The sequence below is a fragment of the Suillus subalutaceus genome, assembly GCF_016647625.1.
Source record: "Suillus subalutaceus strain FC151 chromosome Unknown DFJ58scaffold_122, whole genome shotgun sequence".
NCBI lineage: Eukaryota > Fungi > Basidiomycota > Agaricomycetes > Boletales > Suillaceae > Suillus > Suillus subalutaceus.
Window position 1 is genome coordinate 39755 of NW_024540371.1, and position 119512 is coordinate 159266.

Genomic DNA, 119512 nt, shown 5'->3' on the forward strand with positions numbered 1-119512 from the left:
TTGAACTACCGAATACTGCCAGCTTTGAAGTTCTCGCCAAAGGAACTTCTACTAGGACAAGTGATCAATACTCCAAGGACAGACATAGCTAACAGCGCTTCAGCATTGCGTATATCAGACGCCAATATTCATATGGCATACGTGGCGCAACAACGCCTAGATGGATATGAGGCCACAGTACAACATGCGGTCAAGAGGAAAGCGGCATTTGACAAACGCGTATTATCGCGTTCACCAAGGGAAGTGATCTTTATGAAAGGACAACTGATTCAATTTTATTATAGCAGCGCACATAGTACACTCGAAGCAAAACGCAAGTTGTTGCCAAAATGGTCACCCTCCGCACCGAATCACGGAGAGGTTACGCAACTCATACCGATTGGAGACCACGGAAGGAGAACCACTAACAGGAGAGTTTCCACGCAAGAAGACTAAGGGCGTTTATCCCAAGAGAAGGCACAAAGTTAGAAAAAGAGCAGAAAGAAAGAGAAGCACGAACAAGGCAAGAAGAGGAAGACCGAGACGAAGAAGAGGAAAACGAAGACCGAGACAAAGAAGAAGGAGACGAGGACTTGAGCGAAGAAGACCAGCAAAGAGACGAAGAAAACCAAATAAGGTGCAGAGAGTATGAAGAAGACAACCAGGAGTAAAGGAAGCGAGAGGTTGCGACGCGGTCGTCGCTGTTTTAAAGGGGGGCACTTGGAGTAGGGGACCCCTAGGGAGGAGGTCAGGTCGCAGAGGTGTTTGGCGGTGTTTGGAGCACAGCTAGAAGGTTAGATAGAGTCTCGGGAGCAGTAGCACGGCATCACTTCGTTGTAGAGTCCAGCGCACTCATAGAGCACAGCCCACTCCACCAGTTTTGAGATGCATACTTGAGAGCGTCGGAAGATGATCGACTTCGTTCCTGTACCTCCTTTGCAAAAGCTATAAAGAGATTTATAGCACAGATGATCTCCCTGTCAAGAACTTCTGGTGATGCAGAGGTGAAATGATCTTGGGGTATCAACGCCAGGAACATCGGAAACATCAAGAAATCCGGTAAGCTTTTGAGCTCCTGGACTACTTTGAAGGTTGGCAGTGAAGCCGATTCCGGAAAATGATATAGTTGCTGATTGTTTCCAACGTACTCAAAAATTCTTCCGTAGTCGCCCATACGGACCCCCGCAGGAGTAGATTGCCACGCTTTGCCATGGGGCGTCTGGAGCCAGTTTCGTCCACCCAGGGTCTGAAGCCAGTCTTGCCCGCCCGCCGGGGTCTGGAGCCAGTCGTACCCTTTCTGGGTCTGGAGCCAGTGTCGTCCTGCCTCGGTCTCCAACCACTCCCGCCCTGCCTCGGTCTGCAGCTGCAACCATCGTCCTGCCTCGGTCTGCCGCCACTCTCGTCCTCTCACAGTGTGCAGCCAGTTTTGTCCTCCCTTGGGCTGCAGCCACGCTCGTCCGCCCTCGGTCTGTAACCACTCTCTTCCTGCCTCGGTCTGCAGCCACTCTTGTCCTTCCTCGGTCTGCAGCCACACTGGGCCTCCCAAGGTCTGTAGCCACTCTCGTCCTTCCTCGGTCTGCAGCCATTCTTGTCCTTCCTCGGTCCGCAGCCACCACGGTCGTCCACTGCTCTGCAGCCACGGTCGTCCGCCCTCGGTCTGCAGCCACTCTCTTCCTGCCTCGGTCTGCAGCCACTCTCGTCCTGCCTCGGTCTGCAGCCACCACGCTCGTCCGCCCTCGGTTTGCAGCCACTCTCGTCCTCCCTCGGTCTGCAGCCACTCTCGTCCTCCCCGGGTTTGCAGCCACTTTTCTGTGCCCCAGATCTGCAGCCACCGTCGTCCACCCTCGGTCTGCAGCCACCGTCGTCCACCCTCGGTCTGCAGCCACCGTCGTCCTGCCTCGGTCTGCAGCCACTCTCGTCCTGCCTCGTTCTCTAGCCACTCTAGGCCTCCATCGGTCTGCAGCCACTGTCGTCCTCTCTGGGTCTCCAACCACTCTTCTCCTGCCTCGGTCTCCAATCACTCTTCTCCTGCCTCGGTCTCCAGCCACTCTCGTCCTGCCTCGTTCTCTAGCCACTCTAGGCCTCTATCGGTCTGCAGCCGCTGTCGTCCTGCCTCGGTCTGCAGCCACTCTCGTCCTCTCTGGGTCTGCAGCCACTCTCGTCCTGCCTCGGTCTCCAACCACTCTTCTCCTGCCTTGGTCTGCAGCCACTCTCGTCCTCTCTGGTTCTGCAGCCACTCTTCTTTTCCCCAGGTCTGCAGCCACCGTCGTCCTGCCTCGGTCTCTAACCACTCTCGTCCACCCTCGGTCTGCAGCCACTCTCGTCCTCCCTCGGTCTGTAGCCACTCTCGTCCACCCTTGGTCAGCAGCCACTCTTCTTCTCCCCAGATCTGCAGCCACCGTCGTCCTGTCTCGGTCTGCAGCCAGTATCGTCCACCCTCGGTCTCCAACCACTCTCGCCCTCCCTCGGTCTGCAGCCACTCTCGTCCTCTCTGGGTCTGCAGCCACTCTCGTCCTGCCTCGGTCTCCAACCACTCTTCTCCTGCCTTGGTCGGTAGCCACTCTCGTCCTCCCTTGGTCTGCACCCAGTGTCGTCCTCCCCAGGTCTGTAGCCACACTATTCCTCCCCAGGTCTGCAGCCACTCTCGCCCTCCCTGGGTTTGCAGCCACTCTCGTGCTCCCTCGGTCTCCACCCAATCTCGTGCTCCCTCAGTCTGCAGCCAGTCTCGCCCATTCGTAGTCTGCACCCAGGCACACCCGTCCACGGTTCCCAGCCAATATTGTAAATCTGAAGTACGATCTCCCCGAAGCCATAGCATACAGATGAGAACTGACAGTGGCTCTGGTGGCCGAACCAGGAAGGATAGCGAATTTTTTAATCGATGGGGGTCCTCAGGTTGCATAGCTTGGCTCTGTTTCTTCAGTTCTGAGACCGCATCCAAAAGGGCCGTGCTTTCTGGAATATTTTTCGTCATCAAGCGAAAAGAGGAATCAGCGAGTAGGGAGTGGGGTGATGGCATATCATGTTCGCGTACTTGAGGGAGGCTGCAGTTTGAGGGGTCGGAAACATAGTCGCGAATGGACGAGTGATAGATATTCACGGGGAGAGTGCTGTCTGTAGGGATATCTATGACAGACCGTAGCTGGATCAGCGTTGTCTGCACATCTCTCCCCAAACCAGGGCCAAGAAGTGACGAGATTTGCGAGATGGGAAGAGGGTCTGCGAGGGCGGTGACGATGGACAAGTGCATGTAAGCCCGCTTGGGGTCAGCACACGTGGAAAGGATAGAATCGTATAACTTGTACACCTCCGTTTCTGGCAGCAGTTCGCTCGTCAGCTTGAGCATCAGCTGCAGCCGACCATGGGGATCATCGTCTTCATCGTCGATAATAAACTTCATCATCGTAGACGCCACGATGAAACGTCTGCCCGCTCGACTCGCCAGCTCCGCAAGATCATCCTTCGATGGCTGAGGGAAATCAGTATGGCGACTTGCCAGCTCTGCGAAGGAATGCTGCAAGAAAATATAGATGTCGTTGTCAACATCGGCGCCGTCGAGCGAGATGATGGTAGCAACACCCTCCCCAGAAGTTTTCACTGGTATTTCGCACAACAACGGCCGCACCTCCTCGTTCTGAAAGGCTTTGCAGATATGCGATTCCGAGCGACTCGTGAGTAGAATTTGTGTCACGGGTAGATTAGGCTCACGAAGAGCCCGTGCAAGGGAAAGGATAAGATCGGTAACCTCGGGTTCGGATGTGCATTCATCAAGGGCATCGACAACAAATGTCAAAGGCGGACACCCGCGCAATCTAACTTCAAGATTTCGGAGAGGTTGGAGAAAGAGAGCCTCCATCTGGTTGCAGAGAGACTTGTCTGGGTCTAGTAGAGCGGGATTGTCGCGGATAGCTTTGTTCACATCCTTCCGGATGCTGGGAAAATTTGTGGCAAGCTGATAGACAAGAGTCATGAAAAAGTACCCAGTCGTGCAACGTTTCGTGTGCTTGCGCGAGAAAAAGAATGTTCTTCCGAGCCGCTTTTCGACATTAGTCTGCTCTGTCGCCTTTATACCTCTCATCCTCTCAGCTACAGTGAATGCAACAGCAGACTTTCCGACGCCTGCCGTGCCATGCAACCAAATGAGTCGATTCTCCTCTGGGTCGTCTAGAAATTCGTATATGTAGGTGAGGAGATCCACGCGGGTCCCTTTCAAACATTTCGGGTGGGGCTGACGTTCTCGGGAGTTGTATTCAGCACCGTTGACAGCAACCTGGGACAGCCTCGCCCAAGTTCCTTGAATGACTGTCAAAAAGGTCAGAAAGTGAGAGAGGGACAAGAGTGAGAAAAACCGACATTGTTCCTCACTCATTCACGAAGGTTGTGAGATGCGTGATGAAATGGACAAATTGAGAGTACTAGCTGGGTGCGATTAGAAATCGTCTGGGTGATGTTTATCTCGAGGTACGAAGATTTGAATCAAAGTGTGGATTTGTTGGAGTCGAAGTAATCTGTCAATGGTCCCGAAGCGCGATGGATATGGGATGGCAAGTTTGCTGGATGATGATGGGTGATACAATTCAAGGACGATGTGCTGGGTATTAGGCGTTGGGCGCTTGTCCGGTTGCAGAAGGCCACGAGGTTGCTGTGCATGCTGTAGAGTACCTGTGAAGTTACCTCCTTGTAAGTAAAGACCTGTAAATTGCAGTAGCCTCGTCTGCGTTCGGATTCCGTCTCTCCTACATCAAAGATATAATTCAAAACACTGCATTTCAGCTTTAGCGCTCAGTACTCTAGTAGTGCTATATATACATAGTACGCACTTGGTACTTACGCCCTTCCATTCCAAACATCGAGTCTCCTCTGCTGCAGACCTTTGTATCAAATTGTATGTGAAGCGAAGAAGAAGATTAAACGTGTCGGAGGGAAGAGACCAAGTTAATCTTTGAGGAAGAGATAAAAGAGGGATGACATTTGCTGAGCCTGGCCATGGGTAGCGATAGTAAACATCTAGAATCGCGATGAAAGAGAATTCTGAGGATAAGCAAATCTTCGTGGGTTTTGAATCGATAAGCTAGAGGATTTGAATATTTGTGTGGGAAGGGCTGGCGTTGCTTGACCGAGACTATATAAAGCTCGGAGTACCCGATTCGAGGCGCGTGCATCGAGACAAAAGTCAACGGGTATCGGGAGGAGGAAAAAAATAACCCTTCGGACTCCGGAGCGCTAACTGATTTAGTATCGGAGCGGACGTTGGGTCTGAAACTAGTACTGAGTACTATAGGGCGCCAGGAGAGCGAAGAGGAAGTGCAGGCGCACAGACTAATTAATGTCATATGCCATTCAAGTTCTCATTCATGTGAGGTCTTGGACACTACTTAAGGGAGACAGCGGTCTGGGCTCTCGTGGCCGGTTCCTATGCTCCTCGATCAAGGCATACCGCCACATCAACACAGCAGCAAATAGATATTGCCGCGATCAAGGCTATGGCCTGTTACTTGTTGACTACTTCGCTCAGACTGATTATTGACTATTTGACAGCAGTCAATTGAAGGCCTTGAGCTCAGTTCCTCCAGGTACCACAGCAGTTGCTCGCAGACGCTCGGTATGTTGCTTATGAGCATCGCCTATCTATCGCACCCTCAAACGCTGACTCCGTTGCCCCATCTGTCCAGGTCCAACCGCCAAACAAAGTTACATGTCGGTTTCTGAGGAGGGTCAAGGATGTTGTAACGAAGAAGATTTCTGTACGTGGTCAACTCAGTCTCTTTCTCGCGGGATGGGACTCGCATCGTTTCTTGTTCATATGATGGGACTATCCGGGTATAGTATGCAGCGATTGGGAAGTCATTGCAGGACCACATCGAAGAAGACTGTTCAGCATCCTCCCCGCATGGCAGTTGCATACCACATCCAACAGTAGCCATCCCCACACCCAACACTGCGAACAATGACTTCATTTCCTTCTCATCAAACTCAACTCATGTACTGCACGACACTGCTGAGCTACTCGGAGTCGCAGGCACCGCCCATGATGACCACAGGTTAACGTTCGCTCTTTTGGGAGAGGATGGATGGATGATGGGACTAAACCGTCGGCTCTTATTCTGGGTACCAGCCGCTTCTCGAAACCCATTTTTTAATCCTCGGACTGCATTAGTGTTACCTAGCGGAGGTCCAGAGTTTGATTTGAGTCGCATGGGACATGGGACATGGGACATGCTGACAGCACTGCTACGAGCAATCTCCTGTCTTTTCCGTTCCTTGCAGTTAATCAATTCGATCATTGTAGCTCTTGATTACGATGATCTTGTTCCAGTTGCGGAGATGCCAGAGACACTTCGTGGAGTATGGTATCGAGTGTACAGTTAATCATAGTCTGTTGTATGTATGTAGCATTGCATTCGAATTTGGGGTAGTTTGAGCGAACGACATGTTAGAAAGGTGATTGGGTAGCAGGTTTTTGAGAGCATGGAACGATTATTGGGCAGCGAATGATGTGATCAGAGATGCGGTGGAGCGAAACCAATCGAGAGAAGAGTGTGTTCTTCCCAAAGTGGATAGAACAAACAGCAGCAGCGGGGTCGTGTCTGGATGTTGCGGGGTCGTTTGGCTTCGGTTGCACACAGCACACACGGGTTTAAATGTTGAGAGAACCGGGTCAATGGGAAGGAACGTAGTTGGTTGCATGCAGTACAGCTGGTAACAACAAGAGTACCATGAGAGTAATGGTACAAGGATATGCGACGTATGGGGCGTAGAAGAACGTGCGAAAATCGAAGAACAAGTGGAAGTGAGGAAATGGACGAGCGTAGTCGCAATACGAAAGACGACCCTCCATTAAGGAATATAATATTGGGCACAAACATACCAGATGAAGCTAGTGTGATGATGTGCCCGTCCTCCTTGGAACATCTCCGATGACTGGTTGGTGGGGATGACGAGTAGAGGACAAGAAGAGCACTGGGATGCAGTTTGCATGAAACTACTCAGCCTCTGCATCTTGTCTGCATCGAACCCGAATTTCCGTCGGGCAAGCAGGAGACTATTTGCAACGAGTGGCTCATTTGAGTATCAACATGTGGGTCCAAGGCGCGGGTCAATTCTCGCAAGGCTGGAAGAAATGCGAAGTGAAATCAAAGAAAGATCGAGCCGCAAACTGCATCTGACGTCGTAAACGCCATGAATATCAATAAATCAGGATATTTGTTTTGTAAAAAGACTTGTGCATCGATGTGTTTATTAGCACAGAGAACGTATACGCCTGGGTAGAGTAGCTCACCACTAAAATACGAAGGACACGGAAAATACAAGCTGAAAGAAGCGAGCATAGTCAGCAAGCTCAAATAACAAGCGTTATATGTGCGACTCACAGAGCTGTCAGCAGGTCTAAGCTTCATCTGGCTCACAAGCTGTCACACTGCCTCTAGACCGCGCTTGGAATTCATGTGGACGGGATAGTAATTCCATTGCATTAGCCTTAGTCGATCGGTAGGTGTGCAAGAGCGGTTCCTCCCTGCTTACTTGAAGATTGAATAGTATTCGAGAAGCAAGAACACTGTGCGCTACAATCTGAGGTCTAAAATGAGGAATGTGAGCTTTCGACTACCTATATGCTTGACCAGACTAACGTGTTTAGCATCTCGCTGTACGAGATCTAGGGGGCGTACTCAGTTCTTCGAGGTCGACGAAAACAAAGAAAGAACTCACAGGCAACGCAGCGATAACGATGACATTGGCTGTAGATATCACTACAGAGATGTCAGCACGAAATGAATAGTAACACTGACATTCATACTCATGATGCAGAACATGTAGAGTAGTCCATCACGATAAATATTCTTCACCAGCACACTATGAGAATCCAGATAGTGTCGATATCTCAAAATTGCAGTAGTGGACATGAGAGCTAGAAGTGAACTATCAAGTAAGGATTTTTGGATCAATAGTCGCCTCACCTATCTCGAATAACATCAAGAGTCCATATGGGATGGCACTACTACGAGCCCCCTCCAACACACAAGGCGGCGTGACTGAAAGGAGGTGAATACTGCGACTAAGGAGCGAGCCTTGAGACCTCACCTGGTTCTGGGATATTGAAATTGATGGGGGCAGCACTTAGAATCACAGACGTCACCAAGATCGCCTGCACAATACAGGTTAGTGGTGCACAGGGAAATAGAGATATCATTGTACCAAACCAAAGGAAAGAAGAGTGATAAGATAAGCCCTTTTGTTGCCAGAGAAGGCGTAGACCCTAGAAATCAATAAACCTGTCTTGCGAGCGTAAATGCACGCTGTAACTTGGTATGCGAAAGCCAACCTTCCGAGGCGATGATGCCCAAAAAATGTATGCCTGCGAAATGTCACTGGCAAGTCATGTTATGAGCCATGTGGACCAACCATTTACGGCATCGTTAAAAGGTGCGCACTATATTGATGTGAGTTGAAATCGGTGTTGCACAGATTAAAGGTGTGCTCACATCTTGCGTGCCCCATGTCTTGACAGCGGCTGGTTAGGAATCAGCTTTTGCGTGGTAGCGCGCACCGGCGTACTTACAGTACGAAGTCATAAGTGCACCAGCAAAAGGTACATATCGTGAAATCGTGAAGGCAATCCGAATGATTCCCCACTTCCGTCCCCAGGCCCATTGGACCTACAAGGAATATCAGCACTGAGGTGCGGGTGGCTGATTTGTCTGACTTCAGAGTGTAAGGTGACAAAGTAGTCATAAATCTGGTCATACATCAGGGCTATAAAGAGACTGAAGAGACACGACTTACTAGGATTGCTGATGCAGCGACTTTGGAGGGTCGTGAATAACGATAAGATTGTCACCAGCTCAACCTCACCATTAGTGTACTTCAAAAATTAGAGACATTAGAGAAAGGCTGGACAAAAGCACGATTGGATCACCTTGGCTAACTGCAAACCGAAGGGGTCCGAGACTGACATTTTCGAGTGGCACAACAGTGAGGTGAATTGAAGTGTGCTGCAACTTGAAGCAGTTGTCAATATGTACTATAACTTGAATGTGCACTCGCAACCGTGAGAGTGATGCTATTGTCGCACAGCTGTGAGAGTCAACGGCAAGTATCGAGGACTGTGAGTGTGCGGTAACGTAGAGCGCTCAGGCCTTAGGCCTCGGGTTTGGAGGGTGCCTTGTTGTCAGATATCTGATCATGATATCATGATGCATGAATTACGATGATCGCAGTACTGCGTAATCACTGATCAGAGCACAGTATTTATGATGGTTCGACTTGAAGAAGGTGATTCAAATACTATTTTAAGCCTGCCAGTCGTATCATCATCTCTCAGGCACCGAGACACTGTTCGGTTCGGAAACAGCCGAATCGGGTCCCTTGGTAAGTGGGTTTAGTGGGGTCTCGATGTGCTAAAGGCCGTTCTACCCAGCTTTCACCCAACCGTAAACTACCCTGCCGGTGGGTCATGTTTACTGGACGCAACTGGCCGGTCCTCGTTTCGCGGTTGCAGTCGTGCGACAGAGCCTGTACTCCCACTAGATATATAAGCTCAGTAGCATTGTCCTAAACAAAACGAGAAGGTTGGGGTAGTGGTACTACGCCCCCTCAGGCTGACGAGAACTTTCCCAGGTTCGAAACCGCTGCCATTTCCCATCTTTCCCTAGCTAACAGACTCTTATCCTAGGAGACGGGTGACTGCAGCGGGTGCTAAGAACGTGGTCTGCCTCGCGACGCTCTGCTGGACGCTCTGGCTTTGACTTCGCTTATCCAAGGCCAGTCACTATTTCAGGGCTCGATAATGCAAGTCATCACGATCCAAAAACCGCTGGGAGTGATCAGACCAGCTGGACGAAAATGGCAACTATTTGGTTAGTACCTCCTGCTATTCCCAGCCATCAATCACCTTGCATGGCACCGAACAGGTTGTGAGCGTATCAGGGCAATTGCTGTTCTGTCGTCAGGCTGCAAGTCCGTTCATTCATTATCTGACACCCTCTGGCCTGACCAAAATCATTACTGATCCAACGACAGACTGCGAGTGGTTTGATCCACCAAGTCGTGCCGGCATCACTGGTCTGTACACAACCCCCGCGAGCCCGAGCCTCTCCACGACCCTCGTGATGATGTTCAGCATGACCCTCGTCGTCCTTCCCATGGTCATTCTCGTGACCCTCTGCACCCGCACAACCACCGTTACTATGTCCGTCATCGCGAGGTCCTGGATCAGCGCGAAGTGACTGATTTTTAACTGCGACTCGTCACTCTCTCCACCCCCGCAATACCTTATACCAGCGTGGCTTCCGTCATTCCCGCTACCTTGGTGATTTCCCACCTCCAGATATTTATGGATCCAGTGAGGTTCGCGCAGAGTGATTCAACACTCCGTATAACTCTCCTGCATCGGATTTGCTTGGCCACTTTAGTCACTCACCGAGCGGGAATGTTCATACCCCAGTAGCTACTATGTTTTGTAATAGTTGTTGTGTCAATCAGTATAACTGCTGCATGTCTCGAGAACTTCATCGGAAAAGTGCTGCCAAGGGAGTGTGACAGGAGGTGACAGGCCGGAATAAATCTCTATCAAGCAGTACTCATCATCAGCGAAGCTTCATGCATGCTTCGATATCCATGACAGAGCCCAGATTAAGGAAAAACAGCTGTAAACTCACGTTCTATGTCTATTAATTACGGTTTGCAGATATTGTCCGTAAGTTAGCCGACATCAAGTTGTCAAAACGTTAAATTCTTACAGGAAGTCACCCACTATTAATTGAATTATTCCGAAGATAAACGATGTCGGTGAGTCATGTAAACCAGAATGTTGAGACGAAAAAGAGTATGCTCGCAAGCGATAATATTTTGGAGCAGACCGCTGTGATGATCAACCGGCACCAGTGACGCCAAAGATAGGGGCGAAATGACATTATCATGCCTTGGTTATCATACATCCATTATAATTCTTGATCAGGAAATCTTTCTGGAATTTCTTTCAGAGACGCATAACAACATCCTCGCATGCTCTCGCATTCTCCGGAACCACGCTATCAACTCACTTTCAGACAACCTGACCGATGAAGCTGTGGCTCGGGTGACAAAAATTAGTCGTTACCTTACACCGTATCCTCCTGACATCTACGTTGAATCACTTTTTCTGGAGTTGGGTTGGCCGGATACCATTGTCACTTGTCTTAGCACCACCGCAAGACGAGATGTTGTGAGTCAAGGGGAAGCCTACGTCGACCGTTCGCTGTTCATTGCTTGGTTCGAATTGAAGAACGAGCAAGTTGGAGGAACAATATCCACCGATAAGCTTCCCAAACTCCAGTATGTCTGTCATCATAACATCTCCCTTAGAACTAACTGCAACTCTGCTTTCAATTAGTTTTTTGACATTTCTGCGTTGGTACATAAAGAAGCCAAGTTGGCGACTTCGATCTTCACGGACGGCCCAACTTCCAAGAATATCAATGGTATGGCTGCAGAAGTCGCCCTCACTGGTGACCAAGGAGAAATTTGGGCCGTATTCGAAGCCGGTATAGGTCGCCTTTATAACCCAGCACATCAGCCATCTGGTGCTCCTTGCTCAAGACCAATCCAGGCGCTATATCACGCGCAAGCGGTTTGCCGTGTTGTGAGCCGGGTTTGACAAATTTACTGCAGAGGAGAATGTCGCGGTGCTTGCCGACCTTGCAGCAGGAAAGTGGGAAGAATTCCCTTCTTTGCCACAGACCTCGCCCGTAGGCGAGTTTCCGAAGCGGTGCAGAGTGTTCGAGGATTATACAGCGGCAGAGAGTCATGATGACGGTAAGGCATAGTAATTGATCATGACCACAGTCTCTGACCCATGCACGACAGATGAAGATGCACTGGATTGCGAGGGAGAAAAAGAAATGCTCGGCCCAGTTTGCTGTAAAAGTAGAAGACACTAAGTTAAGTAAGCATAGTGGAAACATATTCAAGTGGTCACCGGTGGGGCTGCGAGTCTTGAATGTTGAATGTACAAGATTCCACCTCGTTCGAAACCTGCTCAACAATCTTACCACGTTCTGAACATTCAAACAGGAGCTTGAAGGCGATAGACAGTGGGCAAGAAGGCGCGACCTTCACGGAGGACAAGGCAACAATGTTGGACTCGGACAACCGATAACGGATTCGCAGTCTGCATGGTTATGAGCCCATCCTCGTACCGAGCCAGGCATGCAAGGTATTCTGCACATTTTGAGGACGACCTTCCAAACGACGTCCCATTGGAACCGGGTCGGCCATGAAACAGTATCTCCAGTTACTGTGGATGAATCAATGCACATCGATGATCGGCGTCAAAATGATTCCCTATGTATACTGGAACCTACTGATATTTATACAACATGTACAAGGTCACGGTTAGGTGTGCTTTAAGACTGCTTGTAGATAATTTGCTTGACACCAAGCGATGGCGCTGCGCGCCGTAAGGTTTAGGTACCAGTCCCGTTTAGGACAGGTTTAGCGACGCTTAGCGGTGCTCGGATCCCTGCAGGTGAACTCGAACTTTTAGAATTGAGCAGCCCTCTCAGTACACACCTACGTTCTGTATGGGAGAGAGTAGTGGCACTGGCAGACACAACGATGAAAAGCTAAAAAGTGGTATGTGGTGTTGTTTCCCACCCTGTTGGGAGCCTAGTTCGGCATTAATGCTAACAGGTCACTACCTGGCACTACGCACTCATGTTTTCTGCCAGGAAATCCGCAGCCGTTTGGCTTTTCCTTGCCTTTGAACGGGTTCTGACTGCACAGACACCTCTGTCGAGTCATGCGCCTTTATCCTTTTACCAGGGGGTCGAAAATGATCTTGGACGATGGGATCTTGGTGAAGCGCCTGCGGTGAACGCGACAGGACATCTGGTGTTCGAAACGGCCAATTCCCTGCTTCAACACTGGGCAAACACACGTTATCGTATTGGTATGTCTAAAAATACTGAACACTGCGCAAATGTCATGACTCATCATTTACGTCCTGCAGGTCATACAATAGTCCCAGGGACTATTCCCGTAGGCACTCTCCTCTACCATGGAGCCATCACCGGTTCCCCATTTACCGACCGCTCTAGATTGGGTGTCTGTAGAGCCAGACCACTTCCTTAATTTTCTGCCGTGGGTCAATCGAAACAGGGTGCTGGCACCTCACCCTTACAGTCACTCGGCCGATGAAAGTACTTTATTTTGACGGAAATAGCGCTGCGAACCTCCCCGAGGGCACCATGGACACCCAAGATCTCGTGGCGTGGTCGGAAATGAAACCCGAGTGGCTGAACCATGAAAAGCAGCGCATTATGGATCTGTGTAAATGGGGTCAGAAATATGGTGTGAATGGCTTTGTGAGGTTCGTTGGATTTTGAGATGCGTCAATACCTGATGCTGATTTGTGAGTCATAGGATGGAACTGAATTTGTGCGAACCCATACATAGTTCCTTGGTGATTTGATCCTAACGATGGTCATAGTGAAATCATGATCTGCGACTTCAACTCTCACATGGAGGTCGTTTCGTTCTTAAATCTCGAGAGCACTCGCATTGGGGTCGGCCCGGCTACGGATCTTCCAGAGGACCTCAATACTGGTGAGCGAGCATGTCTATGTTTTGACATAGGTCTGATTTATTCTCGGACATCAGTGCATCACGTTTATGAAGGAATGCATTCTGCTTCATGGCGCGAAAAATTATCCAGGAGAAACCCGGATTGTGCTTGATTTTTCTGGGCTAATCTCTTTCTATGACACCGCTCTTGTTCCCTCCTTGGTGCCGCGTCGTGTAGGTTTGGAGCGGTGGGACCATCGAGTGGGAGGAATATCATCAGGGGATATAGAACGTGTCCAAGACAGGCTAGCTCAAGCGTTGGTACGACCACCCATGTCAACCAGTGGCATTGACTGGAAGACCGTCTTGCGTGTGGTGGCTGATCGATATGCCAGCCGCCTGGATATGTTGCAGTACCTTTTGAACATGACGTTGGAAGATAGGTCGATCTTTGACCACGCGCAACAAGTCCAGAGACGACTGCGCACTGTACTTTTGCCCTATACTCTGTTTGCAGCTCGACCTTCTAATACCAATACGTCTGTCACTGGCAACGCGACAAATTCGTGGGCTGCACCAGTTTTTCGTGAATGTGCTACATCGCACACGACCTCCATAGAAGCTCATGGAACAACATTGATGCCCTCTGAACATTTACTCCTGCAGGCGGTGCGGGAAACTACGCGTGAAATATGCCGCGTTGCCACAAAGATGTGGGCTTCTGGATTGATTGTTGGAGTCGACCCTTTCTATCCTCCAGAACAATTCCCAGAAGCTGATCACATACATACTCTCATGGGCGAATGGAAGGAAGATGTGACACGGTTAATCTCCTGGTTAGACTGGAGCGTGTGGGTGAAGTGCCGACCGGCCTGTGGTATCGAGGCAACAAAGCCAAGTTACTTGTTTGCGAAATGACTGACCTTGTCGTGCAGGAGATGTGCTACTTGCCTACTTGGCCCTTTGGGTTTTTCCCGCCTCCTGGTGATGAAGACGATGCTCCACCATTTCAGGACAGTGCTTCCTTATGGCCAGACCCAAACAAAGGGGAATGGAAGAGACCACAACCCAAGTGCATCAGACGGCTGGAGCCATATGGTTTTTAGGATATAAGATTCACATGCACTATAGCTGATCACGTCTTTGAGCTTTAGTCCTTGTAAAATTATAGTTTAAGCGTGCGCGACGTGTGTACTTTTCTTACCCGACACAGGCTCAGCCATGCTCACCTTCGGAAATTGCCATGTTTCTATGCTCCATACTGCAGCTGGCAGCTCTGTCGTTGTAGCGTTGATGCAGCACTCTGTCAACATTTGGAGAAAAGCTCAGAAAATTGATCTCGCGTTGGAATTTCATGGTTCCCTAGTGTCTCCGTCCCACTTGCAGCTGATGAGCTCTACCTCGGGTCTACCTCGGAATCATCGCTTGTTATCAATCGCCGGTCTTGTGGTGCAGCCAATTTGTTCACCCACTCGTGATGCCCCTCCATTTTCTTCGATACAGCTCCATTTCATAAGTCCCACCGTCACCATACATCGTTTATTCTGGAGGACTGCGTGGAATAAAACCGTGTACGTTTCATCAACTTTAAACACTCGAGTAGTTTGTCGCGAGCAAACTTAATACAGACCCGAGATGCGAGGTTGTTCGCTCTAAACTTTGGCTGCAGGCGGCACGCTTCCAATTCTCATGCTGACGGTGTAATAAAAATTTGCGCCTGAGGCTGCGCAACTTGTGCAAGTTGTGTGTCTCCACAGCTTTCAAAATGCCTTGTGTTCGCTGCGATCGTGCAGCCGGTGCTTCTTGATCCGTCATTCAATGACTGGTAACGCTCGATGGGTATGCCTTTCAAATATGATCACTGTCGTGGTCGTACGCGTATCATTTCTGTTTCTCATGTCGAGCTGTTACTCCAACATCTCACATGTCTCAGGCTGAACGGTCACATCTAGCGTGCGTCATGACCACCTCTCACCAAACTGAAATGTATTTCCCTCACTGTGCTATCACTTTAGTCTTGCCGTTAACTCCCAACCCAGGGTCTGCATACGCATTGGATGCAGCCAAAAAATCTCGCATCCCAAACTGCGAGTAGTTCACTAAGTCTTTTAACGTGCGGTTTATGCAGCCATTTTTGATGATATCTTAAGGGTATCATGACCTTGCTTCTCGAGCTCTGCCGATGAGATTGGACGGAAGTGTAATATTTAATTTGGGTAGGCGTTCCTGCAAGCTTCTCCCGATCATTAGTACATTTTAATTGAAATTACTGCAGGACTTGGTTTGGTTAAAGCACGCTGATAGCGTATTTTAGCGTTAGTGTGGGTCTACAAAAGTCATGGATACTCCAAGGACTGCACACGCATTAATTTGCCTCTTTACTGGTCTCCGCGTTTTCCTCCCATACTTCACATCAACGCTGCCTCTGGCGCTTGTCCCCACCCAATTATTTCCTCACCTGCAATCTTCACTTGGTTCGGGCCATTTTATTTTTTATTTTTTATTTTTTTTGGTGGAACGATATTATCAACTAGCAACTGACAAGGTCAATCCTAGGAGATACGTTTGGGGGACGGGAGTTTCACCCGTGTATGACCATACATATTCTTCCTTTGACAGAAATCTAAACTTGCTCATGTCTAGCGTCACATGTCAAGGAATGATGGAAGCGGTGTGCTATATACTCACAGTGCACTTGGAAGTTGAAAGCCTGGTCCAGGACATTAAGCGCAACGCCACAGTCCATTTCACCAGTAGCTGTAGTTTAGATGTATCAGTCCAGTCCTTGTAGCACCATGAAAAATCGGATACAACAATGCACTCGCTCATAGCGTGATGTAATTGGATGTATCAGAGCACTGCCATACCCCTGCAGACATATTTCTGGCAACACATGCCTGCGCCAAAGTGGAGTAGAAGAGGGGTTCGGGTGAAGCCCGCACATGGGGTCGACACGAATTGGTTCCGCAGGTCTTTACAATATGTAGATAGAAGATCTCACCGGCGATGGCGTCCACCACATCACGCTGTGTTGTTGCGTTCCATCTCTTTCCGACAGCTCTTTCCTGCTGCGTCATGCTGTGTTGTTGCGCATCCATGTTCCGTCTCCTTTTTGCAGCTCTTTTCTCAGGACCATGGCGACCTCTGCTTCATCTCACGGCATTGCCGGTCTTCAAAACGTATCAGATTGATAAAAAGAATTTCTGGCGCTATGACGGATTCAATATCAATAATCATACCTATAAAAGACCGAAGGCGAGTCCTTGTACGGTCATATTCTGGTCTTTCTATGACCATGTTACTTACCTTGAAGTTACTGCCCCTCAATATTCGATCGGGCCTATATCGTCCACTCCTTACTTAGCATCCAGTTTCTGCTTCTCCCGCTCAACGCTGGCTTCTCTCCAGTTCCTGCCTTTGTACAACACCAGCAGAATCATGCACTCAGCGACGATAATCAGACCTGCCCAGAGAGTATACAGACCGCCATCGCCAATTGTGTCCTACACTAACATTAGAACCGGCCTTCTGCGAGCTGTAATGACCTTGACTCACTTGTAACGGAACCGCAATCTCGGCGGCGACAAAAGCAAACAGACCACGGAAGGAACTATTCGTTGCTACTGCCATTGATGAGCAACCAATGTTTGCATCGACAAGGTATGCCAGTGCGCTTGTGTAGATCCAACTATCATGGATGAGAGCAAAATACAATATAAAACGGGGTAAACGTACATGGGTAGAAATCCCGTGAGGAACAGCATCACGCACACGGCGGCGACATTGACTCGTTCTTGGCACACCCAGGCGTATCCAATCACCGATAGAGGTGACCACAACATGGCAATTTTCGTGCTCTCGAGGCGCATCTGCATGGATTTGCGTCAGCTACATCCCGAGCTAGAGTTAGTGGTTCAATGCTCACCTCTGGAAAGCTGATCCCTCCGTTTGCGGCCTTCAGCCGAGCAAGTGTCCGATCGGACCAACGACCACCCAATATGCTGCCGGCTACGCAGCCTGGGATAAATATATGCGTCAGGCAGGTATTCCAAATTTGCTTATAATTCGCTCACCAACACCATAGGCAAGCAAAACAAGGCCGATCTTCAATGCATCATAATTATAGTGCATCGACAATGTTCTTGCGCATGTATACATAATACTAAAACTAAACGCAAAGGTTAAGCCTGGCGCAATAGGGCATAAAAATAGTTTTCAGCAAGAAATGAGAGCACGCGCCTGATACTATCAAGATAAAAAGGTTATTCTTGCGGCTGACAATCGAGAAGTATGCAGGGAAAGGGTTGACATCAGCCATGGACAGTTTTACGTCTTTAATGGCTGTTGATGGTACAACCGTCCGTTGTGCTTCGATATCTTTCGAAGTCGTCTGGTTTTCTCCGCCCACTTCTGACTTCGAAATATGTCGCGACTCGTCCTTTGCTTCCGACTGCTGCTGCTTTCGGAGTCTGGAATTCAATACGTTCTGGTAAGTCGCACTCCTCTCCTTCCTGAAGGTGTCCTTGAACAAGAAAAGGAATGCCAAAAAAATCATGCCTCCCCAGACGACTAAAAACCAGAAAACCGCCCGCCAGCTGAGGGCCTGTGTGAGTGCACCACCAAAGATTGGTCCTAACGAGGGACCGAGGAGAGGTGCAGAGTAGTAGATACCCATCATTGTACCTCGTTGATGAGACTCGTATATATCGGCCAGAGTGGCAGCTCCGATAGCGAAAACCGCGCTTGACCTACTCCAAATGAGCATGAACACGAGGGATTGAGGAACTGTCCTACCCTGCGGCTTGCACGATTCGCATGCCAATCACCAAACCAATAGTTCTTGACACCGCCACGATTGCAGATCCAATTATAAAAAGTGCGATGGATAGAAGGTACGCGAACTGGGATCAGTCATATGAACAAACGACGCTCTGAAGGTAGCTATAAATACAAACCTTGCGACCCTTTATCTCGCTAATCGCGCTCCAAATGAAAGGAAGATTGCCTTGAACGAGAACGAACAGAGACAAGGTCAGGCTGATACCTCCGCTGCTGGCGTGTAGCTCTTGCTCGATTTGAGCATTGGCAGCTGTTCCCTTGCTGTTCAACCGATATCGGATACAATATGTTCACGGGCGCAACCTACAGTTTTGTATGTTCCCCGCCAAACCCGAAAACATCGAGGCTCCAGATATGATGAACAATATAACGGTCTGTGATTGTGTTCAATCAATTGCTACTTACATATTAAGATAGAAAGACTCGCCTTCTTCGTGTTTGACCATATTCGAGGATCATCCTCAACCACTGTATGCTCTATGTCGAGCTTAATGGGCTCATTTGACAATGCAGAACTGGGGAAGTGCATCTGGGTATCAGTATAAAATAAGTGTAGGGCCACGTCCGTGGCAGAGCCCGCTACCTTTTGTCTTAATAGGTCACACCTAAATAGTACTTAGTTACTTAGAACGAATAATAAGATAAAGCCTCAAATCCAACGAACAATTCTTGCATGTAGATGGTCACCTGAAAACATCGATCAGCGAGCAAACGAATCAAATCTCCGCGGTTGGCATGAACAAGCGATTTTTCTTCCCCCGCAGCCTGGACCATATCCCTAAGACAGGCGACAGACAACGCCGATGATAAAGAAGATAAAACCTCCCGGAGTATGTAACCAAGTGATAATCATTGTTCTGAAAATCGCTGAGAAATCAACGCGCAAGCTTGCTTGAGGAGCACGTTACACAGCTCCTGCTTCAATCCAAACGCCGGAAAAAAATGACGCAGAAGATTGGCTTTCATTTCTTCTCGCGACGAGTCTATATGCAGTCCGTGATCATACACGATTGGTGATAATTAAACACCATCAGCTGAAAACAGTGACGGCGACATAGCAGTATCTCTCGGATCCTGCCTTCTGCTTTGTCACAGTCATCAGATTTGGAAGAACCCGACTGAATAGCAATATGACCGTCGACCGAAGATCCGTATACGGAATTGTTATCATCTGAACATATGACGACATCAATCAATTGTAAGACTGACAACAGACTTACCGGAGCAACATCCATGTGCAGGTAATTGGATTTCTCGATGATTCTCTGTTATATCCCGACAATATGTCATCCAGTCACAACCAAAAACCACATCGCTCGGCGCTGTGTCAATCACAAGGAATATAAAATTAGTGGAGAAATTCGTAGAACAATCCAATATAGTGAATAAGGCTCGAAAGGGGATGGAATGTATAACACTTCGTCGGAGAAGACGGTGGACTAAAAATGAGAAGTAACAAAAGACGAAGAAGCAGACAGATCGCGCGAAGTGAGACCTTCGAAGTAACAGAGGGCAAAAGCAATGCTGATGTAATCACAGCATCGGACTTGAACTGCACGAGCAACCGTGTGAACTTGTTACCATTTAATGGGTTCGACCCCGTCTATTTGTGAAGAAACATGACAAGAAAGACCCTCTATTGGGGGCCCTTGAACTCGAACCACAACCATGGTCGTTTTTTTCCCACGCAAAAACGCGGGCAAGGTCGAGCTACGCCAGCTCATAGTCAAAATCTAGCCCTAATAAAATAACAAAACCTCCATCATACATAAACCCTCTAACAAAAGGACATAAATGGAAACCTCTGGACAACACCCTCACAAATGCCAGCCATAAATAAGAACCTGCAACCTAAAACCGCTCCCCACCTCAATACAAAATACTACACGCAACCCTACGTTGCTCGAGAAACAACCAAAACACGTCATGATCAAAGCCAACAAAAACAGATAAATACTCATCTCGGGAGACCATTCTGAACAAACCGCAAACTAATCTAAGTCAAGACATTGAACTACGCCGAACGTAAAATGTACACCCCCCAGATAATACCGCTTAACTATGCCTGTCGATAAAGCAAACCCTTGAGAACTTCACGCACACTCATGGTCATACTAAATCATACAGACCATCAAATTAAAAGCGCACACCTTGGCCACGAAGACTCCCCGATAACAAAAACCAATCCCCTGTAAGCTGCGACCGAAATCTAAAAGTATATAACCTGCAGGACAAAATCATCTCCCCCGTCCACTGGAAGATGAAAGACAAGGAACTCACCTCGATCAAAACCCTCTCTCAGACTACCCGTCCTTACCCATCTACCCCTCATCATACATCCCAGACACCACGTACCGGACCATTATTCTTCCCCCCCAACGTCCTCAACGACGACAACAACATGGAACCCTCTCCCAACCCCGCCAACCCACCCTCCCCAACAACCTCCTTATCCCCACCCAATACACCAACCCCAACCCCACGTACCATCCATGACCATACATCGTCTACCGAAACCTGCACCTCTAAGGAATCGGACACCCTCCCTGCCCTCCCTGCCACGAACACCCAACAACCGGTACAGAGTGACCTCGTGAACTCCATCCACGCCCCACAGAACATGACAACAGACCAGGAAATGAGTGCCCCACCCTACCATGACCTCCCACGTGCTCCAACAGCGGAAGAAGAGAATATACTAGCGCATATTGCCCTCGCAGAACAGAACAGGTCCATAGTGAGACATGACGCACCCAATCACCTCACAACCCTCCCTCAGTTCACCCCAACGCCTAGTGGAGGCTTCCCTATCATCTACATGTCACATTCTGCGCAAGTCTTTGACCACCTGGATAACCGAGTGCTACTCGCATGGTTCCAAGTCAACCACCCGAAATTTATAGTCCGAGTATTTGAACATACCGGGAAAGATGTTTATGAAAGATCAGCAGTCATCGCTGAGCGCATCCGCACTAACATCGCTATAATCGCGAACTTTGTACATCAAGGCGCCCCCCCGTCAGAGCCCCCCCCCCACAACCTCTGGGGGGTAGAGACTCCAAAGACTTCCCCACAGGATTCCTCGTCCACAATGTATCCGAGGAAACAAGGAACCTCATCTTAAACCAACACATCTGGTCTTCGTCGGACCTCACGTTCGAAGCTCTCCCTTTCAACTGCAGCCAACCCCCAGACCTCCTCTTTTGCCTATCCAGCTTCACTACCTCGAACATGGAAACCATACATAAGACTGTAGGCGCCGCCTGGTCGTACCATGAAATCTGGCCCCACATAAACGACCTTTTCGCCACATGCGGCTTTGAAAAGGAAGAACTCATCTACAAAGCTACAGGAGACCTAATCAGATCTATAAGAGTCGAACATCTTGATTTTAAGGTCGCGGGAGGTCTATCAGCTCCCCGTTTCAATATCTTTGCAACTAGTCCGACGCAAAACGCGAAGATTTGGACCGCGCTCAGAAGCTACCTCCACTCCCTTGACTACCCAACAGATCTTGATGGATGTGGGTCAGCAGTAGCATTATCCCCGTGCACAATCTACTACTCGCTCGCTCACCCGCGCGGCCTATGCCCATTCCCAAATGTCCCCATGTGGAATGGCCCTAAGGCAGGAAATAGAAACAGTGCCCTAAAATCTGGGCAAGCCGGCAGGATGAGGGGAGGTAGAGTGAGCCATCACACCTAAGGCCGCCAAGGAACTCTAAGTCTCTCCAAGCGGTATAAATGCTCACCTACATACATACCAGCTATGCTACCCTAGATGAAATCCTTAGCCCCAATCAGTCCCACATTACTCACATTACCAGGCAAATATACAGTCCCATTCCCTCCTTCACCTTCCCAAAAGCACTAACAGGAAATCACCATAACGCCTCCAACTTGGGTCCCGAACCCAACGAGAAAGAGAGACGTTAAAATGCTCACCCGGTTCATATGAGATCTGACCCGGCAAGTAAGTCTCCCTGCCCAAATATACTGGTCGCAAAGCGGGACAGGAAAGCGGGAGATATCTCAAACAAGCATGGCGCATGCCAGACCATGGAAACCTATTTAGGTTTAGGATGAGCCGTGCCGAGAGGCTGAAGTTCTCACCAAGTATGAAACATGAATGGCCCGGGCCGTCATGTCTTTCGAAAGGGCTAACATGGTCCCCCGGGTAGCCGGGTAATGCTATCCCTGGCTTATCTAGAGTCTGTTACGAACTAGGATAGTTCAGACGTATGGCTACTCGATAAGAGTAATCAGCCAAGGTCGGTTCAAGACTTCGGCGTATACCGAAGTTCGATGTTCTAAGACAAGACAAGGAGAGTGTCCTCGACTTGAATCAAGTTCAATATGACTTAAGATTGGAGGTCTTAAGCGAAGGAAGTTCCAGGTAAAACCTAGTAAGATTAAAGTAAAGAACTACATAGTACAGGACAAGTTTATATAGTGAACGGTAACGACTTTAGGGCCGGTACAATGAGATCATAAGACGAGTCAGAGATAAGACGAGACGAGTCAGAGATAACAAGAATAGAGACGAGTCAGAGATAACAAGAATAGAGACGAGTCAGAGATAACAAGAATAGAGACGAGTCAGAGATAACAAGAATAGATCGTCTAGCGACGGCAAGATGCGATCGTGATGTAATACAATGATGTAAGAGGAGGAAAATGAATAGGGGCGTACTTGACTGTAACAGAGTCGTAAGATAAGTTAAGTAAAATCGACTACAGAAACAAACCTTAATACAACCCCCCCCCCTTGGTTCTTTTCTCGGCCATGGTTTCAGCCTCCCAAGGAGCAGAGAGAGGCTGCTTTCCATTGCCGGAGCTCCCCTCAATGAAGCACCTCGGGAGATCGGAGGCGTAGTACACCCCAGACCTCATCAGGTTGACGCAAACACAGTGTATTCAAACCCAAACAAACGCTCACGTGCGAATATAATTCTCGCCACACTGAATATAAAGGGCAGAGCATCCAACACGCTCGGCCCAGGCCAAATAAATAAATGGCCACTAGTAAATAAATTAGTAAGAGACGAAAAAATAGACATTCTATGCCTACAAGAAACACACCTGTCAAACGACCATGAATCGCAAATCGAAACCCTATTCGCGAAGACAAATGTTAGTACTAAACTCAAGTGATCCAACAAGGACCGGAAACTCAGCAGGAGTAGCCTTCGTGCTAAACAAAGAAAAGATAAACACATCGGACGCAAAAATGACCACCCTCATACCTGGAAGAGCGATAGCGCTAACAATCAAATGGCATGGCCAAAAAAACTATAAAAATATTGAATGTATACGCACCAAACGATCCAAGAGAACACCCACCTTTCTGGAATGACATTAAAAACAAATGGAGACTAGACAACCTAGGCACAATGGACTTCATGATGGGAGATTTTAATTTAACGGAAGACCCACTTGATAGAGCCCCCGCAAAACCTGACAACTGAACAAGCTGCCGAAGCACTAAGGGACTTTAGACTAGAACTAAGCATACAAGATACGTGGCAACACACCTTCCCAACAACCAGAATGTTCACATTCAATAGTAATACCAACACTATGTCGCGCCTGGACAGAATATATACATCAACAACGCATCACGAAAGCACGTCAGAATGGAGATTGCACCGTTGTTCCATCCCAACGGATCATAACATTGTGCTCGTAAGATTCGCCCCACCGGGAGTCCCACATATAGGTAAAGGTAGAAGGTCCTGGCCCCTCGGAATCCTATCCGACAAATCACTAATAGACAAAATCATAAAACTAGGAATAAAAACACAAGAAAAAATAGAAAGACTCACCAGCCAGAACAGAACAGAGACTGAGAACCCACAAACGTTATGGGAATCCCTAAAAACACAAATGAACTCAGAAGCAAAAGAAACGGCAAAGACCCACCTCGCTAAGATAAATCATTGAATAAATAAACTCAGGAAAGACGTACGATCCTCCTCAAACGTGCAAGAGATAGACACATCTGAAGACAAACATATTAATAAGATCCTATTAGAAAAAGAAATAGAGCACCTCAAGAAAAAACGCCATAAGAACGCGAACCTAAAATCACAAGCGCAATGGTCAATAAAAGGAGAAACCATAAGCAAATATTGGTCAAGTATAAACAACCCTAGAAAACCTAGAGACCTAATACATTGAATGAGGATACCCAACACTAACAGATTCACAACGAACTCTGCAAAGATGGCAGAAATCGCCAAAGAATATCACCTGAGACCTACAAACACAAGGGGAACATCAAGCCCTAGAAGAAAGAAGACAGGAAGCGATACACGAATGTATTAATGAAATACCAGCTGAACAAAGAATGAACTCACCAAACTCCCCACTGAACAACCTACTAGATGAACAAACGATAAAGGAAGCACTATACGCATCAAAAGCAGGAAGTGCCGCAGGTATAGACAGCATTCCATACGAAACCTGGAAGAAACTACATGAAAGACATAAAGAAGATCAATCAAAAGAAAAACCAAACTTCAACGTCATAAAAACCCTTAAAATGGTATTCAACGACATACAAACTCACGGTATAACAAAAGACTCAGACTTCGCACTCAGCTGGATGTGCCCGTTATTCAAAAAAAAAAGACCGTGCTTAGATCGACAACTATAGACCAATAACACTTCTGAATACGGACTACAAAACATTAACAAAATGCCTAGCCATGCTACTAGCAAAAGAAATACATACATTAATACACCCAGATCAAAGAGCGTTCATACTGAAAAGATCAATCTTTGATCCAATAAGACTAACACAAATGATGATAGCATACGCAGACGTCATGGAAACGGATGGCATAATTGTTGCCCTAGACCAAGAAAAGGCGTATGATAAAATAAAACATGACTATATAATAAAAACCCTCCAGAAATTTGGCCTACCAGATATGTTCACAAGAACAATACAATCGCTATACAACAATGCTAACACCAAAGTAGCCATCAACGGCTTCTTAAGTGACCCCTTCAAAGTAACGAGAGGGGTACGCCAAGGTGACCCATTATCATGCCTTCTTTTTCGATCTAGCGATCGAACCCCTAGCATGCAAGTTAAGAAACTCAGATAAACTATCTGGATATAAAATACCCGGACTAACCCAATGGACAATCGTGAACTTATATGCAGATGACACGACGATTTTCCTTAAAAAAGGAGACAGCTACAATGACCTACAAAACATACTACAAAAGTGGTGTTTAGCGTCAGGAGCAAAATTTAATCTCGAAAAGACAGAAATCTTACCGATCGGCACAAAGAAACACAGAGAAGAAATAATAACCGCGAGAAAACTAAACGAAGAAGACTCCCCATGGAATGACAATATCAGAATTGCCAAAGACGGCACACCTATCAGATCATTAGGAGCATGGATAGGCAACGAGATAGATAACGCTACACCCTGGGAACCAATAATAGACAAAATCGAACAGAAACTACTCACCTGGAACAAGAGTCATCCTACCCTCGACGGAAAACAACTAATAATCCAAATGCTAGTTGGAGGAATGACTCAGTTCTTAACAAAAGCCCAAGGCATGCCAAAACGAATAGAATCAGCCATAAACAAAACCATCAGGAGGTTCATCTGGAACAATACATGCTCCCCCCTGATAAGTCTAAAAAGACTACAAAGACCCAGAGAAGAAGGAGGAATAGGACTCCTAGACATAGAAGCGCGAAACCAAGCGATAAACATAACGTGGTTAAGCTCATATATCGACACCTGCACCTAACCGCCCCACATGGGCCTTCACAACAGACGCCCTCATCAACTCCATGAAACCGGAGGGAATGAGAACCTGCTATGGACATCGAAACCCTACTAACATCGTGGAAACCAGCCGTGCCAAGGCCCCAGAACCAACAAACTCCCAAAAGAAGTGATAGCAATGCTAAAAGCCGCAAAAACATATAAAATGAGCTTCGCCCCGAGAAAACTGTCCACTCACCTTAAACAACAACTCCCTGCATGGTTTCACATGGGAGTACCCCCACGCACATACAACAAACTGCGTGACACCTGTTTACAAAACAGCCATACAGCCAAATCGATCAAAGACCTACAAACAATAAGCAAAAGACTCACAAATGACCCCACACACCACACAAGAAGTAACTGCGCATGCGATCAATGTAAAATAGATAGAAGAGATGGCTGCAAAAACCCACATAAATGCGCAAACACGGCCGCGAACATACTGACCAAATTAACCCCAAAACTCAATCCCTCACATATCCCGCCAGACGACAATCTAACACTTACACACCAGAGAAAAGAAAAAAACGAAAGAGCAGTAAACCAGAGGAACAGCGACATAATGTTCGATCCATCGGTGACGGAGAACTTGAACCTAACAGAATGCTTTAGAATATTCACCGAAAACAACACATACTTACAAAACCCAGCACACAGACACCCAAGACCAGGAATAGGACGAGGGACATCAGACCCAACAATTGAGATATACACAGATGGCTCCTGCTTGAACAATGGTAAGGAAAACGCACAATGTGGAAGCGGTATATGGATAGACGACAATCACCCCCTAAACAAATCGATAAAAGTGCCGGGTCCAAATCAATCAAACCAAGTGGGAGAGATAACGGCGGTCCTAGTCGGAATACAATCATTAAACCCAATGTCACCAGCAATAATCATCACTGACTCGCGGTATGTCATAGACGGACTAACAAAAAACCTAAAAAATTGGGAAGAACGCGGATGGATAAACATAGCGAACAAAGAGCTGTTTAAAGCGACAGCATACCACCTAAGAAACAGATTAGCACCAACAGCCTTCAGATGGGTAAAAGGCCACAACAGGATTAAAGGAAACGAAGAGGCGGACAGACTAGCAGGACTAGGTGCAACAAAAGACACTTACGATCAAATCAATACCACTATACCACAGAATTTCGACCTCCAAGGAGCAAAACTCTCCAAAATATCGCAAGCCCTAGCATACAAAGGAATATTAGCCTCCCCAAACCCAGAATACAAGAGGCGCACGCTAGGCCTCCTAGACATGACCCGCCACGCAGTCCATGAAGTCTCTAATGAACTTGAGACAGACCGAACAATATGGCTCAATAGAAAACATAAAGATCTATCCAAAAAATTTCAAACCTTCACATATAAAGCGTTAAACAATGCTTACAAAGTAGGAGACTTCTGGTCGCAAATCGCCACACTAGAACACAGAGCCCTATGCCCTACATGTAAAGAAGACGTTGAATCAATAGAACACATTTTAACAGAATGCAACAACGTCACTGTAAAAACTATATGGCAACTAGCAAACTCCCTATGGCCCGAAGAAATAGCACCTTGGCCTAACATATCAATTGGCCTAATACTAGGATGCGGATCACTCAAAATACCACACAACCCCGATGAACTAGACCCAGAAGATAACAAAAAGGCAGAGTCAAAACGAGGCGCATCAAGATTACTCAGAATAATCATATCCGAATCAGCTTACCTAATATGGGTATTGAGATGCGAACGCGTAATACAAGAAATACCCCAAGACGAAGAAAAAATAAAAAGAAGGTGGATGAACGCAATAGACAAACGTTTACAACTAGATAGAGTAACAGCAAGCAAAATAAAAAGAAACAAAAAGACATACAACCTAGTCCACTCAACATGGTCAAAAGTCACTGCACCAAATAAACCAAAAAACTGGATAACTTCCCTCGAGGTTTTAGTGGGTATTACACTACACAGGCCCCCGCAGACCGAGGCAACCTAGGTAGTTCACAGAGCCCCACACACCCCTAGTAACTAGGGAGTGCGTAAGTGCATTTTTTCCTCGGACCGGTATCCCTGATACCGCTATAAGCGTTTATATAGGACTAGACAGTGTCAGTAGCTATATAATAGACTCGCTTGTCCAAAAAAAAAAAGAAAGACCCTCTAGAGTCTACCTAAAGGTAGCGGGAGTTCCACACTCCAGACCTCTATAGGTGACAAGTTCGTACTCTGGCTTTCTGTCATGGTGTAACATGATGAGGTCGAGCGCCAGCGGGTCAGATCTGAAATTTCCTGCTTGAATACGAAATTTCCCGAGTTGCTCGAGCGGATCACATATGTGCAAAACTGATACGAAATCGGGAATCAGCGGGCAGGGGAACGATTTTCAGGGAAAATAACAGCCCCGTACTCTGCAACCATTCCACGTCGGCCTTGTACTCGTCCTGTTGCGCGGATGTGACTACGGCCCAATACAAGCAGAGTTCGTCCGACGTAGTGCCACAAGGATTAACTATTGACATAATCAGTACGCCACCGGATCCGGAAGCTCCCTATGATGCTCGGTCGGAGGCTGGCGCCGTTGCGATACATTAAATTGATTACTATTAATCTGTTTAATGAGACGTCAACTATAATGGAGCACGCCTTCACCTCGAGTCAGTTCTGCACTCCATTATTTTACTACCATTGGATGGCCTGCATACTCCTGACAGTTGATTTTCTGGGCTAACAGAGGTTTGAGCTTAATTAGCGCAGAGGTTAGTCTGTGCGGGAATCAGCAAGGTAGTGTAGAGCTTCTTGCATCTTGCATCTACCCACCTCGCCGCGGTTGTCTCATTTTCTGAATTAGCATCCAGCTCTACATGTTTATGCCCCCGCCCACTGCCACTCCCCGATCGACTAATCATTATCAGCTTGACAATTCACCACTGTCCACTATCGTCTTGATGCTCCACCCACTCCTGGCCACAAAGCTTTCCTTGAACTACTGTCCGAGACACAATACAATATCCTCTAACGCCCTAGTGTTTTCCGGCAGTACTAGTACGCTATCAACTCACTTTCCGAAAACCCGATTGATGAAGCCATCGATGCTCGCCGGATGATAGAAATTTATCGTCACCGTATCCTCCTGGCATCTACGTGGATGCCGAGTCACGAGTCGGTCTGGACCGATACCAGTGACAATCGTCCTGGCGCCACTACAAGACGATATATCAAGGGGGAGGTCCACATCAACCGGTCCCTATTCGGTGCTTGAATCGAAGGAGAAGCAAAGAATCTTTCCTGAAGAACTTCGAAGATTCTAGTATGTCTCTCATTATACATTACAGCAGTTCTCCCTGGACTAACTGTGTTCTCTAGTCCCCTGATATTTCTTATGAAGGCTATGCTGGTACATGAAGAGGCTAAGGTGGAGTACGCCATATTTGCTTACGGCCGAACGCCTGAGCACACAAGGGTAAGAGCGCAGAGGTTGCCCTCACCAGTGGTCGGGGCTGAAATTTGGATTGCGTGTTGTGTTCAAAGCTGGTCCAGCCGATTACAGGCGCATCAGCCATCTTGTGCTCCTTGCTCAAGACCAGTCCAGGTGCTATATCACACGTAAGTGGCTTACACTAATTCGAGTCGGTTTCGACAAATTCGCTACGGAGGAAAATTCCACGGTGCTCGCTAATCTCGCAGAAGGAAGGTGGCAAGAATTGATTTCTCTGCCACAGACATCGCCCGCAGGTGAGCTTCGGAAGCGGCGCAGAGTGTTCAAGGATTCTACAAGGGCGGAGAGCGACGATGATAGCAAGGTACATTATTGAATCGATCATCACCACAGTTTCTGATCCACGCACGACAGATTCGGTTGTATACTTTGGATATTGGTTGCTTGTGTCATCCTACACTTGTTTCTACATCCATACATTCGCCTTTCCACGCGCTGCTAGTACAATAGGCGGCCTTTCACATCACCTCAGTTTCCTGAATTTCCAGATGGATGATCGACGCATATGTCTGCATTTGTGGGAGCGCCCGTTGTGAGAGCACCCTCCAGCAAGTCCAAAGCCATGCTCGCTGAGCCCCATGACGATAAGAAGCCATAACCAGAGTGTCTAGAAATGTGCACGTAATTAGGGCAGCATGGGCTAGTGTAACGTCACTCACCCGTAGTTATACACCACAGGCACTTTACCTCGCGCGGGCGCATCAACCCACTCGACTTCGAGTCTGATGCCACCTCTTTCTCCCAGGGCGCAGACCACAACCTGGCTCAATAATGATTGGACGGAGGTCCTCGACGATGGGCTCACGGTCGACACGTGTCTGTGGGGGTGCAAGCTCTGGGGTGAGCTGCAGGGCCCGCGCAAGAATGTCCTCAGTTATTTCAGGACGCGGAATCGGGTACCTGTAATAGCTGAGAATTCAACTAAAAGATAATTTGAGAGAACTACCAGTCATTAGGTACTCTCGTGCCGCCGCACAGCACCTATATAAAACAATCAGAGAACATATCTTGCATGGTTCTCAGAAATCGCACATCGCCATTGCTTCTTGGCATCGTATAAGTGTAAGTCCCGTCAGCCTCAGTCATAGTCCTCCCGAACTTGATCCAAGGAGCTCTAAGTAGCACTGTTTGCCCGCGAATTGGATATACGTCCTTATCTTCAACGCCTCCTAGGCTGCGGGCGCCAAGACCAGCGCAGACAACAATGGCATCGACGTCACGGTATGAATGGGCACCCGTGTACGGACTGGTTCCTCGCTCAAGAAGTTGACTGATGTGCTGCAGGGACACGCGCAGAATAGTCCCGTTTTTCGCAAGGAAAGAGGACATGAGCCAGTTGAGGTAGGCTGGTGTATTCATGGTGACTGTGCTGAATGAGAAGCCCATCTTTGCTGGACCACGAAGTTCATTCGTATCTAAATATTTGAACTGATACAAGTGAGAATGACAGCCATGAATGCAAGTCTGTGTTCATACATCTGGCATATAATGAAGCCATTCAGCATCAGTGAGATCATCTCCGTGATATTCAGTTTGGGTGTGGCGCAAGAAACAACCCTCGGCTGCACCACCTGGTTCTGATAGCTGCCATAATGCATGGAAGGTATCCTGATCAAGCTCTGTATGACTAGGGTGTGACATATTTGTTCATGCAGTCAAAAAGCAGCATACTTCGCTGTCTTTGATCATCGTAAGCATGGCTGACATGATGTGCACCCTATGGATCATCAGCCAAAACTTAAACATGTCTGGTAAGATAACTGCTCACCGCCCAGTGACTGGTGTATCTGCTTGACTTTGGATCTGTGGGTAAGGTCTCAGCGACGATGGTGACACGATAGGCGCCCTGCTCCTGAATTTTGAACGCTGTGGTGAGGCCGACGACGCCTGCACCGATAACAATAATCTCCTTGATCTGGTCATCGTTAGATAGCGCCATATTCATGTCAGGGACTTGACTTACAAAGACTCGGATTTTCATTTACATAAATGTATTGATATTACGTCAGCCGACCTTTTTCTCCGAGAGTTGCTTTTAATTCCTGTGGTCGCACTTCATTCTTCGTCACCGTGTAATGCTTCAGACTTCAAACAAACGGGCAGCTCCAGACGTACCTCATAATGAACGTCCAGCAAAGAGATTTACCACATCGTCGCCAGAAGAAGGCGAAGTCGATGACTCTTTGCCACCTTCTCCGCGCCCAACAGTAATTCCCCTACCACCCAAGCCAGCTCCTTCCAAGTTCGAGACCAAGGTCAAGTTTCCTTTCAAGAAGAAAACAAATGGTCCAGATGCGCCTGGTCCTTCTACTCAGAGAATTAGTCCTATGATGGATAGAAGGCATCCTTCGGTTTATGAGAGATCCGAAGACGACGAGAGGCGCATTCGGGAGGATGACCAGCGCAACGGCAGGCCCAGGCCTCACTATGACCAGTCTCGCAAGAGGGGTGGTGCTCAAATACCTAATCATTGGCCTCCTTCCTATAGTAGAGAAGGCGACCGTCGTCCCCCTGCCTGGGACCTTCCACGGGACCCTTATAGGCCTGCTCATGACACCTATATTCCAGCACGAGATAGATATGATGGTCGTGTCTACGGAAGGGAACGCGATATTTCTTCATTGTCATCTCATTCACCTGACCGCTCCCGTTCCCGGTCCTCCTCTTCTTCTTCACACCGAGGAAAGCACAGATTGCCCTCACGTCGCTCTCCAGCGGTCAATTATAGTCCGCCTCGTCGTGACTATGGCGTGGACAGATTACATGACCAAAGGATGCGTGATGGGGGTTGGGAACGCGCCCGTCATAATGACCATAATCGCTGGGGGGTACCATCGGACAATGACAACTACTCACGGATGGACGACCGCTATCGTCGTCCTATGCGCCACTCGCCGCGTCGCGAACGCGAACGTTCATGGGACTCTTATGATAGGGACCACCCAAATCACATTGAAGCAGGGCGTGATGCTGATCGCGATACCTATCATACGGAGAGTCGTCGTTCTGTGGCACCTCGTGCTCACGATGACGACCGTGACGATCAGTATCGTCCTGTTTCCCCGGGTGTATCTCGTCATCCTTCTCCATCACCTTTGGCTTCAAATCACATACAGGTCCGCCACACACCACCACCACCACCTTCTTCTCCACCTCCCGTCCCCACCCCTGAACGACCCAAAGATGATACCCTACCCCCTCACGCAGCTATCTCGATTGCAATTCCTTTGAAACGGCCCCCAGCGCCTAGAGACACCCACTCTCCGTCGCCACTTCCGCTTCCGTCGGCTCATGAAGAACCGGTGACGGAGAAGAAGGATACCGCAGTTGACGCGACGCAACGATTACCACCGGCGGAGCATAAGCGGAAACGTGTCCCTGTGCAGCGTACGAGAAAGCAAGAGCAGGAGGCATACGGTCACATCTTTTTAGGTTGTGGCCAACAAAGTGACTACGACGCCACTGCGAAACTCGGCGAAGGTACTTTTGGGTATGTATTACGCCTGTTGCACTACTACTGAGCGCACTGCTCACCTTGCTCAGAGAGGTCCACAAGGCAGTGCATCACCTCACCGGGCGTCTGGTGGCCCTCAAACGTATTCTTATGCATAACGAGAAGGAGGGCATGCCTGTAACTGCCTTGCGCGAGATCAAAATTCTCAAGGCAATGAACCATTCATGCATCATCGAAATCCTGGATATGTTCGTCGTCCGTAGTGAGTGCTCATATATTGTATGTCATACATGATCACCGACACCGTGCACCAGGCAATGGCAAGAACTCGCCCCTCTCTGTTTACATGGTATTTCCATACATGGACCACGACCTTGCTGGCCTATTGGAGAACGAGCGAGTAAAGCTCCAACCCAGCCATATCAAATTGTACATGAAACAACTTTTGGAAGGAACGGAATATATGCATCGTGTTCGTCCTCATTTTCTCACCCTCCATTTTGTCTTATGACCGTTCACAGAATCACATCCTACACCGAGACATGAAAGCTGCCAATCTTCTCATCGATAACAACGGCTCGCTCCGGATAGCAGATTTCGGTCTAGCGCGTGCGTATGATCCGAGCGTTATCCATGGAGTCATGGATCAGCGTGGGAGAGAAAAGAAGTATACAAACTGTGTCGTGACAAGGTGGTACCGTCCTCCAGAACTACTCCTCGGTGCTCGACAGTATGGTGGAGAAGTAGACATCTGGGGCATAGGGTTTGTGTTTGTCGACATCTTTGGGGCAGTTGTTGAATTTATCCTCTGCAGATGCGTTCTGGGAGAAATGTTCATGCGCAGGCCGATTCTTCCTGGATCGTCGGATATTGACCAATTGGAGAAGATTTGGCAGTTGTGTGGTACTCCGAATCAGCATACCTGGCCAAATTATGATGCACTGCCAGGGTGCGAAGGCGTAAAGCGGTTCAATCAGACTTATTCCAAGAAGCTGAGAGCCGCGTATGAAAGGTCGGTTCTCATTTTCGCAACGCTTTTAGTTTATGCTTAACTGTTTTGCAAGTATCGGCCCTGAGACCTGCGACCTCCTGGATAAGCTCCTCACATGCAACCCAAGAGATCGTATCACTGCCTCACAAGCCCTTGACCATGATTATTTCTGGACGGACCCACTTCCTGCTGACCCTAAAACGTGAGTATTGCTGATTTGTTCGTACTTGTTCCATTCACCCTTTATCCACCCAGTCTGCCGTCATACGAAGCTTCCCACGAATTTGATAAGCGCGGGCGACGCAACCAGCCGCCACCAGGTATTATGCCTCCCGATGGCTACTTCAGGCCCCACCCTTTGCCAAACCAGCCCCCCGGGTTCTATTCTCGTGGACCTCCGCATCGTGATGCGTTCAGACCAGGTCCCCCACCGCCTGTCATTGTGTCTGCTTTGTTGCAACATCAAGGCGGTGGTCAACCTCCTGGTGGTCAGCATCCGGGCGGTCAGCATCCCAGTGGTCAGCATCCTGGGCATCCTGGTGGCCAACATCCCGGCGGCCAGCACCCCCCTTTCGGACGTCCACCAGCCCACGGCGCTGGGTATCCTCCCCGTGGGATGCACCTGCCACGTCAAGCTCCGCGTACCATGGACCATCCTTCTCATCTACCGCCACGACCCGTGGCTCCTATGGGCTCTGGTCCACCATCATTCGGTGGTCGTGCCCCACGGCGGACGGGAGGAGGAAACGGGACTGGCGGGGGAGGTCTGCCATATTCATAGCCCCCCTGTTCATCTTTCTCGCACGCATCTATTGTGCTTTGTCGATCTGCGCTTTCGTATCCTTTCTTTGTTCTCTAGCCCACATACGCACACAGCCCAATTCAGATGTTATAGGTGAAGTAGATCACGTAGATTTTAATGGTTGGCTGGACAGCTCACTTCATACATCCTCGATACAGACGTAATGCGTGATTCATAGTGTTTTTGAGTGCTTAAACCTTAACACACCCGACCATATGAAGGACAATTGTTTTCAAATCACAATGTCATTGTGGATAGGGACGCCTTATCTCAATCGACCTTCCCCGCAGCGAATTGAACTCTACACATAGTCTAAGTGTAACTCAAACCGTCATGCTGAAATACAGATAGGCTCGCGAGTGAGCATCAGTAAACGGGAAGTCCTAGTGTAACGTATCAACGAGCACAAAATCTAGAAGCAAATCTGAGTGTGGGTATCGAAAAGAGAATAACTACTTCTACTAGCCTTGCTTAATCATCTCAGCCAGCTGTCTTGCAACGTCTGGAGACAAACTGCATCGCTGCATGAGGCGAGAGACAATATCTTTCTTCTTCAGATCCAAAGGCTCTGGAAGTAGCTCCTTCAGCTTACGCATTAACGACACGAACCGGCCGTTCCCTCCTATCCATGATGACTTCTGTTCGTCAGCAGTAAACTTCTCCACAAGGGTGCGGACCGTGGCGCGTGATTCTTCATAAAGGATTTTGTGTCGACCCTCCAATCTGTTAGCGGCAGTGATGCACGCGTGATCAGTGACCTGGAACCCATATTTTTTTTCGAAGGTACTTTGTTGTCTCTCCCACCAATCCTCCATCCTCACCTCTCTTTCAAGGTGCGTGAATACAAGGACAATAGGAACCTTCTTCTCGCAGAGGAATTCGTGAAAGAGCCGGTAATTGCTCTGGATTGCAGGACTGAGTCTGCCAGCACGAATGCAGAACAGAAGTAGATCAATACCGCCTTGTTGGTCCAATTTCTTGATGAGCCTATATACGTTCTCGACAGAGTCGAGGTACCCATTGATTCCCAGTTGTGGCTTCTCGAGTCCAACGGTATCGAACACTGTATAAGACTCGCCACCAAAATCGATGGTATAGTCTTGCCAATGCAGCGTACAGCGCTGCATGTCATTAGATGCGGCTGCTACTTCTTTCCCTGCCATGAGGTTGACGACCGAACTTTTGCCTGCCCCTGCCTCCCCAAAGAGTACAATCTTTTTGGGACCGTCCCTTCGATGCCCGTTCCTACTTGACAATGTGAATGTGTATATTAGAAAAACGTACAGCACAAAATGGATCAAAAGATTCGCACCTTGTACGACACTCCTCAATAAGTTTGCAGACGGCGCGGTATGACTGGTCGCAGCGCCCCCTGAGCGTCGCATCATCTGTCAGCGTGGTGATACATGCGTGGCCAGCAAAGGCCATGCTGTGCTCTGATATGAACCGCTCATTATTCCTCCACCATTGTTCCATTTCTGTTTTCATGTTTTCCAAACCTGTAACGACAAGGACGATGGGAATTCGACCCTGAACTTCGGACTTGCATATTTCGTAGTTGCGGCAGAGCCCCTTGATTCCATGCCGGCCCTGTTTCGTACCCTGAACACAGTACATGATGAGGTTAATGTCATCCTGCCCCATGCGCTTTTGAAGGAGCTTCTTCAAAACTTTCCGACCTTCCTCGGCGGGGACTGTGCCCTCAGAGCCCTCATTAAGTCCTACAATCTAGATCAGTAACACCCGCTGGTAGCGACGACCTGCACTCACCGGCTGTATCTAAAAGCTTTACCTTTAAGGTCCTGTTTTGAATCGAAATGTCATGCATGTACTCCTTGGTTCCAGTTGTACATCCCGTGGCGTCGGGGGATATCGGTGCCGCTTCTGTCCTGGCGATCAAATTGATCAAGGAGCTTTTGCCAGCTCCTGTTTCTCCGAAAATGACAACACTGCAGCTGTCTGTGCAATAAGAAACTTCTTCGGCATCGTTAGAGCCAGTACCGGCGGCGCCCTGATTGTGGAAGTTAGTAACTTGATGCCGAGGAAGAGGTAGACATAACTCACAGTAAACGATCCTGACCGCGGCATCATTGCAACCTTGAAGACAATTTAACTCGAGAGAGAACAGCGAAGTCGTCACGGTCTCTTAACTTGCGTGTTCAGTAATGTCCTCAGACTTTTCTTCATGTAGTATCCTCAAATTCTTAAAACAACGTGGGTGGGTCCAGGCCTGTCCAGATTTGAAGATCGGTTGCCAGTCGGAGACATGTATTCAGCATGTTGTTCCAAGGATATTTGTGGTACTGGTATCTTCATTTTAAGCTTGAAATATGGAACCCGAGGCATGAATTCAGCATGTTGCAGGCACGTGTATAGGATGCTCCATTCGTGCGCGGCTCTCAGCTTCTTGGAGTACAGGCAAATGTACGCATATGTCAGTACCTTTCAAGAAGGTCCGAGGTGACTCGGATCTTCTTGAACGGTACTGAGATAAGAACAATAAGAACAAATGGGCTCCCGGTCTGTAGATTGTAGTTGGTCTCAAGTAGTAAGCGTCAAGTATCAATGACAACAAAGCCTACTGTGTAAGTTATTGAAAAGGGCTCAACTAGTAGCCGCGTCTTGCTTGATCATATAAGCCAACTTTCTTGCGACTCGTCGAGATGTATCGCAACGCTTCATCAGGCGAGAGACAATACTCACCCCCTTCACACGCAAATTCCCAGCAGGTAGCTCCTTCAGCTTACGCATCAACGACACAAACAGATTGTCCCCTCCTATCCATGCTGGCTTCTGCCCGTTGGCAGTAAACCTCTCCACAAGATTACGGATCATGGCTTCATCATCAGGGGTTTCGTATGGGCCATCCAATCCATCAGCGGCGAGGATGCATGCGTGACCAGCGACCCGGATCCCGTAACAGTCGAATTTACTCTGTACTCTCTCCCACCAGTCCTCCATCTCTCTTTCTAGGTGCGTGATCACAAGAACGATGGGAACATTCCCCTCGCAGAGGTAATCGTGAAACAGCTTATAATTGCTGTAAAGCGTAGCATTTATTCGGCAGGGGCGAATGCAGAACAGAAGCAGATCAACTCCGCCTTGTCGGTCCAATTCCTTGATGAGCCTATAGGCGCTATCGACAGACTCGAGGTACTCTCTGATCCCCAGCTGCGGCTCCTCGACTCCAATAGTATCGAACACCTTGTAAGTCTCATCTCCGAAGTCGATGATGTAGTCTTCCCAATCCATCGTACAACGTTGCAGGTCAGGAGATGCGACTGACACCTCCCTTCCCGCCATAAGGTTAACGAGTGAACTTTTATCTGCCCCCGTCTCCCCAAAGAGTATGATATTCTTAGGCTTGTTCTTTTCGGGCCCGATTCTTTGGGGTGCGGTCCTTTTGATTTTTTTGAACAACTTTTTAGGCCTGTTCCTCTTAAGCCCATTCACTTCGCGCCCATTCCTCCTGGGCCCGTTCCTACTTAACAGAATAAAAATACAGCAAAATGAGCATCTGGAAATACCGCACCTTGTACAATACTCCTCAATAAGTTTGCAGACGGCGTAGTATGACTGGTCGTGGCGCCCCTTGAGCGTCACATCATCAGTCAGCGTGGTGATACATGCGTGGCCATTAAAGGTCATGCTATGCTCTGAGATGAACCGCTCGTTGTTCTTCCACCATTTTTCCATTTCTGGTTCTATGCTTTCCAAACGCGTGATGACGAGGACGATTGGGACTCTTTTCTTAACTTCAAAGGTACATAGTTTATAGTTGCGGCAGAGTGCCTTGATCGCTTCCGTCCCCTGTTTTTTTGCCATCAACACAGTGCATGAGGAGATGAATGCCGTCCTGCTTCATAAGCCTTCGAAGGAGGTCCTTCAAAAGTCTCCGAGCTTTCTTGTCGGGGACTTTACCCTCAGAGCCCTCACCAAGACCTGCAATCCAGTTCAGTAAGACCCAAGAAGAGCGGCGCCCTGCACTGACCGGCTGTATCGAAAAACTTTACCTTCAAGGTCTTGCTGTGAATCGCAAGGTCATATGAGTACTCCATGGTTTCAGCTGTACATCCTTCAGCGTCGCAAGATGCTAGTGCTGTTTCTGGCCCGACGATTAAATTGACCAAGGAGCTTTTGCCAGCTCCTGTTTCTCCGAAAATGACGATATTGCATGTGTCTGGTGAAACTTCCTCGACATGACTGGAGCCAGCAGCACCCTGGTTTTCAGTGTGAATACTTTATGTTGAACGAGAACTAGATTCAGATGCGACTTACAATAGACGATCCTAACCACATCACTGCAAACTTGACGATGAATCAACTCGGAAAAGACGACCAGCGAAGGCGGGCCACTTGTCTTCATGTAACCCCCAATTTGTTATCAGGGCATCCAGGCGCCAGATTCAATGAGGACCGGTCGGACACATGGTTTCAGCATGTTTCATCGCGCTGGAATGGGGTACCCTCCAGGCCACAGACGGGTGTTTGCCACCATTTGCGTAGCTTAGTCAGTAGGGGTAGACAGGCGTATTAGTAGCAATGATTAATTGATTCATCATTAAGTTGAGGTCACACCAGCTTCTGTTTGCTAGAGGCAGGCACATTGCTAGCTGTGCCAGTCCAGTGAATATCCAATGTCTTCATTGTTGCAAGCTTCTAGACTCGTAACCAGTCTGGACTGCGTCTTTGAGATGTTAAGTGTTTCGCCACTCGACTTGTCCAAGCCAGGCTGGTCACGAGCCTAGCAAGTTTCAGCACTTCATATTTGAAACTTGACCTTGAAATTTCGATGCTGAATCTCTGATATATAAATTCCACGCGTTACAGTTGACATGAATTGCAGTGACGTTAATAATTTAGTCTTGCTTAAGCTGGCTACTACAGCTGGTCCAGAATTTGTCGGGGTTGTCCGTTCGAGTCCTTATTGTTTTTATCAAATAAGGGATGACTCTTTTCCTTCTAGTCGAGCTATGGCCAATTCCATCCCCACAGACATACCGCACTGGACTGCTCTAGTTGCGGAGAAGAAGCAAAGGCAACTAGAATCTATTCCACGGGAGTGGATTGTGACTCCACCTTCGGACTCTACTCTAGATGTATCTGCTTTTCCAGAGACGTGTGGCCTTCTGAACGCGAGAGAAATCGAGATCACCAATACTTCCGGTGAATGTTTTGTTGGAGAAACTTGCAAGTGCTGCATGGACAGCTGTAGACGTGACCATCGCATTCTACAAGAGGGCCATCGTTGCTCATCAACTTGTAAGCAAAATTGCGAGGCAGCTTTGTTTGACGACATTCAAGTTGTATTAACTGGCCAACGAGGTCAATTGCTTGACGGAAATTTTTGTTGATCGTGCATTGGCCCGAGCGGCTGAACTCGATGATTACTTGAAGAACACAGGGAAGGTCGTTGGCCCCCTTCACGGGCTACCAATCTCCCTGAAGGATCAACTATGTATCAAGGGACTAGAAACCACCATAGGTAAGTAATAATCCTGGCATAAGCTTAACGCACTGTGATTCACCGTGATCTAGGGTATGTTTCGTGGATTGGGCAGTATGCGGATAAAAACGCAGTGCTGGTCGACGTTTTGATTGAGTGCGGAGCTGTGCCATTTGTCCGCACTAACGTTCCGCAAACCCTTGCAGTGAGTGCACCCTCGACGTGAATAATACTCATAGGCTAGAGGTATCTTCAGTGGCCAGAAACCTTCAACAATGTCTTCGGCCGGACGACAAACCCATACAACCGCGCTCTGACCTCGGGTGGGTCATCAGGAGGAGAGGGTGCATTAATTGCCCTCAAAGGAAGCCCCTTGGGAGTTGGTTCTGATCTCGGAGGGTATGAAAAGGATTTGGGGCTATCAGTGGTAGCCTTCTGATGGCTTCGTGATAGCTCTGTTCGTATTCCCTCTGCGTTCTGCGGCCTATACGGCCTTAGACCATCATACGGGCGTGTACCGCACTATGGTGCCCGTGGCACACTTGATGGCCAAGACTCGGTTCTCCCCGTGTTCGGTCCCATGACAAGCAGCGTCGTCGGTATCAAAATCTTCATGAAAGCTGTGGTTAACGCTAAACCATGGCTCAATGACCCTCTTGTTATTCGGAAGAAGTGGGACGAAGACGAGTACAATCTTGTGGACCATGGGTCTGGCAAGGATTTGTGCTTTGCAATTATGTGGGATGATGGTGTCGTTGTTCCCCACCCACCTATCAGGAGGTCTCTGGAAATCGCCAAAGCGGCTCTTCAGAAGGCGGGCCACAAAGGTTTTTCTCGTCTAAGTCCTCTGCTGAATTAATATTGTACTCATTTAGTGATAGTTGTTGACTGGAAACCCATCAAGCACAGGTTACTTGGAGATATTACGGTAAGTAGTCGTGCCTTTTACTATGCCTATCTATTGACCTAGTAGCACTGTGCAGCGAGACATCTGGAACGCCGCTTCCGCTGAGGAATTCATGGTCACGACCTCTGTCACGGGAGAACCAATAATTACATCGATGGAATTGGACAACGCAGATGCCGCGGTATCATCCTTCCGTCCTCAGAATAGCGGCATCACCGCATACCAGCTCTGGCAAGTGCAGAAACTGCGTCAAAATATCCGGAAAGAATATTTAGACCACTGGGAAGCAACTGCGTCAGAGACTGGGACAGGACGGCCTGTCGACGCTATCATCTGTCCAGCTGCACCGTTTGCGGCAACTCCCCATGGGAAGAACAGGTCTGTGTCTGTAATTATGGAATGATGCACTCAGGTCAATGAGAGGTAATGGGCAGATATGTTGACTACACGGCCGTTTGGAATGCGCTCGACTATCCTGCCGCTATTTTCCCTGTGACCACTGTCGACTCCACTCTCGATAGGAAGGCGCCTCCTCATGCTTTCTACGACGAGTTCGATAAGGACGTTTACGAAATGTGTGAGTATAGTGCCGGCACTTAACAACCTCAGCGCATGGTTTTCTGATTATTGATTCAGATGATCCGGAGAAATTCAAAAACGCCCCTGTTTGTTTGCAACTTGTCGGTCGGACTCTGGAAGAAGAGGCGGTCATAAGGATGACAGAAATAGTCGATGCGGCGATGCCAACTGCAAAATAAGTCCAAGGTATACCTTCAAAACGCAGAGCACTGATTATGAATTCATACTGAATATACCCCTTGGTCCAGTATATGTTGTATCTTATTGGCGCTGGCACGCATATTGAACTACTACTTTGCATTGTGGTCTCACACGAAGTCCCTCACCTGATCCTTGAACCACGCCTTATCTCGTGACAGACGGTGACGTCCCCCCATGATGATTATATTGACGTCCGGAGAATGTAAGTAGGTGCCAGCGACACCTCGGAACTACATGCACAAGCATCTCCCATTTCCCCCGACGCTAATTGAAGGTCGGATTTGGATATACCGCTCAACAATTGCCAGCATATATGTAGACCAGTATGGGATACACTGCCTCAACCATGCGTCAGAATGCTGTATCAGATAAAAACTGCGTTCCACGTCACGCAACAGATCCACGAGGATGGAAACACCGCTTTGTAAGGAGTGCCACTCCGCTATCGATGGAATTCCCTTTGTACCGTTTTTAGATAACAGAAGCATGTCCTCACTTTCCGTATCTTCAGGTGAATTAACCCCCCACTTCCGTCCCCGTCGAATTCCATTATCAGCCTTACAGCCCTTTATCTTCCGCTGCGTCCTGATGAGATAGCTCAGGCAATCCTTCAAATTTCCGCTCATGACATATGCATGATGGTCCAAGCCGTGATCAGATTCAGCAAAGTCCCCGATATCAAATGCTAACCATGCCACCCGTTCTAAGCCTATATAGATGGCCTTATTTTCTCCCGCCTGCACTCGGCGTATCTTCACGCACATTGGGCACTACCCAATCTATACTGCGACCTAGACCATACCCCAAAACATTCGTCCATACACTACTGTCCTTAACTCCTATGTGTTTTGCAGCCCTGTGCAACTCTCTAATGATGAATGCTTGCGAGACAAAGAAGAACAGCCGTGCCAGTCCAGTGGGGAGTAGAAGATCCGGTTCTGTCCTGTAAGTAAGAGCATGCCGAGAGGAAGCAAGAAATGGAGAGTGTAATGATCAAATCGCTGTGTAGGGTGAGAAACTACGGCACAATTGGACATTTCGCCTACGGTGTGAATTCACGTGTCTCGCTTTCCTCCCTGTAGCATGTATTAAACTGGGCATGACGATCGATGTTGCTTGTACAGTGTATGATGCCAAAGTCTGTCGATGAGGAAATCTCGGTGGGTGGCCTCAAGTTAACGCGGGTGACGAAGACAGTGTCTGAGTCTGGTCATTAATACCCACTACAACGGATCCTCGTGATTGATCAAAATGACCCTGACTCTGACTTCTGGCATGTTCTGCCATGGGAATACGTCTTGTGATGGACCGCGGTTGTATCTGTGCCACAGACAGCGTACGTACTTGAGCCCTATGTATATAACCTTGTATGGCATATATAGTATTGAACAGACTCACATTGTTGCGGGGGTTTGGCAAATGATCTAGTGGTGGATCACAATCAGGTATAATCGAGCCAGTAACTTGTGACGAGGCCCAGGCACAATAAGTATCTGCTGTGAGCCGGAATCAGTACTGTTTTATCCAGTTACACATTCGCCCTTAAGTGCTAGTAAAACCATTACGGACGTTCAGTTGTTCATCAGTTCATCCGTTCAGAAAGGCAAGCGTTCAACAAGGTTATGTCACGAACCCTGTCATCACTTCAGTCATACCCCGAACCATGATTCTGCAAACTCCCCAATATCAAACCCAAACAATCTAACCATCGCGGCTTGCACCAAATTGAGGCCCATATCATTCCCACCCAATCCGCTGGCAGACTTCCTTATCCCCCCACCCGCCCTGATCATATTCTCGACAAATCCGGGTACACACCACCCGAACCATACCGCGACCCAGAAAAACCCCAAGGCTCTCGTCCACACGCTATCCTTGACTCCCAGTCGTCTTGCGATCCGGATTAACACGTCTTCAAGGGTAATAACGACTGCTTGCGAGAAAAAGAATGGCATCGAGAACAACGGCCGTGATACAGCAGAGGTGGAAGATCCAGAGAGCACGATATCCCCTCCTGTGTGTACGAGGCCCGATAATAAGAACGCAACGTAAACCTGTGCGTACAATGCCCCTGATGTACCGCGGTTGAACCCAAGGACAGATGATGTCGCTTTACCAAGAGGGGCGAGGAACTGGCACGAATACACGTTTTCAGCTAATATATGCGCAAATTTGGTCAAGCGCACTCACCCATTTCAAGGTCTGATGCCATGTCCTCCTGCATAGAATATCAGGAACACCGAAAAAACCCTACTTGACACATTCACTTACCCCCAAGCTCGTCGAACGGTATACGCATCTCGCCAAGACCCAAACAAGTCAGGCCACATTCTCGGCTCGTACAGTCCAAGCGCAACACTCCCCGCTGCCATTGCGAAGTAGATAGCGTTCAAGCCCCAGTATGTCAGCCCGATGAATGCAATGGTGTCAGCACACCGCGCAACATAGCTTCGCGTCTCGACCGTAACCGATGCACATGCAGGGTTGTACCAAACATACAGCCGCGCGACTTCAAACAAGACTGCGTAGCAGGCAGCACGCAGGGAGGAGGTGAGGATGAACAAGTGTCTAGGTTGTCGTGGAGCAGCAGGAATATTGTTCACCTGGAAATCAAGAATGGGATGAGCCAGTCCGAGTTACAACCGCAAAGATTGTAAAAACACACCTGATAGTTCCATCCAACCCCCCGCGGGGACTGAAAGACATACGCAACGTGGAAGATCCTTTTCCACCAATATTTGTGCACTTTTTCGTTCCCATTCTCTATAGACTTGAAATTCTTCAATGGCCTCCCCAGTAAGAGCGCATAGAAACCGAGCACAGCACAGCTCGCGACGACTGATCCTAGCAGGTAGTCTACGTAGCCGACGCCAGTGTCAATGTTCGATCTCACAAACACACTCGGGCTGATGATGAGCGAGCAGATCAATGCGATGGCGAAGGCACCGAATAAGTTCCATGGAGGCGATGGGTCGAGGGCAAGCAAAATCTGCAAGGTAAGGAAGGGAAGTTGTATATGAGACGGTAAACGCATTCCGAATCTAGTAGGTTGGAGGTCGGATGAGAGGTTTTGCTGTATGTCACAACTGTACTTAGGTATAGTAATTGGAGAAACTTATCTGCAGGACAGCAATTGATTACAGTCACTCATCTGCTGGCATCAGCAACTAGTTGTAGATGTGGCAGTGATGTGCGACCGAAAATCGTGTCCCCGACTCTTCGATGTTTTGGTTCCTTGCAATCGCACAAAACTCGCGTCCCTTTAGAAACAGCTGCCTACAGGAATTTGCATTTTCCTGATGAAAGCAACTAGCTGTGAGCCAGCTGAAAGGTTTCAGGTGTTCAGATGTTGAAACGTTGAAGCGGTGACTAGTGACTGTGCGCGAAGTTCGAACGCCCCACGTGATGATAACCATTTCAAGCATACTGACGATTGAGGGCCTCCATCCGAATCCACGCATCGTGGGGCTAGTGCTGTATGTGACACGACCTAATCATGAAATGAGACCTATATGGGCCTATGATGACTCGGATGGTTGCCATGCGAAATATTATATCTAGAAATAGCAACTTAGGCGATGACCTATGATAGCCCAGGTTGTATACTGATGGGGTGATCAATAATCCAGATAGGGTATTAGCGGCCCAGTCAGAAGTCTAGATGTGATGGCCAGTAGCCTGCAAGTACTTCGTGTATTCAAATGTGCGGTCAACGGACGTCAAGACAAAGAGGGGCTCCGGAACTATGTAGATGTTATTCTGAAATGCACTTATGCAGACCTATGTAGTACGCTTGCGATAAATCATTGCTGGCGTGTAGGATCATAAAACGTGTATCATCATTGCCAGTTGTGATGCTCAATGCTTATGCTAATAGCAGTGCTTAACAAATACAGTAAACTATTAAATGTTACCAAGAATCAGGAAATGAGCAAGTTTAAAACATGCCTTTAACCCCTTAAGCATCAACTGACTCCTTCTCATCCACCTTGTGTGCAAGTACATCCGCCAAGTCCTTCTTGCCCACGGACCTCGACACAGCCCAGGCGCTGTACTCGTGGCCCTGTGCGAACACATCTTCGATCTCCTCCAACGAACGTTGTGCTGTCTCGGGGAAGCAGAAGAAGAAATGGATGCAGGCTGCGAAGTTGAACGTCCCGAACACGAAATACGTCTTCCACTGGATGTTGGCCAACATCGGAGGTGCAGCCCATGCCAAAGCGAAGTTGAACAACCAGTTCGTGGCCGTGGAGAGAGAGACAGCCTTGGCGCGCACACGCATGGGGAAGATCTCGGCAGGGTAGGCCCAGGAGGCGGGACCCATCGTAATGGCGAAGGAAGATACGAAAAAGTAGGAACACACGATTATGGCTTTTGTGGCGGCGGGGTTGTTGACTACCACCCATGTAGCTGATTAAGAAAAGAAGTGGGCATCATACAGAGTTAAGGAGTTTAAACGTTAAACTTACTAGCACCGTTGAGAGTTCCCCATTGGCCGAAGCGGGCCTGGAGACCACCGACGAGGTAGAGCCAGAAGCCCATGATGAGACAACCGTAAATAAACATCGGGCGACGTCCCCATTTGTCGATGTAAATTATTGCAGGGACTGAAATTAAAGCGCATCACAATCATGGCCCGATCAAAGTAATCAATCTTACCAGTGAAGGAGACGTTAAGAACATATTGCACAGAGTCTGCAATAAGATTCGCGCGACGACCAGTAAGACCGGCACCCTCGAAGACGTAAACGACATAGTACCTGTTTCGGGTGTAAAAATGAATCGAGTGATCATAGGCTGGAGAGGGAACCCACATCATAACATTCATACCAGTAAGCTGAGACCACATCTGAAGAGATGAGCCAAGGACGACACGGCGCGACACACCGGGCTTGAGAAGGTCTGACCAGGACTTGGCACCTTCGGTTCGTTCGAAGTAAACCTGTGACTTAATTTCCTCAAACTCTAGAACGACGAGGTCATCCTGTTGGTTGCCTCCACCGTGGAGGTCAGCAAGAATCTCCAAAGCCTCTGCCTCGCTGTTAAAATGTATGAGATATAAGTTTGATATATATATGATGGACGCGTACCGGTTATGATCGACGAGCCAACGGGGGGACTCGGGAAACGCTATCATACCGAGAGCAAGAATGATGGCGGGGATCATCTGGAGACCCCATGGGATACGGAATGAGGCAGTACCATTTATGTACGAACAACCGAACTGAACGAAGTACTGAAGCAAGATACCCCAAGTGATAGACCATTGTTGGAAGGCAACCAGGCGACCGCGGATTTCAGGTGCAGCAATCTCGGACTGATAGACAGGAACAACAGTAGAAGCGATACCGACGGAGATACCGGAGATAATACGGCCAACGACGAGCATGCCACGGTTCTGGAGCAGCATCTCAACAGAAAAACGATGACATGACAGGATGATACTTACGACTGACGCGCACTGGAGAATAGAACCAATGACCCAGAAAAGAGCAGCAAGGATGATCGTCTTTTTGCGTCCAAGCTTGTCACCAAGGTAGGTAACAGAAAGGGCTCCAATCAGGGACCCAGCGGGCATAGAAGCGACGATGGCACCCTGTGCATTGGCAGTGGGCTGCACGAAAATCTTGTGAATCACACACAAAAGATAATCAAGAAATTAACCGCACGTTGTTGAAGGTGTTCGTGTACGCGGGGTTCTGCCCAGGATCAACATATAATACATCAGCATCGTCGAAATGACATCAGGCGTGGACGATCATGGGCTCACGTTCAACGCTGCGGACATAGAAGATATGTCCAGACCGAAGAGGCCTCCACCGATACATGCGAACGTACCGACGATATACTATCATATGAATATCAGAATCCCGTCCAAGTATAACACTTATAGGAGCTTGTGATCACTCACTGGATTCGAGGCGATACGCGCGTTGTACTATTAAACACATTAAGCACAGCAGCCAAGGGTTCAAAACAAAGTGCAACTTACACCTTTGCCCATGTTGACGGGAGGGGGGGAGAACAGGTGAAGGATGGAACAATATGTCGTCGGGACGCTGTATTATATTCAGTGTCAGGCACCGACCGCATGGATCTTATAGAACTCAATTTCAACGACAAAATTGGAACGCGCGTAGGTGGGTCATGAGACCGTGATAATCATCCTAATGGTGACGCGATCAAACACGCAGTCACTTGTTAAGTGGGTAACCGGCATCAAGCGTGAACTCAATAACTGACGCAGACTGGCGCCCGATGTACCGATCTGGCCAAGTGAACAACGAGATACTATATAGCATGGTAGAACCTCCCTGTTCATATGTATAAACTGAATCGAGTCCGCAATGAGATGCGGAGAATGCGGGGCAGCTATACATTGTAACAGCTAGCGAGTTTTGATGAATTGATGGAATGGAATTTAATGCCTTAGTGATTCCAGACCTGTGGAATGCAATAAATTTAGTTTTTCATACGGTTGAGACTGGCTGGCTTCCGGTACTCACATGTGTCACTTCGGAACTTAGGCTTCGTGGTTGAAAAATTATCCTTTGGCTGTTGCGCGCTGGCTTCCCATGCACAATAAGAATTTCATATTTTACATGTCATCTGGGCATGGGATATCGGTCATGTGGATTAGACGGCTGTCTTGAAGTTTCTAGTATGTGTAATTGGCTATCTCTTGATAAAAGGCTTGCTTGTAGACCACTCACGGAGCTAGTTTGTGTCTGATCAGTGCGGCATGCCAGCTGTCGCGGTAATTAGTACTTCTTCGCCGCTCATGGCAGGAGGCTGTGGCTTCAACAGATACCGTCAAACGTTACGAAACCTTCTTGCCCTTACATGGCGTCGTTGTACTAGCTGCATTGATTTGGAAGCTCCAGGGCGTTCGAAGAGCGGGAAAAGATAGCATAAGAAAGGGAAGATAGGTATTTGCCAGTCCGTCCGTCGCCTTGGTTGTTGCACACTGTGACTCAGTGGTCCTGGCTATTACTTACCCCGCGCTGCATCACGAGGGCTAGCGCTCAGCGCTCAGTACTGGTATTACAGGTCACATCGTGTACTCAGGATATGCAAGCCGGCTTCCAAAGTCTTGGCAAGTCACTTAGTAATGCGCCAAGACTGAACGAGTCAAATTTTGCCACGTCCAGCCATGGATAACCAGAACCGCCGGCCCACTGACTCCGTAGGTCATGTGTACTAAGTGTTTGTAAAGAACAAAAACCCCTTCATGTAATTCCATTCTCAAATGATAGAACCCTGTGTAAGGCCATCTAATAGGATCTCCCAAACATGGTCCAACGCTTTGCTTCTTGTCCACAGCCAACACACTTCGTTTCTCCCAATTTGATAGGAGACCAACGCTCCTGCTCGAACGGAATAGCAAGGGATTTGGCTCCGGCGGACGGGGCACGCTCGTCCTGCGGTTCCGTACTGTTCAGAAATATGATGTTAGATGCCGTTTAAATCTCCGGAGTTCCCGAGGATCAAAAACGTAGTTGTCCGGATCAGAGACTGTATAAAACACTCACGCTCTACCGCTTCGCTCCTTGATGTCATCTTCACATGCTTCACGCTCGCACCACGGAATGACAGCTATGCACTTGCTGTCCAGTGTGGAGACGAAGTCTTCCCATCGTGTAACTTCTTTTACATGCGCATTGTACTCAGCCAGAGCACGCTGGAACATGTCATTCTGGATAGTCTCGAGCATCTTCGGGATTGTGGTGGCAAGGTCAGCGAGAGCAACGGGGATCTTTGCACCGGTATCGCGGCGTACAGACAGCGTCTGCTGCTTCGCAAGGTCATTCGGCCCTATCTCCAGACGAAGGGGAACACCCTGGTCATGGGACAGACAACATGTCAGAGGCGAGCAACGACAACCGATGGTAGATAACATGCCTTTTGTTCCCAATCGTTGAATTTGTATCCGGGGGTGTAACCCTCCCTAAGATCTGCCCTCGCCCGAATATCGCGATCTATCAGAGATTTTGCGAGGTCATCGCAGGCATTGTTGATCCTCGCTCTATCTTCATCGTTCGTCTTTGCTGTGACACCACACGGAACTACGACAACCTGGACAGATGCAACTCGCGGAGGAAGAACCAAGCCTTGGTTGTCACCGTGCACCATAGTCATCACACCGATTGTCCGGGTCGACAATCCCCACGAGTTTTGCCATGCAAAGGTCTTGCCTTGGCCAGAGGGATCATTCGGGTCCTCGACCATGATATTAAACATTTCCGGGCGCGAAAAGTTCTGGCCCAAGCAGTGCGAGGTAGCAGCCTGAATACCACGGCCCGAGGAAGGAACAAAGCCTTCAATCGTGGTGGTATAGAGGGCACCGGCGAACTTCTCCTTCTCGGACTTGATGCCAGGAATGACAGGGACAGCAAGGAGTTCCTCATACACGCGGCGGTACAAGTCGAGGATCTCCCGGACTTCCTTATCAGCCTCAGCCTTGGTAAGGTGAGCAGTATGGCCCTCTTGCCACAGGAACTCCCGAGTACGGAGGAACGGTTCTGCATAAAATTATAAACGATCAACAGACAGTGTTCGAGCACAAGGACTAACGCGGGTGTTTGAACTCCCATCGGACGACATTATTCCATTGGTTCAATTTCAGTGGCAAATCTCGATGACTCTTGATCCATTTGGCATAGTCTGCGAGCAATGAGATGTTGCCCTCTCTATGACGATAGAAATTGCCTTACAAGGATACATAACAGTCTCAGATGTCGGGCGAATGGCTACCGGCTCATCAAGGTCAGAACTCCCACTGTCAAATTATTAATATTAGAGTCCACTCGCTCCTTTATGCACTTACGCTCTTGTAACCCATGCGACTTCCGGAGAGAAACCCTCGATGTGGTCCTTCTCACGTTCGAGCACCTTTTGTGACACAAGCATAGGGAAGTATACATTCTGAACGCCCATTGCCTTGATTTTCTTGTTGAACCAGTCTATAATACGCCTTAGCATTCGGGATCAGTCGAGAATTAGATTCCATACCTTGGATCTCTTCCCAGATACTGTACGACCACGGCCTCAGGATATAGCACCCACTAACACTGTAGTACTCGAGCATTTCTGCTTTTATTAATACCTAGAACACACAAATAAGTCCTAGATCGGGGCAATCAGATAAAGGATCTTACACTCTGATACCACGCGGAGAAATCAACTTCTTTCTTGACACCGATGGCGATCTGAACGGCGCCATCGATTTTCGCGACCTCTTTCTCTTTTGCAGCGGGTTTTGGAGGAGCCGCAGCAACATCAGACTTGAGGGAAGTGAAGTCGATTTCTTGGACTTTCAAGTCCTCAGTCTCAAGTGTTCGGAGGTAAGACAAGATATCCTGTCCAGAAAGGAAGACGGTTGCACTCGAGGATAGTGCGTGTAACGCAAATGTTGATGAGGAAGATGTGATCGATGCATCAATCACAGTGACAACTTTTGGGAACGTTTCGCTAGTCAATGAAAGTAGCGACACTGATCGTCCACGTAAATCAGTTTAGTTACGCCGCGTCATAATAAAGAACGTACAAGAGTTCTTATCGAGCGCGAAAAATTCAGCAAGCAGATCCTCTGATGCCAACCTCAGCTCCTTCAGGTTAAGCTTCTTACCGAGCGCCGATGAACTCGTCTCGGTCTCTTCGCGGGCAATGACGACAACAGGGACCGGAATCGCAGTTTTTGCAGTCTTCGGCTTGTAGACGAGCGTTTTGATCAGCTCGAATGATTGGGGCGCAGATGAGGTCGCAAGTAGCGTTTCTCTCCAAGACGCCGGTGAATTTGTTTCAGCATGCGTGATGCTGGTAGATGGGGTGATTGACAGCCCAGCAAGGGACTGGGCTACAGATTCTAGAGTGTTCATAGTTGTAGATGTGGTATATCGAGAAATGGTGGTTAAGGGCCTTTTGACCAAAATGCGGTTTCGGTATGACTCGATAAAATTAGGGTCCATACGTTATCCGAGTTAGATGCAAGTCACCCTGGACAACTTTTATTCCACAGGAAAGTCCATGAATTCGCTGCACAGCGTGCAAGAGAGCTCGCATGCGACAAGCAAAAAATAATCGCGGAGGATAGGAAGTAAGAAATGCGCCTTAATCGCTTTTTCAACACTCTCAAGCGACTACGTAACTTACGCGTCGGTACTACAAACTTCAGAGTCTTCGACAACCTTCGACAACCCATAAACTCAACAAACGATAATGGTAGTCAAATTAGGACCCAATCCTTATATGCCAGCTCATAGGATGACTTCGTAAAGGTACTTGTTAACTTCGGAATAGAAAGTTACGCTACCGCGTTTGGCTCATCAGATTCGGGAGTCCACCGTCAGAACGGATACCCAGTCACTGTGCTAGAAGGGAAGATCATAGGTCCTACGACTTCGTCGCGTTTTTCCTTCCCGCACAAGAGCTCGATCAGCGTGAATACGAAATGCTGAGAGAGCCTTCGTCCGTGATGTTGGTATCAGAAACGATGAAAAGCGTCTTCAGGAAGGTCTCTGCGCGCAAATACCGTTCAGTTACGAAAAACGGGAAGTTCAATCAGCTTACCTTCGCGTTCAATCAGCTGTAGCAAATACGGTTGCACGTATATATCGACGGGCAAGATAATATCGACCTCAGCTTCGAGAGAGCTCTTCAGATGCCTACACCGAAACACGCTCAGACTACGAACACAAAAAGAATTGGGTACTCACTTGTCCCCTCGAGCCTTTTCCAAAAGAGATAGCACGACGCTGCGCGTCCTCAGTAAACTAGCCATGTTTTGTTCGGCACGCGGATCATTCCACTCAGCACTCTATGTGGTTCAGGAGAATATCAGGGAAAGTACAAGCATTTGCGACATCAATACTCACGACAGGAGTCCACTTCTTCGCAAAGACGGATAACTAGGACACAGCTTCATCACCTTCATGGAGAGTACTGTGTGCCTACTCACCTTAGTGCGCGCAATTGCAAGTGACCACTCCCTCGTCGACGCTCCTGCTAATTGAGACACCGAAAAATATTCAATGGCGACCACCACTGGCACTCACACAGTAGCGTCCCAAGCGCCAACTCGAAAGGAAATGCCTCACAGACTCGAAACTGACGCTTAAAGGTCTTGAGAATTTGGTGAACGAGGTAGCTTTCATCCGTGGTACCCGTCTCCTCGTTACTAGTTCCTGGGATCTGGACACGGGGAAACAAGTGGGCAGCGGAGCAGTTGAAATGTAGCTCGAATCTGTGTAACCGACAATAGTGAGGTTCGAATAAGTGCACGCACGTGAGTCACATTCAATGCACTTCCCGCCATTCATAGTATTTTCCTTCCAAATAGATTGTTCTAGACTGTGTGAAGAAGCGTGAAGCTTGAAGAGCAGCGTGCATGAATTAAGTAGTGCATAGGGCAAAATAGTACATGAACGGCCAAAATCCCTGATGATATATGCATATGTGACAAGGATCCACGTTGTCCATGGCCTCCCCTAGATCATGTGTGAATACAGGAAAGAAGCGTGATGTGATGCGTTGTGACCTACAATACGTCCACCAAGATCGTATCTGTTCTATCTGTTTCGCTTGCCACAGCGAAACAAATAGAACAGATACGATCTTCAGTGAGGTTACTGATGACGTGAAGGTCAGAAGCATCGCTTGCTGATACAGGCTCGCCAGCGTCTCCCACCCAGATAACACTGGGTTTTATGAGGCGCGCATCGTTGCAGTCGATGCTGATTGGCTGCCGCGGTGGCACGCACTCTGCCTCTGAGTCAACCGCCATAGGAACTTGTGATCCGGCAAACTCCACGGGTGCCACTACACTTCGTGGCTCTGTCAAAAATGGTTATCTAAATCTGAATCAAATAGAGTATACATACACAAGGTCTGCGCTTATGCGCTGCTTGCCCTGTTGTAGAGGCTGATGCATTTGATGAGTACCCCAACACCGTGCGTCTTGGCCCATACAGTTGATACCATTGGGTTAATCAGAGCTCATTCAGCTCTTATATAGGGTATCCGATGGAACTTGGCATCACATCTAGTGGCGGGAATAATACGCCGCGTGTCCGACTCGCAGGAACGATACTCGAATCTCATGCGCGTGGATCCAGGAGGTACACTACCGTTCTTAGAAGGGGTGCGTCTTGTGCGTGTGTGGTGTGCCGTGTGCGTGCGCCCAACTTTGAACGTGCCTTTTAAAATTAGAAATGAATGCGACGACTTTCACAGAGCGAGGCTTAATAGAAAACACTTGAGGGACATCAGATAGCTGGAATTGTGTCTATCTGTAGACCAGCGCGGGACGCGATAAGATATCTGATCGTACCTATCAGATGAGGATCAACCTCAGGGGTGATCTCAATACCGTTCTTGATGACCTTGGAGATATCGAATATGGCCGCAAACATCATAGTCTTCGACCTTCGACAACTCATGAACCGAACAAGCGCTAATGGTAGTCGAATTAGGACCCAATGCTTAATTGTCAGCTCATACTAGGATGACTTCGTAAAGATACTTGCTAACTTCAGAATAGAAAGTTACGCTACCACGTTTGGCTCATCGGATTCGGGAGTCCACCGTCAGAACGGATACCCAGTTACTGTGCCAGAAGGGAAGATCATAGGTCCTACGACTTCGTCGCGTTTTTCCTTCCCGCACAAGAGCTCGATCAGCGTGAATGCGAAAGGAAACGCGGTTCCTATTCAGCGATAGTAAAGAGACGACGAAACACACAAAGCGGGATGCAACTTACCTGGTCCGCGGCTGGACATCGAGGTCAGCAAGGTCATTGGCTAACAAATCACGATATTGACTCACCTCGTGACGAGCGTCGCCTTGCCTGGGACAGCATCAGACACGACCACATTTTGCTCCTTGTAGTCAAAATCTAGCACAACAGAAGAGCTATACCAATATTTGTCGTCAATTTCACCGAGACTCACGGTCTGGGAACTCGCTCTGGACAGATGGGTGCGACGTGATCGGTTGACCAGGAAGCTTTGCTGTGATCGCGACCTTGGAACCTTGCAAAATGTACATGCGCTTCATAAATCACGAATATAGTCAAATATGATCATACCTGCGCATATCATGCCAATAATCCGCTTCTCTGGGTGGTTGTAGTAAGAACGAACAAGGTTTTGCACCTCTGTCGATCCTGCCATCGTCACGGCACCCCCCATGCCACCGGGGATGATGAGGGCATCGTACTTCTCCTGAAGAAGTAAGATACCATGAGCTTGACCTCGGGCACGCTTCAAAACAAATGAAAAATGCCCACCGGACCAGCACCAAGGGGGTCGAGGGTGACATCAGGAAGGATCTTCACTTGCCTCGAGCAAACTGCAAGCGGAGGACTTGTATCAGAAGATCCGTATGGTGAGAGACCCCTGGGGACAAAAGCAGATGTGCATTCTATTCCTGCGCGGACGAGTGTATCGTATGTGATCGTGCTATATATGCAACCGAGGGATCATTAGCGCATTGATTAGGGGATGATGCAGATGTAACGTACAACTCCATTTCTTCTGTTCCATCTGCAATGAGGATCAAAGCCTTGACCATGATTGGTTGAAATTCTTGGTTGAAATTCTTGGGATCTGAGATGTCGCAGTGGATAGTTAGAATAACTTGAAGTGCTGAGCCGTTTTATGGCGTGAGTAAATGACGACGTTTTCTGAACACTGATTGGTTTGGTATATAAGATGCTGCCGCATGTACCCAACGCCGTGGTGTTGTTCTTACACCTGTGAGTGCCAGTCAAGCTCAAATAAGTGCAGGAGGTGGGATTAATAGAGTATTATCTAAGATCGTATGTAGTCTATATACACGCGTGTACCATCTTCGCCAACAATCTAATCCGCATGTCGAACAACATCCTCACAGCGGGGACATACATCATGCTCCTCTTCACGAGTATACGTCCAGCACCGTGGGCACTTACTCAAGGATGCAGGTCTAACGCGAATCGCCAGCTCCAAGTCCGAGTCTACGCAGAAGGAATGAGGCGAATGAATGCTAGAAACAGCTTTGGAAAACATAAACATACCGGGTATATCCATTGAAGAGACATAGGACCACGAGAATGAACTAGTGCCGAGAGAGCCCTCGTCCGTTATGTTGGCATCAGAAACGATGAAAAGCGTCTTCAGGAAGGTCTCTGCGCGCAACTACCGTTTAGTCACGAAGAGCAGGAAGATCAAACTGCTCACCTTCGCGTTCAATCAGCTGTAGCAAATACGGTCGTACGGATATATCGTTGGGCAAGATAATATCGACTTCGGCTTCGAGAGAGCTCTTCAGATGCCTGTACCGAAACACGCTCAGACTACAGACGCAGAAAGAATTGGGCACTCACTTGTCCCCTCGAGCCTTTTCCAAAAGAGATAGCACAACGCTGCGCATCCTCAGTAAACTAGTCATGTCCTGTTCGGCACGCGGATCATTCCACTCGGCGCTCTGTGTGATTGAAGAGAATATCAGGGAAAGTACAAGCAGTTGCGACATCAATGCTCACGACAGGAGTCCACTTCTTCACAAAGACGGATAACTGGGACACAACTTCATCACCTTCATGGAGAGTACTGTGGATTTCCTCTGCAAGATAAGGGAGCACTGGGGCCATTACGGAGGTCATAGAGTCGAGGACCTGGTAGGAACATTAGTCAGCGGTATATTCTCACCGGATAACACTCACTTTGGCAAGGGTAGTCACAACCGCCCGTCTCTCAACACTTTGAATGTCATTGGCATAGAGGCAGTCCTTCGTGATGTCAAAGTAGAGCGATGACAACGTGACGTTTGCAAAGTTGGTCAAGGAATTCATGACTAGCGCGGAGAGCATAAGCTTGTAAATTCCATGAACACGATGAGCTCTCACCTTTCGGGAAATTGTAGTTTGCATACCCCTCTGCAGCAGTTTGATCAAGCTTGTAAAGTTCGTTCATCACAAAGCGCTCCGCCTGTCAGAACAATCAAACTTGGCATTAGACATCAAGAATGCGTGGACTGACCAAGCCCAGTTCGCTGCGTTCAACCGGAACAAAGTGCTTTCGTTGAGCAGTTGTACCAATATTTCCAAGAATAAATCGAGCAGAATTACGGATCTTCCTCATAGATTCCGCACACTGTGCAAGAACTGTGGGTCCAATGGACATATCTCGCCAGTACTCGACAGTTGCCACCCATAAGCGGAGGACATCGGCACCGTACGCAGGTTCTTTCTTCTTATCCTGTCAACCGCAAACCTTCAGTGAACTGTATGCGAAAATAAGCGATGTCCGACCTTCCCACCATGGATGATGGTCATCGGGCTGACAATGTTTCCGAGGGATTTACTCATCTTCTTGCCCGCCTCATCAAGTACCATACCATGCGTAATCAGTGTTCCGTATGGGCTCACCGGCCTTGCAGCGCTTTGTCCGGAGCTAACGCCCACTGAGGTTAACAACTGGCTCTGGAACCACCCGCGATGCTGGTCTGTGCCCTCAAGACATACGTCCGCCCGATGTTTTCTCCCGCCTGTGGGGGCGCTTAGTGTACTCCAATTTGACCCGCTATCAAACCAGACGTCCATCGTGTCCGTGCCTTTGCGCCAGGCCTCAGGACCACCTTCGAATTGGGCGAGTAGCTCGGGGGTAAGGAAGTCTTCGACTGGACCTTCCCACCAATGAGTCACGCCTCGCTCAGACAAAACACGTAAGATGTGAGTGAGGGATTCGGATGAGAGGACGGCGGTATCCGTTGGGGTGTGGTATAGAGCCGGGATCGGGACACCCCACACTCGCTGGCGAGAAATGCACCACTCGGAACGCGAACGAACGAATGACTCCAGTCGATTGCGAGCTGTGATCAAATAAACTTGGAATGTAATCTCAAGGACGGAAGGGACATACATGAAGGCGGATAGAACTGTACATCCTTCAGCGCGTGAAGTGCATCATCCTTGATACCGTCCAGGTTGGCAAACCATTGCGAGGTGGCCCTGTTAAACTATGTAAGCACCGAGGCGGGCATCTCTTGCCGGGCGCAACTTACGTTACAATGATGGGTTCACCAGTCTTCCAATCATACGGGTAGCGATGCTTGATCCTCTGCACCTTCACAAGGGACCCAGTGGACTCCAGTAGTTTGACGATAGCCTTGTTTCCACCCTTGAGTACCTCTTGTCCCACTAGTGTTTGCGCAGCTTCTTCGCCTACGACATGAGCAACATCAGGAGAAAATTTGCCAGCATCGTCGACGTGACAAACAATCTCCGTGGGTCCTTGCAGAAGACCTAGCGCTCGAAATGCCAGGTAATCTTCTGCGCCATGTGCAGGGGCACAGTGCACCAGACCAGATCCAGACTCTGATGTGACATGAGATGCCGCAATGATCTTTGCGCTCAGGGAGCCAGACAAGTGGAGCGGAGCGAAGACGGAGCGAAATTGCGCGCCCACCAGGTCTGCGCCCCTCATTTCAGCAATAACTTCGTGGGGTCCGATGATGTGCTCCAGCGCGACAAGACGATCTTTGGCAACAACGAGAGTGTCCTCCTTGACAGATGAGCGCACGAAACTAGTAAGTCAATTCGGGATGAACGGCGATGCCCTAACGAAGGATATTTGTGAGGCTGTTAAATTTGAGAAAACTCATCCATACCATGTTTGCTGTCAGAGTCCAAGGCGTAGTGGTCCATACTAGCAAACTTGCCGAAGGCTCCTTGGCTAAGACTTCTCGGAGAGCTGTGCTCGCGATTGCAGTCCGTGAGTCCAGCGGAAATGTCACATAGGCTGAATGCGAGACATGTTCGTCGTTATAGACGAGCTCCGCTTCCGCGAGAGCCGAATGCGACGAGGGAGAGTAATGAACTGGTCGGTAGTGCCGGTAAATAAGACCTATGTAGTATACGAGATAAATAATAATGTTGAGTGACAAGAGACAAGAAATCGCGCGTACCTCGCTCGACCATTCGTTGAAATACCTGAAGCTGACGAATCTCGTAGTCATGGTCTTGACGAAGAGGTCTGTCAGTGAGAATGCAGCCATAGACATGTCTGATGTCATACCAAGCGTGCGGAAGGTTGTTTGGGGGCTCCAATCGGCCATTATACAGAACTGCTCGAATTCCTTTTGCTGCGTCTTCATTTCGCGCTCCGCCGTTGCTCTGGCTGCCGCGCGTATGACGTTGGGGGGGTAACGAGAGAGCGTCTTTCTAATTTCATAGTTAGTCGACATGACACAGCTATGAGGGAAGAACTACGCGCCTTTAACTCATGTAGAGCCTTATTTTCGATTGGTAAACCATGGCAGTCCCAGCCGGGGTAGTAACTTCGACGGATGAGCGGTATTAATGAATCGTAGGAACAAAAACTCACCGCACTTGATGACCTGTCAAGACTTGGTACCTGTTGATGATATCCTTTATGATTTTATTTAAAGCATGTCCTTGAAACGATAAAATATTAATATCGCAGATGTTCGTATATTGCTCCGTGCATACCTATGTGAAGATGACCGTTCGCGTAAGGAGGGCCGTCGAGGAGAACGAAGAGTGGTCGGTGCACATTCTGAGCCTGTACACTGCATTTAATAAAGAGCATGAGTGAGTTGGAGTGACGCACCTGCCGTCGATACAGCTCTTCGCAAGTCTTCTTTTTAAATAGCAACTCGGACTTTGCCAAGTCTGCCCACAGCGGAAACGAGGTCTTTGGCAAGAGAAGAGTGTTCGAATAGGCTTTGGAGCGCGCGCTACCATTTTTCAAAGATTGGGAGATACGGCGAGTAAGGCGAACTGGCCTCGTGGCGATTGGCCAAACCACCAGACACATGAAGTTAGGAACGCAGTCAGCCCAAAATTGACCGAAAAATTAGTGTAACCCTAACCCTACGACAAGCGAGTCTCACGTGCGTTACACAGAAGAAACCAAGCACACGAAGAAACAGAGTATTACATATAAAATTACAAGGAATATTGAACATAACAACCACAGTACGAAAGCCTACTCCAGCTCCCTCCACGGCCTGTCAAAGTTTTGCATCATCTTCGTTGTCCGTGCCAGTCTGCACATTCTCTGCCACGACCTCCTCAATCCTCCGAGTAAGAAAATTCATATTCGTCATTGCAGCCGCTCGAATGTGTTGATCGTATTCGCCACTCTCATATACTGTTTCTGTTGTGTCCCATGTCGGTCCAGGACCAGCCCACCCACCGTTCAAGTGTACATAGTTCAGGAACGATCACCAGAGGGGATCTAGGGATAAGACGTTTGGGTCTCCGACCACAATCAGCAGAGCCTGTGCTCGAGTTACAGCAACTGAGAGCGATGTGAGTATTATCTTTACCAAAAACTAAAAATGTCCACTAACCATTGAAGCGCCTCGGTTTCGCAACGAAGCCAAGGGTGTATTTGAGATCAAACTCAATGAATTCTCGGCTACTCCTGACCGTTGATATGATGATGACTCGTCGTTCCTAGTAACTAGAATTGGTCACAGAACGACACAGACTTCTAAATTTGCCCACCTGACCCTAGAATTCTTCTACACTGCCGACTTTGACCTCGTCAGCCATGCCACTGAGCATCTTGCGAATCTTGACACATTGAGCTTGATAGGGAGCGATCACGCCAATCTCACTGTGAGCTATCGTATCGTTTGTAAATTGTGAATAACAATGAGTGCGTGTATTCACTTACCCACTCTGATCTGTCGATCATCTCGGAGGAGTGAATGTTTGTGAACTTGAGTAACCTCATCAATGTTGAAACACAAGGGTGACGAAGCCTCGCGATCATCATTCCCGGATATCGAGTGGAAGATAATGGAAAATTTCTTTGAAGGCAGCTTCTTCCAGCCTTCGAAAGCACGTATGATGTTCTTGTTGCCACAGGACTCGAGATCATTCACGTAGAATCACTCGTTGGGAAACTTCAGAATTGCGGGATGCGACCGGAAATTCTTCACAAGCTTGACGACGCTGTTCATAGATTAGCAACCTGAACGAATTCGAAGGAAATACATGAGCTATGATCACCTCAGGCCATGGCCACTTTGAGCTTTGTATGCATCCATCGGCATCTGAGATGTTCGAGGTAGCTCTGCTCCAGCCCAAGCTCCCTCGCAATGTTAGAACGGATGATAGGTCCTAACTGCTTTGGATCTCCTGCCAAGACGATGTTCGTGGCATTGTCAGCCATCATTTTAATGCCGATCATCACTTCAGGTTCAGTCACTTGCCCAGCTTCATCAACGAAAATATGCATGAAATGTCCGTGGGGGATGCCAATACTGTACAGGATAGATGCAGAGATGCGTGTGCACACAAAAACTTTGAAGCGCTTGAGGATGGGGATGGGCGGGACAGAGAAGCAGCTCTTGTCTTCCCCTTCCAGTCTCTTTGTGAGTGTGTAGCGCTGCAACTCATCTGGAACTTGGTCGAAGTGTCTTGAGGGTGCGTAAAGTCTGAAAAGTTCGTCGGGTCCGAGGGTGGATGCCAGCTGGGATGCAATGATGTCAGCAGCAGAGTTGCTGGGTGTGGTAGCAAGAATGCGTGTGTTTGGTTTATGCTTGAGTAGTTGTTTCATGGCTTCCACTTTCGTTATAGTCTTGCCAGTGCCCTGGGGACTAAAAACGGCAAACGCTGAACCTTGTTGCTGAAGCGCTGAAGAAGGATAGATGTGACAGCTTGAAACTGAGGTGGGTTCGTGGGAATCAACGGATTAAATGGCACAATAGGCCCTAGGGCCTGCGCCAGGACGAGAGGCAAGCGGTAAAATGTGCGCCTTTTGAGGGAACAAAAACTTATCAGATGGCAAATGCAGTGTCTAGCGCCTGGTGTTGACGGCGCATAGGAATACCGTTGAGCTTGAATCGTCTGTTATACCGCTGTTGCTGTGGAACAACTTGAACTCACGGAGATGCGAAATAGTATAGGCTTAGCATGATGGAGGTTGTTGAGAGGCTGATGAGTACCCCACGCATGGTGTTGGGGCACTCATCAGCCTCTCGACAACGAAGTACTGGCTCGTAAATGATAGAGTTCCCTGGTTGATACCATTCGCTTATATAGGGTAATCTGATCGAGCTTGGCATCAGCATCTGGCTATTCCATTATGTAGGTTTCGATTTTTCATGTTTTTGCGGTGGATTTGTCCGATTTTGGCGCCCCTTTATAAATTTCGCCTCAGTAATAGGCTGTACATGTGTTGATCGAGTGGCAACATAATCTCATTCATCGGACGTCTTCCTGTACCCGTTACTTTTGACCTCGACTCACATTCTTCTTTTGTCTCCCCTTCGATTGCTCACTCGCTCGGTCGGGATTGCTGCGTGGCGCACTGTTGGGCGGGAAGATGAGACTCCCACCTCCAATCCCTATTCTCCTTCTATGTCTGGCCTCTAGCGCCACCACTTCGTATGCTCTCAGCTGATCGATTCTGACCTCAGCTTCATCTTCCAATTAGGACTCCCTTCCTTCTGGCCCGAGAGGCATCTGAACATTGCCCACAAGGCGAACTGCTTCTGCCTCACGGGCCTGAGCAGGAGCTCATTTGACTATATTCCATCCGCAGACGGCATTCTCTATTCAGTACTGATGGAAACATGGACGCGAGAATCCTGAGGATGAGTTCCCCAGTAAACAGCTTGGCACCTCCTCCACATAACCAACGTTCTCGCAGTGCCGTTGTGTAGTAGCACAATATACTATATAAGTAGTCTTTCACTATTATGAAGGCTGATGATACACTCTCAGTGACGTGTATAGTAGAGCGAGCCCATTAATTAGTAGAATGAAGTGCAAGAATGCAAACGTGTATTCTGTAGGAAGTGCATAGATCTTTGGTCGATGAACATAAGTACATGCCCGAAGTTTCACTGACAGATACAAACCTATTACTGTTCCCGACACTTGTGCCATAATGTGCCGTGTGCGACACGACTCAGGTCCAGCTGTGGGGGATTGTTGGGTATCACCAGCGTGTTGCCTAGGGAATACTTATGGTACATCGCGGACGGGTAGAAAGTGAGCGGGATCCAGAGGAGCAGCCGTCCTTTGGGACCTACAATCCATCCCTCCTCGTTTGTGCAGAATGGGGCTGGGGTTTCAGCATCTTGGAGAAAGGAAGAGGAGGCATGAAGTGCATGAGTTGGGTTGAATGAAAAACATATTGTAGATTCTTCAAATGGTTGGTATCGGTGAAGAAATTCTAGGTCCCACACTCGGATGGTTTTGTCTTTTGACCCAGACACGATTCGTTTACCATCAGGCGAGATTGCGACAGACAGAACGGGTCCAGTGTGCCCTCGGAAAGGGGCACCTACTCCCTCGCCAGTCTGCATATCCCACACCCGGACGGTTTGGTCATCCGAGCCAGACACGATACGATTGCCATCTGAGGAGATCACAACAGTGTTAACGTCGTTAACGTGGCCTTGGAGAGGGGCTCCCAACAGCTCGCCAGTCCCCATATCCCACACACGGATAGTTGTATCCCCTGAGCCAGATACAATGCGACATGCATCCGGCGAGATCGCAACAGAGAAGACATAACCAGTGTGGCCTTGGAGCGGGGCACTCGATGCCTTGCCAGTCCCCATATCCCACACCTGAATTGTCTTGTCATCCGAACCAGATACTATGTGATTTCCGTCCGATGAAATTGCGACAGACCGAACATAATCAGAGTGCCCACTGAGAGGATATACCCCGCCAGTCTCAATATTCCACACCCGGATTGTCATGTCGTCTGAACCAGACACAATACAGTTTCTGTCCGGCGAGATTGCGACAGACGCAACATAGTCAGTGTGACCATGGAGACTAACACCCGATGCCTCCCCAGTTTCCATATTCCACGTGCAGATGTTCTTGTCGGCTGAACCAGACACAATGCTCTTCCCGTCCGACGAGATTGCGACCGACAGAACAGATCGAGTGTGCCCTTGGAGAGGGGCAACCAATGCCTCGCCAGTCTCTATATCCCACACCCGAACTGTCTTGTCATTTGAACCAGACACGATGCGATGTCCATCAGGTGAGATTGCAACAGAGTTAACGAAGCCAGTGTGGCTTTGGAGGGCGACAACCGATGCCTTGCCCGTGATGGTGTCGGCATTCCACACACGAATTGTCTTGTCGTTTGAACCAGAGACTATGCGACTTCCATCCGACGAGATTGCAACAGACCAAATCAAGCTAGTGTGGCCTTGAAGAGGGGATCCTAATGCCACACCAGTTTTCGCATCCCACACTCGGATCGTCTGGTCAGATGAACCAGACACGATGCGGTTTCCATCCGACAAGATTGCAACTGACATTACATCGTCAGTGTGACCTTGGAGAGGGGTACCCAATGCCTCGCCACTCTCCATATCCCACACCCGAATCGTCTTGTCGTCTGAACCAGAGACTATGCATTTCCCATCCTGCGAGATTGCGACAGAATTAACACAACCTGTGTGACCTCGGAGAGGCGCGCCCAATGCCTCACTGTTCTCCATACCCCACACCCGAATCGTGTTGTCTTGCGAACCAGACACGATACATTTCCCGTCCGGTGAGATTGTGACAGACCAAACGCTGTCCGTGTGCCCTCGGAGTGGGGCACCAAATGCCTCGCCAGTCTCCATGTCCCACACCCGAATTGTCTTGTCTTCCGATCCAGACACAACGCGTTTCCCATCCGGTGAAACTGCAACAGACCGAACATGGTCATCGTGGCCTTGAAGAGGGGATCCTAATGCCTCCCCAGTCTTCGCATCCCACACCCGGACTGTTGTATCCCGTGAACCTGAAACGATGCGATGTCCATCCAGCGAAAATGCGACGGACATAACAGGTTGAGTGTGGCCTTGAAGAGTGGCACTCAATGCCTCGCCAGTCTCCGTATCCCACACCTGGATAGTTCCACTGTATAAACCACACGCGATGCGTTTTCCATCTGGCGACATTGCAACCGACCAAACCCTCTCATTCGTGTGGATTATCTTTTCCATCTGAGGCCAATTTTCGACATGGCCAGCAACGATGCGGGGGGTGCAAGGAAACTTTGAAGCGAACTTGCGAAACATTCTTGACTGTGTGGGAGCGAACGGTAGAGCGGACAAGTATAAATGGGGAGTGCTGCGTAAAATAGTCGCTGCGAAAGTTCGGATGAAACGCAGGGTATCCCTGGTGGCGTCACTAACATGCGTAAACTCGGCATGACCCTACGATCACCCCACTACTCGTAAGAATTTGTTGGCTAAAGAATGAGCTTGAGCTACGCACCGAAAACCAATCTGCGATAGATAAGAGGGTCACTGCCGAGTCACTAAGGCTTTTCATCAGAGCCAGCGCCTCCAACCACCAAAGAAGGCGCTCTCCATCGAAGAAAGCTTCTACTTCCTTAGCTAGCGACGATTCAAAGGACGTAGAGCTGACATGAAACCCCCAGAAACGACATGAGTATGATAATTCAGTCGAAATAGAGTCCTTCACTCGTTTCTCCAATTTAGGGACAGAAGAGTTGAGCAAGTAAGAATTCTCTAAGGAGCAGATGTTGAAACGAAGTCCGCGCTCCATGACCCGAAGTGAGGCAAACGCGAGGTCGCTCTGTACTGATGACACGTCAACGAAGAAGTCAAGACTGCGCGATTTGTCTGTGAGAAAGTCGTAGAAGGACGCGTGAAGGGGACGAATGGGAGTTTGGGAATCTGTGGTCCAAGTCAACAGCGAGCCCAGCGGCCCAATGACCCTTTCTACTTTGTAACGACTGGTCCTGGGTGAAAAGTGTAGTCGCACAGCCGCCAATGCATCCATAGGAAGCGGTTCCAATGATCCAAGGACTTGCCCCATCACTGAGCGATACAGGTGGATCGTGTCCTCGCGGTCATCCTCGGGCATAATTTCTGCCAGGATGCGCCTATACATGTCATCCAGTAGACGCGTTCCTTTTGCAGATGCTCCAGCAACCACAGCTTCGAAGCGTTCCATCGGATCCGGGCCGACTCTGTTAGTGCCCTTGATATACTCGCAGGTAAGACGAGCCCATTCAAAGAGGCCATCAGATTTTAGAGCGAGCACCTTGAGGTGCGCATCGTTGAAGACGTGATGCAGGTCTTCCAGCTTATGGGAGATATAAAGTTGAATGTCGAGTTCTGTCGACGTAGGCGAAACTTCATCAAGAGAAATATGGCGAACGTGTGGTGCGGCGTGCAGAACCTTGTGAATATCTTCGAGTGGACGGGAAGTCAGGAGAATGCGGAAGTTGGCTGGGAGTTCGGATAATTGTGAGGTGGAAGTGTTCAGTTTGCCAGCGAGCAGACGAAGAATCTGTTCCCGGGAATCAGCGTCTCCACTCTCATCCAATGCCTCGATGACAATCAAGATGGGTGCAGCGACGGCTTTTGAGGCTATGCTTGTCGGTCCGACGATCAGTTCCTGCCATTGTTTTGTGACATCTGGAGTGCGCTTGAGCCCGTCGTGATCACGAACTGCTTGCGCCAAGGCTCGCCGCATGATAGGGTTGCAGTCCGCCAATTCCCTTGCTATGGTCGTGAATATTTTGTCCTGACGGCGATCCGCCTGCCGAGTACGATCGAAGCAGAAGCATGAGCCAAGGCCACCATTTTCAACATGCCAATTGGCTATTGTATGGGCAACAGCCGATTTACCCTTGCCTGCTGTGCCGGACAACCAATAGACACGTGGAGCGCCCTCCTCGGTACTGCTGATCCAATCCTGGAATATCCTTCCGAAGGTCTTGCCGAGTATTGGGCAAACAACATTTAGACGTATTCAATCCGGCACCTGTTGCGCACTCCATGCCGAACAGGTCCAGACTCTCAGCTATACCAGGGGTCGTGGAATGTCAGAGGCTCAAAGAGATCTGAAAGCGTCTCTTACCCATATGGTGAATGACCACAACAGTGTCACGAGCCGCTCGGTCTCGGAATTGCTGCATGAGAGCATCGAGAATATTGCTGTAGCTTTGGATCGTGATGTCCGTTTCATCGAAAACGTGCTTGCCAAGCCTTATCCCTATACAAACAGGTAACATTGAGTCTTAGGGGACGAAACAGTGGGACCAACTCACAGGCGCTCTTCGTCTCAGAGTAATGGCTGATAAAATCAGCGCACTCCAATGTCTGCTGCGCTATCTTCCCATATATCGCTAGCATGGATTCAATTTTAGCCAACTCCTCCTTTTCCGTGATGAAGGTATAGACTTCAGATATCTTTGAGAGCAGACTGGAAACAGCGACGTCACGGTCTGCCTGATCGAGAATCATCTGTTACCGAAATTTCGTCAACCTGCGATGGCAACGATTACATAAGAAAGAAGCCTACCTTGGACGCGCAAGTAAAGATACTCAGTGCCACCTTCGCATAGGGATGGACCTACGCATGAAAGTTAGTCGCGTACAGAAGAGAGATAGATGGTTGTACATTTGCGATCTCGTTGGCAACAATGTTGAATGCCTTCAAGGGTCTGAGCAACGCAGAGAATGTGTCGTCCGTATCAGAAACAGATTGCAGGTTGTTGGCCGCTGAAGAAGTACGTTGGACTATTGTTGGGACCTGGCCGATGCCTGCAAGACCTTTGGCAGCATTGGCGATTCTTTTGTTCACAGACTTCGGGTCAAGATGTTCGGCCTGAGTATAGACGTCAGCACATTGTCAAAAGAGACAGATGAGAATGTTTCGAACTTCGTTAGTCGAACTGACTACTGCAATCCCTGAATTGGAAGATTGCTCAAGATTCGGTTCGAGAGTGGAAGCGCTGAAATCCTGCAGAAGCGATTAGTAGCAATCATGGCACACGGGGCACACTCAGAGTTGAGATTGTACATACTTGAGTTGACTGAACGGGTTGGGTGTCCTGTATGCTGGAACTTGCAGCCATGTATTCAGGGTTGAGAGACTGTTGAGCACTTCGAGCGAAGCGCTTGGTCACCTTGCCGAATAACTTGGGGGCCAGCCCCAAAATTCGTCCACGAGACCCATTCCTCAAAGGCGAGAGAAAGGACGGCTGTAATCATTAGAAACAAAGCATAGTTGTAAAGACAGAAGTCCACACATCTTGACTGGTTGCCATCCTGCCTCTCTCCTCTACCAAATGAGGGTCTGAACGACTTGACTTCGGCCGCCCCCAGCGCTTCTTCCGAGCAAGATTGTTTTCATCCATTGAGGAAGTGGGAAAGATGGGTGTGTGTGTGTGTGTAAGAGGTGTCTTGGTGAAAATGGAACTAGAAGCGATGTGGTGCGTAGTGGGTAGCAATGAAGATCGACGGGCGCCAGCTCCATGTCGGCATGTCTGCTATGACGGTTGTTACCTTGTTTACAAGGTCACTAGAACTGATGATTGCCAAGGCCCAAGGCCTAGGCCCTTGAACTCGTACCACAACCATGCAAGAGGTGAGCAAAACCTTAATTCCCAAGATGGGGCTCCTCGTTATATAATCTACATCGTAGCGCCGCTGACGCGCCAGTTCCCGACTCCACCGGCCCTTGCCGGCATCTGCCAATTTCTTCTCCGATCTGTCGAGCTCGTCCAATCATACTGTCAGCGTACATCGCTCCTTTTCCACTCAATAACTTCAGACAGATGCCTCATGACCATCAAGGTGTCGCCTAATATTTCTTAGGTCACTCCCCACCGGCAGGTTTCCCTGTGCTTCCCTGCTCCCCGTTTGTCCTCGCCTGCACTGCGACTCTCGCGTCCAACTACTCCCACATAGGTCGTGTCTATGATCATGTACAGCGATATCCTATCCATGTATTTGCCTCGGAGTGCCGATTTCTTTACCCGTTCTCCCGCATTCAATAGCTGGGTACAATCGACTTTTCCTCCCGAAATTCATTCCCTCTCTGTACCTTGTACCTTCTTGACAGCACCGTACGTACGTCATTTGTATTCACTGTAACCTGTCAACGCGATCCCATTCCATCCAAGCACCTCGTAAGGCATCTTCCCTGGCGACATTCCCACTCCATATCAGCTCCCTGCACCACATCCTGTGCTGTTCGGCGGCACACCTACAATCCATACGCTTGGTGGATGCCGTGTAGTAGGGCCTCCATCCGCGATCTGATACTGAGGATCTTGGGCAGATTTGATTACGTGCAGTCGAAGGTTGCATGGGGCCTGAGTGGGCTTGGAAGACGGTAATCGGATGATTTGGTCACCACATTTTGTATAAGATAATTCACGACATCTCTATTTCTATTTTCAAAGATAGGAGAGACACAGAAGTATCAAACATTCTCAAGTGGTGCACTGGCTCCTGACCATTTGGAGGGAGGTGCCGGACAGGTTGATTGTGACGAAGACAGTGAGCGCGACTGATAACAGACCGTAAATTATTTTTACAAGATGAAGTAACATATATATATGATGATGCGATGTGGCCCTCCAATCCCCTTCGTGTGTGGGTTTCATCTTCGTACGCTCAGTAGTGAACATCCTGCTCAATGAATGCGACGGCTTTCGCAGGGCGAGGCTTAACAGAACACTTGAGGAGCTTCAGGTAGCAGGAATTGTGTCTAACTAGACCAGCGCGGGACGTGATAAGATATGTGACATACCTGATCCGATGAGACACCTGAGTCTGGGGTTGATCCACTATCAGGCTACAGGAGCTGAATGTGGACCAACCTCAGATTCAGGTGATACTGTTCTCGATGACTTTGGAGATATAGAATACGGCCAGTGACATTGCGGTGGACATCCAGACGGAGACTACAGTAAGGTGGAGAACTACACATATCAAAAGTAAGAGATATCGGAATGTTTATCGGCGCTTCTGTGAGTCGGGCATACCTGAACAGATACTGCAGAGTAGAAAGCTAGCATTCCACACGTAACCAACTCCATGCTTAAGATCACAAGGTGCTGCCTCAGCTTTCATCTCTCCCATTCGACACAGTTTGGCAATGTCATTAGTGAGCGCTTGAGCACCGAGAAATCGATCAGATTCGTTTCGATGGAAAACTACTGTAGCGCTAACTTATCGAGACTCGCGATTCATCTCATCCTAAGATATTCTGGATCGTCACATAAGTAGTGAGCACCCATCCTGAAAATAGTTTGATGTTTTAGTTTCCCAAACCATAACGACGCAGTGTCTCGGTGCGGATCCTGTAGCGTCCGTCGGTGTATAGTAGGACAATACACTGTTGAAGAGGTTTGCAATTAAGGCGAGGTTGAGATTTGGGTTACCGGAGACGAATGATGGAGGCGCATCAGAGAGCCGGTGAGAAGAAGCCTGAAATAATTTTTAATGCTTGTCGTAGTTATGTCGAAGCTGAAGCAGAAGCAGAAGTCGACCCACCTTCCTTATTCGGTAAGATCAAATTTGAGTCGAACTCCTAAGCCTTGGCTCCTGAGCGTGTCCTTTGAAATCCCTACACTGACTGGCCAATTCTGGGACTTTCTGAATGCCTCACACTCTCGTTGTTGCAGAATTTATGCCTCGGCGTTCGGCTTATTGGACCTCCGACTATGGTATTTTAAAAGCGGCTTCCCTAACAACTCGCCCTTTTCTAGCGTTGCGGATCTCACGCAAAGACATTGGGTACGATGACGATTGGCGCGAAGGAGATTTTTTATTTGTTATATCACCTCAGAAACCAAGTGGAGTGAATGAGGGGTGCTACTTTGCTCTTGGATCGTCACTGGATGAACGCCGCAAGATGTTGCACATCGAGCCCCCCTTACATCCAGAAGGGGGGTACTCTCTATGTCCATACATTTCCGAAGCTTCTCGAGCATATCGAAATCAAACTGCCACGCTCTGTGGCTCACCTCCCGCATCAACTTGAACATTCTAGTTATCTCACCTTCTGTCGTTCGGTCTTGGACGACTATGACAGAATCCTGCAAGTCAAATACTCAACTGACGAGCGCTCGTCTGGTGGCAGCGAACCGGTGGGGGGACGAATGGCACACGTGGAATGCCTATAATAAACAGAGCGACTGGGAGCGCAAACACAATGGTTATGTTTTCGAATATTTGGAACCACACAGTTTCGACTTGTCTGCTGTCGAACCACCGTCCATTTATCAAAATTTACTTCTGTATAATCAGTATGTTATCTCTCTTTAGTGCACTTTGTGACCCTCACTCGTTCCAGACTTACTGCAGACTACTCATGGACGGATGTAACTTTCGCTGTGAACTGGGCTTTGAAGTTGAGAAAGGTAGGCCACTAAGACATCGCCCGCGACTTCTAACGGAAGGCTTTCGTAGTTTGATCGTGCGCACGAGGCTCGACAGAGGAGCCTCCTTCTTCCCGATTCCTCATTTTGTGGGAATATACCGACCTTCGATGAAAATATCAAGGAATCTGCTCTAATTCTCGGGTCAATGAAGGTTCCTTTTGACGGTGACCCCCGATAAAGCTCACAATTGTCAGATATTTGGGACTACGATAACGAGCCCTATGTCGAACTCGACCTCATCCCGGACTACATGTCTCCTGTGTCTGCTCCGTCCACTAGAGTTATCGCTTTTGACCTCTTTGGTACCATCTTAGTGAGTTTACATATGTAAACCCCGTGCGTGTGAGCTGCTCACACACAATCAGGATCGTGACGGTGCAATAAATGATGCTATGCGTCTGCTATCGCCAACGCATCCCGACAGACACCGACTGTCTGAATTGTATCTCGAATGTGAACTTATGAGACACAGAGACAATTCTGATGCACCCTATACCGCCATCGTGCGACAAGCTCTGGAGGATGTCTGCATTTTGGAAGCGCCGCTAAGCGAACTAGTACTCCGCGAAGCTGTACAGACTATACTGCAACCTGGTTTATATGCCGATGCAGACGCGGCTGTAGGGACGCTCCTGGATCAGGGTTATGCACTGATCGGTCTTCCGATCCCGGACGCAAAGTCGTTTTCACTTCCCCAACTTCCATCTGGTCTCAATGTTAACGATGAACCCCTGCCTCTTTCGAATCTCTTTAGCCAAAACCATTCTATGTTTTCGGGCTTCTTGGAGCGCTGTCGCTTAGCATGCAGTACCGCCGAAAAAAACCAAGTTCTTGTAGTGACATCCAGCTGTTACCAGGTGATGGAACCGGCAAGCATGGCGGGCTTCCCAACGGTTCTTGTTCGACGTCCTGGAGACCTGGGATCGGGAGTCAACCTCAGGACAAGTCAGCCCACCCTGTTGATAGACGGATTGCAAGCTCTACCGGTAAAGCTGCAAAACACCTCGCTTGTCCATTGTCCTTCACCGCCTCGGATGCAACCTCATATTGGCTTTCTAACACCACCGGCGCGTGTCCGTGGCATGTATCAGATGACGAAATTACTTGGAGCTGGAAGCTCTGGTACGTTCATATGCATACTTGTCTGTTTCACACTCTCTGATGGGCTGTGACCTTACAGGATATGTAACGAGTGCTTTCCACGTTCTCACCGGCTCGGAAGTTGCACTCAAATCAGGGACTGCATCGGAGGACACACCAGACATGCCTTGCGTAGTACTTTACGAAGCTCTGGTGTATAGCCTCCTGCGTGGTCATCCGGGTATACCGTCGTTCAAATGGAGTGGTCTGGATCGAGGATCGTATGTCTTGGTTCTCGAACAACTAGGTGCGAATCTCGAACAGCTTCGCAGACTGTCGAGGAGCGAGCTTCCTCGGAAGACCGTAATCATGCTCGGAGTCCAAATGGTAAGTGCGTTGAACACTCGCGCCGGTCTGATATTGATTTTTGTCAGTTCAACAGAGTCGAATTCGCCCATTCGCGAGGAGTCATCCTGCGAGACATCAGGCCTGAAAATTTCGCGATGGGCGTCGGGGAAAAGTCTCACATAGTCTATCTATTCGACTTTGGTTTGGCGAAGCTATACATCGACCCATCCACAGGAGTACACATACCATACCGTGAAGGTCGCGATGCATTGGGGACCATGCCGTATTCGAGCTACAATGTGCACTTCGGGCGAGGTTCGTGAACATCATTCTAATTCCTGCTCAGGGCTAACGAGCGAGGAGCAGAACAAGGACGGCGAGACGATCTTGAAGCATTGGGCAATGTCCTACTATCTTTCTTGCATGGCTGTCTTCCCTGGCAAGAAATCTATGCACCAAACGAAGAGGCCTATTTGCGTCGAATGGGGGAGATGAAAGCTGGGTCGGCAGCATTTTGTGACCTGCTCGCGCGTTCTCCTCCCGAATTCACGACGTACTTCGATCACTGCCGTAGTCTGGAGTTCGAAGACAAGCCAAACTACGCGTTGTTGAGACAGTTGTTCAGCCAGATGATGGAGAAGGAAGGGTGGACAGGAGATACGAGATTTGACCCACTGGATGGAAGTACCGACATAGGTACACTGGTGCCCGAAGAGTATAAGTTCGATGTCCGATTCACAAAAGGAGATTTAACTACGCTACAGGTCATGATCCCTCGCTTTCTTTGGCGGAGGAAGATAGTCTCGCGCGCAAAGGAGAAAGAAAGTCGTCCCTAATTTCCAGCCTTGCGCAAGCGAACATAATACTGGACCTTGCAGAAGACTCAACACGATTTCAATCGAATTTATCCTCGTGCGTTGACTTGCAATGGGTCCCGGTCATACTACAAGAGCCTACTAAATCATGCTCGAGCACTTCAGAGTAGATCAAATCAATAATGGCTGGTGAGGCCAGAGGCCCAATACACCTTTTATCGTATCCCGTACACCTAGATACTGCTACATTCATCCTCAATGTAATAATAATAACCACATTACACAGGGTCGATCACTTGAGTTGTGTCCAGTTACACTTCACCAGTCGGTACATGTCCAAGAGTCTGGAAAGCCATGGTAGTTATACCGCTTCCCCCATCAGACCTAGACACGAGCTTAGTGTGATATTCCCGAATGCTAAGGATCAGACGTGGGTCCCAGCACAAACATCTGCAGCACTCGCGCAACTCGGAGAGCGCCGGCATAAATATCAGCTGCAACGGCTGTTGAGTGCTGTAATAGAAATGAAGGGGAGTGGTCAGATGCAGGTGCGAGTCACTCGTGGATCGGCGCACCAGCAAAGTTGGAGACAGGTCGCCAAGGTTGAAGCAAGCCACAGCAGCAAAGCTAGGGCATGCAGAACATCAGTAAGATACTAATCGTTAAATAACTGAACTCACGCTAGAAAGTACAACGTGTGACTTTTGATCAACATCTTGAAACAGTCTCCAATGGAGGATCCGGTTGGCGATCGTCGCATTTCACAGAAGCGTTTTATAACAATCCAGACTGCAAGAAAGAAGGCGAAGATCTCCCATATAGCGGTGGGTATCACCATCTCGTGATTTAGGTTCATCTTGCCTCTGGTGATCTGGACAAGACAGATATAATAGCCAGAAATGACGAATTCCTCTAGTATCTGTCCGTGAGTCTCGTGTGCTTAAGGCTTTTATCAATAGCTTACTCCCTGAAACACCGATGTTTCCCATGCCCAAAACAACTCCAGAGGCGATGGTAGAAGCCAGCAAGACTACGATGAGAAGGATAAGTATCGTTTTGGATTGCTGATACATGGCGTATATCCGAGTCATTATGATGACTTGCATGGTATGTCAGTCAAGACAGCATCAGTAAGATATCACAACTGAGCTCACCCCCTAACATAGCATTGACGACGACAGGTGTCCATGCTTGCAGCAAGTAATAAAAATTGCCTGAAAAATTAGTTACTGATGTGCGTAGGTATACTCGATGCGTTAAACAAACTTACATCTGTGGCAGTCGTTATGTTGAAGAAACAAGGCGACCAAGAATGTCACTCACCCCTATGGAGGTGGGTAGTTAGTACTTAGTTGGGTAGGCATCGGTGGAATGCCCACTATATCTGTATTCGAGATTGGAACATTCCCTTCATGCCGTCAGTCAAACCGAATGAGCGTATTTGAGGATACATACCTAGGAAGTTGATGCTGATTATGAGAGATAACATCATTAGCGCAGCACGGAGTTATCCACCTCCCAAACATACACAGAATATAGTATTCCAAAATAGCGCACCTATCATATGTCAAAGTTAGCACAACTTCTCGACTGTAGCTCATTGCACGAACTACTAGCACAGGCTACTCACAATGATATATAACAGATTTATGAGAGACCAGCCTTGCTTCTGTCCGGAAACGATTGAATTATCCCGTCTGAGCTTCTGATATAAACCTTTCTCACCCAGACCAGCTCGAGCTGTAAGAACATTCTTAGTGAGATGGCTGGGCCGAGGATGGTACGATCAACTTACCTCTTGTCCAAATGTCAATGCTTTGATATCATGTAGATATCAGCGATCCCCTCTGGAAGTCACGGTGTTATTTCGCTCACCCCAATCGTATACCACTACAACAGAGGATGCAACTGCGAAAACATAGTTAAAGTTAGTGAGACGTCACCAACATTTTACATCTGAGTTGCTCTCCACGAACCTGCAAAATTGCTGTAAGCACGAGTCCAAACGAGAAATGGCCACCAAGCAGGATCATTGAGGTAAGTGCTATTCGGATCATTTGAGACGTATGTCATATTGGAATTAGTGAACTTGGTAAACGTACAACAAAGACGATCGTCACCATCCAGGGCTTTTATAGCTACAGAATTTTATTACGTAGCAGAGAATGGACTAACCGCGCGTATTGGGCGGCGCAAACACATGCATGGATGTAGTGGCACCAGCAGTAGTACCTAGACGTATAACTCAGTAAGGACAGTGCACTGCTCCGAGGGTCGAATTTGGCATAGCCGACCCACTGCCACTTCAAATCAGAACCTTCAACATACAACCACGCTGCTCAGCCCTGATTAAGATTTAAAACATAGCCGCCGAGTAGCGCTGAGCCCGAGCGCATGGTTCATCTTTTGATCATCAAAAAGACTTGCCTTGTCTGAACGATTCGGATACCGTAAAGTTCGTAAGGAGTCTTACTTCAAGTTGGACAAAGATGGTCGTTCCTTCTTTAACTGTACTAGTGTATACGGGCCTGATCGGAGACCGAAATACACCGGTGTTCAATTGCAAAAAACAGCAGAGCTCGAAGCTCACGGTAATATCATCATCATTGACTTGGGTCACTTGGCGGTGACCAACCACTGCGGCACTGCCAGTAGTAAGTACATCATGATCCTGGACATCGGGCAATTGCAACGCGCAGAACAAGTTCTCCAAACATCGAAGACATCGGCTGTCACAAGTACCTAACACATCCATCATTCGTCTCCGCCGCTCCGGTAACCCAAATCTCAACCTCGCCTTTAATTGCAAACTTCTTCAACAGTGTATCGTCCTACTATACACCGACGGACGCTACAGGATCCGCACCGAGACTCTGCGTCGTTATGGTTTGAGAAACTAAAACGCCAAATGATTTTCAGAATGGGTGCTTACTGCTTATGTGACGATCCAGAGTGTCTTAGGATGAGATGAATCGCGAGTCTCGATAGGTTAGTGCTGCAGACCAGTAGTTTTCCATCGAAACGAATCTGATCGATTTCTTAGTGCTCAAGCGCTCACTAATGACATTACCAAACTGTGCCGAATGGGATAGATGAAAGCTGAGGAAGCACCTTGTGACCGTAAGCATGGAGTTGGTTATTTGTGGAATGCTAGCTACTCTGCAGTATCTGTTCAGGTATGCCCGACTCACAGAAGCGCCGATAAACATTCTGACATCTCTTGCTTTTGATGTATAGTTCTCCACCTTACTGCAGTCTGCGTCTGGATGTCCACCGCAATGTCACTGGCCGTATTCTATATCTCTAAAGTCATCGAGAACAGTATCACCTGAGTCTGAGGTTGGTCCACATTCAGTTCATGTACCTGACGATGGATCAATCCCAGACTCAGGTGATCCCATCAGATCAGGTATGTCACATATCTTATCACGTCCCGCGCTGGTCTAGTTGGACAGAATTCTTGCTATCTGAAGCCCCTCAAGTGTTCTTTTAAGCCTCGCCCTGCGAAAGCCGTCGCATTCATTAAGCAGGATGTTCACCACTAAGCGTACGAAGATGAAACCCACACACAAAGGGGATTGGAGGGCCACATCGCATCATTATATATATATGTTGCTTCATCTTGTAAAAATAGTTTACGATGTGTGGTCTGTTACCAGTCGCGCTCACTGTCTTCATCACAATCAACCTGTTCGGCACCTCCCTCCAAATGGTCAGGAGCCAGTGCACCACTTGAGAATATTTGATACTTCTATGTCTCTCCTATCTTTGAAATTGAAATTTGAAATGTCGTGATTTATCGTATACAAAATGCGGTGACCAAACCATCCGATTATCGCCTTCCAAGCCCACTCAGGCTCCATGCAACCTTCGACTGCACGTAATCAAATCTGCCCAAGATCCTCAGTATCAGATCGCGAATGGAGGCCCTACTACATGGCATCCACCAAGCGTATGAATCGTAGGTAAAGCTTGCGAGATTCAGAAGCGTCTTGGTAAAACCGATGATTTCCAGCGCTCGCGCATGACGCACGTCCGCAATTTCCTGCAACATGATATCATCCACAACGGGATTCTCTACAGACGCTTGAATGTGCTTTGTGATAACCTCTGCCAGGAAGATCGCGTCCCTGATGCCCAGGTTCATGCCCTGGCCGCCCAAAGGTGAATGTATATGGGCTGCGTCGCCTACTAGAAAAATAGCAGCTCCAAAACGCGTGAAGGTGCGGTCGGCGATGGCAGAATGGGTTCTGAAACGTGTCGACCAGACCAGCTGGTCGACTTTGACAGGTGTTGGGTTAAGAGATGGATCTGATGTTATACACGCTGGCCCGTATTTGTCGATCAAGTCCTGGATGTACTCTTTCGGTGGAGTATGGAGGGGCTCTCCATTCTTTAAAGGTACGCCACAACCTACACGGAAGACAGATCTCATAGTGGGCTCTCCATCTCGTGTCAATGCCGCATTGAAGCGGTTGCCGAACGGTAGAAGTATAAATAAATTGCCTGAAAAAACTGTGGCGTTAAGGTGGCCCTCGAGGGTTAGTGGATCGACAGGTTCAGGCTCGAATGTGACATCTGCAAAGATCATTTGAGTCAATGGGTTATTGGCTAGGTTTGGGCCTTCTGGGTCAGAGAACCCTATACCGGCGATGGTACGGATCTGAAAATGGTCGTCAGACGTTCCACCAAGCTAAGTTAGCAGGCACAGAGGTCTCACAATTGAGCGGGCGCCATCCGCGCCGATAATATATCTAGCTCTGATGACTTGACCGTCCTCAAAGGACACGTCGGTGATGCGAGAGTCCTTCTCGTTCTGTTTCATTCCTACTACCCTGTGTGGACGGTGCACTTGAACACCGAGGCTCTGCAACTTCTGCCCAAGTACAAGCTCCGTCACATTTTGAGGGATGTAGAGCGCGTAAGGGTGGACGGAATGTCTCTTTAGAGGGTCGAATTTGACCTCAAAGATCTGTGAACTACGCGATGTGATTCTGACACTCTTCCCCTTGATGGCTCGAGACAGTAAGCCATCTGCTGCATCGATGCTGGCTAAAGCCTAAGATTACAAGAACATCAGTGGGCCTTCTTATGAGCGCACAGGTGGCTTACTTCAACAGTCGCAGAGTGTATGGCGAACGCCCTCGACACATTCTGTCCTTCGACTACGGCATCCACGATAACGAAGTCATGGCACCTGTGGTGGGCGAGAGAAAGAGCAGCTGTGAGACCTGCGGGGCCAGCGCCGACAATAAGCACGGTAATGTTCTTAGGGAGAGACATTGTCTGCTCGGAGGAGTAAGAATGATAAAATGACAGACGATAATTAGCTCTTGCACCTGTTATTTGAAGCCACCGATACAGAGCGTCTTGACTCTTTTAGTATAAAGGAATGATTTCCTGTTTCGCGCACCAAGTCCGCCTGTACCCTGCACGGATCGCAACCATCAGAAAATGTGTGGCACCCCGCGAAAGCGGGAGTGCGTAAGTGCATTTTCCCTCGGACCGGTGTTCCATGAACTCCGCCATAGCGCATACTTGTAGAACTAGACCTTGTCAGTTGCTACAAATATATATCGCTCGTCCAAAAAAAAAGAAAATGTAATGATGAACAAACTGGACTCAGTCATGACTCCATTTGGCAGCCATGACAAACTTGGTCGGGTCTGGTCCGTTTACAAAGCATGTGCCACGTAGCCCCGCAGGTGGAACGGCATATAGGTTAATTTCGTATGGGTCCTGTGAAGCCCTAGGGTGAAGCTACCGAGCAGGCCCGGGATTAAATAAGCACAGGGCGAGCATTGACGCGGCGTATGTAATGCGACACTGCCACAAATCCTTCATTTTATGTCGCTCTCCAAACACTTTAAACTTTGATTAAAGGTTCCTCGATATATGAGTGTCCATTTGCGTACTACAGGCCCTGGGATACTGCATCCAGTACTAAGTACTTACAGTGTGCAATTGTCTCAAGTATCGACCCCACCTTGTCAAGTCCGACACAGCCTCTACTCTATGCTACCATGTCAAGCACCATTACTAGTTCTCCCCAACATCTTCTCAGCCTCGGTACTTATGTCGACGTTGCAACATTGAGTACTGAATAGTACTGAGGCCTGAGGCCTGAGGTCTCGCTTTGAGCGAGCGCCTGCAACGCCGAACCCTAGTAAGGAAAGTGATTTCTACGTGTGAAATGGCAGACAGCATGCCATTCTGCAAAATCCTCTCCGAGCACTAAAGTGGGTGTCTGGGTTCCAAATACCCACTTTAGTGCTCGGAGTCCAGTATGATCGACATATATATAAATTTGCACATCCAGAGCGTGCAATGAGGCTCGCGGACCGGCTGATAGTTATCAAAATATGGTTTTCCCCCCTTCCCTACTCCCCGGACTCCCATCAGAGAGAGGCGAGATGCCGGGCGACCACAACAACAACTATCGAAACAGAGGGGCACGAAACTGAGAAATGAAAAAAAAAGAGAAAAGCCGACACGAAATATCTAAGTGCTGGTGAACATCAAAAAGGAAACTGAGTCAAAAGTCAGCAGAAGGCCTCAAAGCCTCACCTAGCAACTCATGCGTCAGCGCCATGAACCATACTGCACCGGCGTGAAAGCAGAAAAACACGACCAACTTGGATAGTGGGAAGGACCTCATATAGTAACTCACGCGTCAGTGCCATGAACCATACTGCATCGATGTGAAAGCAGAAACACGACTCACTAGGACGGTGGGAAGACCCTCGTCTAGTAATTCATGCGTCGGTGTCGTGAACCATACTGTACCGACGTGAAAGAAAAAACACGACTCACATCGCACCAAGGGAAGGTCTGCCGTGCCGGTTAGTCATGTAGTTAAATCCAGGACGCAAACCACTGAAACTCACGCATTTGCGCCCAGGGCAGGTGCTACATTGTCTATCATGTATACACCAGGTGGCACATGTCTCGGTGCCAGCATCGGCAACGGGCGTGGCAGAGATTGATGATGCTAAAGCAGCAACGACGGCGAGGACAATTGCAGAGGAGAAACGCATTATGAGTGAGGATGTGATATGGGATCAAATATGTCTGAAGGGTTAGTAGGAAGACATCTTGCTTTTATATACTGAATAACATTCTTCGTTATTATGAGTATGCATTTTAGGAAGGACTTATCCACCGCTGATCCACCAGAATCCTCTTAACAGCCTCGCGTCAAACAAACATTAAATTCTTCTTGCACGATTGTGCCTTAACGAACAGAAAATACCTGCAATACCAGTAAGCTGCCACGCAAGGTCTGTTGGAAAATTGGAGCAAGGATCTCCAGGCTTATCTACATCGCATAATTGAAACGGCTCAAAGGAAAAAACTCACAGCAAAGATTGTAACAAGCCGTAAATTTGAGCTCATTGTGGCTGATTCGGAACTCCTCCAAATCGCACCTGAACAGATGTCGGTCATACCGTTCGCTTCTATCATGGATCAACATGGGTGAAAATGATGAGAAGCGCATCGACCTATGTTTGCCACATGATTGACGACATACATTAATGTTTCGAGTTCCTCCACGTTCTTCGCTGAAGGCGCAAGGAAGTATATGCAGATTGCTTTGAAATCTGATCTCAAGCAGCTCGTCAGAAATTTGGATCACGTTCTCGAAAGGCTGGAGAGACGAGACTCAGAACAGGGATAGGGGGCAGTCGATGCTGTGAAGGAGTTGAGGGTTGTAGCCAGCGACAAGCTCAAGAGTGTCGGTCAACAATTATTTGTCCCCTTATATCACGGTGCTTGTGCCAGTGTCCCGGAACCAGAGGAAGGAATGGGGAAGTGCAAGTGTGGAAGCAGAAACTATAAAAGTCGGGAGACCAGCACGTACCCTTCGACCACTATGATCGATGCTGGAGATAAATGCATGTTATGCTGATCCGTGAGTTTGAGAGGCCGAATGATTGCATCCAACACTCGAATGAAATACTGTCTTGACTAGAAGAAAGATTAGATTACGAGACTATAAGAATGTTAGAATTACAAACTTGTAAGTACGGTGACCTGAGTCAAAGTATCCTTTCCGATGAAAGACCTGATATTCCCAGCAACTCAATTAGCATTCTCCAACTTGGAAAGCTGGTCCACGAGCTGATCCATCACGTCCGTCTTAACCTCGGCAACTTCAGCACGAACAGGCACAAGCGTCGTTGCAGGATCAAAACCCGGTGCAACAGCCTGAGTGCCTCCTTTCTCCGCCGTTCACGCCCATCCTCTCTCGCACAAAGATACACCTCTCTCCTCGCCGTATGCGCCGCGAGTGTCATGCACCGAGAAGACTCGACTGTGAGTATGTGCGATTCTAGTGTGTGGATAGATGAACTGCGAGCTTTTGGGTGAGTGAGATTGTTCGAGAGTTAAAGGTACATGGATATAGAGCAACGCTATCAGGGAGAGGGTGGATGTCAGATGGTAGATGTACCTGCAAGCAAGTCAGTGTGGTCGACGAGGAGGACATGCTTCGTACAGGTGGAGGAACTCGAAGATCTGGTGACTTTATGAGCGGAACGTGCGCTACCTGCTGCGTATTGCGATTCAACCGCTTCAAATAAACATCAGCTGTTTAGAAAATAAATATAAAAAACTACTCACTTTGGTCTGGCATATGGAGATGGTTTGAGAGAGATACTGAGAAATACCGTCTTTAGTCTGACATATCCAAATCGGGCCAGGTGAAATCGATGCTGCGTACGTGACGCGGCACTGTCACAAATCCTTCAAGCTTCAAGCCCAGTGAAAATCGACAAGTTAGAGGTAGATATGTAACGATAGACATAGAAAAAAAATCAGGACATCAATTCTATCGACCCATTTCGAGGTATATCCCTAAATTGTGACTTTTCGAGACGCAAAAAGATAGAGATCGAGACGAGTTTTTAACGTTTAGATAGGATTCTCAATGGCATTAGATCTTTAGATAGACATTTACATGCACATTATCACTCGATTTGGCTTGAAAAACATATCAATATAGAGCTAATGCGAACAAATGAGGCGAGTGGTTCAACTGTACTAGGACTCCAATAAACATAATGCAAATACGGTTATGGACTTGTGCAAAATACACACGTGCATTGAATGCATGCAGGTGCAAAATTTGTCGCAAAGTTGCAAAGTACTACACAATCGAGGTCTGATATGTTTGCATTTTTTCACCTTTGGAAAGATTCTTTGCGTTTGCACGAAATTAGAGTTTTGCCTTCTCGAATTTCTTCGATTTGTATCCGTCTCATTTTGTACTTAGACGTCTATCGGCACGTATCTACCTCATTCTTGTCGATTTTCACTGGGCTTCAAGTTTCAAACACCATCTTATGTCGCCCGATTCAAAACGCTTGGAATTCATTATGTAATGAATTCCAAACGCTTTGAATCCTCGCTAATTAATGATCAATACATTATATGAATGTCCATCTGCGTTTAGGTCCCTGGAGTGCTGGATTTGCTTCTCACCATATTTACGGTGCTTGTCCTCCGCGTTCGTACTACTTGGGGAATGTAGTATGTTGGTAGTATGCATCTTGTGTTTGTCGTGTATTGCCTCTGATCATTGAACTAATATTAGTTTTCAGAGGCACTGGTGTGAAGTATTGTTTCACTGGTACTGTGTTGGTAAGCCTTGACCCCACTTTGTCCAGTCCGATGCAGCCTCTGCACTGTGTTATCATTTCAAGTCTCATTCAGACACCATTCATACCACGACAAATTCACCCCAACATCTTCGCAGCCTCCGTACTAATGTCAATCCCCACACTTGCCCATGCCGCATCAAGCATAGCACATACCGCGTCAATGCCGCGTCACGGCTGCGTCAGACCTCATCTGATCATGCCGCGTCAGTGCCACGTCAAACCTACGCATCGTTCGTCAAGCCCCACCCTGCGCGTCAGCACTTCAACTGCCAGTGTAACTTAGGTATATTTCAACCTGTCGTAATAATTCATTTTCTGACAGTGTCTCCTTTCGTCCTAACAGACTTAGATGCCGTCGTGCCGTTAGGGTAGAGCACGGGCGCGGGTGCGGTGTGGATTATGGAGACCCGCACGTACACCGTGCTTACCCGTGGCGGTTTGCGGTGTTGGATGGGTGTAGAGCCCTCAGCCTCCACCCATCCTTTCGAAGCTTTGATCGCAGGTTCATCGAGTAGCAATATCGATTCGGAGTGACAATTGACTGCACTGATTATGCTGATGTTCCAGTGGATTATGCGCTGCTTAAAGAAGGCCGACCAGTCTTCGATCCAATCATACTTGTCAAAATCGTCTTCGATATCACCGTCATCATCGCCCGAGCCATCGGTAATTGATGACAATGGTATTGACACGGCAGCAAAGTCTGACAACGAAGAAAACCTGGATGCGGAACTTCGTAAGACTTCTGCTGATATTACTGTACTATGTAAGTGCCTTACCAATTCAATACAGAAAAACTCAAGAAGAATTTGCGTTCACCTGTCTATGCATTTTTGACACCGATCATGTTGCCATTCAGAACGTGAATGGTCGTGTTTGCCACTTCTTCCCCTGCGCAGCACACAAATGAATCGGAGGTGTTCGCCGTCTCCAGCACTCGAAAATACTATATGACCCGCGGGTCTGTGAAAAACCCGCGGTACACCGCAAACACCGTTCATACCCGTAGAATTGGCGGGTCGATATACACCCGTACCGTAGCGGGTGTGGTGTGGCTCCAGCGACCCGCGGGTCCACCCGTGCTCAACCCTACATTCTACGACCGTACATTGCTTCGTTTCAGAAACTCCTTGACAGTCCTGACCTGAACCGCTCTGGTGCGGAGGCATATCCCGTGACAGACTCATCTTGCAGTCGAAGATGGTGTGGGTGCATATAGCATATCATTTTATATTGATACTTCATCTTACGAGTGTGCAAAATCGCACGCTGGTTCTGAGAACATTCCCAGTTACTTCTGGTTAAGTCGAAAAACTGGCTCAGGTGGCATGTCTTTGGTGCACACTTTCACTCTAGTTGTTGTTCATTGAAAGGCCGTCTGCATATTTATTATTTGCGTGTTCCACGGCGTGCGCACCACGTGCGGTGCGCGTTGCGCAAAGTTCGTATTTGCAGCACAATTCATTTACTGCCGGGTGCTTACAGCGACTCTGACATTACTTTTGATGACAGAAACATGTAATCGTAATTATAGAAGATGCTAGATGATACAGCAGTTTGCGGAAGGTCTAGTGTGGGGACTGCTGCTTTTATATATGACCTTCTTGGGATGCAACTTTACATAGAAAGTCGAGGTACACATGAGTTCTACACCCAATACTACTATACAAATCGTGGTCGACACGATGGCTACATGTGCTCAGATGCGACTGGAGGCTTACCACGATAACTAGCCCGACATCCTGCCGCGTGTTTTACGTCTGATTGGATTGATTCGGTTTCTTTCATGATGGCGGCCTGAGTGCAAACCAGGCAAAGAAAGTTGGCAGCCACACCCAGGACATGAGCTCCATTGTCACCATGAATTGAAACCACCATATTCCAGAAGTATAAGCCGCGATCACAAGAGCTATGGAATGCCATTAGATATGTCACATCATAAAGGTAGACTGCTCACCTAACATCAAAAGGAGGATAGAAAGGGTGAGAGATACACTGGCCCAACTTATTAATAACAGTGAAAAGCACAGTCGAAAGCGTGTGCATGTCATAACCTGTAATTGCGTGAAGAGCCATAGTTGCAAATTCGATTTTGTCACATACTCTTTTAATCCATTCTTGCTCACATTCCTGGTATACGTTCGCCACGGCTAAGCCACACATCAAACCACCGAGGGCATGCGCAAATGACAGTAGGGTTAGAATGTAGCACACACGCTTCGTGTATGGAAGAAAATATGACAAGGGTGGCTGCGTTGAAAGGAAGACTGCAGAAACAGCGAGGACCTGCAATGTAGTGTTATATTTCCGTCATATTTTGATTACTGAGAGCATTACCAAGCCAGACTGTAATGCCACATACATATCAGGAGACAGCTGGGGACGTTCTGATGTTTCTTACCACAATGTTGACATTTTTCAGTTTACCAACGACCGTCTTCTTATGTTCCTTCCATTCAACGTCACCGTTTATCTGCCAATAATGGATAAGGGTGGGTCTTGTCATCGAGATCAAACAGAGCGCATGAAATAGCAAGGCCAATACACGATTCTGTGGGACCTTCCAGCAGTCCGGAAACCCGGGCGGCCTAGGAAAACCAATCAGTTAATGATCCAAGAGTGTCCAGGCCACTTGCTCGTTATCGGAGGACTCTGCTGCCTTGACAGCTTGATTGGCCATGAGTGTTCATTTTCTTCCCCGAAGCTGGGTGGATCCTTATATAAATAATGTTAGTAGGGCCATGTGGGTATTAGCCAAGCAAGGTAGGATGTATAATACTGTTCACTTTTCAGCTCTATACCATGAAAACACACATATTAGGCTCCAGTTACACGAATTCGCGAGCCGTCACAGTTATTGATAACCCTAAATCGTATTAGTACTATGAGTGGACAGGCGTTAGAAATAGGGTGAACATTCCGGTAGTCAACCTGGCAGGCACTCAAGAGAGACCGACCCGACCCCAACGAAGAAATTTATAGTCTATTTAGAGGTCTGTCTCGACTCTCAGTATCTCCTATGTTTCAAATCAGTCACGAAGCAATAATCAAGCGGAATTTAAACCCCCGTGTTGTACTTCGGTAGAAGATGTCTGAAACAAAATGAACTACTCCGAGCACCTCTCGACGTGGTGCTAGTAGGGACTAAATCTGAGGCTGAAATTAAGTTTGCGTGTAAGGATGTTGCAGAAGAACAGAAGTACTCCAGCGGCTGCCGCGGTGTTGGCACTTGTTTGCGCAAAAAGATTCTGAGTCCAGCTCCCATATGACGGTATGAGTCACGGTATTATCGGCATCGTAGTACGAGACGTGTGACATGCGAGGCTAAGCAGCCAGTCCTTAGGACCCTCACTGCGCGCCTCAGGCTCATGGGGATATCATCGCTGATTTGATGTAATAAATAGTTACAATGTGGCGGAGCTCATCCTATGGAAACTGGACTGTCAACTACGTATGAGACCACCGCGCAATGCCATAGTACAGCGATATTAATGTCATTGTCAAGCACAAGACAGAATATCAGGTAGTGTATCATAATTATATGCTAGGGAGTTAAATAATCAAGTGGAAGTAGGTACCGCTGGGGATATAATGTCGCCACGCTAAATTGCTGGGCAACCTCCACTGAAGTCTAATCATATCAACGGCAATGAGCCACAGACATGGATATTACTGGCCAGCCGGACTGATAGGTATCGAGAATTCTTCTGCAGAAGTGGCAAACGAATCATAGAGATAGATGACGCCAAATATGAGGAAAAGAACTGCGCCTCCTAGGGTCACTGCAAACACCAGTGGTTAGTCTCGAAGCAGGCAGAGGACAAGAATGATGAACAAGAAGGAAACACATATAATTGCAACAGGTAGCATCTGGAATGGGAACACAGCAAAAAATCCAGGAACGTTGCATGCGCTAACCTCAGGGGAAATAGATGGCATGGCATTGAAAGAAGCGCAAGGCAGAGGGGAAATTTTTGACATAAAAGGACAGTGGTCGAGGGGAAAACTTACCATGCTTGACGGAAATTTTGGTCGATACATAACGCCCACCCATTACAGCCAGCGCAGTACAACACGTGTGCCCGATGACTGTCCCTAACGTCACAAGGTAGACATTCTGGAAGAGCGTCACCAACAAGCTGTCTGATGGAAATAGAGACTCACATGAGCAGCACCTAAAGCAATCGTAGCAATCTGGCTTCTATCTCCCCACTCCCCAACAAAAGTAAGGACGAAGGCTTGAACAAAGACCGGACCTAATATGAGACTGCAGAAATTTCGAACACCTTCTGCAATACCCAGACTTTTACTCCGATTTCTCGAGTACGTTGGTGGAGGAGCTGTATCACCCTCTCCCTCCTCGAGGCGTTCAAGTGGAATCGCATCCCCCGATTCTTCATCACCTTCAATCTCTTCTTCCGCTTCCTTCATCTCTTCTTGTATCTTCTCGTTCCCTCCTTGCATTCCCCGTGCTTCCATCATCATCTTGCTGCCAAATACCAGAAAGAGTATCCCGGCTGAAATCTGCGTCCATTGTCTTGGTATGAGAGTTGGGAGGAGGTGACCCAATGCTGCGGACAGCATGGACATGAGGAAAAGAGCCCCAAAGGCACCTGCGAAGACGGTGAAACGCGGATGGCGCATTGCGAGGATTGCAGCGATTAAAAAGGTTTTGTCGCCTATCTCGGAGAATATGATCATCATGAACGAGCGGACGAGCACATCTAATGAGGCCTCTGCCAGTGGCGTCGAAGTTGACATTTCTAAGTTTTGAACGTTGAAGGATGAGGTAAGAGGTTTACTGATTGCAAGCGCGGGTCGCCGAGAGAAACCTGGAGCTCTTTCGTTGGTTCAGCCTCCAAGAGTACTTTGGTTGGTTAACTTAATGATCGTGACACGGTGGTAATTTGTCGAGACGAAATATAATTGACAATTATAGGTCGTGATGAGTCAGCTCAGAGTCAGATTCGGGCCTCCCTGACATCCGAAGGTTGACTTTCAGTACCAATCGTGCAAGCCAGTTTGTCGTATATTTCGTCGAATGCCTCACTCTTTTGTCGTCGCAAAATTCATGCCCGAACGCTCCGCTTCTTGGACATCATGCTATGGCCTCAAGAGAGGTGCTATTTTGCTCTGGGATGGTCACTGATCGAAGGTATGAAATCATTGCACGTTGAACCGCCCTTGCATCCAGAAGGAGGTACTCTCTACGTCCATACATTTCCGAGGCTTGTCGAGGATTCGGACTGCAAGCCCGTGCGAGTTACCGTGGCTCACCGGTAACCTCCCGCATCAAGTTGAAGAATTTAGTTACCTCGCTTTCCGTCGTCCTGTCTTGGATAAACACGAGAGAATAATACGGGAAGAATGAACGCTGGTCCGGTGGCAGCGACGCCGTGGAGGACGGATGGGATTCGTGGAGTGACGTGTCACAGAGTGAGTTTTTGAATAAGCGAAGCGATTATGTGTTCGAATACCTCGAACCACAGAGTAAAGTTTCAACTTGTCTGCTGTCGAACCGCCATCTATTTATCAAGATTTGCCATTCAATAACCATTACGCTGCCTGTGCTTTGTTGGCTTCCTTTCCCCCCTCACACATTTCAGACTTGCTGCGGACTACTCATGGACGGGTGTCTCACTGCTGCTGTAAACTGGACTTCGAAGTCGAGAGACAGGTTGCAAAGTATGATGCAATGTTGACTTCTGACGGAATGGAAAATTGGCTTTCACAGCTTTATTATGCGCTTGCTCGACGAAGCATGTGCCTCTTTCTGCCGGATTATTCGTTTGCTGGGGATGTGCCGACCTTTGACGAAATCTATGCTTTAACATTCTGGTTGACGGAGACCCACCTGTTCTCGACAACAGCTCGCAAAGCCTGGAACTAGCTTCTGACTGGGGTGGTGTTCACCCCGCTCTGCGCACCTCCTGTGTCCGCTACGTCCACTGCAGTTCTTACCTTCGATATATAAATTTGATACCATGATTGTGGGTTTTCATATTCGAATCTCACGCTGAAGTTGCTCATCCGCAATCAGGATCGTGGTGGTGCTATATATGGCGCTATGCATTTGCTATCGCCAACACATTCCGACAAAGACCGACTGTCTGAAGTTTATCTCGAGCGCGAACTTATGAGACACAAACAATGCTGACGTACCCTATACCGATATAGTATGACACCCTTTGGAGGATGTTTGCACTGTTCCGGAAGCGCCGTTCAGTGAAACGGTCCTCCCGGAAGCAGTCCAGATTGTCCTGCAACCTGGTTTATATGCCGATGCAGAAGAAACTGTGGGGACGCTCCTGGATCACGGCTATGTGCTGCTCGGTCTTCCGACCTCGGACACGAAGTCATTTTCGCTTCCCCCAATTTCCGTCTGGTCTTTCTGTGGACAATCAATCTGCGCCCTTTTCGGATCTCTTCAGCCAAAACCCCTTCATTTTTTCAGACTTCTTGGAGCGATGTCAATTGATATGCAGTACGGTCGAAAAGACCCAAGTTCTTGTTGTGACATCCAGTCGTTACCGAGTGATGGAACTGGCATGCATGATAGGCTTTCCAACGGTTCTGCTTCGACTTCCTGGAGGGCTGGAATCGGGAGTTAACCTCGTGATATGTGTCCCCACCCTAGTGACTGACGGATTACAGACTCTACCTATGAAGCTACAGAACATGTCGTCCTCGTCTTGTCCTTCAAAGCAACCTATGATTTCCATAATGCAATATTGCATCCGTAGCATTTATCAAACGACGAGATTACTTGGAGAGCGAGGCTCCGGTAAGTTCGCATGTAATAGTGTGCTGTTTCTGACGCGCTTTTTCACAGCAGATGTGTGTAGTGCTTCCCATGTTCTCTCAGGCTCAGAGGCGGCGATCAAATCAGAGACTACATCGGACACGTTTTGCGTCTTATCTTACGAAGCTCTGGTGTATAGCCTACTACGCGGATATCCAGGCATACCATCGTGCATATAGAGCGGCTTAAATCAAGTATCGCATCTCTTGATCCTCGAACAACGAGGTGCGAATCCCGAACAGTTCCGAAGAATGCAGATGCGAGCTCTCTTTGAAGACGGCAGTTATGCTCAGGTTGCAAATGGTAAGTGCGTTGAACACCCGCGATTGTGATATTGATCTGTGCACGTTTTGTCAGTTTGATAGAATTGAACTTTCCCATTTCCGAGGAGTTGTTCTACGGGACATCAAGCCTGACAATTTTGCGATGGGCGTCGGGCAGAAGTCTCACATCGTGTACCTATTCGACTTTCGTTTAGCGAAGCTATATGTCGACCCATCTACAAGAGCACAAATGTACCGTGCATGCAGCGTTGGATTGGAAACCCCGCGATATTCCAGTTATAATGTGCATTTCAGACGAGGTTCGTAAAGGCCAATCTAATTCCTGTTCGGGCTAACCAGGTGCAGAACACAGTCGGCGAGATGATCTTGAAACGTCCTGTTATATCTCCTGCATCGCCGTCTGCCATAACAAGGCATCTACGCACCAAGCAACAAAACCAAACTGCTCCGAATGGAGAAGATGAAAGCTGGTTCAGCACTCCGTGACCTGCTCCGAGTCGCGCGCTCTCCCGTGGAATTCACGACGTACATATTTCGATCATTCTCATGGTTTGGAGTTTAAAGAAAAGCCGAACTATACATCGTTAATACATTCATCCAGATATAAACGAACAAGGAAGGGGAAGGGTGGACGGAAGATTCCATGTTTGATTTGGGTAAATGGAAATTCCAGGCAAGGTACACCGGTGCCTGAGCTCAGGAGTATGATAGAGATAGATGACCGATTCACGAAGGAAGATTCGACCACGTTACAGGAGTCAGGATACACACCCTAATACCTATCACACCCCCTTGTTTTCCGAATCCGAGTTGCTAGGAACAGACTGACTTCGTTGCGCACGATTTGTTCATATGTAGACTACGTAGTGCCTAGCAACGTTAATGATGTACCTTATAGGTGGAACCTGTGCTTTGATGTCGCAAGTGTGCGAGAGGAGACATTAAGGGCGTTTTGTACGAATACAGTCTAGATCATCCGAAATTAAGGACTTGAAACATAGCAAGCTCCTTGGAAGAAGATCAGAAGTTATCCTCGTGTGTTGTGCTATGTAGTCGACAAATTTAGTTGTCGTCTTAGGGGCCCCGGGGGCACCTTCGAGTTAATCAGGCATGCAGTCCGTATTTTCCTCCGACAAAATGAATCCAGCAAAAATCAGGATATACGAACATACGATGTTGCAACACCGCAACAGATATTATATAGTGATTGATCAACAAGATCTGCTTGCGATGTGCTTGAATTTTGCAGATTATTGAACCATCGAGGTGTCCGAATCACAGGGGTTTAACAGTTATATATGAGTGGTAGCACATCAGTTGTACAATTGTACAGTAGAGAATGAGCATGTACACGCTCGTCCCCACAAAGTAAACAGGTATGTCGAATGCATGGTAACTATGGGGCAGCTCCGTAGGAGCCTTGAAAATCCAGAGAACATGAGTGCAGTAGTTAACAAGGGACGGATGAACACGTAAATCGCGGACAGAAATGGTGCGGGATGAGTAGATAGGACGATTTCCTGAAGTATGTGCTACAGCTGCGGAGAAAAATAGATGCTGCTCCCTCCAGAGCAGGCAGAATGATAAATGGGGCGAGGAGATGATGTGAAGTCATGGACCATTGATGGGCGTAAGTACTATTCCGTTAGCAAATGGGGATGACCATGTTGCGACGAATCTAGGTATTGGGATGGAATGTACGTGGTGTCGTGTTGAGCGTAGAGGCAAGTCGTAGATGAAGGACGCGGAAACGATTCCTTCAGGCGATTTTCTAGAGGCCCAGTCGTTAAATTCAAGCTTATGAGAGCTACTATAGCAGCCTGGATTGCTTGAGGTGCCTGCGTACAACCATGTCTCGCACTACCATAATGTCAACATACAAGATTGGAAGGACCACATTGGACTTACCACTGGCGAGAATACCAGCAGTCGTAGTCGTGTCCTGCGTTACAGAGCCAAATTCAGGAGCCATAAATAGAACTAAGATGAATGAGCATACTGTAACAGTCGTGCAAAAACCATAGAATTTCCGTGGGAGCGGTGAGTATTCTCGGTGTATCGCGCTAAACTTGCTTCGGAAGTCTGCGACAGATATCAGTGGCTGAGCCAAGTAAAGACGGTCTGCTGACATTTTGAGGCCGTCTCCATATCGTTAGGACGGTCTCCGTAGCTGCGGACATATTTCGACAACCGTATCCCTGACGTGAGTTTCGCATCGAGTATGTCACACTTGTTCAGGAACAGAACAAGATCAACGTTTGCAAGCAGTTTGTTTGAGCACACAGCTTTCCATAATAGCACGCTGTCCTCCTGCACAGAAATAGTAAACCCCAAAAAGAACGATAGCATGACAGGTGACTGACAAGACGGTTCACGCTGCGGTCCTCAGAGAGAACTTGATCAAAGCTGGATATTGGCGCGAGGAAGATGATTGCATCGACTAGGAGTCGTATAAGCAGACTGCACATGAAACACATTGAGGACGGACCATCATCAAAGAAGGGTACCCATGTTGCTAAAAGGTGGGATTGAGCGTCTGCTGACACTGAACACGAATGAGCTTCTCACCTCTCTGCAAAGATAACACGTGTTGGAAAAGGGTGAGCGTGAGATGAGAGAAGCAAATAATATGTACCTGCGACCGGGAACCTCCAACATCAACTATCCTCCATTCAGTACCACTTTCACGTCCAGCCACGGCCTCCATTTCACACCGATATTCCGAGACGCCAACCGTCTTCAGCCGCGCTCGAAGTACATCGTCTATATCAAGGGTTAACCCAGTTCCCTTCGTTGCCAGAACATAAGAGTATTTCACCATCGTTTGGGGTGTAATTTAGGGCCGTGACTCGATCCAAGTCGTTGAGGAAGCTATAAAACGAGAATGTTTCAAGTAGAAGTAGACATAGAATGAGAACCAACGCTTACAAGCCGGAGGATTCTTCAAGGCGAATTTTTCTCCGCCGCAAAACCTCCCGAACAAGCCTGTCATTCCAGAGAGCCATGATGTCATAACTGCACGAATTGATGACTTCTTGTGCTTCATCCCGAGTTTGCATTCCCGTATTGCCTAGTGAAACTGGACGAGTACGAGTACTCTTGGCGAGCGCTCCCTTCCATGTGGCTCCAGGGCGTACGAAAACTTCTTGGGCTCTCCATGAGCGCTCGCTACTTCGGCTGCGATGAGAGTGGTATGCGCTAATAGCGCTGCTTCCAATGACAGAAGCTGCTTCATCTTCGCTCGGAGGTATTAGTTTTGCAATGAGTAATGCCTCAATATGGCGTAGGGGAGTAAGGCGCATCTGCAACATTTCGAGCTCCTGGGGTATGTTGGCTGCACCGTCATCGCTGTCTTCACCTCCACTATCAAGAGTAGGAAGTCGAACGTCGGATAAAGCATCGAGGATTGTACGGACAGACCGCACAATGTTGAGCTGTATGACGCTGCGCCAGAGTATCCGCTTCTTCATGGAAGGCAGGTGGGAGTGTACAGTTTTTGGAAGTCTAAGCAGAATGACTCAATTTCACGCAGGCTGATGCAGTTGTTGATACGTACGTCTTAGTGTGGTTGATTTACCTAGCGTCCAATTATCAAAGTGAATGTAAATGAGATTGAGCTCGTCGGACATACCTGATTCACTTTGACCCAACAACAACAATCTGACAATACCCTTCTTCTTCTGGGCCTGCTTCTCCGCTCGTATTGAATCATCTATTGCTTGGCTGACTCTGCGTGCCTCTGCTTCCTGAGCTTGCCTGATAACACGATCTTGCTCAGTTTCGTTTATTGGTGGCCTGAGAACCTCGTCTAAAGGGTCGAAGTCATGGGAAGATTTTGTAACTGCCCCAGACATGGCGAATTGTAGGAGATGCCAGGCTGTAAAAAAACACAGAAAGCAAGTGATGGAAGATAGTAAGAGAGAGTCCCTGGGCAAAGGTGGGTCCGGCAGCAATGGAGTAATTTGCCAGGCACAAGACGTACTGCAAATTATAGTGCTTGGCGAAGGTTGACGCCGGACATGCTCCTTTTGCCAGCAATGGGTAGGTTCTGTGGGTTCTTGGTTTGTTATTATAAGTCTACCAATCGAGAAATCACCGGACCAGGCCAGGACGAAGTTGGTAGAAGTTGGTGCCTGTTTCTCAGGTGGGCGTTACACGTGAGCAAGATTCAGGATAGTAACAAGTTCCCTCCTCTTCACTAATCGCGGCATTGCCATCAACGCATCACGGCCATGCCTTTTCCTGCTCTTTCATATCCGAGACTGACTAGTCACTTGCCACTAGTACTAGCGTTATCAGCAACATGCTGGTAAGCACCTCTTAAAGATGACTGTGGCAAATCCTTGTAATACGAATACACAATGTCATGAGCACTATCTGACCGAAGTGCGGCTTTGCTTGTACCTGATGATCCTCCAGGAATAGGCTTGCCTCTCAACGCAAGACAGATAGTTAAGGCACAAATGCTGCACATGGCAACCCCGCGCTCTCTCGGGCCCCAAATTGGCATACACAGGCATACTGCTATTGTAAATACATGACCTCGTCGTCCACCTGAACGGTAATTTCAGATTATCTTGCTCTCTCGATAAGTGAGGGTCCTCCATTTCTCCGGTTCCTGGACGTGGGTAAAGCCTTTCTCACTCTTTCGATAGCACCCCTGAAAACTACCGCATGTCGTAAAGGGTTCCCTTTTTGGTCGGATTACCAGGACACGAGATAAAAGGCATATCCGATACTTTTCGTCCCGCAACTTAGCCACTGGTACAAGTACAAAGCCACGATCAGTCAAGTATAGTATAATCATCGGGAAATTACTATCCACACATTCCGGTCCGAAGCATTCCAAATCGAGACAACCTTGTGCTCGAGCCCCAAGCGGATCTCCACGTTCTCAGGGCGCAAGTCCTGATTGTCATCATTGTTTTAAGTGGCGATCCATCGCTGCGTCATTGACTAGTACGATTCTACGCCCTAGCTTTCGGATCATCGTCTCGCACCTCTGGACGTTGTGCATCCAGGCCAGAAAATTATTTTTGTGAGTCTTGCAATTGGATCGCTGCGCCGTAGCATACCCTCTAATGGTGACTTCAGTGATTCTACGACCAAACTTAGATTGAACATCTCTCCTATATTCCTATGTTGACCCATCTAGATCGGAAATACAGGTACCATGAAATACCAATCGAGTCGCCACTAAGCTTATCGCCAACCATCCATTTCATTATCTATGCATACGTAAACGTATCGTTCCTGGCGCCTCACATTATCTGACACGTTGCCCCCGCAGTACCCTTGCCGCACAGCGAAATGCCGACGCTTATATGCGAGGCTTCGCATCGGAGCACTGCGAAGATTGAATGACTGGCTTTCATCTGTAGGCTCTGGCAAAAGGAGACCTGATCAAATCCATCCTTCCTGTCATGATGTACTCACGGCCTGGTAGTGACATGGTGAAAGAGGATTGGCATGTTACATTCACAATGATTTGAAGTTCAGCGACCTATTCAATAAGGGTGCTATGGCAATGTATACATTATTACTATGTACTGCAATGCAAGTTGCAACAATGTTCAAGGTCTACTAGCGTACCGGCGGCACTTATAACATCGGGTGACAGGGGTCTCTTACAGCTGGCTGGTGAGTCAATCATCAACTTGCAGTTAGCGCGGCAATTTTGTTTTCCATGTACACGACGCTGGCCATCGTCCATATAACCAGGGTCTGCCTTTTCTTTTTCTGACATCTTTAAGCTTGTCCTGTTCCCTCTCAGTCTCGGTCTTTTGTGCTAGCACTGTGTGGCTGTAGACTATCTCTGGAGAAGTTGACGTGTGATGTTGGGATCAAAATTAGATCTGATCACTCTGCCTTCCTCCTTTCCACCTACGAATCCGTTGATGTTACGTCAGAACAACACGGATCCAGAGGCAAAATGGATAGTCCAGAAGTATGGAGGCACTAGTGTAGGCAAATTTGCAGTCAATATTGCTCGTGATATCGTATCGTAAGTCTTAGTTATCATGCACTTTTGAACGTCTTGACTTCGCATTTTAGGAACTATATTGGCCAGAACAAAATTGCTGTCGTCTGCTCTGCACGGTCTGGGTCTGCAAAGGCTCTGGGAACTACCAATCTCCTGCTTAAAGCCGCCTCCGAGGCACGGCAACGACACAAGTTATTCGATGGTTCCGGTACCATGACTCCGTCGACAAATAGTATCTTCAGGAGGTCATCAGAAACTTCTCCCAACTCCCCGATGCGCAGATCTTCAACATCGCCTTCGTCTCCGGCCACAGGTGCATTGACACCACTGATAACACCCCAGACTGGCCAGTCTCAACCGGAATTTAATGTTACCGTCGACCTCATACGGTCAGAACATATGAATGCTGCAAAAGCATCTGTCAAAAATCCAGAGATTCTCCAAGAAATTGTGGCCGAGATAGATCGAGACTGCGACTGGCTTCGTAGTTTCTTGTTTGCTGCTCAGGTGCATCCAGTCCATGTGTTACTATTCGTCGTATAACCTAACGCGAATGTGTCTGATTTACCAGGTAATCAATGAAATATCACCACGTTCGCGGGACAGCATTATAGGTTTCGGCGAGCGATTGGGTTGTAAACTGATGACAGCTGTTCTCCGCGACCAAGTACGTTTTTGGTATCAACATTCCTCAATGAGGACTAATCTGCAGTCTACAGGGCATTGACGCAGAATACGTATCACTGGAAGATATCATCCCTGTATCCGAGGATAGCGACACCGTACCAGAAGGTTCCCTTAATCAGGCCTTCTATGATACTGTAGCCGCTGCTGTCGGGGAACGCATCAAGGGATGCACACCTCGCGTACCCGTTGTCACCGGCTTCTTTGGCCACGTACCGGGTTCGCTTCTCCGGCAAGTCGGCCGAGGATACACAGATTTGCTCTCTGCTCTTCTGGCTGTTGGCCTCGAAGCTTCAGAACTCCAGATATGGAAGGAAGTCGACGGGATATTTACAGCGGATCCTCGAAAAGTGCCTACGGCACGATTGATACCTATCATATCGCCCGACGAAGCCGCTGAACTGACTTATTATGGGAGTGAAGTCGTACATCCATTCACGATGGAGCAGGTCAGAAGGGCCATCATCGAATCTCAACTTTTGCTCATCCCTCAAATTGCAGGTCATTCGCCAAAAAATTCCAATAAGAATAAAAAACGTGGAGAACCCCCTAGGCGGTGGCACAGTTATTCACCCCGACCCGGATATCGAGGTATCGCAAGACGATGGTCTCTGTGAAGTGCCAGTCGCGATGCCACAGGGCCTCTCTCCGTCCAACGATGAATTGCGTAGGAACAAGCGACTACCAACTGCTGTGACAATAAAAGAACGCATCGTCGTACTCAACGTCAATTCGAATCGAAAGAGTGTGTCTCACGGCTTCCTAGCTGGGATATTTGGAACCCTTGATCGTTTTGGCGTGGTTGTAGACCTCATTAGCACCAGCGAAGTACATGTCAGCATGGCTATTGAGGACAATCTGTCCAGGACAACTATGGATCGGCTGGTGGGGGAACTAAAAAAGAGTGGAACCGTGAGTACCTTTGATGACGCTAGGCTCCTTAATTAACACGAGTCCCAGGTTTCCGTCCACCGCGAAATGGCCATCCTCTCCCTTGTTGGTCAACAAATGCGTAACCTGGTTGGTATATCGGGACGCATGTTTACTTCCCTTGGACAGGGTAATGTGAATATCGAGATGATCAGCCAAGGCGCCAGCGAGATCAATATTTCGTGTGTTATCGAGGGCCGTGACGCTGTCAAGGCACTCAATCTTATACATCAAAGCTGTTTACAGATAAAGCCCGAGGGGCCTAGAGGGCGAGGTTGGTTTATCGATTCTTGATGTTCGTTTTAAGGCTGACGTCATGTAATAGTCGGTCCCATGGCTTTTCTAGCACGGGACGTAGAAAGCTAGGATTCTGCATGGTTCGGTTCAACACCAACCTCGACTTCGTAGAGTATATCTTCATACCGAACGATATCAACACGAGATTTACTGCGCTCAGCTTCGCGGCAATGTGCTGCACCTTTTCTGGTAGTTCCTCCTGCTCATTACGACTATTCCAGACGTTGAGTAGATACTTGATGAATACAGTTCACAGACATCTTTTCATCACTTCTTGGTACTGGACTGCAAGGCACTTATACAGGATTCGAAGTGATACTGTGAGGTAGGAATAAACTGTATAGGGAAGTCGAGTGTCTCACAATCCAAGTCTCTCCGTCATGACAGAACGACTGTCTCCCCCTATGGTCGAGAGTATGCCCCTCTGCCAAATAGAGCGAGGGAGCATGGTCCGTAGCATGGTAAAAACACCCCCTGTGAATCGGACGTCTAACTGATACTCCTCGACCTTTGCCGGAACTTCCATCCAGCGGGCTCCCGACCACCCTTCCCTCTCCACATTCTTGCTGAATAGCTGCCTCAACGATGCATGATTGGACTTTCCTTCGAACTTCAAACCACGGCAGTGATCGAGATTCGACATACGTCGTAAATTCTACAGGAGAGCCCACGAGAAGGTTATGAAATGCTGCTGAGCCAGCTTTCATTTCCTCCATTCGAAGCAGGTTGGTCTCGATGCTTGGTGCATATATGTCTTGCCAAGGCAGAAGACCATTTTCAAGAGGTATAGGAGAGCATTTCCCAATACTTCAAGGTCGTCAGGAATTGGGTTGGTCATAACGAACCTCATCCAAGGACCAAAATGTGCATTATAGATCGTACAAGCGTTCCGTTCACCTTCGGACGGTTTTGAGATGCCTGTACCCTACGTTTGCCGTCGCCTTTTCTCCTGCGAATAGCGTTCGAATGTCTCGACGACATCGCACTCTTGAAAGTGCGGGGTATAACTGTCTGTGCGTGAATGAATCTATGCGGAGGTCAGGCACGACCGCGACCTTCTCTAGCGTCACGCCCTTGACATCCGTCGAACATCGTCGCATAAGCAGGTCGCAGGGGAACTGTATGCGATTTAAGGTCCAGCTTGAACGAGCTGGATTGAAAGAGAAGGTTATGTGAGGCAGGCAATGTATCTCTCCGGTATGAGGAATCTGGAGCAATTAGGAGTACATGTGGTGCTCAGGTGGAGCACGCATGTGGGGGTAGACGCGAATTGCTTCCGCAGGATCCAAACGTTCCGTCCTTAACGTATGTTACAAGCGATCCGCTCGCCTGCGGACGGTTCAGTCATATCGTCTACGGATTGGTTTACGCGCTGATTCCTTGGCAGCCATCGAACGACGTCGCATATGCAGGCCATAAAGAAATAGTTGTAAAAAGAGCAAACCAACACCATAACCATGAGGTCGAAAAATGCGGATGAGTGAAACAGAAACTAACTGCTCTGACGCTCGATCAGCTGCCAGAGGTCGCAGCGGCAACCGTGCGAAATTTTTATAAAACAAAGGAGCTGAGGTGGAAGTACATGCCTGCGCCGAAGTGGGGCAGAAGAGGGGGTTCGGGTGGAGCGCGAACATGGCGTCGACAAGAATTGGTTCCGCGGCATCAAACGCTCCGTCCTTACAATATGTAGATAGATATATGGCGGGGTCCATTCGCGGAATGGTATGTGTTCCTGCGGAGTCTACTGCTAATACAGTACATAGATGGGATGTCAAGTCAGAACAGTATAGTAGCACTAGTACTACTGCCAGTATGTCGCCAACAGAGTATCACAATGATTATACTAGTTTGAATAGCAGCTGCAGGTCAAGGAATTGGGCACCACCCCAGAATCGAGCGTTTGACTCAAAGTCGCGCTCACAGATCCTATGTCTACTTCATAGTAGAAAAAATGTCGGGCTATTTGACTCTAGTCTTGTAAGTGCATTCGAGCGTTATGTGGTATTCGTGAATTGCGATTTATTTGCTACGAGCTAACTTCTGCTTAAGAGACGTAAACACGCTGACAGTGCGAATGCGCATGAAATACGTGAGCCAGAAAATCGCAATGATCTACAGAAGGTACATCAGCACCAGATCTGAGCAACATCCGGCAGTAACTCACATTGAACGCAACGAATCCGAAGATAATGCCCAGGTTGCGCCAGTGATCACTGTATTTAATGTTGAACCTCGAGTACATATACTGGTCAGTGGTCTTGTAGGGACAGTACTGGCAGCCCTCCGCAGCTCCGGGGTTTGTGAGGTAGCCACCAGCGAATTCGATGAATGGATCCATATACTGGCCGCAGGTCAGACTCTTCGGCGGGTTGACGGAAACTAGTTCCGTGGAGGAGCAGATAATAGCTTGACTGCCAATAGCTACGAGGGCTAACATGAGTACAAATATTGGCAAGAAATCGTTCACAAACCTTGACCAAGGAGGCCCTCGATGATGTACGTGAAAGGAGAGGCCCTATACATCCATTTCCACCAATTCAACTCAAAGAACGGCTGGATAACACCATCACTGGTGAATTATTAGCATGAACTAGCGTGACCAAGTGTGCATCTCACAAAATCAAGGTAAAGATAACGAGAGTTGTGAAGTATACAGATGCAATTGGAGCGGTTGGTGACATGGACGCGATACCATGTCCAAGCGTGGTGTAGTAGGACGGGAAGGCAATGGCAATAATCAGGAACGTGTAGCCTGCTCGGCCTGTGGGGTATCCAACGGTCCAGTACCAGCAGAAAAAGAACATCGCAGAACTTGTCACGTTCCAAGGAAGCTCAGCGACAAGCTGTGACATGACGAGAGCAGTCCAATTATACATTGCAGTGGGACGTTCACGTATCTCGTACACTGTGCGAATGTCGACGTAGACGGCCATGAGCGGATGTACGAGGGGAACACAGACCACAAGGGAGAGAAAGATCGACTAAAGAAGAGTGAGAATGTGATTAAACGAAGAACCTGATTGATATGCTCACAAATAGCTTATTTTGAGTGCCCTGCAACGAGTCATTTGCCTGAAAGAATGTAAAGCCCACAAGGAGACCGCCAACGATATTAAGCGCAAACTTGGCGCGAATATACGTAGGATTGCGCCAGTATGCTTGGAAATTCCGGTTGGTGAGCGCAACGAACTGGTGCAACCATGAGGTGGCGAAGACAGAGTAGCGGACACTAAGTTGCCGTGGGTGAGAACGACCCTGTTCATGCAAGTTGTTGATATGATCTTCAAGCTGCACCGCTTCTGGTGAGCACTTCCAGACGTTGTACCAATCGGTAGTGGAGACTGCAGTTGCTCCAGCACCTATGACATCAAGCATATATTCCGCCCTTTAACTCCCTGGTAAGCGTAAGAGCCGTCTAATTGAACCTTACTTACGGATTGTCGTTAGAGCCGCAGCGTGGAGCACCATTACGCTCAAAGTAATTCAGCATGGTCGACGAGTTCTCGCCAATGTCACCAAAGTAGACTGTCTGTCCACCCTTGCGAAGGAGCAACAATCTGTCAAAGACCTGGAAGAGCTCCGCCGAAGGTTGATGGATTCTGGTACAGCTCATAAGCATTGAGAAACCCACACGTCAAAATGGCACTCACGTGCAGAGAATGGCCTGACCACGGTCAGCAAGCTCACGAAGTACATGCACGATAGCCCAGGCGGATTGCGAGTCAAGGCCGGACGTGGGCTCATCCAAGAAGAGTAGAAGTTTGGGCTGTTGGTCTCTCAGTAAAACTATATCTTGAAGGGTTCGCGTTCAAACCTTAGCAGCGAGCTCCACTGCAATGGTGGTGCGCTTACGGCACTCAACCCCGAGAGAGCCAACAATAGCATCAGCATAGTCATCTAGACCACACATTTGAAGGCACTTGTCAACACTGCAGTGGAAAGTTAGGTGGGTGTTGACCACGGGCGGAAATTGTACGCACTATGCTTCCTTCTCGGCGAGAGGAACTGATTGTGGCTGGCGAAGATTAGCAGAGAAAAGGAGCGCTTCACGGACAGTCGCCTCGGGAAGGTGGGTGTCGAGCTGTTGGCAGTAACCACTAAACACGACAGTCAAGTAAGATCCGAAAAATTAGGACGATACTTACGTCTGAGCCTGGAAGTCTATGGGGAGCGGCTGTCCGCCAAAGAATCGCTCACCAGTTACCACACCAACACCGACACGATGTGCAAGAACATTCAGGAGCGTTGTCTACAAGCATTCAAGTAAATAGCATGCGTGACTGGTATCATAGGAAGGCATACCTTGCCAGCCCCAGATTCACCCATCAATGCGGTGAGCTTTCCAGGGATAACAAAGCCCGTGACATCATCCAGAAGGTGTTTCATCCCTCCTTCAATAGGGATTTCATATCGCATGTGCTGCCACGTGAAGAGGTCCGTGACCTTCTCGAGATTGTCGAAAGTCGAGGGACCAGCTACGTCGGAGAGGGATCTAGAGCGAAATTCTGTACCAGCCTTTTCCTCGTCTCGGGCCTTAGAATTCCCATCGACAGCACATGATCCCTGCTTGAAGAGAACGACAGCACTGTCTGAAGCAGACGAAGTATTGAATTCCGTGGCAACTAGGAGAACGGCCAAGAACACAAAGTAGAAGGCGCAAAGGATACCGAAATTCTGCTGTGGTGTCATGAGCTATTCGCGAAGTATAGAGTGACCGCCCTACCATCCAAAGTTGACTATACCAAAAGTCAAACGTCAATGCAACATAAATGTTGCCATCAACGAGGAGCTGCCCGGGCTGCGATCCAACAGTTGTGCAGACCTGGTTTGCAAGTGAAACGTTCTCGTACCCCAAACCCTGTGGGACAAGAGTAGAGCAAACTCCTTCGAGCGTATGGAACTCGTTCACAACAAGTCCACCGAATGCCCACCACAATGGCTAAGACAGCAATATTGATATTGAGCGGAAGAAAAGTATCGTACAAGGGATGACGTACGTTCAACCACATGATCCACCGCAAGCCCCTTGGAGCAGTTGGCCAAGGAACTGTGTACCCACCATAGAGTGACATCAAGAGAATGAAGATACCGCTAATGGCTATTGCGCTAGGACGAGTTTTAAAGCTTGCAGCAATAGCTCTGAAGAATGATTTCATGGTTTGTGACATTAAGAAGACAAAAAGGTAAAAAATGCTATTATGTAGCAGGGTGAGTATCAAAGCGAAGAACAGACGCCTTGAAGAACTTACAGAAACTGCGAGGCAGAACGTTGCAACCCGACCAGGAAGTAGAGTATTACAACGAACGCAAGTTGGACGATCAAAGTGACCGGAATATCGACTATGGTGTGCGCGAGACTCTGAATATAAGGGTAATGTAAAGCGGCTTTCTGGTGACGAAGCACGATGGGACGCTGGAAAAAAAGTGTAGGGATTTCTGAAACAGATGTAATAGCATTGAAGAAGAGGGAGCTGAAAGAGCCGTGAGGCACAGCTTATATGAGGACAGGCGGAAATGGTTACAAGAACATAACACCTTCCCGGGGGAAATAGGCCGAGGTGTCCTTTGGAACGTTCAGAAAGACGGTGCCAATAATTACCGCTTGAAAGACTTGGGAACTACCACCTAACATTACTGAGGGGTGGTCAAACAAAAAAAATGCCACCTACGCCAATCGTAGAAAGAACTCGAACTTATCACCAACAATGACTTGCACACGGCGCTTCATAACCGTTTTGACTTGCTGGAGGACAGAGGACATGTACACGGTAGATGTGTCACCATGTTCAGCAGCCACGCTGGACAGATACGCCTGCTTGTGTTCGTGATTGCCAACGCATTGCTGGCGGCGCTTTTCAATGGCTTCCTGATTCTGACGACCGAGATCAGAAGCCATGAAATAGCTAGCTAGTTCCTCCGACGTTCGCGGGACAAAGCTCTTATGTCCAGGGCGGATTTTCCTCCCGATCGGGTCCGTAACTGATAATGATGATTATAAGATAATATAAGATAGTCACAACGCCATACCTGCAACCAGGAAGTCGGGGGTAGTCTGTCTGTTTTGTGGTTCGAAGCCCATACCAATAAAGTAATCTTTAGCAGACTTTGCTGGACCAAAATAGGCCATCTTCCCTTCCGCGATAACACAGACCTTATCGAATAGATTGTATAATGGCTCGCCTGCCTGATAGAGGGAGACAATCGTCGTTGTGCGTTTGATGTCTGTGATGAAACGTAAGGTGCTGATAAACTCAAGGGCAGTCGAGGAGTCTAGTCCACGAGTAGAACTGAATGGGAAACGAGTTAGAACCACGGCACCTCAGATGATAACGCCTTACTTATCCCATGCACCAAGTGAACCTGTAGAGCCTAAAGTTTCTGCAATAGAAACTCGCTTTCTCTCGCCACCGGAAACACCTTGAATCTGAGCATTACCAACCAGGGTGTGTTTCGAACCATAGAGGCCAAGAACTTTCATGAGCATGGTGGTGGTATCCTCAACATAATCCTCGCGCTTCTGGCCGGGACGACGAGTTGCAGGAGTACGGTTTCTAACAGCGAAAGAGAGTGTCTGGTCGACAGTCAGCGTCGGGAAGTGGATATCATCCTCTGGACAGTAAGTGACATCGCCACGGAAGGAGTCATGTATCTCCTTTGAGGTGAATGAATCATAGAAAATCTGACCCTCAACAGCATGATACTCCCCACGTTGGTTAGCGAGCGTCTTGAGGAAGGTCGAGCACCCTGCGCCAGGACGGCCAAGGACCACTGTACGGAAGGTCAAGACCGGAGGTTGAGGAAAGGCCTGTACTTACAAAGCATTTCCCCAGGAGTGACCACACCCTCGAATCCAGACAAGATGTCTCTAATTGAGGGATTGCGAATTCCCCTTATCTTGTCCAGAAACGTTGAGGGATGGAAAAGTGAGCTGACGGTGGGCTGCTGCGAGGTGCGAGAACCCGCACCAACGACACACAAACCTTTAAAGATGACACCAAGTTGACGATCCTTTATTCCTTCATCTTGACGGCTGAGGGAGAGATAATGAAATATTGACTTAGATGATCTAATAAAATCACCACAAAACACTTACTGTTTCATGAGGTCTCTCAGTATCTGCTTGAAGTCAAAGGGTTGTTTATTTTTTCCAGAGTGGGGTATGTCTGACGAGTCCACCGGTCCACCGGCTTCGTGGAGAGCCATGGCAGTACCAAGGAACCGCAGGTAGGAACGTTGAACCTTCAAGGGGAAACGGTGAAAAGGTTACTTATATGGGGTGAAGTTGCTCGGTTCGGAGTCGGCATCATAGCTTGATCAAAAGGTTTTAGGTCCTTTGAGTCCGCAAGCCTGACAGTGAGAGGGCGTACAATAAAGTCATAATAGGTAGTTTGAAGTCGTTCGACTCGGAAGGAACCGAGAAAGGTCCGAATGATAACAGTAAAACCGCTGGAATGAACGCTTAGCTTAAGCGTGTTACGAACGCTTACGACTTTGGTGATGGTGAGTGTAGTGCCCTGTTATCATTAATCCGAAGTAGATCGGCTCCCAATAGGGTGGGAAACACAAGTCCCTGAACGCATCAATTACATCAGTGGCAAAGACCTCAACCACGCTCGGTAAGCATATTTCCTGGTGATTCTTAAGTCGGAGTTCACCGCTCTCGCGCATACCTACTCTGCGCTGTCCTGCCATGTTCGTGCCACTCCCTTAAACGCCCATTGCCGAGCTACCCGTCCAATACTCGATGTCGATATCCCCGACTTCGACTCCCACAGCGCTGCCAGCTCTGATACCGCCAACAGAAACCGCCACTGCTCCGAATTCTGCTCGCAACCCCTGCCAGTGCTTCCCCACGCACCAATTTGGCTTCCCCATCCTCGTGTCCACCCTCTCCCATACAGGACTTGGGTTTGTAGCCTCTCCTTGACAGTATTTTGTTCTTTACATATCATGAAATTTTAATTATGAAAATTTCATGTCTTTGGTTTACTGAGTGAGCACAGATGAGGATGCAATATATAAACTATGACTACAAAAATTCGACAGAGATATGTATGTAGACACTGGTAGGGAAGTATGCACGAGGTGGGATGGCAAGATAGGTGAGGAGGAAAAAATCCAGGATGCAGTGGAGATCACTGAAGAAAAAATACGAAGGCGCCTGCCGCCAGGTAGGGGTAATAACTGGTGGGGAGAGACAACGAGGGAGGAGATGTCGACGACGAGCGCGAAGGAGAGCGCTAGATCTTGACGCGGGCGTGCCGCCCGGTCGTGATGCGCTGTTGCGAAAAAATTAACCGGCGGCGACGGCATAGCATGATAGCTAGGCTGCAGGTTGAAGGAGCGGGCGCGGAATTGGCAGGATGCAGAGAGGTGGCGGCATTCATGGGCACAAGGGTTGGAAAAAAAGGCAGAGGATGCTGTTTGCAAAGACCGCGAGCTCGACGAGTAGGACAATGAAGACGACAATACATAAAAAAAGATGCGTACCTCTCTCCGATACAGTTTGCGGGGTCCAACCTTTACTAAATAACGTCAGTTGAATGGTAACATGGTTTCTGAAACATAGAGAGCCGGTCTATTTCGGAATGCTAACAGGTCACACATCACTCTTTTTCGACAGGTCCAAAATCTGATCAGTGGACCCTCAGGCTGCTTCTTGTTGCGGTGAACATATCGGCTCGGCCTCGTTCCTCGGCCAGCTGACATGCTCACCGTGTGCTTACTATGATTGGCGGTCCTGTAAGATGCTGAATGATAGTAGACATGACGTCATGCCTGTTCTGTTTTTACCTGTACTAGTAGAGAATGTATGTAGAGATAATGCATCTGTGTCGGGGACTGGCGCGGCCGAGCGCCATTACAATACATAACAGCGCACACAACAATGAATATTGACCGCGAGTGAAGCCTACCAACAGTAGTCTATAGTAAAACGATCATAATAGCGTACATAATAATGAATATCGACTGTGAGTGAAGACTGAGACGGAAGTAAACTTTCGGAGAATCTTTCCCTAGAATCCAAGCAAGAGCAATTGTGAAGCAGCAATTCCCTACAATGAATGGATTGTGGAGGAAGGCCATCATAACAGCTGCTTGAACGACGGTCAAGACTATTCGGGTCTTAAGAGGAGACTCTAGAAGGACGGGTATGGTCGGCACTCCAACCTTCTTGTCTTCGTCATAGTCACGCACATCGGCCAAAATCTTTGGAAGACCTTGAGTTGGGACTTCATTCACAAGAATAAAATTGTCTTACACAATGACAAGTGCGATTGACCGTCGACCAAATGATAGTCTCGAAGATCGTCCACGGAGGCGCGTTATTGGCTGATTGCCATGATAGCTGTAGTGCTGAGTGGACGACTAAGAATAACCCATAGCTATCTTCAAGTCAAAAACGACAAAGCGTCAGGATGCGACAGTACATACCCCCGAATGATACCGTCCAATATAGCCTTCATGCCAGGAACTCGTTTGATGATGAATGGGTTCTTAGATCCGGGTGAATCTTCTTGATCATAATTTACCAGCGCGAATCTCTTCAATACCCTGCCGATCCACTGAAGATCAAGCGGTGTCGTCCACAGAAAAGCGGGGGTAGTAAAAACTACCGGTGAGGAACGTCGTTTCTGATGGACTTTGACTTAAAGCAATCACAAGCAGCGACGCAGTCAACGCTAGAAAAATACGGGCAAGGTGGAACATGGGGGTAAAGCGCTTCATGGAAGCTGCACCCAGAGCATTGATGACAACTTCTTGATCCTTCAGGTGGTCAACACCAATAACAAGAATGTCACATGTCATGCATATGATGATCTTTAACACTATGTAATCAAAAAGACTGTACGGCCTGGAATCCACAAACAGAGGGCTTACCGGCCTCCAGTCAAGCTGTCCAGCGATCTCGTAGGATATGAGGGATGAGAGCATAGCACTGCTGATCCCCACGATGATGGGCTGTAGGATCACAGAGATAACGAAGGTTGAAACTGTGGGCGTAGCCATCTCGCCGAAGGTAGGTCCTTTGAGTCCGCAAGCCTGACAGTGAGACTGAAAACCGAAATTTGATTCTCCCTTATATGCTGGAGTAGGGGACCCCGGGGGTAGGAGCCGAGTGGCAGCCGAGTAGCACCGTAGTTCAGCGAGTCATTCAGTGTCCTTCGGGCTTTGTCGTAGTGTAGTGCTCTCCCACCACTTCTTGCCTTGCTCGCGACACGCAGGCACACAGTCGGGGATACACCGCTCCACTATGTCATGGTGTATCCATAACACTGATCGGAATCGTGCTTTTGTTTTAATGAATCAATGTGAACCCATTTGTTTTAATGAATCAATGTTGACCGCCAAACCGGTGTTCGAAGGTCTAGACTTTACATCGCACATCTAAGATACAAATTAAATGTCAATTGTGTGTCAGTTTGTTTCTTTATTCAGCGTCTAGTTGATAAACTATTATCACCTCATGTCCGAGTCAGATTCCAAGCTAGTGTTCTAGCCTATCTATTAGTACAGTCTTCCGCCAACAATACTGCCAGTGGGCCCAGGCGAAAAAAAGGAAGCAGGAACCCAACCGTGACCTCGAGGCTCGAGTGGCTTGGAATCTCATTCAAGCGAGTTGTGGTGGTGGACGCGCTAGCACTGCGCTCTAGAACAGAGAAGGGACGCTGACTCTATGATGGATGATGCTCATTGCTACATGCGACTAGATCTACAACCAAGACCTCTCGGGAACTGCCGAGCCCCTTGGCACTCTTGCTCTACTCGTCTCCGGCCTGCCTCTGCTCTGGAGCTCTACGCCCGACTCGTCTACACCTGCTAAGGTGTATCACTACAGTGGTAAAAGGCTAGTCTGCATTTGGATTTTCTTCAAAGTTAACTGATACAGTTGGTCCTGAACCGACGTCCAAACTGTAGCACCTTGTTATGGTTCCGAGCTTGCTCACACTGCATTTATGTAAGGCCACTCCCAACATATTCGCTTCAAGGTATTCCTCGGAGTTCATGGTAACCTGTTATCATTCGGACCTTTCTCGCCGCTCGGCTCGTTCGAACGACTTCAAACCCTGAGCACACAAAGTCCGGACACATTTGGCACGTCACTCACAATGAAAAAGACCCCAGACTCTGTTCAACATCTTCGCTTCAACTTAATGTCGTAGCCGTCACCGGCGAGCAGCATATAACGGTCTCAACTTCCCCGCATGCATCCCTCTCCCACTTTTAAGTTCAGCCTTGTCGGTTCGATCTTCTCCTCGTCACGTCTTCGACATGTTAACTTTTTGCATTTTTAGTGTATTAGCTTTCCTTTATTAACACTTTGTATCAAATGCAGACTCGTTAAATTCAGGTCAAACCTCGTCTCCCGTCCACCCTCAGTCCCTCTTCATAATCTTGCTGAACAGCTGCCTCAACAATGTCTAGTTGGGCATCTCTTCGAACTTCAAACCACGGCAGTGATCGAAGTACATTGTAAATTCTACGGGAGTGCACGAGATGGTCACGAAATGCTGCTGAGCCAGCTTTCATTTCCTCTATTCGAAGCAGTTTGGTCTCAACACTTGGTGCATATATGTCTTGCCAAGGCAGAAGGCCATGCGAGAGGTGTAGGAGGGCATTGTCCGATGCTTCAGGGTCATCTCACAAGCCTTGTTCAGGAATTAATTTAGGTGGTTCATAACGAACCTCGTCCAAAATGTGCATTTTAGCTCGAATATGGCGGGGGTCTATTCGCAGGACAGTATCATAGTATGTGTTCCTGTGGACGGGTCGACGTAAAACTTCACCAAATGTAAGTCAAATAGATGGACGATGTGAGAGTTCTCCCCGACACATTTAATTAAATTGCATAATGAATGTATGGGCCCACGTACTGTAGCGTGGACACATCGTCTTTTGTAAATCGGATATCTAATTTATACTCGTCAGGTAACAGCACACCTTTGCGGGAACTTCCATCCTCCCAATCAAACCTGCTGTTTTTCCGTCCACCCTTCCGTGACCAATATCTGGTTAAACAGTTTGTCTTAGCAAAAGATAGTTTGGCTTATCTTCAAACTTTAAACCACGGCAGTGATCGAAGTACGTAGTAAACTCCACAGGTGAGCGCGTAAGGAGGTCGCGAAATGCTGAACCAGCTTTCATTTCCCCCATTCGAAGTAGTTTGGCCTCGAGGCTTGGTGAGTAGACGCCTTGCCAAGGCAGACGTCCATGCAAAAGAAATAGTAGCACGTTGCCCAACGCTTCAAGATCGTCTCGTCGCCCCTTGTTCTACTCCTTGTTCGTTAGCCCTGAGCAGAGTTAAAATGGTCTCTACGAACCTCGTCCAAATGCCACGTTATAGCTTGCATATCGTGGAGTTCAAGTCCAACGCGGGCCTTCACGGAACGGTATATGAGCTCCTGTGGATGGGTCAACAAAGCTTCGCCAAACCAAAGTCGAATAGATAGACGACGTGAGAGTTCTCCCCAACGCCCATCGCGAAATTTTCAGGCTTGATGTCACGCAGGATGACCCCTCGTGAATGTACAAATTCAATTCGATCCAACTGGCAAAATACACACAAATCAACCCAAACTCGCGGGCAGGTGTCCAGCACGCTTACCATTTCGATAGCGAGCATAACTACTGTCTTCAGAGAGAGCTCGCCCCTGCAGAGTCTTCGAAGCTGTTGAAGATTCGCACCTACTTGATCGAGAATCAAGATATGGGATCCTCGATCAATACCACTCCATTTGCATGACGGTTATCCCTGGGTGTCCACGCAGCAGGTTGTACACTAGAGCTTCGTAAGGCAACACGACAGTCGCGGTCGGTGAGTCGGACGGGACCTCCATTTTGATTGCAACCTCCGAGCCGGTGAGAACGTGACAAGCACTTGACACATTTCCTGTCATGTCAAAGCATATAAGCTAGTTGATGGGAAAAGTAGACATGTGAACATACCAAAGCTTCCCATTCCAAGCAATTTTGTCACCTGAATGCCACAAACGCGGAATTCTTTGACGTGAGTTGGAGTGCGCTCTACTGGTGAAGGATGAAGAGCAGACAATTTTGTAGCTGCATTTGTAAACCTTGTAGTCCGTCGACCGCTAGGGTTGGGTCGCTTGTGCCGAGTTCACGTCCGATTCTAGACATCCAGGACGTTGAACCAAAATGGTTGGGAAACCCGCCATACTTGCTGGTTCCATCACTCGGTAACGACTAGATGTCACTACAAGAATCGGGTCCTGTCGATGGTTCCACATTTCAAACGACAGCGCTCCAAGAGGTCCGAAAATATGGAGTGGTTTTGGCCAAAGAGATCCGAAAGAGGTGCAGGTTGATCATGCAAAGTAAGACCAGATGGAAGTTGTGGAAGTAAAAATGATTTCACGCCCGGGATCGGAAGACAGACCAGCACATAACCCTGGATCAGGAGCGTCTTCACAGCTGCTTCTGCATCGGCATATAAACCAGGTTGCAGGATAGTCTGTATAGCTTCCTGGAGAACCGCTTCACTGGGCGGCGCTTCCAGAACAGTGCAGACATCCTGCAGAGCGTGCCGCACGATGTCGTTATAGGGTGCGTCAGTATGATCTGTGTCTCATAAGTTCGCATTCGAGATACACTTTAGACAGATGGCGATTGTCTGGATATGTTGGTGATAGCAGCCGCATAGCTTCGTTGATGGCCCATCACGATCCTGATTACATGTGAGCAACTTGCGCGCATGGGACTGGAATGTAAAAACTCGCCAAGATGGTGCCAAATATATCAAAGGCGATTGCTCTAGTGGATGGGGCGGGCACGGGAGGCATGTAGTTCGGGATAAACTCGAGGTCGACATCGGGCCCATCATCCCAGTCCACTTCTTCCGTTTCCGATGCGTTGTCAGCAACTGGGGGGTCACCGTCAAAGGAATCTTCATCGACCAGAGAGTTACAGCATGTGCCTTGAGGCTTGCATCGAAGGTCGGCAAAATTCTCGACAAACGAATAACCTGGCAGCAGCAGCGCGCCGCCTCGTCGGACCCTATACGCATGATAATGCTACAAAAACAAACCTTTTATCAGAAATCGTGAGCAATATTTCATACCATCCTGACCTACATCCCTTGACTTCAAAGCCCATTTCACGGCAGCGGTGATACCCATCCATGAGTAGTCTGCAGCAAGTCTGAAACATTGAGGACTTAGGAAATCACAATCACTAATCGATGGCGACTTACTGGTTATACAGTAGTAAATCTTGATATATGAATGTTGCTTCGACGCAGTTGACATGTTGAAATCCCGAGGTTCCAATATTCAAAAACGTAACCCCCTCGGTCATGCTCATACTCGTAGGGCGACTTGCCACTCCACGAATCCCACCCATCCTCCACGGGCTCGCTTCCACCGGACGAGTGCGCATCATTTGCGCACTTCAGGAATTCGTAAATTTCCAAGACTGAACCACAGAAGGCGAGGAGGAAACTAGCTTCGTCGAGTCGATGCGGGAGGTGAGGCACGGTCACTGGCGAGATTTGGAATTGCGCATCCTCAAGAAGCCTCGGAAAAGTATGAACGTAGAGAGTGCGCCCACTAGGGCGCAAGGAAGGTTCAACGTGCAACGTCTTCCTTTCTATGCTCAACGATGATCCCAGAGCAAAGTAACACCCCATCATTCACTCCTGTTGGCTTTCCGGAGGATATCGCAAACAGAAATTGTCCTTGACGGCCCAGATCCTGCATCCCAACGTCGGTTCGTGAGACACGCAACGCTAGGAAAGGAAGAGTTTTCAAGGACGCAGCTTTTTCAAGCCCATAGTACGATGTCCAATTAGCTGAACGCTGAGGAAGAAATTTTGCAATGACGAAAGAGTGAGGCATTTGACGAAGCCACTTTGTTGCGCAAGGTTTATAACATTATTTAATGGCACTGGCTTGCCCACAAGTAGCTCAGAGAATCATTCCGGAGTTAAAATGAACAGCTGTAGCCTGTAGGTGACGCCCATTTGTTGCTTAAATGTTTAAGCCTTGGGATCTTGATGGCTCCTGTCAGACTGAGGCCTGCCAGTGATGGGCGTTCCGAGGACCAAGGTACTTATGTCAGCCTGGTAATATTATGCGATTAGTACGTAAGGCTAGACTTTGAAAATCTTGCAAGTTGCCAGCCGCTGCAGCTTGTAAGTTTGTAACCAGAATTACAATCTGTATTGAACCCTCCGAGTCCGAGTTACGGTCGCCTCTTCATCCTCATCCTCATGCTTCACCTTTCCTTGTCCGTTGCTCTGTCTTGGCACACAACTTGAACATTGCCATCGGATACTAGGCTAGTGCCAGCAATCCATACGGGCACCACGCACTCGTTGCTAATAGGTTTTATTTGGCAGTCGCAGTCTTCTATGACTCGTGTCCGAGTCATTGATCATCGCCTCTAATTTTTCTCCAGCGTACTTGGGACATACTTCTGATCATTTTCTGATCAGTGAAATCTGGATCACGAATGTACGTATCACGTTGATCGTTTTTCCGTAATTCGGCGAGTGAAAAATGATTGTGCTTCCTAGGTCTCTGTAAAGCCTCAGGATTACCCGCATCAAGTTGGGATGCAACCAGACGTGTACTTGTGCACACACAACTGTCACGCATATAGGCATTCTGATCGGTGCCACATCAATAACTTCTATGATCTCTTCCGTGCTCAGCCCATGTATATCACACCGCTGATCTACGCAGCTTCTGACGAGTCATAGATTTAATGAATCTACTCACCCTTGAAAACGACCAATTATGTGGCGCGATCCCAGAGTGGATGCTGACAAGAGATCCTGCGGAGTTGAACGCGCTGACTGGCAGGGAAATCAAAACGCCTGGAGATCAACTTGGGATATGAGTAGACCCTTCCCAAGATAAAGAACGCGCTTACCGTGAGTTCAAAACAAACCAAGGGTGCTTGGATGGGGTATCCGAAAGAAGACTGACTGCGAACCAGAAGCATGATATAGGGCCGATAGAATCAGATATCAAACCAACAAAGCGACGGATAAGGCCGAGCCTTGCACCCTTGAAGTAGTGCTGCACTAGGGGATAGGGGGGGGGGGGCAGAAATGATGAAGGCGGAGACAACTAGTCGATGTGTCCCCGGCGAAGTCCCCAAGTGGTGGGAACACTTTCAAATAGGTGGGGACCAGTATCCTGATATTGTCTATGAGGCAGGTTGATCCGACTACCGGTCAGAGTGGCTTTCAAGCGCGCCGGGTGCTAATATGTGGACTGTAAAACTGATCACCTAGTCGCGACTCATGACTCGCCAAATTGTGTGTGAATTTCTACCTACTAAATCGAGTTTCCTCCTGCAAGAGGGGACATAGGGATGTTTCGCATTGCGCTCATTAGCAGTCTCATCTAAATCCTCCGACTTTCAAATTGTCACTTTAGCAAGCCTCCTGCCGCTTCTACGGATCACGGACCACCACCCATTCAGCGGTCTCTCGTTCTGTCTTGCAAACGATACAGGCGAGGCGGACGCTAACGGTCTAGTGGAAGAGGGCGACGGGTGCTGATGTAGTTACAGTTCATCCCACGCGCAGAGGTGGTACATCCTGGAGAGCCGGATCAGATACTTAACAGCTTTTGCAGTGATCAAGGTCTTTTGCAAATTGTGATATCCCGGATCAGCGCTCAGCTGGTGTTTTTTTCCAAAGGTGGTGATCAATGATTAATGATCGCCATCTTGAACCTCAAGGCCTAGCGCCACATTACTTGATGGCAGGATGTCGAGTTTTCTACAGCTCCGTATGTACTCTCCGTTTTTTGTGGCACTTCTATCCCACTGGGCGCTCGTTTGTTTGTTGGATGTCGATGCTCACGCCCCTGCATGGCACCCACTCAGCTTTTGATTGAATGATAAGAACTACAGCTTTCAAACTTCATTGTTGCCTCCCATTTTTTTTCAGATATAAGACTTGAAGCTGACTTCCGTCCACTGTATATCACTTCTTTCGACCAATATTTAGGTACCACTCCAGGCGAGATGGCACAGCCGGTCGTGCCCGGAGATATTGTGATGTACAAACCATTCGCATCTACTTGGCGATTTCCTCAGGTTCCTGGACGGGGAATCCGGCACAGAAGAAACGTCCATGCGCTGTGTGATCTACGTCGATCAGCGCACCACTATACCCATAGTAGCTCCATTGTGCGGAGCAGTGTATATGAATGCAGGTTGGCAAAGACGCTACCAGGTGCACCGCTTGCTTCGGAGATAACATTGATGAGTATTTACGGCTTAACCTCTTCTTGACCAATTATAGATGGTCGTGGATTGGTGGCACCCCGTACTATTCGCCAATACTGGCGTTCCCGTGCCTGCAGATGGTGCTAGTATCCAACGTCAGCCGATTATCATCACCCATAACCCCTTGTATACAAAGCCGCCATTCATACCGCACTTCAAGCCAAGCTATATATGGGCTGGAGATCCGGTGAATGGGTAGCACATCAAATGTTGCAGGAATTAGAATCAGCGGGTGGATACGTGCGAGTTGATGCCGCACAACTCAACCAGCTGTTGGCGTGGCGGGATTACTGTACGTTGTTTCGCCTTTTTTATGGTCGCCAGCTAACGAATTTTTAGGGTATTACTGGAATCGTCCTCCTGCATAAAGTAATAGGCTCGAAGTCAGCCATGGTAGACTATGGCCAATGCCTTAGACCTTTGATTACTGGAAAAAATAGGGAAGATGTAACACCTTCGGAATCCCAAGGGTTCTATAATTATTTCACTTATGCATCAACAAGATAAATGGTTTCCACTCGTCCGTCCCATCTCATGATGTTCCAACGAGTGATAAGTCCCGACTGGACTTGGCGTTCATGAAACCGCAGATGTACAAATTGGGGATGCTCTCAGATTAAACAACCGCATCTGATAGGACCATCTTCTACACAGGAAAACACTCTATATCTAGCTGAAGAGCACGCAGGTCGTTACGGGGCAAAGGTCCTACCTTCTCCAGCGTCTCCGCATGATACAAGTTGAGCCACTCCTTTGCCTGCGCGGTCAAATCTGAGAAATCAATCAGCTTCGTTTGGATAGGACACTACTACTTCAGCGTTAGCTTATCGAGATGCAATCCCTCTCATCCGAAGGCGCTCACCGTCGTTACATGTTCAAAACAAAGGTATCCATTCCGAAAGTTATTGGAGCCTCTCGAATGATAACAACGCTTTCAGTGCGGATCCCGTAGCGGGCCGTGCTTTATAACCCCTGTGAGCCCCGGTGGCGTGCTTTTCTGTGGCACTTCTATTCATCCACTGTGTGTTTTTTGATAGCACTGTCCGACATAGGGTATTTTACCCCAATGGGGATTTTAAAACATGATGTGGGTCCCGACTCCTCAGCGCTGACAGCTGATGACAACTGGGTGATGACCGATCTGGCAGTTGCTGACCGCCGCCCAAGGAAGTGATACTTATGAGGCGCTTACTTCCTGCCAATCAACGATGTACGATAACGCAAATGAAGATTCAATGTGGGCGTTGCATGGCAGTGGACATCTATTGCGGCTGTGATAGGCCATGATTTATAACCCCCAGGCTGTGAGCCCCAGTTGCGTGCTGTTAGCCAGGAAAATATTCATAGAACCTAACGTTCGAAGTATTTGTTTTGCCCCACCACCACCGAGTCACAGCAGAGGCGAACAACTATCTTCATTTCATTTGGTCTGTCTACAGGAGAGTCACAGCACAGTCACAGCATAACCCTTGTTGGTGAGCGAAAAATCATTTGCACTAGCGATAATATAGCATCCTCACTGCAGGCATTTAGTTCCAGTGCATAAAAGTTGGAAGATATTCGCAGTTTGTCATTCCCAATGATGCGAGAACTCGTCAAAAGTTATGAAGTATGGAACTCTACAACTGAAAAGCTGGACCATATTGTCATTGTATGGAAGGAAAATGATAATTATTATCAATCCGAGCATTGGGCAACGACCGAACCATTCAACCTCGACAGTCTTTCTACCTTCAAGTCCATCCCCATTCCCATGCATTTTCAAGGGCCGTTGGCATCCATCTTTAACCGAATCACCTCCTGTACCTCCCACAGGCTCTTTTCTAAAGCGCCCGTGCATACTCCTGCCTGATGACTACGACTCAGACGAGCCAGAAAAGCCAGGTGTGTGGACACCTGGAGACTATCTGGTCAAGGAGGCCAAAGTCTACGAAATCCTTAAGCAGCACCCTCACCCTAATATCTCTACTATGGATGCGTCCGTGATGTTGATCACATCACTGCCATATGTTTGAAACGATATGGACGCACACTTATGTATGCAGTTTGGGAAAGTGATCCCACCCTGAACCATGCCGCGATTCTTGACGGTGTTTCGAAAGGGCTCACTTTTCTGCATGAGACGCTCGGTCTTGTGCACAATGACATCAACCCCGCTAATATCGCGCTCGATGACGCGGGAGATCCTGTGATAATCGATTTCGACTCTTGCATACCGATTGGGGAGGCGATAGGGTTGTCTAGCAAAGCGGGAACACCTGGATGGACAATGGAGCCGATGCCGACCATCGCTCTTCCAGAAAATGATATTTATGGCCTGGAACAGATTGGCGAATTCATGAAGGGAAAGCGTTCATAGATGTGAGTATTTGCATTATTTTCTGCAGTTCTATTCATGACCGTGTCTGCATTCTTTTCTTTTAGATTGCGCCAATCATTCAGGAAAATCTGAAAGGTGGGATATGACTAGAATGCTGCGATGTGGTTCGGCGTTTGCGCAACGAAGGTCAGGAAGGTATATCTGCTGTAGCGAGAAGCGAGATTAGTACATTTACTTATAAATTGATATGATTGAGAATTTCAGCGCGGTACTGCTCAAGATATGCGTCAGTTATTCATCCAATTCATGCATCATCCTAGACTACGTTGTCTTCATCCCCAATTCTCGGACATGCTCGTTGCAAGTCCAGTGCTTCAAGTTTTCAGCTAACAGTGAGCACATGCAGTCATATAGTTCAGAATAACAAGAATCAACTACGGGGATTACATTGTCATCGATGGTCTTATAGAGGAAAGAATACTTCGTGATTATCTTACAGAGCTTCATGATGCGGAAGACGCCGCGATATCAGTGAATCACTCACTCAAATTGGGAGGGGAGATGGAACACAATGAAAAAGTGATACACCGTAGTCTTGACAACTTTGACAACTGAACTAGAGCTGGCTTCAAGAACAGCTTTGAAATGTGTGAGGGCTTGCTTGGTCTGCTCCTCGATACCACCTGCATTGTGGAAGGTACGAGGTGGACACAACCCGAAACAAACACGAATTCGCCAGCTTTGATGGCTTGGGAATATGATAGGGCCCAATGGCTGAGGGCGCGTTGGCTGTCGAAACGGATGTAATCGTAGACATTGTTACTGTGTTCTGACAAGGAGTGTAAAAGCGGGGTATTGCGGGGACGAAGAGTGGGTGTCTTACAACAGGAATGCAGGTATGTAATTTACGAGATGGACAGGATATATGCTTTCGATGCAGCAACCTACAGGATCAGTAACACTGTCAAGTTCGTCGTGCTAGATGATTATGTGCCATGAAGGAGGACGCTGAAGAGATGCTGGCCTTGAATGAGACGACAGTGCTAGTGTTGGATATGAAGGATACGGTGAGTGTGATTTGCATTATGTATCTGATGATTCTGATCAACGCGCAGACTATGACAAAAATTGAATGTCTTTAAAGTTCGACATCGAAAGGACATGTTTAGTGAGGTGTGGACAACAGAAGAGGAACATGCAGAATATGCTACCCTTTTCCCTTCTTTCGAAATCATTGAAGATCCCGATGCAGTTTTGATGTAGATGGACAATAAGCGACTTTTTTTTTGCTTAAATAGATGTTGGTACCTATTCCATGAAATGATGATATTTGGTTGATAGTTACTTGAGTATCAGAGGGTGCTCCCTTCTGTGTCGAAAACCAGCCTCTCCAAGCAACATTTTGACCGCGTCAAGAATTCCATGAAGGATTCATGCGGCCACGGCCCTGGCTAACTCCAAGCGTGCGAAAACTTGGGGAGTGTCATAACCTGGAATAGGCCAGGATCTCCGGTCAAGTTCGAATTACGGTCCAAGATAGTGCCAGGATTGAAGGTTGGTGTGCGTGACTGGTTCTGCAGTCTGGTTCAGGTTAAATAATCCAGTCATCTTCAGTGAAGAGAGATTAGGACATAGATGAGTATGCGGGTGTCCGAGTGTCGTCCATCTACGCTGATCTCGAGATTTGTGAGACGGTCCCATCCGGAATCAGCGAAGGAATCTAATTGCCGGCGGGTTGAACCACCGTTCCTCATGTTAATCGTGCGCGATTAACCGGTAATTTGAGAGAGAGGGGTTGATAGCTCGTGCG

The 119512-nt window shown here is 48.2% G+C and overlaps 30 protein-coding genes across 30 annotated transcripts; 11 read left to right on the forward strand and 19 right to left on the reverse strand.

Moving 5' to 3' along the window:
* Positions 1–7365: 7365 nt before the first annotated feature.
* On the reverse strand, positions 7366–8932 carry DFJ58DRAFT_732303 (uncharacterized protein; the record flags this gene model as incomplete). The annotated part of the gene is made up of 15 exons (XM_041386161.1): positions 7366–7555; positions 7608–7633; positions 7687–7727; positions 7775–7885; positions 7935–8009; positions 8059–8122; positions 8173–8249; positions 8300–8332; positions 8380–8407; positions 8460–8488; positions 8537–8633; positions 8681–8713; positions 8761–8780; positions 8830–8839; positions 8894–8932. 15 exons carry the CDS (start codon positions 8930–8932, stop codon positions 7366–7368), a joined length of 873 nt encoding a protein of 290 aa, XP_041239630.1.
* A 3491-nt stretch (positions 8933–12423) lies between these two features.
* Positions 12424–14861, forward strand: DFJ58DRAFT_907653 (uncharacterized protein). Its single transcript, XM_041395073.1, has 6 exons — positions 12424–12904; positions 12965–13027; positions 13114–13324; positions 13445–13520; positions 13633–14403; positions 14454–14861. Exons 1-6 carry the CDS (start codon positions 12670–12672, stop codon positions 14622–14624), a joined length of 1527 nt encoding a protein of 508 aa, XP_041239631.1. The 5' UTR covers positions 12424–12669; the 3' UTR covers positions 14625–14861.
* A 2001-nt stretch (positions 14862–16862) lies between these two features.
* Positions 16863–18731, reverse strand: DFJ58DRAFT_807592 (vacuolar DHA amino acid exporter; the record flags this gene model as incomplete). The annotated part of the gene is made up of 9 exons (XM_041391243.1): positions 16863–17021; positions 17074–17206; positions 17254–17387; positions 17444–17535; positions 17592–17705; positions 17758–18266; positions 18313–18419; positions 18474–18607; positions 18665–18731. Coding segments are annotated over 9 exons (1433 nt in total), but the record flags the coding sequence as incomplete, so codon positions are not given.
* A 1886-nt stretch (positions 18732–20617) lies between these two features.
* On the forward strand, positions 20618–21481 carry DFJ58DRAFT_844888 (uncharacterized protein; the record flags this gene model as incomplete). Its single annotated transcript, XM_041393110.1, has 1 exon — positions 20618–21481. The coding sequence occupies one exon, from the start codon at positions 20618–20620 to the stop codon at positions 21479–21481; it is 864 nt and encodes a 287-aa protein (XP_041239633.1).
* A 2006-nt stretch (positions 21482–23487) lies between these two features.
* On the forward strand, positions 23488–24299 carry DFJ58DRAFT_718100 (uncharacterized protein; the record flags this gene model as incomplete). The annotated part of the gene is made up of 2 exons (XM_041384432.1): positions 23488–23665; positions 23830–24299. The coding sequence occupies 2 exons, from the start codon at positions 23488–23490 to the stop codon at positions 24297–24299; spliced, it is 648 nt and encodes a 215-aa protein (XP_041239634.1).
* Positions 24300–26294: 1995 nt separating this feature from the next.
* DFJ58DRAFT_641727 (uncharacterized protein) lies at positions 26295–26831 on the forward strand (the record flags this gene model as incomplete). Its single annotated transcript, XM_041381361.1, has 1 exon — positions 26295–26831. A coding segment is annotated over one exon (537 nt), but the record flags the coding sequence as incomplete, so codon positions are not given.
* Positions 26832–26960: 129 nt separating this feature from the next.
* DFJ58DRAFT_688478 (uncharacterized protein) lies at positions 26961–28331 on the forward strand. Its single transcript, XM_041383346.1, has one exon. It carries the CDS (start codon positions 27045–27047, stop codon positions 28158–28160), a length of 1116 nt encoding a protein of 371 aa, XP_041239636.1. The 5' UTR covers positions 26961–27044; the 3' UTR covers positions 28161–28331.
* Positions 28332–29993: 1662 nt separating this feature from the next.
* DFJ58DRAFT_807606 (uncharacterized protein) lies at positions 29994–31611 on the reverse strand. Its single transcript, XM_041391244.1, has 8 exons — positions 31429–31611; positions 31332–31377; positions 31137–31279; positions 30693–31088; positions 30607–30641; positions 30421–30560; positions 30320–30398; positions 29994–30267 (listed from the first exon to the last, which is right to left on the reverse strand). The coding sequence occupies exons 1-8, from the start codon at positions 31603–31605 to the stop codon at positions 30129–30131; spliced, it is 1155 nt and encodes a 384-aa protein (XP_041239637.1). The 5' UTR covers positions 31606–31611; the 3' UTR covers positions 29994–30128.
* A 931-nt stretch (positions 31612–32542) lies between these two features.
* DFJ58DRAFT_666344 (kinase-like domain-containing protein) lies at positions 32543–34886 on the forward strand (the record flags this gene model as incomplete). Its single annotated transcript, XM_041382555.1, has 7 exons — positions 32543–33150; positions 33204–33376; positions 33429–33586; positions 33636–33877; positions 33929–34126; positions 34179–34307; positions 34361–34886. 7 exons carry the CDS (start codon positions 32543–32545, stop codon positions 34884–34886), a joined length of 2034 nt encoding a protein of 677 aa, XP_041239638.1.
* A 482-nt stretch (positions 34887–35368) lies between these two features.
* Positions 35369–38555, reverse strand: DFJ58DRAFT_666327 (P-loop containing nucleoside triphosphate hydrolase protein; the record flags this gene model as incomplete). Its single annotated transcript, XM_041382553.1, has 2 exons — positions 35369–36137; positions 37552–38555. 2 exons carry the CDS (start codon positions 38553–38555, stop codon positions 35369–35371), a joined length of 1773 nt encoding a protein of 590 aa, XP_041239639.1.
* Positions 38556–39835: 1280 nt separating this feature from the next.
* On the forward strand, positions 39836–42203 carry DFJ58DRAFT_807618 (general amidase). Its single transcript, XM_041391245.1, has 10 exons — positions 39836–40026; positions 40058–40169; positions 40233–40392; positions 40446–40558; positions 40610–40752; positions 40807–41180; positions 41235–41281; positions 41337–41638; positions 41695–41837; positions 41897–42203. The coding sequence occupies exons 1-10, from the start codon at positions 39881–39883 to the stop codon at positions 42016–42018; spliced, it is 1662 nt and encodes a 553-aa protein (XP_041239640.1). The 5' UTR covers positions 39836–39880; the 3' UTR covers positions 42019–42203.
* A 1144-nt stretch (positions 42204–43347) lies between these two features.
* DFJ58DRAFT_807629 (membrane bound O-acyl transferase family-domain-containing protein) lies at positions 43348–45423 on the reverse strand. Its single transcript, XM_041391246.1, has 4 exons — positions 44706–45423; positions 44312–44643; positions 44231–44258; positions 43348–44172 (listed from the first exon to the last, which is right to left on the reverse strand). Exons 1-4 carry the CDS (start codon positions 45072–45074, stop codon positions 43690–43692), a joined length of 1212 nt encoding a protein of 403 aa, XP_041239641.1. The 5' UTR covers positions 45075–45423; the 3' UTR covers positions 43348–43689.
* A 299-nt stretch (positions 45424–45722) lies between these two features.
* DFJ58DRAFT_807631 (general substrate transporter) lies at positions 45723–48184 on the reverse strand. Its single transcript, XM_041391247.1, has 10 exons — positions 48033–48184; positions 47952–47978; positions 47811–47888; positions 47710–47739; positions 47490–47654; positions 47131–47438; positions 46855–47079; positions 46700–46800; positions 46510–46647; positions 45723–46450 (listed from the first exon to the last, which is right to left on the reverse strand). The coding sequence occupies exons 1-10, from the start codon at positions 48042–48044 to the stop codon at positions 45999–46001; spliced, it is 1536 nt and encodes a 511-aa protein (XP_041239642.1). The 5' UTR covers positions 48045–48184; the 3' UTR covers positions 45723–45998.
* A 946-nt stretch (positions 48185–49130) lies between these two features.
* Positions 49131–52167, reverse strand: DFJ58DRAFT_807638 (uncharacterized protein). The gene is made up of 10 exons (XM_041391248.1): positions 52011–52167; positions 51588–51958; positions 51199–51533; positions 51053–51146; positions 50868–51003; positions 50755–50819; positions 50615–50704; positions 49943–50562; positions 49573–49880; positions 49131–49474 (listed from the first exon to the last, which is right to left on the reverse strand). Exons 1-10 carry the CDS (start codon positions 52100–52102, stop codon positions 49315–49317), a joined length of 2271 nt encoding a protein of 756 aa, XP_041239643.1. The 5' UTR covers positions 52103–52167; the 3' UTR covers positions 49131–49314.
* Positions 52168–52301: 134 nt separating this feature from the next.
* Positions 52302–52856, reverse strand: DFJ58DRAFT_807641 (uncharacterized protein). The gene is made up of 3 exons (XM_041391249.1): positions 52756–52856; positions 52610–52704; positions 52302–52557 (listed from the first exon to the last, which is right to left on the reverse strand). Exons 1-3 carry the CDS (start codon positions 52818–52820, stop codon positions 52475–52477), a joined length of 243 nt encoding a protein of 80 aa, XP_041239644.1. The 5' UTR covers positions 52821–52856; the 3' UTR covers positions 52302–52474.
* A 1768-nt stretch (positions 52857–54624) lies between these two features.
* DFJ58DRAFT_666352 (class I glutamine amidotransferase-like protein) lies at positions 54625–55609 on the reverse strand (the record flags this gene model as incomplete). The annotated part of the gene is made up of 7 exons (XM_041382556.1): positions 54625–54743; positions 54798–54808; positions 54863–54932; positions 54988–55068; positions 55125–55260; positions 55326–55497; positions 55560–55609. 7 exons carry the CDS (start codon positions 55607–55609, stop codon positions 54625–54627), a joined length of 639 nt encoding a protein of 212 aa, XP_041239645.1.
* Positions 55610–55899: 290 nt separating this feature from the next.
* DFJ58DRAFT_718108 (tRNA synthetases class I-domain-containing protein) lies at positions 55900–60096 on the reverse strand (the record flags this gene model as incomplete). Its single annotated transcript, XM_041384433.1, has 19 exons — positions 55900–56033; positions 56094–56204; positions 56257–56351; positions 56403–56503; positions 56562–56693; positions 56742–56872; positions 56925–57006; positions 57058–57276; positions 57330–57889; positions 57940–58028; positions 58082–58581; positions 58688–58923; positions 58985–59038; positions 59095–59240; positions 59267–59356; positions 59404–59473; positions 59529–59601; positions 59650–59776; positions 60032–60096. The coding sequence occupies 19 exons, from the start codon at positions 60094–60096 to the stop codon at positions 55900–55902; spliced, it is 3015 nt and encodes a 1004-aa protein (XP_041239646.1).
* Positions 59957–61611, reverse strand: DFJ58DRAFT_856248 (P-loop containing nucleoside triphosphate hydrolase protein; the record flags this gene model as incomplete). The annotated part of the gene is made up of 6 exons (XM_041393923.1): positions 59957–60342; positions 60395–60500; positions 60573–60670; positions 60724–60882; positions 60935–61004; positions 61078–61611. The coding sequence occupies 6 exons, from the start codon at positions 61609–61611 to the stop codon at positions 60266–60268; spliced, it is 1044 nt and encodes a 347-aa protein (XP_041239647.1). The 3' UTR covers positions 59957–60265.
* A 9175-nt stretch (positions 61612–70786) lies between these two features.
* Positions 70787–73601, forward strand: DFJ58DRAFT_748350 (kinase-like domain-containing protein). Its single transcript, XM_041387584.1, has 8 exons — positions 70787–71097; positions 71145–71211; positions 71261–71396; positions 71427–71545; positions 71598–72354; positions 72413–72699; positions 72747–72975; positions 73027–73601. The coding sequence occupies exons 1-8, from the start codon at positions 70877–70879 to the stop codon at positions 73494–73496; spliced, it is 2286 nt and encodes a 761-aa protein (XP_041239648.1). The 5' UTR covers positions 70787–70876; the 3' UTR covers positions 73497–73601.
* Positions 73602–77135: 3534 nt separating this feature from the next.
* Positions 77136–79076, reverse strand: DFJ58DRAFT_748351 (uncharacterized protein). The gene is made up of 4 exons (XM_041387585.1): positions 78815–79076; positions 78588–78761; positions 78196–78534; positions 77136–78138 (listed from the first exon to the last, which is right to left on the reverse strand). The coding sequence occupies exons 2-4, from the start codon at positions 78756–78758 to the stop codon at positions 77308–77310; spliced, it is 1341 nt and encodes a 446-aa protein (XP_041239649.1). The 5' UTR covers positions 78759–78761; positions 78815–79076; the 3' UTR covers positions 77136–77307.
* A 1013-nt stretch (positions 79077–80089) lies between these two features.
* DFJ58DRAFT_69811 (uncharacterized protein) lies at positions 80090–80660 on the reverse strand. The gene is made up of 3 exons (XM_041383522.1): positions 80638–80660; positions 80363–80583; positions 80090–80306 (listed from the first exon to the last, which is right to left on the reverse strand). Exons 2-3 carry the CDS (start codon positions 80510–80512, stop codon positions 80223–80225), a joined length of 234 nt encoding a protein of 77 aa, XP_041239650.1. The 5' UTR covers positions 80513–80583; positions 80638–80660; the 3' UTR covers positions 80090–80222.
* Positions 80661–84859: 4199 nt separating this feature from the next.
* Positions 84860–85755, reverse strand: DFJ58DRAFT_807684 (uncharacterized protein). The gene is made up of 5 exons (XM_041391250.1): positions 85539–85755; positions 85475–85483; positions 85241–85423; positions 85095–85191; positions 84860–85046 (listed from the first exon to the last, which is right to left on the reverse strand). Exons 1-5 carry the CDS (start codon positions 85641–85643, stop codon positions 84922–84924), a joined length of 519 nt encoding a protein of 172 aa, XP_041239651.1. The 5' UTR covers positions 85644–85755; the 3' UTR covers positions 84860–84921.
* Positions 85756–86508: 753 nt separating this feature from the next.
* Positions 86509–88033, reverse strand: DFJ58DRAFT_807685 (uncharacterized protein). Its single transcript, XM_041391251.1, has 3 exons — positions 87302–88033; positions 87149–87254; positions 86509–86919 (listed from the first exon to the last, which is right to left on the reverse strand). Exons 1-3 carry the CDS (start codon positions 87896–87898, stop codon positions 86807–86809), a joined length of 816 nt encoding a protein of 271 aa, XP_041239652.1. The 5' UTR covers positions 87899–88033; the 3' UTR covers positions 86509–86806.
* Positions 88034–90191: 2158 nt separating this feature from the next.
* Positions 90192–90687, forward strand: DFJ58DRAFT_666333 (kinase-like domain-containing protein; the record flags this gene model as incomplete). Its single annotated transcript, XM_041382554.1, has 3 exons — positions 90192–90242; positions 90297–90522; positions 90569–90687. Coding segments are annotated over 3 exons (396 nt in total), but the record flags the coding sequence as incomplete, so codon positions are not given.
* A 1346-nt stretch (positions 90688–92033) lies between these two features.
* On the reverse strand, positions 92034–94077 carry DFJ58DRAFT_732322 (guanine nucleotide binding protein, alpha subunit; the record flags this gene model as incomplete). The annotated part of the gene is made up of 11 exons (XM_041386162.1): positions 92034–92083; positions 92132–92165; positions 92223–92305; positions 92353–92533; positions 92587–92663; positions 92712–92738; positions 92792–92986; positions 93042–93094; positions 93152–93727; positions 93776–93800; positions 93855–94077. 11 exons carry the CDS (start codon positions 94075–94077, stop codon positions 92034–92036), a joined length of 1524 nt encoding a protein of 507 aa, XP_041239654.1.
* Positions 94078–95837: 1760 nt separating this feature from the next.
* On the forward strand, positions 95838–98277 carry DFJ58DRAFT_69947 (Aspartate/glutamate/uridylate kinase). The gene is made up of 7 exons (XM_041383553.1): positions 95838–96227; positions 96278–96713; positions 96778–96873; positions 96926–97339; positions 97392–97802; positions 97851–98094; positions 98146–98277. Exons 1-7 carry the CDS (start codon positions 96058–96060, stop codon positions 98184–98186), a joined length of 1812 nt encoding a protein of 603 aa, XP_041239655.1. The 5' UTR covers positions 95838–96057; the 3' UTR covers positions 98187–98277.
* Positions 98278–99640: 1363 nt separating this feature from the next.
* DFJ58DRAFT_807703 (ABC-2 type transporter-domain-containing protein) lies at positions 99641–105320 on the reverse strand (the record flags this gene model as incomplete). The annotated part of the gene is made up of 21 exons (XM_041391252.1): positions 99641–99657; positions 99696–100229; positions 100282–100538; positions 100589–100686; positions 100734–101098; positions 101151–101502; positions 101552–101716; positions 101768–101883; positions 101932–102046; positions 102098–102214; positions 102263–102366; positions 102420–102791; positions 102841–103056; positions 103115–103310; positions 103367–103588; positions 103640–103735; positions 103787–104096; positions 104145–104404; positions 104456–104885; positions 104933–105147; positions 105211–105320. The coding sequence occupies 20 exons, from the start codon at positions 105318–105320 to the stop codon at positions 100137–100139; spliced, it is 4209 nt and encodes a 1402-aa protein (XP_041239656.1). The 3' UTR covers positions 99641–99657; positions 99696–100136.
* A 1722-nt stretch (positions 105321–107042) lies between these two features.
* DFJ58DRAFT_748357 (uncharacterized protein) lies at positions 107043–108281 on the reverse strand (the record flags this gene model as incomplete). The annotated part of the gene is made up of 5 exons (XM_041387586.1): positions 108000–108281; positions 107813–107939; positions 107553–107766; positions 107380–107503; positions 107043–107327 (listed from the first exon to the last, which is right to left on the reverse strand). The coding sequence occupies exons 1-5, from the start codon at positions 108126–108128 to the stop codon at positions 107043–107045; spliced, it is 879 nt and encodes a 292-aa protein (XP_041239657.1). The 5' UTR covers positions 108129–108281.
* Positions 108282–109708: 1427 nt separating this feature from the next.
* Positions 109709–113083, reverse strand: DFJ58DRAFT_807718 (uncharacterized protein). The gene is made up of 17 exons (XM_041391253.1): positions 112758–113083; positions 112422–112729; positions 112330–112366; positions 112211–112277; positions 111857–112150; positions 111801–111804; positions 111366–111698; positions 111256–111333; positions 111170–111211; positions 111097–111146; positions 110898–111031; positions 110725–110848; positions 110538–110667; positions 110139–110374; positions 109994–110112; positions 109779–109942; positions 109709–109727 (listed from the first exon to the last, which is right to left on the reverse strand). The coding sequence occupies exons 1-16, from the start codon at positions 112970–112972 to the stop codon at positions 109903–109905; spliced, it is 2211 nt and encodes a 736-aa protein (XP_041239658.1). The 5' UTR covers positions 112973–113083; the 3' UTR covers positions 109709–109727; positions 109779–109902.
* A 3638-nt stretch (positions 113084–116721) lies between these two features.
* Positions 116722–117963, forward strand: DFJ58DRAFT_807727 (uncharacterized protein). The gene is made up of 5 exons (XM_041391254.1): positions 116722–116857; positions 116916–117033; positions 117149–117360; positions 117438–117743; positions 117807–117963. The coding sequence occupies exons 2-4, from the start codon at positions 116962–116964 to the stop codon at positions 117739–117741; spliced, it is 588 nt and encodes a 195-aa protein (XP_041239659.1). The 5' UTR covers positions 116722–116857; positions 116916–116961; the 3' UTR covers positions 117742–117743; positions 117807–117963.
* Positions 117964–119512: the final 1549 nt, after the last annotated feature.

Coding starts and splice junctions, on each gene's coding strand:
- DFJ58DRAFT_807685 (XM_041391251.1), bottom strand. CDS start 87,898: ATGTCAACTTCGACGCCACTGGCAGAGGCCTCATTAGATGTGCTCGTC. Junction 87,255..87,301: donor TTGCTTTAGGTGCTGCTCAT/GTGAGTCTCTAT, acceptor ACGCTCTTCCAG/AATGTCTACCTTGTGACGTT. Junction 86,920..87,148: donor CAAAATTTCCGTCAAGCATG/GTAAGTTTTCCC, acceptor TGGTGTTTGCAG/TGACCCTAGGAGGCGCAGTT.
- DFJ58DRAFT_748351 (XM_041387585.1), bottom strand. CDS start 78,758: ATGTCTCTCCCTAAGAACATTACCGTGCTTATTGTCGGCGCTGGCCCC. Junction 78,535..78,587: donor TACACTCTGCGACTGTTGAA/GTAAGCCACCTG, acceptor TTGTAATCTTAG/GCTTTAGCCAGCATCGATGC. Junction 78,139..78,195: donor CGGATGGCGCCCGCTCAATT/GTGAGACCTCTG, acceptor GACCATTTTCAG/ATCCGTACCATCGCCGGTAT.
- DFJ58DRAFT_807641 (XM_041391249.1), bottom strand. CDS start 52,820: ATGGCTAGTTTACTGAGGACGCGCAGCGTCGTGCTATCTCTTTTGGAA. Junction 52,705..52,755: donor GAAAAGGCTCGAGGGGACAA/GTGAGTACCCAA, acceptor GTTTCGGTGTAG/GCATCTGAAGAGCTCTCTCG. Junction 52,558..52,609: donor ACAGCTGATTGAACGCGAAG/GTAAGCTGATTG, acceptor ATTTGCGCGCAG/AGACCTTCCTGAAGACGCTT.
- DFJ58DRAFT_807618 (XM_041391245.1), top strand. CDS start 39,881: ATGGCCAATTCCATCCCCACAGACATACCGCACTGGACTGCTCTAGTT. Junction 40,393..40,445: donor GGGACTAGAAACCACCATAG/GTAAGTAATAAT, acceptor ACCGTGATCTAG/GGTATGTTTCGTGGATTGGG. Junction 40,753..40,806: donor GTTGGTTCTGATCTCGGAGG/GTATGAAAAGGA, acceptor GCTTCGTGATAG/CTCTGTTCGTATTCCCTCTG.
- DFJ58DRAFT_807606 (XM_041391244.1), bottom strand. CDS start 31,605: ATGAATATGGCGCTATCTAACGATGACCAGATCAAGGAGATTATTGTT. Junction 31,280..31,331: donor CGATGATCAAAGACAGCGAA/GTATGCTGCTTT, acceptor CTAGTCATACAG/AGCTTGATCAGGATACCTTC. Junction 30,268..30,319: donor CCTGTGGTGTATAACTACGG/GTGAGTGACGTT, acceptor GCACATTTCTAG/ACACTCTGGTTATGGCTTCT.
- DFJ58DRAFT_688478 (XM_041383346.1), top strand. CDS start 27,045: ATGTCACCAGCAATAATCATCACTGACTCGCGGTATGTCATAGACGGA.
- DFJ58DRAFT_807631 (XM_041391247.1), bottom strand. Junction 47,740..47,810: donor CTATGTCCGCAGCGTTGAAC/GTGAGCCCATGA, acceptor GATCCTGGGCAG/AACCCCGCGTACACGAACAC. Junction 46,801..46,854: donor ACTGGTATGAATGTTATGAT/GTGGGTTCCCTC, acceptor CACCCGAAACAG/GTACTATGTCGTTTACGTCT.
- DFJ58DRAFT_807638 (XM_041391248.1), bottom strand. CDS start 52,102: ATGCGAGCTCTCTTGCACGCTGTGCAGCGAATTCATGGACTTTCCTGT. Junction 51,959..52,010: donor TTGCATCTAACTCGGATAAC/GTATGGACCCTA, acceptor TTTGGTCAAAAG/GCCCTTAACCACCATTTCTC. Junction 49,881..49,942: donor TCAACGATTGGGAACAAAAG/GCATGTTATCTA, acceptor TCCCATGACCAG/GGTGTTCCCCTTCGTCTGGA.
- DFJ58DRAFT_807629 (XM_041391246.1), bottom strand. CDS start 45,074: ATGCGTTTACCGTCTCATATACAACTTCCCTTCCTTACCTTGCAGATT. Junction 44,644..44,705: donor GGGTTGGATGGAACTATCAG/GTGTGTTTTTAC, acceptor CTTGATTTCCAG/GTGAACAATATTCCTGCTGC. Junction 44,173..44,230: donor GGCATCAGACCTTGAAATGG/GTGAGTGCGCTT, acceptor TATTCGTGCCAG/TTCCTCGCCCCTCTTGGTAA.
- DFJ58DRAFT_807727 (XM_041391254.1), top strand. CDS start 116,962: ATGATGCGAGAACTCGTCAAAAGTTATGAAGTATGGAACTCTACAACT. Junction 117,034..117,148: donor AGCTGGACCATATTGTCATT/GTATGGAAGGAA, acceptor TGCATTTTCAAG/GGCCGTTGGCATCCATCTTT. Junction 117,361..117,437: donor AATATCTCTACTATGGATGC/GTCCGTGATGTT, acceptor AGTTTGGGAAAG/TGATCCCACCCTGAACCATG.
- DFJ58DRAFT_807718 (XM_041391253.1), bottom strand. CDS start 112,972: ATGCCTCACTCTTTCGTCATTGCAAAATTTCTTCCTCAGCGTTCAGCT. Junction 112,730..112,757: donor ACAGGAGTGAATGATGGGGT/GTTACTTTGCTC, acceptor ATCATCGTTGAG/CATAGAAAGGAAGACGTTGC. Junction 111,212..111,255: donor TTTGGTTCAACGTCCTGGAT/GTCTAGAATCGG, acceptor ACCCAACCCTAG/CGGTCGACGGACTACAAGGT.
- DFJ58DRAFT_69947 (XM_041383553.1), top strand. CDS start 96,058: ATGTTGGGATCAAAATTAGATCTGATCACTCTGCCTTCCTCCTTTCCA. Junction 96,874..96,925: donor CAGCTGTTCTCCGCGACCAA/GTACGTTTTTGG, acceptor TGCAGTCTACAG/GGCATTGACGCAGAATACGT. Junction 98,095..98,145: donor CGAGGGGCCTAGAGGGCGAG/GTTGGTTTATCG, acceptor GTCATGTAATAG/TCGGTCCCATGGCTTTTCTA.
- DFJ58DRAFT_748350 (XM_041387584.1), top strand. CDS start 70,877: ATGACAGAATCCTGCAAGTCAAATACTCAACTGACGAGCGCTCGTCTG. Junction 71,397..71,426: donor AATGAAGGTTCCTTTTGACG/GTGACCCCCGAT, acceptor CACAATTGTCAG/ATATTTGGGACTACGATAAC. Junction 72,700..72,746: donor TCATGCTCGGAGTCCAAATG/GTAAGTGCGTTG, acceptor GATTTTTGTCAG/TTCAACAGAGTCGAATTCGC.
- DFJ58DRAFT_907653 (XM_041395073.1), top strand. CDS start 12,670: ATGTTTTCTGCCAGGAAATCCGCAGCCGTTTGGCTTTTCCTTGCCTTT. Junction 12,905..12,964: donor AAACACACGTTATCGTATTG/GTATGTCTAAAA, acceptor TACGTCCTGCAG/GTCATACAATAGTCCCAGGG. Junction 14,404..14,453: donor GACCGGCCTGTGGTATCGAG/GCAACAAAGCCA, acceptor CTTGTCGTGCAG/GAGATGTGCTACTTGCCTAC.
- DFJ58DRAFT_807684 (XM_041391250.1), bottom strand. CDS start 85,643: ATGACAAGACCCACCCTTATCCATTATTGGCAGATAAACGGTGACGTT. Junction 85,192..85,240: donor AGCAAGAATGGATTAAAAGA/GTATGTGACAAA, acceptor ACGCAATTACAG/GTTATGACATGCACACGCTT. Junction 85,047..85,094: donor TATCCTCCTTTTGATGTTAG/GTGAGCAGTCTA, acceptor GGCATTCCATAG/CTCTTGTGATCGCGGCTTAT.
- DFJ58DRAFT_69811 (XM_041383522.1), bottom strand. CDS start 80,512: ATGCGTTTCTCCTCTGCAATTGTCCTCGCCGTCGTTGCTGCTTTAGCA. Junction 80,307..80,362: donor CCTGCCCTGGGCGCAAATGC/GTGAGTTTCAGT, acceptor CCGGCACGGCAG/ACCTTCCCTTGGTGCGATGT.